This window comes from Bos mutus, chromosome 24, assembly GCF_027580195.1.
Source record: "Bos mutus isolate GX-2022 chromosome 24, NWIPB_WYAK_1.1, whole genome shotgun sequence".
Taxonomy (NCBI): Eukaryota; Metazoa; Chordata; class Mammalia; order Artiodactyla; family Bovidae; genus Bos; species Bos mutus.
In genome coordinates, this window is record NC_091640.1 from 2,646,818 (window position 1) to 2,789,575 (window position 142,758).

The 142,758-nt window shown below is 49.2% G+C and overlaps 1 protein-coding gene across 7 annotated transcripts; it reads left to right on the top strand.

The window, feature by feature from the left end:
* Positions 1–7,537: 7,537 nt before the first annotated feature.
* On the top strand, positions 7,538–108,001 carry ZNF516 (zinc finger protein 516). Of its 7 annotated transcripts, none has more exons than XM_070362038.1 (6): positions 7,538–7,810; positions 52,361–54,261; positions 83,582–84,946; positions 91,527–91,631; positions 92,354–92,421; positions 103,946–108,001. In XM_070362038.1, the coding sequence occupies exons 2-6, from the start codon at positions 52,533–52,535 to the stop codon at positions 104,003–104,005; spliced, it is 3,327 nt and encodes a 1,108-aa protein (XP_070218139.1). In that variant the 5' UTR covers positions 7,538–7,810; positions 52,361–52,532; the 3' UTR covers positions 104,006–108,001. The 7 variants fall into 7 exon arrangements, with proteins under 7 accessions (XP_070218139.1, XP_070218140.1, XP_070218141.1 ...); XM_070362039.1 differs by lacking the exon at positions 7,538–7,810 and adding an exon at positions 8,083–8,215; XM_070362040.1 differs by lacking the exon at positions 7,538–7,810 and adding an exon at positions 10,446–10,992.
* The last annotated feature ends 34,757 nt before the right edge of the window (positions 108,002–142,758 follow it).

Sequence of the window (142,758 nt, forward strand, 5' to 3'; positions counted from 1 at the left end):
GGAGGCAGGGCTGGGTAGTTCGGAGTTAGCCAGGGAGAAGCCAGTGCTGACAAGTTCTGCAGCCAGAGGGTCTGTGGCCCCAGGGAATCTGATCTCTGCCCAGGGACGTGGGCAAAGAGCCTGGCGGGGGTGGAGCTTACATTTCCCAACAAGTAGAAAACCTCTAGATCAGGTATTCAATGGAAACATTTCTTATTGCAGTTTAGGGTTTAAATCCAATATTTGACTAAGCTCGACTATACCAGTGGAATTTTATGAAGATAAACAAGTGTTTGAAAATCAATGAGGGTGGGGTTACTAGATGCAAAACCACACATACAGAATGGATAACTAACAAGATCCTACTGCACAGCACAGGGAGCTATACCCAATATTCCCGGATAAAATATAATGGAAAACCCTATGAAAAAGAATATATAAACACACATATATATGTGTGCATGCTCAGTCGCTTAGTCATGTCCGATTCTTTGCAGTCCCATGGACTGCAGCCTGCCAGGCTCCCCGTCCATGGGATTTTCCAGGCAAGACTACTGGAGTGGGTTGCCCTTTCTTTCTCTAGGGGATTTTCCTATTTCAGGGATCAAACCCAAGTCTTCTGCATCTCCTGCGTTGGCAGGTGGATTCTTTATCACTGAGACATATAAAACTGAATCACTTCGCTGTACAGCAGAAATTAACACAACATTGCAAATCAACTGTACTTCAACAACAATAACAAAAAAAATAAAATGACTTGGACAGTTGAAAGAAAAAAACGAAAATCAATGAGGAAAAATCAAATGGTTCTAGAAATGATCTCCTTTCCAAGAGTACTAATACAGTTTAGGATAACATTTCTGATGTCTTCAGCTATTTTAAAACAATGTATTAAAGGAATGTATACTTTTATAATATTGATTACATCAGCAGCTATATGATGAGGAAGAACATGCATATTTATTCAGAAAAGAACTTACATTTCCCGCATGAACACACTATTAAACAATTTCAAGTGATCGCACATTTTTCTTATTCCTAATAACTTGAAGTGGAATTCCCACTTTGTATATCAGGTAATTCATGTAAATTCTTCCTAAATTATAGGTTGATAGTCTCACCTCCAAAATACAGTGAGGAACACTACGGATTTTTTTTTCCCAACTATTTTTGGGAATGCAGTCCATTACAGACTGAAATCTCTTCTTTTTGAGAGAGTGTAGGAGAAATTTCACTTAGATACGAGTATTAGGATATAATGTTTTTTTTTGGTGGAAAAAATGGACTTCTCATTTTTTAGATCGTGCAAATCTTGTGAAGAACAGTATCCCCTCTTTGTGTTGGGGCTAGGAAGCTGCACCTTAGAATCCTCTGTGAAGTCACTGAGGCTGTGTGCTCTGGTTGGTGAGTGGGTTAGTGATGCTTTCCCTGGGCTCGTCAGCCCTCCCAGCTGGGTGGGGTCGCCAACTCTGAACTCGAGCATCCGTGAAATGGGACGATAGTGGCGCCTACCTCGTGGGGCTCTTGTGAGGATTAAAAGACATAAAATGTAAGTTCCTATATAGTAAATATTCTTTTTAAATAAGCACCTAATCTAGTACTTGGCTTAGAGTAGGGAATGTGGAATGAACGAGGGAAGGCAGGCACTGCTGTGCTAAACCAGAATTTAAAAATTAACTTCTGTCATCATGTGCTTTCAATGATGACAGCCTACCTGAAATATTTTTTAAATGGTTCATTGTATAAGCTGTCTCAGCGATCTGACACGACTCCCCCAAGTCACCATCTGACCCAATCACCAAGATGCTGCTGTGAAGAGCAAAAGCTTTTTGGTGGCTCAGTGAGTACAGGTTAGTGGTTCAATAAGAGATTCAACCACTGATCTCTCTCAAAAATGTCATCCTGGACCCCAGGTTAAAATGAATGCCACGGGTTCTCTATCTACTGGGGGGCATACCAAAACACTTCCATGCGCCCTAGAACTGAATATCGGCTCACAGCCGGGCCCCAAGGCCCCCGAGACACACAGGAGCCCTGGTTCCAACCCCACAAAGACAGACCCTCTTAACCAGTGGTTTTCCTTCAAGCCAGAAGCCTGGCTGCCTTCATGAACTCATTTCGGGTGCCTGGTATATCAACTTCACTGTTTGTTTTTATTGGTTTTAATTTTTAATTTTCTTATTTTTAATATGCTTCCTCCATTTTAAGGGGGACATAGCCTGGTTATGAGTCATCAGTCAACCATGAAAATACTAGCCAGCAAGTAGTTAACTTCAATTTAGCCTCAAGTTTGCTTTGTGTAGTTTCCGCTGCATGGGTTTGCGTTTGGTAAGAAGATGCAGCTTCTTTTCGTATTTCTCTTGAAACTTCTAAGGAGGCAAAGACAAGCCAAGACAGATAAGAGAAGATACATTTTCGAGAATGGTTTTTGTTGAGATTATAGTCACTTGGTTAATCAGTTTACTTGGCAAAGTTCTTACCCACCTGTATATATAAACACTACATTTTTTAAAAAGAAGGAAGAATTGCACCTCGTTGCATGCTACGGCATGGATGGACCTTGAGGATGCTATGCTCAATGAAATAAGCCTGACACAGAAGGACAGATAGTGTGAGATCCCACTGACAGGAGGTTCCCTAGAGGAGTCGAATTCATAGACACCGAAAATTCATAGACACCCTGGCCCCAGGCTCCAGGGAGGGGGGTGGGGAGTGGGACAGAGTTTCAGTTTTAAAAGATACAGAATGTTCTGGAGATGGATGGTGCTGTGATGATGGTTGTTCAACACTGCGAATGTACTTAATGCCTTTGAATCGAATGCCTAAAAATAGACATAGCAAAATGTTATATCTATTTTATGTAATAAAAAGCCACTAAAAAAAATTGTACCCAGCTCTCCTCATCAACAAAATGTCTTGACTTGTTAATTATGACATTGATTCATCCATATCCTGACAACTCCTTCTTTTCTTACTGTGCTGATTCTAATACCATCGACCACGTAAACGCCGAACTCTGTTTTCCTTCAAACTGTACTCTGTGAGGTGCCCGATGAGACCTCAGGCAAAGGTTTCTGAGCATTTGTTCCCACCGTGGTCTCTTTACAAGTGCATTTGACAACCCAGCAAAGAGATGTTGCAGCTTCCCGTATTTTATTTTCAGTTCTCTTAGAAAAGTTTGCATCAATGTGCACATGGAATCAGTGATGCATGGGGAAACATAATGAGATCTGGGGGCAGAGAAAGTCAATGGTTTTGCTGCTGTAAGAACATCTGCTGTTAATAACAACCTATCTGTTAAGTTATTAACATACTGTGGGGATTATAAGAAGAGGTGCCGAGGAAAATACTCCCTCCCTTCTCTAACACAGGAAATTTTTCCCAAGAAGGGGTCCTCCCTGAACTTGTCTTTCCTTCAGTGAAGACTGTTCTGTGGCCTACTTCCTCTCTTTCCAAGAAGACATGCTGTCACAAACCACATCTGGGGAATTCTGTATCAGCTCTGCTGCAGCCAGCTGTTGCCGAGACCCTTTGATTAAAGTTGAAATGAGGAGCCGTTCTGAGGGCCCCCCATCTGCTGGGAATTCCTGATGGAATCATCCCAAACTGCAGACTGTGAGACAGCGTGCCTGTGAATCCTTGCGACTGAGAGTGTATTTGCCATGATGCTTTGGCCTCCACTGTGGATCTACACGAACACTGTGACTGAAAGTTATTAATGACATCTGTGTCGTTAACCAAAATAGGTGCCCAAAGGAAAAGAGAACCCATGTTGCAATAAGAATAGGATTAGGGGGTCATCGTGGAGTTTTCCTCTGAGCAGGAAACCAGGACAGATTGTTTAAATAGCTGATTCCCTGGGAAGGCTAGGGTTTCTGGCGTGGGGGAAGATAAGGAAGGCTTTCTCTGTACACGCATCTGGGTCCATTTTGCACAGATCTGGAAGAGATGACTGGCTGATTATCAAACTATTGAGAAATTCAGGTAGGCACCTTAGAAAGGTGACTTCAGGCTCGGATACCACGGAGAGATGAAGAAATCGTCACGAAAGTCTTTCAAACAACATGCAGGTTTCCACCATGACCAACTAAGCCCAGACAGACTGACCCCAGATTCTTAAAGTTACACAAAAGATGGTCCCAGAGGAAGCAGCTCAGTGACAAGCTGGGAGAACCTGGGCAAGGATCACGTTAGAGATAATGGTGTGTGTGTGTCTGTGTGTGTTTAGGAGAAATGTATAGTGTCTATTTCACTACTACAGTATTCATCACCTTCCAGAGAATTAAAATTTAAGAAACAATTGAAATCATTTTCAACACCAAGATGAAAAATACTCTGTTGGTTAGGCTCAGATTCCAGCAGGCTGAAACCATTTTGTAAGGACTATTTAGAATATAATCACAACTTCGCCTCCCATCAGGGCACGGGATCACCATATGCTGAATTCCATACTGAACCACTCATGCTGACGGGCTGTTTTCTCTTCCTCCATAATCTAAACACAGAGTTGTAATCTCTGAGTCCCCAGGTTCTACGAAAGGGAAAGATTTCAGGAAAAAACAGCAAGTTAGGATTGCACTAATGTGTTCCATTTATACATGAAATTGTTACCTACTCCAAATAGTATAAAAGCAGGCAGCATATGTACTGTTCTTAAAACAGCCTTTATTGAGGACTACTAGTTGACAATTTATATCAAATATATCTCTAATCTACTCTGAAATCTGTAAAGTTAAGTTAGTTCAGAGAGCTAAAGGTTACTCTTGGTCTTAGGTACACAATGTCACTCTCCTTTCTCAGATATAATTTAGAAAATCCCAAGAAATTCATGCAGAGACTTAACATTAAATATTCATTAATAAGTAGTGCACTTAAATTTTTGAGCATGCATATTTAATAAATATTTTTAGTGTGTCTTAGATTTCATACTATAGTTTAGACAGTTTCACTTCCAGCTTTCAGACAGACAAGGCCTTTTAGAAGATTCTCTTTTTTTGTATCTGTTTGTTTTTCACTTTTAACTATTTAGTGGAGTCTCTTAGGAACCTTTCCGATCTAAATGTCCAACAATCACACACCATTGCCTGACTTAGGCAGACAAGCAATTAAACATTGTTTCATTAAAATGCCATTTTCCTTAGTTTGAAGGAACAGAGCCCCAAATCCTGTACAAATAATTCAGTGGACAATAACAAGAGAAGATAAGTATTTTTCTCCATCTATTTCACTAACCAGAATTCTTGTTTGTTATAAAATTATAAATAACCAATATATATCCAAACATTAGTCCATTCGACTTGCTGATTTGTTTCCACCCAAATAGTCTAATTTACTTAGACACTCCAAAATGAATTTGGAGAATTTCAGGGAGTTACAGAAACAGTGTTCTTAACCTTTGGTGGGGACTTTAAATGTTTGAAGATATTAAACAGTTGACATTTTGACAACGCTAAGTATGTTACAGAAGTGGTATGAGAACTCAGATATTTTGTTTTTATGCCATTTTTTAAATCGTGTGTTGACAAACGAACAGTGCTGTAAACACGCTGGGCTCGGGAATGGCGCTCTCAACAGTAACAAAACCATAACAAAACCGTCCTGGCCCTCAAGCTGCCATTTTCCAGGATGTACCTCCTGCCTCTCAAGTTACATTCTCAGATTCTGCATGCATTGTAAAGAAGCGGGTAGAAAGGAAACCTCTTAAAAGTACAGTATCAATATTATTGCAGAATCCGCGTGGCCCTGAGTGAAATCATACGTTGGTGATAAGCGGGTGAGAGAAAGAAGGCAAGTCAGGAAAATCACAATTTTATGAGGAGGAGTGCGGAAGTTTTGCTCACTGACTGTTGGTCTAACTTGTCAATTTTCCACACATGGAAGTTATTATTGCAATACTGTTGTCTTAAACAGACCCAAGGATTTTCACCATGGACTCACATCCATTTCAAAATATGACCAGAAAATATTAAAGCTTCCAGTATGCAAATTTTAATCTCTTTGTGTATGTGTGACAGTATATCTCTATATGACATTAATATCCATGTCATCAGTTGCAATGCGTGACACTTTTATTTGTGCATGTTTACTCTGCATGATAAAGAATGGTGGGCACTTCAATACTTTTCTGTGAATCGGACTTAAATCTGATCAAGAATACATCGCACTTAGGCATTCAGGCTGAAAGCAGAAAGAATTGTCAACGACCTTCTCCAAGCCCGCTCTCGGAGTTAGTGCAAATCATTAATCATATTTTATAAACAGGGATCCTTCTCTCGAAGCTTCTCAGCCCTCTTGCTGCCTCCCTGTCTCTCCCCTCCGCTCCAGCCCCTTCCTGCGTGGAAACACACGCACAGGCACACACATCATACATGCATGCAGGCTGCACTCACATTGCACACATGCAGAATGGCCCCTGGCTGAACGTCCAGCTTTGCAGGCACAAGCCCCTCCCTTGGCGCTCGTCCGGAGTAGTTTCTGTTGCAAATGCCCTAAGTTGGAGAGGGCCCCGAGCTGCAGCAGCCGGTTACGTTAGCGAACGTTAGGCACCGAGAGAAATGCCACGGCGGAAGGTAACGCCTGGACTGAGGCGCGGCCTCCCCTGAGAGCGCAGTCCGGGTCCTGGATGGAACCCATGTCCACCGCGGATCGTCACGAGGTCAGCGGAACACTGCCCAAAGCCCGGTGGGCGAGGGCTGCCTCACCCCGCGCCCAGATCTACGTCACCGCGGGCTCCGGGTGGGGGCTCCGGCTCCCAGAGCCTCCCCCAGCCTCCTCCCCGCCTTCCCCTCCATCTGCCCGCTCCCGCCCCTTCTCCTTCTGTACCACCCCCTTCCCCCACCCCATGGAAGCTTTCTGGGGTCAAACTGGAATTTCTATTCCCAGACTTAACTTAGTGCAACTAACTATGGCCCACGGAGAGTAGTTGAGATGAGAAAATGGAGTTTGAAATACAAAAATCACACTGGAACTTTTCAAGGATTTAAGAAAAAAAAGTGATATTTTAAAACTGATACCCAGTAGAACGCTAGTTCTGAAGTCTTCCCAGTGGGACCCCATCTTGATCTGCTGTTAATCTGCAGATACTCTGCGCCTGGACTCCCCTAAGCGCCTTTAGCAGGAAGTTAGGTGAAACGCACACCCCGAGCGGTTGGTAAAGCACGCGCGGCTGGGACCACCGGAAGGATATCCGAGTATAAATCTGGATTCGAGGCTTAGCGCTCAGGTGCCCGAGTCGGCTGGAAATGCATCCCCAGCACGCCTGCACGTATGGATGCGTGCTCGTGTGTGTATCCGTGTGTGCGCGTCAACAGCTTCCCCTAACTGGATCTGCGGCAGCGCTGGCCCTCGGGAAGCAGGGGCGACAACTAGCCACTGGAATCGTGATTCAGTGCTATTAGGGGAAGAATTATCTGTGTCTGAGTCATCGCGAGCCTCCAGACTTTCCCCGCAGTGTGGCAGAACTTTGTGCTGATGAGACAATAGTGGAGCGTGTGCGTTTCCTACAGGGCAGACCATTCCGGTGCTGGGGGAAGCCTCGGGCCTGCGCCCAGCTGCTGGGGCCCGGCCCCCTCCCCGCGCCGCGTAGCCCCCGGAGCCCGGCCGGCGCCGGGGTCCCCGCGGGCGGGCGCGTCCCGGGCGCGCGCGAGCGGCGCGGGGAGGGGGCCGGGCGCGTGGCGGGCCCCGCGCGCCCTCGCGCGTCCCCCGCGCCCGGGCGCAGCTGGCGCGGTCGGTCTAGTGCAGCGCTCGGCTCCGCGCCTCGGGCGCTCGGCTTCACCTTCAGAGGCGCGGGGCGTGCGCGTCCTTCTCCCCTGGCCTCCGCCTACCCTGCAAGGTAGGGGCTGCGATGGGGGCGCGGCGGGGCCGGCGGGGGCGGGGGGCGCGGGGACCAGGCCTCGACGTGTGGGGGACCCGGCGTGCGCCGCGGGTGTGGGGGCGCCGGGGAGGGGCTCCGGGGCGCGGGGAGGGCTGCTCGCTTCCTCGGTGGGTAGTTGCTCCGCTCCGCAATTCCGGGAGAGGGAAGATGCAACTTCAGGCGGCCGGGCGAGCGCCGGAGAGGTGGCTTTTACCGCAGTGGAGGGGCGGGGTGGGGGCCGGAGGGGAGCGCGGAGGAGGCGCTGGCTTTGTACACTTCGTCAAAGGCGACGCGGGAGGAGGGGAGCTCGGATGCGCTCTCCATCCATTAGAAGACAAAGAGCAAATTGCCTTACTTTAAAGTAAAACGCTCCGGCTAATGAAGGTGGGTGATGGGGTTGCGGAGCCGGAGGAGCCGCTTCAGTTATTAAGGGTTCGGCGGATGGGGTCGTTGCCTGTGGGCACCGAGCTCGGCTGCCTCGGGGACAGGTTTGCAGGAGGGGCGTCGCTTTGCCTCCCCCTCCCCTGGCTCCCTGCCCGTCAGCTGGGAGCGCAGAAGTGACCCTAATGTTAAAAGAAGTGAGAGCTCTGAAGGGAAGTTGGGGCAGGGGTGGGGTGGGGGCGAGGGTTCTTGCAATGACTCTGAGGAGCGGTGTGGAGGGGGTCTGGCAAGCGGGGGCTCCTCGGAGATACACCCAGCCTGCCAAGGGTGGGAGCAGGGGTGGGGATGGTACTGATCGCTATTTACACCCGGGCATACACTAGGAAAGAATACTTGGGGTGTGTGTATTTGGGGAGGGGAAGGTCGAAAAAGCGCCTGGTCTGCCATTTCCAGGGAGAGCTAACCTACTGAAGAGTTACGATCATTATTTAGATTAAACCGCCTCGTCAAGTTTTAAAGAATAAGTTTGAATGAATAAGTTTGTATGAATAAGTTTGGTAAAAGCCAGCCGAGCTGGGTATTTAAAACAGTGGTTCGTGGAGGAGGTTTGGTGTGCGGTGACAATCAGCGGTGGTGGGCTGGGGGGCCGGTGGACCCCTGCTATCAGGGACCAGGGAGACTGAGCCTTTTACCCGAAAAATGTGGGTCTGTTCGTCAGCCCCGGTTATTATCGGCGTTAATAAGCTCCCCGCTGCAGACCCGGATCTGACCAGGAGCTTCTGGGTTCTGTGTCTGTATCCTACTCATTCCGCTGGGCTTATTGATAAAGAAGTAATTGGTCTCCGGGTGTGCAGAGATCAACTTGCTCAGCCCTCTTTTTAAAATATATTCATCCTGTGCCTTATTTAATCCAGATGCACAAAAAGCCATTTGCTGCTGCATTGTTGGTTTACATTTTTTGAAAAGGCGACTGGTGTAACCTGTGGAATTTGAAATGCAAATAAAAGCTCGTGGGAGTTGAGGCAGAACAAATCAGCATTTATAAAGTGAAAAAGATTTAATGTCTCTGAAATCATTGCGGAGAAAAAAAAAAGAAAACTGGAGAGGGGGAGTGCTTTTTCAGGGAGTGAATTGTGACGTCAGGTCTTTTTGGAAAAGATGTTATTTTTAAGGTCTGAAACCCGGGTATGTAAAGTGCTTACAGGAAAAACAGATTACAAGATTAACATCTGTTAACATGATCGTTTATCTCCAGCCAAAAATAGGTCAGTTCTTTCTTAAGGAAACACTATGACTGGCGCATGCTTAAATAATAAAATTAAAATAATGAATTCATAAATTAGAACCGGCGATGGTGATACTCTGACCTGTGAAGAACATTTTTTAATTTCGAGATCAGTGAAAGGTCAAAGTCCCTTTTGGGTGTTGAGGACAACTTCACCCCGCGTCCACTACCCGCCCCCCAACCCATGACCCCTCCTTCTCACAGCTAGCTTCCTCTCCGCCCCCACCCCGATTGCTAATTTTCCCTTTCATCCATTGTGGAAGTATAAAATATATTTAAATGGATATTGTCTGACGCCCCCGTAGTTAAAGAAGGCAAACTCTCGGCGCAGATGGCTAACTTTCAGAGCTCTGCTGTTGTTTTACCAATAAATGAAACGGTAGGGAGGGGGGGGATAAAAAGGAAACAGCCTTGCAAAGTCTCCCTGCCCCCTGGGTGTGAGTGACGGCTTTCCTGGCCAATCCGCAGCGGCTTTCTCCATCCCGGAGGTAATTTGGGGTGTGAGTGTGTACGCGCGCGCGCGTGCATGCGCCCATGTGTCTGCACACTGTTAAGTCCGACCATCCCCGCGCATCCGCAGGCTCCGAATTTGCACAGTTGTGAGCTGTAGACGTGGACACGCTTTTTTCCGAGTCTGTGCAGCTAGGTAGGCACGCAGCAGTCTCCTCTGAGTGTCCTCCTGTAAAGAATGAGCATCAGAGGTGCTTTCGGATTCAAGGCGAAACCTGCAGAAGGGGAAGCCAAGGAGTGATGTGATTGTGCTTCTCAGAGATTATCGAAATGTGTGGTTTCTCCCGTCTCGTTCCCACGCGACAGACGCGCCGCGCTTCTTGGGGTTAGAGTGTTGGAGCCCACTCGCCCGGCGCTAAGCGTAGCGAAATCGGGAATTGTTGAAACTGGTGTTCACTGTGAAAGTGAAGGGCAGCCTGTACCTTCCAACTTCAGATTTTTTTTTTCCTCTCTGGCAGTTGATACTCCGTCCGTGGCAGAGCCTAGAATGTGACCAGTTCACGGTCAGGGAAAGTTCAGCTGCCCACCCGACTTACGAACACGGAGCGCTGGCGGCGCGCGCGCGCACAATGCGCACATTCACGCGCGGAGAGCGTCCCGGACCGCTCCGCGTTTCCTGCGGTTTAGCCCGGCACCCACTTTCCTCGGAATACGAGTGGTGGTGGCGTGTGGAAGTGTGCGGGCCGGACTGGCCGCGCAGCATCTGCTCAGTATTGGAGCCGCGGCGCCGCTTCGCCCCGGGGCGGACGGCGGTGCTGCAGGAAACGGGTTAAGGCCCCACTCGTGCCCCCTCCTTCCTGGAGACCTTCCCTGGGAGGGACCTGCGCCCCGGCCTCGTCCACGCGCGGTGTATCCGGCTGCGGGGCCGCGCAGCGGTCACCCGGACGGTCCATGGGCGATCCCGGGCGACAAGATCCTAACTGGGCGACGAGGTGGTGTCCAGCCCCGCACCCACCGCCCAGGCCGTTCCCGACCCCTAATCCGAGTAAGACTCGGTCCTCCCCTCCGCCCCCCATCTCTGTGAGCTCGCGGATGGAGGAATGGGTAGCAGGGGGAGGTGTCGCTAGATTAAATCATTCCTGTTTCTGCTCCTCCTGGGGTGCGGCGCGGGGCCCGGGGCGCCGGGGGGCGCGGGGGCCGGGTTGGGGCGGGGGCGCTTACCTGCCCGCCCCGGGGGCGGGGGCGGCGGCGGCGCGCGGCCTGGCTCACTGGGGGAGGGCCGGGGGCGGGGCGGGCGGGGCGGGGAGGGGGGAGGGCCCGGCCTGCGCCCCCGCCCCCCGGCGCCCGCCCCCCGCCCCCGTCATGTGGAGCGGACGTCACACGCCTGCACTGTAACCCAAGAAGTGAAAGAGACGGGGACCCACGGCCCAACTTCGCACCGTAACAAAGGCGGGGGTCCGTGCGGGCCGGAGGGGGTCTAGCTGGGGAGGGATCGGGCTCGCCGGAGCGAGTGGGGGATGGAGCTGGGGGTGGGGCCGCCCTGGGGGGAGATGTTGGAGGGGGGGGCTTGGCAGGGGAGTGAGGGCCTGGTCTGGGAGTGGGGTCCTGGCTGGGGCCGGGGGAGCGGGGACCCGGGCAGGGGTCCACGGGGAACGGGGCAGTGAGGGCCGGGGCGGGGGTCCATGCGGAACGGGGCAGTGGGGGCCGGGGCGGGGGTCCGCGCGGAACGGGGAAGTAGGGGCCGGGGCGGGGGTCTGCGGGTGATGGGGCGGTGGGGCCCGGGCTGGGGTCTGCGCGAGTCCCTGGCCGGGCGGGGGTGTGCGCGGCGGCGCGGACCGCGCTCCAGGGGCCCCGGCGCCGCCAAGGCCAGGTAATTGGTTTCTATTTTAAACTTCACTTTGTCCTGGCGGAGGTGGGGCGGTGGGAAAGGCGTGGCCCCCGGACGATTACATAAGGGTACGTACCTGATCTGGTCCGGGCGGGGGGCCGCGCGCGGCTTTGGGCGCGAGGGGCTGGTGGGCACCCGGCCCGGGCGTCCCGGTGCGGGGCTGCAGGGCGTGGAGTTGCTGCGCCCTGCCCGTGGGCCCTGGTAGGTGTCGGCCGTGGGGGCCCCGCTGCACCCCACGCTGGGACTGAAAGCCCCAGGGGCTGGGGGCTGGGCCTGCCGGCGGGGTCCACCGCGTAACAAAGGGCAGGGCTGCGGGACCCTGGGCCGCGCGCGGCGCTTACCTAACGGCAAGTCACAGAAGTCTCAATTAAGCGTGCAACAGAAAGGCATTTCCCCCGTGAACCTGCCCTTATTCTCCAGTCTTGATTAAAGATGATTTAAACATTGAGGTGCTCCAACCCGGTGGCTGTGTGAGACATACCATTAAAGGACTGACTGGAGGAGAATCTAGGGTGGTTATTCTCCCAACAGGATCTTCTCCGGATTATTTTTCCTGCCTCCCTATTAATACGATTGGAGTATTTTGGTTGAGGAATGTAAGTGCTACTTTAGGGAACTCGGCATGCCTGCTATTCGGTAGAATCTTTCTGCTGCTGCGCAAAATAGAGCTGATTTTATCATTTGTTTGTTCCTTCATTTTCTCTGGCATTCTTTGATTGTGGCGTCAAAATAGCTGTGTATTTATATTTACACAGACCGGCCAGAATAAAGTGCCCCGCAAGCCACTGCTGCGCAGCTTTCCCTGTGTGTGGAGTGGGAGGGGCGGAGCTGGCCCCGGTCTGAGGGCTCCGGTCCGGGAGAGGGACAGACAGTTCCTTGAGAGCAACTCCCAGCTCCCTTGAATGGGCCCTGGGAGACCCTGAGTTCCGAGCCAGACTCCAGTATTTTGGTAATGGAATTCGAAGTTTGATGTGTTAAGATACAAATATATCATGTCTGGTATTTTTCTTAGTTCATTAGTAGGGCTTTGTTTTAACTTGCCAATTTGAATATAATGAAACGCTTAAACCACAGTAACATTAAAAAAAAAAAAAAATCCCAAGGAATGTGCCCTCAAACTCACAGAGATGAATGGGGGAAGTCTCTAAAATGAAACAGAACAGTCAAGGAGCCTATTTGGTAGGTAAAGGAGAGGAGTGCTGCTTCGTTTTATTTCTAAAAGCTGTTGTTTGTCAGAGCAGTCTGTCCCAATGGCTTAATATACTGAAACTTACTCGATCAAGAACTTTTAACGTTTGGATGTGTAATTGATATTAGTCACTGATGACCCAAGAGTAGTTTTCATCACCAGTCTTAATCCCATTGTTAATTTGTAAAGGACCTTTAAAGTTGACTAATTTAGAGATTAAAGTTTTCTAGGGCTCTGAAGTCCCATATGTCTAACTTTGTAACATGTCCCACAGACCAACCCAGGGTAAATTAAATGGGTGATGTTTGTGAAAACAGGTCGATGCTGAAATCGCCTTGTCTCCACTTCCATGAATTAAACTTTAAATTCACTTACCTTACCTGCTCCTACTTGAAGATATCTGAGTCTTACAGGTGGCGCATTTGGTGTGGAGATTAAGTTTAGTAACAATTATGGAAAAAAGAAAAGGAGACTTCTTTAAAGAATAGCTCGGAGTGGGGTAAGCTCTAACAGATGGTTTTCAGCCTTACTAAATAGGGAAAAATGATAATGTGACCTAGGAATTTAAGGAGAGTTTAGTCATGGATAGTTCTTGAAAAACCAGTACTTGGTTTATTGGGTCATTGTGGATTTTTATTTATTCATTTTCTAGGATATGTATTGGTCTTATTCATAAGTTACCAGATCGGCTCTTTTATAAAGAATTTTGTGAGAATGCCTGTAAGTCTGGCCAGAGATTGTGTTTAGAGTTTCAGCTGCATTATACCTTAATGGCATAGAAATAGGAAACTGAAATAGAAGCCGATTCCGTTCAGTGGGAAGGAGCTTGTCCAGCCGTGTCTGCTTTCGTTTGTTAATATGTTTGTTGTCAACATTCAGGATACTACACTCTTTTGGTTTTTATTCCATTTTCAACATTGGTGTTAGTTATATCGTTAAAAGTGGTATTTTGCTTATAATGTCATTAGATTTCTAACTGAATAAAGCAACTCTGTTGTGCAGGAAACATAACTTTTTCACTGGTGTTTGATGGCCACATTTAGCTGGAGACAGCTAAATTTTCTCAGTAACAGGCATAGATTTTGGCAGAAGGATAGAACTAATGAAGAAAGCAGAAGAAAGTGAAAAGATTTTGATCAGATATCTGCAGTCATCAATATTTGAACGTAGAAGTAGCGTTCCTTCTTCAAAAGGGAATACTCTAGGTGCTATAAATGTTTCTACATCTTAGCTCTTGGATGGAGTTATTCTGACACAATTCTTTAAAAAATGCATCCCTTTGCTTTCCTAAGCCCTCCCCCTCAGAAGTTCTAGAGGATGTGGGAAACTTTTCTTTAACTCTCTTCTTGCTGAGTGCTGTTGGGAGATACTAGTGGCTCCCTGTGCCGCCCTGGCCGTCTGCGCTGTGCTCCTCTCGGTGTACTCACAGCAGAGCTAGCACCCAGCACGTGGACCTGGCTTGGCTTGCTTAGCACTGGGCACCTTTGATCTTCTTCTCCAGAATTCTGAATGTCTAAATAGGAAAAACTCATTACATCACCGTCGTTAGCTCCCAGATCCTCACTCTCTTGGTAGGAAACCACATCTCACTTGGCTTTGCGTCTTTCAAGTGAATAGCAGCGTCAGGATGTGGCTTCCTTCTGCAGTCTGATCGGAAAATGCAGAGACCGGCTAGCAGGATGGAGCTTTGGGATGGCAGATGTGAATGTGGGGTCTGGGTGTGCGTCCCTGGGCACCTGGAGTTTGGGTACCAGCAATTTTTGACTGGTCGCTGGGTTTGGCGCTCACTGGCGGTGTGAGTCACTCGTGAGACTGTGGCCCTTTTCTCCTTCCGGTTTCCTCCTTGGGGATGTCACCCCTGACCTTTTCCAGCTGATGACCAGCAGTATGTTGGCAGCGGTCTGTTTGGGATTAAATGAGCCTTGGGACCATGAGAGTGACAGCATTTTTCAGATTCAAGCCTTGGTGTCTCTTCTGTCTGCCTCCAGAAACAAGTAAATTTGGGGAGGGGGGAGGGGGGAATTTTCTCTTTGATGGAGGGGTGACCTTTGCCCTGAGTGAGATTCACTCCCCACCAGAGTGAGTGTGGGGGCACTGATTTATAGGAGGGCATCCTCTTTATTTTTGGACTCCAGCTATGAATAACTTGCAGTTTACAGAAATGCTGGCAAATTGTCACAAGCCTGTATTAAGAGAGGAATCCTATCAAATGTTTATTTATGAAGAATTTCTTAATAAAACTAACCTTATGGGAAGAATAAGGAAAAAGTTTCATTATAAATTTGAAATGTCTTACCCAGTTCTTTAGAAAGCATCTTTATTTTAAAATTAATTTTCTTCAGGAGAGAGCTGTTTTAGGGTCTCCACTTAAATAGCTATGGGAGGAGTACGCATGCAGGCCCCATAAATGCATTACTTGTAAGTGAGAGTTACACTGTCTGCCAAGGTGTACCAAGTGTGTTTCAGACAGACTGGTCAGAATGAGCAGTTGCAACTGTCTGTTTGGTGTATTCTTTATCCCTCGCATCTGGCTACATGTGATTTGGGCAGCTGCAGATTCTGTTTCCAGAGCTAATGCTGGTTGTCATGTTTATGTCCAGAATGAACTGTTTTCCAGCAGCATATATCGGAATCGTAACAAAGTGTAATTTTTGTGGCTCTCGACATCCCTTAAAAGTAGTTTTCCAAAAAAGAGCTGGTGTTTAGTCTTCGATTCAAATGGCACTGAGAATCACAAAGCAGCAATAATTAGAAATGCAACTCTTTTTGGAACCCAAACATGTAAATACGTGTAAAATGATGAGTCAAGCACCACTGCAGAGTGTCGAAAAAATCAATTCAAAAAGCAGCTCCATTGGGTGTAGGTAGATTTTCCTGTGTATTTCAAATATGTGTTCATTCTGGTAGGTTTTCTTTTTCTTTCTGTTCTGTTGTGGTTGATGATGTTTTGCAGTCAGGAATTTAATCCAGTTGTTACGTTCTGAAAACCGACTTTAAGAAATAGGTATTACATGTGACCTGAAGTTCAGACACTTCCTCAATGGAGGGTTGAAAGGAGGAGACCTAACGTGTTTCCTTCAGGAGGAAAGTAAGCTAGCGCTCTCTTCCTCCAGAACCAGGTAGGCTGCCTCTCACCATTGCTGGCACCGGAGACTGCTGTTGTCAGCTCAGCCCTCGTGCAGCTGTCTTGCTCTTTTCTTGCTCACTCAGGAGATGGGGAGCGTAGGCTAACGTGGTGTTAGCTTTCACGACATAGTTGAAGGGAGACTGAAAAATTGAGGTTCTCTGGTAAAACTCTAGTTTTTTCTTAGGCACTCGGAATTAAAAAAGAAACCCTCTCCCAGCATTATTTGATCTTCACTCGAAAAACCCTCCCTCTCCAACTCTTCCCATGTGAAAGGAAAGGATATTTGTTTAGGAATTTTTGTCCTTTGTCTCAGAGAAGGGCAACATGTGCCTGTGTTTGCCATATGGCACTGTTTAACCTGTGTTGCTCGGACTGACTGGGGCTGCGTGAGGCGCTGATTCCTTCCAACATTCCAGAATGTTCTTTGAAAGTTGGGACAGTGAAGGATGCATCCAGAGTTGTGCTGAGAGGCTGTCCCCGGCTTCCTCAGCGTCTTGTTCGGTTGGTATTTGAGGCTGTGAGCAAGTGTCGCTTTTCTTTTTCTTCCCTGAAATAATGTTTGTGGGAAAAGAGTTTGACATTAAATGTTGGCTGATTGTGTGGATTCAGGAAGACACACAGCCCCGTGTGAGTAGTTAAAACTTCTGCTGGTTGTAAATGGGCTGAAAGTTGGGCTGGTGAGACAGGATTTCCACTGTGTAGTTCCTAATTATTTTGGTGACTTTAACCTAGAGCTAAAAAATATGTGTTATTTTCCTTCTTAAAAAATTAGCTTTTTATTATTATTTTTCTTAATGGATGGATGAACCCTTGAACAGATGGGTGATCCTAATTTATAGTTTAAACTTTTGTGGCTGCTTTTGTTCTGGGATTATCTAAAGGCAAATCTGTGATGTTTTCACTGAAGAATTTGTTTTATTTACACATGTTATTTGGAATGTTTAGATAGACATGTATGTGATCACAAGCTTCTCTGTTACATGCTGCATCTCTGGAATGGATGGATGTGGGCATGGATGAAGAGTCTGCCTCCAATTTTTTGGGGGGGATGTTTTTATTAAGATATAATTGACATTTAACATTGTATGAGTTTAAGGTATACGATATTTTGGTTTGATATTTCTTTAATTGAAGGATGGTTTACAATACATATAGGTATCAGGCGTATAACATAGTAATTGGATATTTTTATGGCTTGTACTCCACATAAAGTTATTATAAAACACTGACTGCAGCCCCTGTGCTGTGCATTGTTCTTATGTCTTGTTTGTCTTCTGCGTATGCAGAGGCACCTTTCACCTCTTGGTCCTCTTCACCTATCTTGCCCGTCCCCCACTCCGCTTGCCCAGAAACTACTAGGCTGTTGACTGTAACTGTGAGTCGGTTTCTGTTCTTATTTATTTACTTTCGGAGAAGGCAATGGCACCCCACTCCAGTACTCTTGCTTGGAAACTCCCATGGATGGAGGAGCCTGTTAGGCTGCAATCCATGGGGTCGCTAAGAGTCGGACACGACTGAGCAACTTCACTTTCACTTTTCACTTTCATGCATTGAGAAGGAAATGGCAACCCACTCCAGTGTTCTTGCCTGAAGAATCCCCAGGGACGGGGGAGCCTGGTGGGCTGCCGTCTATGGGGTCGCACAGAGTCGGACACGACTGAAGTGACTTAGCATAGCATTATTTACTGTTAGTTGGGGGGTGGTTACTTCACAATGTTGTGTTGGTTTCTGCCATACATCAGCAGGAATCAGCCATTGGTCTACACGTGGCCCCCTTCTTTTGACTCTCCCTCCCACCCTCCACCCCATCCCACCCCTCCGGGCCATCACTGAGCCGCGGGGTTGAGCTCCCTGTGCTATACAGCGCCTTCCCACTAATTGTTTCACATGTGTAATGTGTGTTTCAGTGCTACTCTTCTTGTTTTTAAGGTCCCGTATGGCTGCAGAGCTGCCCATCAAAGCTCCTGGGTCTCTAGACAGTTTCTTGCTGAGTCAGCCTCCTCAGCTTTAATCATGCTGTTCCCCGTTTTAAGGAAAGAAGTGAACACATTACCTTCATCCATGTGTGTGTTGCCTGTAAAGTGCACGTGGGCACGTGAGGATGGGAGGGTAGTGCTGGGCACCACTCAGGGAGTCAGACGGATGAGAATCACGCAGGTGGGCACATGAGGATGGGGGTTGGGGCGGGCCGGGTACCGCTCAGGGAGTCTGAGAGATGTGAACTGTGCAGGTGGGCACCTGAGGATGGAAGGCAGGGCCAGGTACTGCTCAGGGAGTCTGAGTGATGTGAACGAAGGCCACTTTGCCTGACACATAATTCCTATTGACACCATCAGTGACCCAGGGAGATTTCTGTGCCAGTTTGAGAAAATATCATCATTCACATTGGTAATCATAGTCCCAGCAGATTTAGACTCATCACTCCAAGGCTTTCTGTGTCTTTAGCGTGACCATTAGCATAATGGTGATAATTTGTTCCTTTGACTCACACTGAGCATAATTGAAATCAGTGTTATTGTGATGAGCATAGCACAGCCCAGGTGCTCAAGTGGCTTCTTTAGCTCAGAAACGGCTTTTTACGCTTTTTAAAACAAGAGGCGAGGATAATGATCTCATTCCAAAAAACAAAAAACAGAACTCTAAGTAAATAACTGAATTCCTAATGTAAAAATACTTGCCATAGCAACGTAAACTTGGGACAATTCTGTAGAGTCATGGGATTAGTGGTTTAGTGGTAGGATTAAAATTGGCCTCAGTAAATTACCCTGGTGACAGAAAAGCAGAGTCTGTTAATGGTTTTACAGGAAGATTGGCTTATCAGTTATTTTCTAGGTTGAGGAAAGATTATGGGCTGCTTAAAATTTGAACTTGACAAAGGAAGGTTAATTTTCCTAACAGCTATTATACACTTGAAAGTATCTGTAGGGACTGGTTAAAAAAAGAAGATACCGCAGTTAGAATTTGGGATTTATTTTGTGCATGTGGGTGTCAGTTGATGGACGGTCCAGTGTTTGTTTAGCTATGAATGTTCAGGGCTGTTGAGAGTGTGTATTTCAGCCAGCGGTTAAATGAGGTCTTCCCAGTGTCCATGGAAATAGTAGACTATTTTGGAAAGTGCATGAGCTCTTTGGGGCCACAAAGGCACCATTTAGACGAGCACTGAGCTGCACGTCGTGGCCCAGGCAGGCTACGGTGGCCCACTGCTGCCCAGGGTGCTTGTTAGGTCTGCGGGGTTTTCAGTTGATTCTATAGAATGACCGTGAAAGGAGACACTTACTTCCCTGGTTATTTACCTTTCTTTGTGCATTGATGTTATTTCTGTTTGGGCTTGTTTAAAAGGGTTCATATTGAGAGTTATACCTATGTCACTGGCTGGCGGCTTAGGGATGCTTTGGGGGTGAATTGGACTTTTTACAGGTACTGAAACACAGAAGGATTTGGTGACTCAGCCACGGTGACGGAGTTGACCTCACACCCAGGGCTCCTGAGTTGCAATCTCGTGCCCCCTCTGATGTCCCCCGATGCCCTGTGGTGAGCACACGGAAGGAAGTGAGGTTGCAGCTTGTTGAGAAGGCTCAGGGCTGATCGGACCTCTGAACTCTGCGAGTGTAGACCCAGCAGGCAGGTTCTTTACCGCTAGCGCCACCTGGGAAGTAAGGTGTAAATGAAAGTCAAGAACAAGGAAGTGAAATAATAGGTCCTGATGAGAGGAAAGTAGGATTTCGCATCCAGCTCATCGTGTTCCCTCCAGCGGATTTACTTGAACTGAAATGTAGAATCTGAGTCTTCTGGCCACTAAAAGTGAGTGAAATAGGGCTCTTGATATGTCGACTAGATGACGAGGGCAGAACTCACACCAGCTCTCCTGTGAAGGAGGAGGGTTTTGTCCTGTAAGTTTGTATGTTGGGCTTTTTCGCACAGGCCTTGTGTTTTCACATAGCCGACCTTCAGCGGTGCTCTTGGAGAGAGTCTGTGGTGGCTTGCAAAGGGGGTTCCTTGGAGCTCCCCTGGAGCAAGGATGTCAGAATACAGCATCCCGAGTTGAGAGCTGTTTTTTGAGTCCCCATGACAACATGATCCCAGGTATTGAGCACTACAGTTTATCGTTGTGAGTTGAGTTTTTATCTTTAAGGGCCTAACACAGACTTGAATCGAATTGAGTGACCACCTGAATAACCAGCCCCCCACCCCAAGCAAATAGCTCATAAATGTTCTATCAAGGCTCATTCCTTTTTATGAACATTGGTTCCACGCCTGTCACGTTCTGTGTGTTGTTTGGTATTCGTCACAGTCAGGAGAGAGGAGCTCATTCTAGCCCCTTGCCCCCAGGAGACCCTCGTGGTTAAGGAACTTGGGTCGTTTGAGCAGACCAGATTCTGGGTAGTCACCTGGAGTCTGACCCTCCTCATGCTTGTTGAAACCTAACTTTGAGTCTTGGTCTGAGCCCCCTGGAGTTGTGTCTCTCTGTGGAGATCACGTCGTGGAAGACCAGTGTCCCTCCTCTGGGCCTCTGTTCAAAGTGGCCTGGGTGACTGATGCGTCACCAGGGGGACTGGGAGCCAGGGTCAGGGTGCCCTCAGCGGGGACCGGCCCCCGAGCAGGCGGGCCTTGTGCAGTGTGTGGTTGTGTCTTATGTGAAGATGAGCAGAAGGAGGAATTTACAGGGTGGTCTGGGGATTTGAAGTGAGGAGACCCCTGCGTCAGCGTCCAGTCGTCCAGCCAGCCAGGAGTCCCAGCCCCTGTTCTTCAGGTCGGCTTGCAGAGCCTGCACCAAAGCCCAGGAGGGCCCGATCTTGGGAAGCCAGGTCCTTGTTGGGCAGGGGTCAGCAGCCTTTGTCTGTGAAGGGCCGGATAGTAAACATTTGGGGCTTTGTGGGCCAGAATTTCTCTGCAGGGGCTCATTCTGTCTGCCTTGTAGCAGTCAGAGAAGCAGTCACAGACAGCGTATCGGTGAGTAAACAAGCTCTGTGGATACTGAAACTTGATTTCATGTCATTTCACATGTCATAAAATGCTATTCTCTCTTTGATTTTTACCCCAGCCACCGTCCTCAGCTCATACACAAGCTGCACAAAAACAGGTGGCTGGCAAGCTGACTGGCCCCAGTGGGCTGACCATCCTGCTAGGCCGTGCTGCCTGGTAGTAGAACATTTTCAGTTTTGATTTTCTAGTTACCCCATGCAAAAAGGGTAAAGAAATGGGTAAAATTAATGATATGGTTTATTTAACCTGGTAGATCCAAAATGTTCCTTGAACACGTAATGACGTAAAAGTTACTACTGAGATGTTCTTGGCTCTCTGTCTCGCTCTGAGCCGTGGAAATCCCCGAGGATCTTACACTCGGAGCTCAGCCCGACGTGGCCTTGCCCGATTTGGACCCTGTGGGGCTGGAACAGCTGTGGGGCTGGAGATGCTGTCGGGGGTGGGAGCCGGAGCTGAGATTCATCAGGGACTTGCACTCCCCCCGTTCAGCTGTTGGTAGACAAGGATTCTAAGGGGCGGTGCAGGACACTTTGGAAATATCTCAGATATTTCCAGAATCAGAGCAGCATAATTAAGGGATAAAAGTTCCCTTCTACCATTCTCAAGGTCTGTGCAGGAGCAGTGTGTGTGGGGTGCTGGGAAGGGCAGCTGAAGGAGGCACTGGGGTGTCCAGCAGCCCGAGGCTGACCCCGCCGTGTGTCTGTCCTCTGGAGAGTCCCTGGTAAATTGGCCCAGCACCCTCGGAAGCAGGAGCCGGCCTGTCCAGATATTCCTCCGGATTCCTGCAGCTGGGCCCCTGCCTCTGATGCAGCATCCGGTAACTCAGGTGTGTTAATCCCGGATTGCAGGCGTGTGGGAAGGAGTTGTAGTGCAACATGCAGCCTCTGGCTTCCTGTCTCATATCCAGTCGTGTTGACTTCTGGCTGGTTGTGAAGCCCGTGTGCCTTAACTTGTTCATCTGTGAAATGGGGTCAGACGCTGGCCTCCCCCGAGGGCCCGAAGAGCACAGTGTGCAGTGCACCAAAAAGAAAGGGAGCCCGAGAGCAGACTAAACTGCAGATGAAGGCCACTCAGGAATTTCAGAACACAGAAGGAAAGTTGTGATGGTTCTGGTTTATTCTGTCTCATCTAGTGGTAATTTTATATGTAGCATGTAAAAATATAAACTTTACATCCAGCATAAAAGGCATTTAATTCTTCCTACTTTTTGCACATTAAAGAAAAAGTCTGTTTATTTTACAAGCAGGTGAGACCTGTGGTCTAATTCAGTTAGATAGATGTTCTTTATATTCAGCATACGTGTGTGCTCAGGTGCTCAGTTGCATCTGACTCTTGTGACCCCATGGACTGTAGCCCATTAGACTCCTCTGTCCCTGGGATTCTCCAGGCAAGAATACTGGAGTGGGTAACCGTGCCCTCCTCCAGGGGATCTTCCAGACCCAGGGATGGAACCTGGATCTCCTGCAGGTGGATTCTTGATCACTGAGCCACCAGGAAAGCCCTCCCTGGGAAGCCTATTAAGGCTTAAATCTTAATTCTCCTCATTTTTGTTTTATTAACCTCACAATACAGAAAGCGACTGTATAAAACATGGAAACTGTCTAGTTTGCCTGGGGGCTTAAGGTAAGCCTGGAGTGTAAACCCCAGGCAGAGTTCACTGATAATTTTGTGTGTCGTTGTTGTAATGATGATCAGACACCAACAAAACGCTCTCTGTGCGGAGGAGCAGAGTGTTTTTCTGAGATTATGGTTTTGCAGAGCCTCCCCTCACATTCTTCACGGATGACCTAGTGCCCATCTCGTTTCTGCTCCCAGGTCCTGAGATGTGAAATACGGGGGTTGGATGAGAACGCAGTATGCTTTGAGCTCTGTATCAAAGCTCGTGGAAATGCCAGGGTGGGGGCTTTTCACTCAGGAGGGCGGTGTGGATGCAAAGGGAAAACCTCTTTCCCTCACAATGGACCTGGAACCAGTGTCCTTCATCAGTCTTCTTAAAGTAGGTCATTTCAGTGTAACCCTATTAATAATAATAACAATGAAGATTCCTTTTCCCCAGATGGGCAGCAACAGTTCAGAAAAGCTGCTTCTCAGAGGGAAGAGTCAAGTCAGTAATAAGAGCAAATGGACCTCCTTTAAGAGGGTGATGCTTCTTTTAAGGAGAAGAGGGTTAAATGTAGTGTCATGATTCCGTTCCTTCGTATCCGCAGTGTTTTTGAGGATGGTTTGTGTCTTATTCCTGCGCTGTAAGGCATCACAGTGAGAGACACGGAGGTCCTGCCCCCGTGGGCTTTACAGTGGGCCATGTCGTGAGTGTGGCCGAGTGTGATGGGGGTGTTTGGCTACCAGCTGGAAGGGGATTTACGGGTTTAAAATTGCAAGAGAATCACATTGTGTCAGTATATTTATTACCTGCCACAGTCAGGCACAAAACCCTGCCATTCCAGGAGTCGGCGCAGAGCGAGTCTGTGTCCCCACGAATCTTGAGACTGCTGCTCCTGCTGGCTGTTAAGCTGTCACGTTTTTGAGGTGAGACCTGGTTAAACTGCTTCCTGATTGTGGGGCTGGTCCTGCTCTTGGCCTCCAGGCTATGGTCTACCTGCTGCTCCTGCCTGAGAGTCCAGGTTCCGGTCAGCACATTTTGCGTTTAGACTTTAGTATTTAGACTGAAGGTCACGTTGCATTTCTCACCCTATCAATCACCGAAATGCTTCTTTGGAAAGATAAATGGTGTTGAAACAGACTAGAATTCTGTTGATTCTCTCGCCTATGGATTCACAGTATCAGTGTTCAGGAAACTTACCGGACCTAAAAGAAAAAAAAAGATCGGCTGGCATTCCTGTGGGATAACAAAGTCCAGATCAACGCTGTTCAGCTCTGAGAAAAAGCGCTGTTTCTCTTTTTCTGTTTCAGTGGCCTAGCTAAACCTTGCTTTAGATGTGTGCAGGTTGAGGCAAAGGGATATTTCCACTTAAAGGAGAAATGAGAACTGTCGGTGTCAGGATCACCACTTTTTACTGTGTGGACCTGACATTCTTAGCAGAGTTTTGCCAATTTACATGCTCAACGTGTTGGATTTCATCAGTTAGTTCAGTTCAGTTGCTCAGTCGTGTTCAGCTCTTTGCGACCCCATGGACTGCAGCACGCCAGGCTTCCCTGTCCATCACCAACTCCCAGAGTTTACTCAAACTGATGTCCATAGAGTCGGTGGTGCCATCCAACCATATCATCCTCCATTGTCCCCTTCTCCTCCTGCATTCAGTCTTCCCCAGCATCAGGGTCTTTTCCAATGAGTCAGTTCTTCGCAGTTGGATTTCATAAGTGGGTCCTTTGCTAAGAAAAGATTGAAGGCCCCGGAGATGGTCACCCTGAATTGGCTGCACATCTGGGGGCTCAAAGAGCTTAGGCGGTTTCTACCTGTCATGTGAAATTTATGGGTATTCATTTGCCTGAGGATCTGCTAGTCAGATGGGACTTCAGGATGACAATAAATTCAAGTGTTCTGATTAAAACATCCCTTTCTTAGACAAACCATGGCTGGTCTTGGAGGTTAGTGGGAAGCAGACACAGGATTGCAGGCTTACATTTAATCACATGGGGCAGAATTTCTTTCCTCTCCACTTGCACGCTTAATTCACCGTAAGATGTCTGAAGTTGAAGCTATGAATATGAGCTCTGTCCTATTTTTAATTTTGAGGATTCGTGGGAGCTGAGCACAAATGATGTCCTTTCCCATTCTCCCAAAACTTTGTCTTCTTTGGTAGCATCCCATTTTCTGGCAGAGAGTTGATCTGAATGTCATTATTCTGGAAATTAATATGAAGCTTCACATTTTAATAATTGAGCCAGAATTAAACGTGGACATCTGGGGCCCGAACCGTATGCTGTGTTTCTCTTGTGTAAGGGGTAAAGACCGACACAGTACTTCACTTTGAAGACATAGAGGTTTTCAAAAACAAGTTACATATAAGTTCACAAAATGGTACGAAGAACGAAGACACGGCACTTTTCCTTTAGGTCTGCTTCTGCTCCTTCATTCAGTCATGTCCGACTCTTTGCGACCCCTTAGACTGTAGCCTGTCCTTGGTATTTTCCAGGCAGGAATACTGGAGTGGTTCCCACTTCCTTCTCCAGGGGATCTTCCCAACCCAATCAAACCCAAGTCTCCTGCGTCTGCTGCATTGTAGGTGGATTCTTTACCACTGAGCCACTGAGGAAGCCCTTGGTGGGGGTGGAGTTCAGCGTAAATAACTTGTTAAAAGCAAGAGAGTTCCAGAAGACCATCTATTTCTGCTTTATTGACTGTGCCAAAGCCTTTGACTGTGTGGATCACAATAAACTGGAAAATTCTGAAAGAGATGGGAATATAAGACCACCTGACCCGGCTCTTGAGAAATCTGTATGCAGGTCAGGAAGCAACAGTTAGAGCTGGACATGGAACAACAGACTGGTTACAAATAGCAAAAGGAGTACATCAAGGCTGTATATTGTCACCCTGCTTATTTAACTTCTATGCAGAGTACATCATGAGAAACGCTGGGCTGGAAGAAGCACAAGCTGGAATCAAGGTTGCCTGGAGAAATATCAATAACCTCAGATATGCAGATGACACCACCCTTATGGCAGAAAGTGAAGAGGAACTAAAGAGCCTCTTGATGAAATTGAAAGAAGAGAGTGAAAAAGTTGGCTTAAAGCTCAACATTCAGAAAATGAAGATCATGGCATCTGGTCCCATCACTTCATGGCAAATAGATGGGGAAACAGTGGAAACAGTGGCTGACTTTATTTTTTGGGGCTCCAAATTCATTGCAGATGGTGACTGAAGCCATGAAATTAAAAGATGCTTACTCCTTGGAAGAAAAGTTATGACCAACCTAGATAGCATATTAAAAAGCAGAGACATTACTCTGCCAACAAAAGTCTGTCTAGTCCAGGCTATGGTTTTTCCAGTGGTCATGAATGGATGTGAAAGTTGAACTGTGAAGAAAGCTGAGCACCGAAGAATTGATGCTTTTGAACTGTGGTGTTGGAGAAGACTCTTGAGAGTCCCTTGGACTGCAAGGAGATCCAATCAGTCCATCCTAAAGGAGATCAGTCCTGGGTGTTCTTTGGAAGGACTGATGCTGAAGCTGAAAATCCAATATTTTGGCCAGCTGATGTGAAGGGCTGACTCATGTGAAAAGACCCTGATGCTGGGAAAGATTGAAGGCAGAAGGAGAAGGGAGCAACAGAGGATGAGGTGATTGGATGGCATCACCGACTCCACGGACATGAGTTTGGGTAAACTCTGGGAGTTGGTGATGGACAGGGAAGCCTGGCATGCTGTGATTCACGGGGTTGCAAAGAGTCTGACATGACTGAGTGACTGAACTGATAACTGATGACTTGTTAATTGATTTTCAATCACGTATTTGAACAATTGAATTATAGACAAATACTTAGGGTAGCATTCTCCTTGCTGAAATTAAACTATTTCTTTTCGAATAATTGTACAAAATGCATAGCTGGTAGACTGCAAAGACTCTTACTATCTTTGCCATCGAGATATTTGCAATCCAAAGTAAAAGTTGCATTTTGAGAAAAAAGGCCGTGTGTGACATTTCACAATGTTTTTGTAATTTTTACTTTATGCAGGCTGCTGTGTACTGACTGCCTTCTCGATATCAATCACTGTATTAGGCATTGAAGTCCATCAGCTTCATGAATGTACTTGGATTTTTAATATACATACATGTTGTTCAGTTGCTAAATCCGGTCTGACTCTTTGTGACTCCATGGACTGCAGCATACCAGGCTTTCCTGTCCTCCACTATCTCCCAGAGTTTGCACAAACTCATGTCCCTTGAGTTAGTGATGCTATCCAACCACCTCATCCTTTGTCACCACCTTCTCGTCCTGTCCTCAGTCTTTCCCAGTATCAGGTTTTTTTTCCCCAAAATTAAAATGGGAGTTTTCTGTCAACTTATTTTCTCAATTTTTTTGAGTGGTTATGGGATCTTAGTTCCCCAACCAGGGGTCGAACCCTCACCCCCTGTATTGGAAGGGCAGAGTACTAACCACTGGACCACCAGATAAGTCCTACAACGTACTCTTCTTAAGGGATGAGCAGAGTGTAGCGGCTGGCACACCCCATCCTGGTTTTCAAGTGCCCAGTACCCCGTGTGGTCTGTTCTGAGCCACAGGGAGGGGACCTGGTGGGAGCAGCCAGTGGGCAGGGCCTGGAGCCAGCAGCTGGATGTTGCCCTGGGAAGCTGCACTGCGTGTGTCCCCGTAATGGACGCTTGTGTCGCTGAGGGTTTCCTAGTGTGCAGAGAGCCTCTCTGACACACGTGGTTTTGTGCATGTGTTGGAATGTTTCTTTGGGATTAGGTCCCCAAGATGGAGTTTTTGGCCGGAAGGGGCGTTTTCATTGAGTGATATTGTCGAGTTTCCATCAGGATATCAAACTGTCATTTCACACCCTCAGCAGCAGTCAGGGACGTGAGGCTTTGTCTTTGTCAGCTCTTGATGTTATCAGTCTTTCAGTCTTGGGCAATCTGATAGGGAAAATACGCACCAGATTTTAAAACTTTAAAGCCACATTGAGCATTTCTTAGTGTCTGTTGACTATTATTTCTCTTGTGAACCACCTGTTCACTTAACTCGGTCAGTTTTTCACTGAGTTATTTATGATTTGTTGCTTTGTAAGAACATTTTCTTTATTAGGACAGTAGCTCTGTGCTCTGTTGTCTCAGATAACTTTTGGTTTCAGTTTAGTTCAGTTCAGTCCGACCCTTTGTGACCCCATGAATTACAGCATGCCAGGCCTCCGTGTCCATCACCAACTCCCGGAGTTCATCCAAACTCATGTCCATCGAGCTGGTGATGCCTTCCAGCCATCTCATCCTCTGTCGTCCCCTTCTCCTCCTGCCCCCAATCCCTCCCAGCATCAGAGTCTTTTCCAATGAGTCAACTCTTCGCATGAGGTGGCCAAAGTATTGGATTTTCAGCTTTAGCATCAGTCCTTCCATAGAACACCCAGGACTGATCTCCTTTAGGATGGACTGGTTGGATCTCCTTGCAGTCCAAGGGACCCTCAAGAGTCTTCTCCAATACCACAGTTCAAAAGCATCAATTCTTTGGCGCTCAGCTTTCTTCACAGTCCAACTCTCACATCCATACATGACCACTGGGAAAACCATAGCCTTGACTAGACGACCTTTGTTGGCAAAGTAATGTCTCTGCTTTTGAATATGCTATCTAGGTTGGTCATAACTTTCCTTCCAAGGAGTAAGCGTCTTTTAATTTCATAGCTGCAGTCACCATCTGCAGTGATTTTGGAGCCCAAAAAAATAAAGTCAGCCACTGTTTCTACTGTTTCCCCATCTATTTGCCATGAAGTGATGGGACCAGATGCCATGATCTTCGTTTTCTGAATGCTGAGCTTTAAGCCAACTTTTTCGCTCTCCTCTTTCACTTTCATCAAGAGGCTTTTTAGTTCTTCTTCACTTTCTGCCATAAGGGTGGTGTCATCTGCATATCTGAGGTTATTGATATTTCTCCAGGCAATCTTGATTCCAGCTTGTGCTTCTTCCAGCCCAGCATTTCTCATGATGTACCCTGCGATATTAAGAAGAGGTGGCAAGAATACACGGAAGAACTGTACAAAAAAGAGCTTCACGACCAAGATAATCATGATGGTGTGATCACTCACCTAGAGCCAGACATTCTGGAATGTGAAGTCAAGTGGGCCTTAGAAAGCATCAGTACGAACAAAGCTAGTAGAGGTGATGGAATTCCAGTTGAGCTATTTCAAATCCTGGAACATGATGCTGTGAAAGTGCTGCACTCAATATGTCAGCATATTTGGAAAACTCAGCAGTGGCCATAGGACTGGAAAAGGTCAGTTTTCATTCCAATCCCAAAGAAAGGCAATGCCAAAGAATGCTCAAACTACCGCACAATTGCGCTCATCTCACACGCTAGTAAAGTAATGCTCAAAATTCTCCAAGCCAGGCTTCAGCAGTATGTGAACTGTGAACTTCCAGATGTTGAAGCTGGTTTTAGAAAAGGCAGAGGAACCAGAGATCAAATTGACAACATCCACTGGATCATGGAAAAAGCAAGAGAGTTCCAGAAAAACATCTATTTCTGCTTTATTGACTATGCCAAAGCCTTTGACTGTGTGGATCACAATAAACTGTGGAAAATTCTGAAAGAGATGGGAATACCAGACCACCTGACCTGCCTCTTGAGAAACCTATATGCAGGTCAGGAAGCAATAGTTAGAACTGGACATGGAACAACAGACTGGTTCCAAATAGGAAAAGGAGTACGTCAAGGCTGTATATTGTCACCCTGCTTATTTAACTTATATGCAGAGTACATCATGAGAAACTTTTTATCTCTTTTCTCTTCTTCACTTTGTGTAAGGTCTTTTTGCTCCAGAAACATTCAAATAGCCTCCATCTAAGTTGTTTCTCAAAATCTGTATGACCGTAACTGATTTTTTTTTTTTTTTTGCATTTGAGCAAGTGAATGTGTGTGTGACAGGCCTTTTGATTTCTTACCTGATTATTGTTCTGTTGCTTCTTCTATTGATTCCTGAATAGATTTTGGATGTTTATTTAGGGCTTACCTGGTGGCTCAGGTGGTAAAGAATATTTTAATAGAAAATTAGTAATTTCTTTCAATATTATCACATTTGTTAATGTAGAGCTTTGAAGAACATTATATTCTTTTAATTCTCCTTACTTTGGTGGTCCATGGATTTAATTTCCCCCAGCTCCTACTTTATTTTTTGTTTTTGATTAGGCCAGCTTGTCAGTTTTCTCATTCATTGGGCTTATCAAAGAGCCAATTATTGACTTTATCAATTTTGCTGGGTTTTTTTCTCATTTGTAGTTACCTTTTAAAATTCAAGTTTAAGGCTTTTAAGGCTTTTTTGGTTACTTCTTGACTTGAATACTTCACGTACATGTTTTCTCTATTTTTAATCCCACAGCTGGTTACCCTTTCAGCTTTGTGTGTGCCCCATACATTTTGACACAGAGGGGTTCAGGAGAGGTTTGCAGTTGCCCCATGATCTTCTCCTGCCCCAGGAGTTGTTACGGAAAGTTCAAAATTTTCCAAATGGCTGATCTTTTGTTACTGTTGTTTTTGCTTTCACTTGGTAGTTTTTGCTGTCACATTATTATATCTGAAGCTTGGGAGACCTGCGCTGTTTCTGATTTATGGAACCGTTAGAGCCCATCTTTGTGGTCAGCATGTAGCTGCCTTATGTTCTATCCTTAGTTTAGCAAACTGGCGAGTACGGGGTCTGATGTTACATACTCGATAATCCCTACTGTTTCATTCACGTCTACTATTGTTTTTGCCTTTTTAATCTCTAGGTTTAAGAGAGATTTGTTAATTCTCCCAGATCCATTTTGTCTCCTGTGATCTATCCATGTATTCACTGGGGTGTTTGCTTTATGTATTTGGTTCTGTGTTATATGATTTTAACATGTAGGACAGCCTCATCATCCCTGATGGTTTCTTTTTTTACCCTTAATCATTATAATATGACTTTTGTGCAATTGAATACCTTTTTCAAACCATGAATTAAACTTTTAGTGATATTTCTATTTTCATTCTTGTTTATTTGCATTTTTCTGTTTTATTTTATCTATATGTTATCCAGCTTTTCTGAATTTCTTCATTTGGGGTGTCTTTTGTACAGGGCAAAGAGTTGGATTTAGTTGTTAAGCCCTTCATTGAGTCTTTTTAAATAAATAAGTTGATCCATTTATATTTTTTGCTGAAACAGATTAGATGTTCTTTCCTACTTAGAAAAACTTTTATCTGATTTTATGCTTTTTTTTATTTATTGGTAAAAGAATCATGTTTCTCTTCTTTAATCCTTGAAATCAGAAGATAGAAGGTTCTGTGTTTTCAGTTCTGTCAGTGGTTATATTTATAACTTTTGCTTAAACCCCTGTTTCTCAATTTATCGACTTCAGTAACAACATAATTTGACTTCCTCTTCAGGGAGGATGAAGAAATGAGAGCGCCTCTGTTCCCTTCCTCCCTTTCTTCATTTCTTCCCCTCTTCCCACGTGCTATTGTAATTCCTTTTCTGCATGTGGTTTTAGTCTACAATTGTAAATTTATTATTCTTATGTTGTATATAATGTCTTGTAAAAAATGTAACAATTGCATGTTTATATATACCTCACAAATACTTAGACTTGATTCTATCTACACATTTCTTTGCCTATTGGATTCAATGATCATTGTCAGATTTGTTTCATTTTTATTGTTTTGCGTGTGAGTTCTCTGAGTCACGTGTTTGACTGGATTCTTTTTCCCAGTAGATTGTAAAGGAGGTTGTGGTGAGGACTGGGGCCCTTGTGGAAGTTGGTTCTCTGAGGAGAGGGTGCTGGGTCAGGACGGAGCTGTGGGCAGCGGTCAGAGCCTCAGAGAGCCTGGAGGGCATGTGGGTGCATGTGTGTGCGTTTGTGTGTGTGTGTGTACACATACATACGTGTGTGAGGACAGCAGGTGGCGTCTGAGAGGTCTTTAAGGGCTGTGAGTGATCTTGAGGACGCTGGGCTCTCACCAGTTATGAGGTGATGGGTTCTGGGTGACCCCTCAGTGTCTGCAGCAGAGTGCTCACCAGAGCAGGGGACTGAGAGGAGTCCATTTTCAGAAGATGATGCTGGGCAGTGCTCAGGGAGGGTGGTACTCCGGGCAGACCAGTGACCATAAGACTGGAGAAAAGGGGGACCTGAGAGAGGTGTTGGAGGGTGCGATCCTGGAGACGTGGTGATGGTTTGGGCAGGTGGTAGATGGAGGGAGGCCCAGTGTAGACGTGGTGCGTATGGGGCCCGGGCACCACTGGGCCAGGATCACTGTCCAATTACCCCACACAGCTGTGTGAGGCCATAACATGTTCGGGAAGAGGCCTGACCGCTCTTGCGAGAATGCTCGGACAGCAGCGGCTTGGGCCTGCCGGGTCCCAGAAACACTTGGTGTTCCCCCTTCTTCCTCAGAAACGGACAGGTTACAGAGCACCCACTCCGCACACCGGCACAGTTAGGGCCGGAGAAGTGCAGAGGCCACGCTTCTCGTACAGAGAGCACGCCTCCTGGTGCAGAGACCACACCTCCCAGTGCAGACGCCATGCCTCTCTTAGAGAGACCACGAGTTCTGTTGCAGAGGCTATGCCCCCTGCCGCAGAGGCCACGCCTCCTGGTGCAGAGGCCACACCTCCTGGTACAGAGACCACACCCCCAATGCAGAGGTCTTGCCTCTTACAAAGACCACGAGTCCTGCCGCAGAGGCCATGCCTCCTGGTGCAGAGACCACACCCCCAATGCAGAGGCCACGCTTCCTGGTGCAGAGACCACACCTCCCAGCACAGGGGCCACGCCTCCCAGTAATGTCCCCATTTTCCAGTGCAGGGGCCTTGCCTCTCTTACAGAGACCACGCCTCCTGGTGCAGAGGCCACACCTCCCAGGAACCCCTGAGAGCACTGGCTCCCACCTCTTGCCAGGTGTCGGCTGGAGGATACAGTCTGGCCTTCTCTCCTTTAGTGCCAGGACACTGGTGGTAGAGGATGCCTGCCTTCTAAGTGCAGGAGGTTGAGGGTTTGATGAATGTCGTAACTTCTGAACTGCTGATACATTGTGCATACTGGTAAAATTATTCTTTGAAAATTCTTAATAGCAGTAATGTTTTTATCTGTTTCTAATTTCTTCTGGCCCATAGGTTGGTGAGAGAGACTGAAGTTCATGTCTTTGATGTGGGTAGAATAAGGCATTTGAAAGTTGTCTTTTAATTAATCAGCTTAGAAAAATACTTTTTAAGAAAATTACTTAAGAAGGAGAAAGGAATATAAAAGGAATTTAAAAGATCAGATTTATGGAACTTTATGGAAGCATTGTCAAGGGTAGGGTAAGCTATGCAGTATGTAGGATTTATATAAAATCACAGATAAGAAGTTCCTAATGTGAATTAGGTCAGAACTTCAGGGCTTTTGGCTTGAGGATGGTTGTAAAATATTTGTTACAAAAAATGAAGTGGATTAAAATTCTCAGAATAAACCAGAGAGCACAGAATAGGATTCGTATGGAATTTCGAGTCAGGAAGAAGTGGGACATTCCAAAGCTGATTTATAAAAGGGCTCCTTGGATCAGAACACCACACGGTGTCAGTTAAATGCTGCCTCTAAAATAACTTGAACTTGGAATTTCTCAAGCTGTTAGTGCGAAAAGAGTCACTGTGTGGAGGCATGTTTGTGTTGGATAGAAATATATCCTTAATGGAACTCTTCTTTCTGTATTCGAATTCAAATTGTATTCTGAAAACTCTTGACTTGCTCCAGAGTTAAGTTAAAATTATTGGGGGGGGGGGTGGAAAGGGACACTTTTCTGTCAGTTTTCGGCCCACAGAGTTCAGCAGAGCGCATGAAGTGTAACAGGGAATTTAGAGACAGGCTGTTCCAAATTTGGCATGAAAATTGGCTGCCTCATCTAGAGGAAAACTTTTCTAAACAGTTGGTGGGTTCTAGCGATGACCTCTGACATCGCAAGGTCTAATCCTCACTTGGCATAATACTGTTCCCAGCGCAACAGATTTTATGTAATTTTAAGAGTTGATTCTATAAATATTGTTCATTTATGTTTTGTGTTAAGACTCTTAAGGGAGTACAGTATTAAAACATTTTAAATGATTTTAAACATTTAAAATAGACACTTTTGCATTTTTTATTGTGGTAAAATATATATAATGTGTATGTGTGTGTAGTGTTTACTATTTTAACGATTTTTAAATGTACTCAGTGCTTACATTGGTTTTTAAATTAATGAATATTACTTGAAAGGAACATAAGGCAAATATGTGTGTTTTTCTAAGTACAGTGTGACTTAACCTTTCAGAAGCCAGGATTTGGGAAGAAAAGATGATAAAAAGAGAAAATGAACTCTCTGTTTAATCCCAGAATGAAGATTATATTTTTTAAAATATTAAAGTTTTGTGGTCAGGAGACGAAAATTACCCAAATCCCTTTTATCTAAAAAGTGAATCTCCTCCCTTGGCCCAACCCAATAATTTTATTTAGTTTCTTCTTACATTGAAAGAAAGCACTTTTCCCCTAAATGCAGTAGTGGAAACTGTTACTAGATTTTTGGTTCTTTCAATGTCGAAGGGAAAATATGTAAGCTAAAATCATGAGTACTTTCTTGTAACTGTCTAACTCTGTACAATACAGACATTCATAGATCTGTTCTCAAACTTATTTTTAAAAAGCCCTCTAAATATAAAGCTATAATGAGTGTAACTTTCTTAGCAATAGAAAAACAGGACACCAAATCCTTAATAATAATAAGTTTGGGTGTAATTTTGGGCTGGTGACCTCACCGTGCGGCACGGTTTACTAATTTTACATTTTGCCGGGAGAAGGCAAAACCTCTCTTAGCAGGCGAGGGAACTGTGCACACAGCCTGACTTGACTACATCAGCTATTTATGTTCAAGCAGACAGAGCTAAACCGGTGCAAAGACTGTAGCTTCAAGAAAAACTCTTCAAGAACGAACTTTAAATGCTTCTCAAACCGACAGGGGAGGTTGGAGGCTTGAGACCTGGAAGTTCTCTTTCAGCGTTCCTCCTTAGTCGTGTTACACTGAGACGGCCCAGGTCCCTCGTGGCTGGGGAGGCATAGAGAATGGGAAGGGGCCCTGGGACAGGCTGTACACCCTGCCTAGGCCCTCCTTCGAGGAGTAAACCGGATCGTTAACAGGTGAGGATGGATCAGCCTTTCCATTTATTCCCCCCAAGTGAGAGTTTATGTCACACAAATAACTAGTTTGGGTGGATCTCTTATTAAGTGGACGTGGATCTGCTCCTCATCACACACAGGGGACACTGCCAGCCTTAATCCTGGTGTCTCTAATTTCAGGTAAATGAATACACTTCTGCAAAAGTGGGGAGCAGAGGTTGATGGGCCGTTTCTTGCCCTTTCCAGTCCAGGAGTGCGTGTCTCACTTTCATGTTGTCTCAGGTGCCCTGGGAGGCCCCCTCCAGGTGCCCGTCTGTGTATCTGGAAGGGGTGCTGGGCAACCTGCGTGCAGATGGGTGCAGACGGGGCTCTGGCCCCGGAAATCCAGGGTCCCTCAGGGTGTCCCCTCATTCTCCAAGTACAAGTCTGGATCAGGCTGTGGGTGGGCTGTCCGTGCAGGACTGAGGGAGCAAGAAGTGACCAGGTGGTGGTCAGAAGCACTCAAACTGCCCCACATTGACTCCTACGTTGAATGGAGCTGCCTTGAGGGGCTGTGATGCTCGTGGCTGCCCTATCCACGGAAATGCATTTGTCCGGTAACAGAAAAAATCAGGAATTGAATGTACTGACAGTTTGAACGTGTCTACGGATGTAGGAAGTTACTAAACTTCTGCTTTGAAAATGAGGCTGCCTATGCGGATTGCCAAAGGCTTTTGAGGCTCAGACTGTAAGTTGATGTGACATGTCGTGTCTTTCTCAAGATCACGGTCAGCACTGGGACCAGAGCCTGGCTTTGCATCCCCTGACCAGCACTTGCTTCTGAGCCAGTTGTCACCTGCAGCCGGTGGGGAAAATGGTCACCCCTGCTCCCAGTTCTCAGTGGGCGGAGGGGAGGTGGGCTGGCAGGAGATCTGGTGGGAGGCAGTTGTTCTCTGAGGCAGAGAAATGGGACCTCCGGCCCTGGGTTCATGCTCCTCTGGCCCTGGGCTCCAGGTGATGCTCCCTGAGACCCAAGGGTGCCTCTGATGGACTCTGCGTCCTGGACACCAAGGCCCCAGGTCAAGCCTCTGGGGAGCCCTGTCCCGGCCTCTCTTTTAGTCTCTCCTTTGGAAATCTCGTCCTCAGCCCCTGCCCTGTCGGCCCCATCCTTGTTGCTGCTGGCCCTTGGGCAGGCGCTGCAGGTCCCTGGCCACGGGACATAGCTTTCTGTGTTCTTGGGAGCGTGACTGAGGTCACCCTCACGGTGAGGACTTCCGTTGCCTTGGCCTTCTCTGTCCACTTGTCCCTCCGGGTCCTCCTGCCCCCTGGGGCCTGCTTCCCAGCCAGGCTCGCCTCGCCAGCTCTGTTCCCCAGATGTGGGCTGTGAACCTGGAAAGTCCCCTCTGCCTTCCAGGTCTGCCTCAACATCTCCTCCGCATCTGCTGGAGCCCTCCTCCGCCCATGTCCCCTAGAGCCGACCACGTGCCCAGGGCGCCCCCCTGCCCTCCACAGGTACAGACACCCGGGTCTGATTTGACCCACCAGGCAGGGCTCTCTTCCGGATCCTCCCCCCACGTCCCAGGGCCCATGGGGTGAAGTGTGTGCGAAGAGAAGGGCCTGTGTGCGCATGTGGTCATCGTGGTGTGGGAGCCTAGATGGTCTGGGCTGCATGGGGTGACACGGGGGCACGGAGGCACAAATGCAGGAGGAGCCTGGGGGAAGCGTGTCCCAGGGTGACGTCATGGCCCCGAGTCGCATGGGGAGGCAGCCACACGGTCATGTGCTGTGCCTGTCTTCGGCTGGACCCCAACCCTGATTAATGTAATTAATATCCCACATCAAGAAACTGCGGGAGCTCGAATTAATATTTGCTCCCAAGGGACCTCAGCAATTTCCAGCAGTGCTCAAACGAGTCACTGGGGACCAGGAAAGTCAGAAGAGCAGTGGTTGGAAACCTGGGTGTTTTTAATCCAAAGAGCCTCTGTGTTCCTGCAGCTTGGATCGGGGTGCGGTGGGCACGGGAGCGTGGGCGGGACCGGGGTCTCTGCGGGCCTCCCTGCGTGCTCCAGCACATCACGTGCCTCTGGATCTAGAAGCTTCTCTCTGCCTGGTCCTCCCTTGGCCTTCGCCTTTCCGCCCCTGTTTCTCTCCTCCCTTTCATCTGCTGCGTTCTGCCGTCTTTATTTCCAAGGTGGTCTCTTAAATATCCGAGCGTGGAGCTCCAGCCTCTGTTTCTCCCTCACCAGAGCAAGGCACTTGGCCTCCCTGCCCGGCCACCTCCATGCTGTGTGACCTCAGCCAGGTGCTGGCCCTCTCTGTGTCCCACTTGCCTTATTCATAAAGTGGCCAGGATGACCGTAATTCCTTCGCAGGGGAGATGGGTTGATGGGTGGAATATGCTCATACCTGGCACCTGGAAAGCACTCAAAACATGTTAGCTGTTCTCTCCCGACAACTCAGTGACAGCTTCCCGGCGTGGGGGAGCAGGTGCCCTCAGGAAGATCTGGGAAAGAGGCGGCAAGGACCCTGGCTCTGCAGAGGCGGGTCCATCGTGTGCTTGGCAGGACCACACCAGTGGTGCTCACATCCCCTTTGTTGGGAGGAACCTGTGTCTTCCAGCTTAGCCTGGAGATGAGAACATGTCACCTGAGCGAGTGAAGAAAGGGAAATTACCATGAACTCCGATTTCCGGGGATCTCTGCCCGCTCTTGTCATTTATCAAAGAGTGTGTTTAGTTTATGATGGAGAAGCTAGACTTCCATGCACTGCTTGTGGCTCATGCAGCAGAAATACTTCATTTTAGACTTTAAAAGATGTTTGTAAGAGCTGTTCTTGTAGCTCGCTGTAAGATATGTCCGGCAGGACTTTCCGGGGGGGGGGGTGGAGCGGGTGGGATCACTAGCACACCTCGGTTGGAACTCCGCTCCAGTTCTCTGCTTTGTTAGCGCGGATGGCCAGGGCTGGGCAGCCTGGAGGTGCTGCCCTGAGATCCACGGTCCAGGATGAGCCACTCGGGGTGCAGTGTTCCTGGTGGGGCTCAGGAAGCTGCACGGCAGGTCTTTGCTGGCTATGCGCTGACAGCCGGCATTGACGGACAGTCAAGATTTTGAAACCAAAGAAGATGTGTGAGTCGCTCAGTTGCGTCCGACTTTTTATGACCCCATGAACTGTAGTCCGCCAGCCGCCTCTGTCCATGGGATTTCCCAGGCAAGAATTCTGGAGTGGGTTGGCATTTCATTCTGCAGGGAATATTATTGACCCAGAGATCGAACCTGGGTTTCCCACATTTACTGTCTGAGCCACCAGGGAAGCCCATGAAACAAAAGGCCCTGCAGAGTGTGGTGCAAGCGGAGAGGTTGAGGACTCTCAGTTTTACTGTCTGGGAAAACCTTGTGGGAAGGATATTTGCATATGAGTAGGATTTTTTTTGCCCACATCTGTGCAGCTTGTTGCTTCTGGGACAGTATTTTTGGGCAGAGGGCTTTTGAGAGGCACAGCACTTTGTTTCTTTCTTGTTGAAAAGCAATAGCAAACATTTCTTAAAAAGGTAATTACTTTAATACGGACTTCTGGTCATTTCAGCCTCTGAGAGGCTGGGAGTGTCTTCCCCTGAGCACCAGCGTCACCTCCACCCTCTGGGAAAGTCAGATTTGGTTCCGCGAGCATTCCTTCCTGTTTAATCCGTTGGACTTCTCTTTCGCAGTTGCGGATTGAGGACAGGCTAATAAGACCTGGTGTTACTTTGACCTTGGCATGGGACCGCTCTTCCCAGCTTAACTGGAAATGTGTTCAAAGGAGTCTGACGGTAAATAGAAAAGTAACTGAGTACACACACCTCGTGGTGAAGCCCTGTGGTCACCTCTGTTTTTGTTAGGACCGAAGGATCAGAGGGTGAATTCCAGCACAACTCTGCAGGAATCTCTCCCTGAGAGATAGCTGGGTAAGCAGCTCTGCAGAGAGAGCGTGGTGCGAGCGGAGAGGTTGAGGACTCTCAGTTTTACTGTCTAGGAAAGCCTTGTGGGAAGGATGTTAGTTTGCATATGAGTAAGATTTTTTTCTGCCTACATTTGTGCAGCTTGCTGCTCCTGGGACAGTATTTTTGGGCGGAGGGCTTTTAAGAGGCACAGACCTGCCCTCTCCCTGCTGGGAGGAGCCATCTCAGTGCCGAAAGCAATGATGTGATCAACTAGTTACAAACTCTGGGATGTCCCTATTTCCATCTTTGGTTTTATGGGTGGTCTTTACTGAGCAGGGCTGCACATCTTTCTCTGCACCCTGTGTGTAGCGGGGGCATGTGTGTGGACTCAGGCCTTTGTGGCTTTGGGGTTTTCACGAACAGACATTCTAGACGATCAAGTACGTTGCAGTTAAGGAGACTGTGGTGGTGACTCTTCTTCTTTCCCCAGTAATTGTGTAGGTTGTCCTGTGTGTAAAGTCATGAGATGGTTTGCTGTGAAGGAGATTCTGACTTTGAAGAACGGAAACTGCAGGGGATGTTGCTCGTCTGGGAGGATCGCAAGCAGTGCCTGGCGTGGCAATGGGCGTGCGTGTGACTGCATGGCTCCGTGTGGCCATGGCAGGCCCCCAACTGCCAGGGAAGCCTGGACAGCCCTGCCATGATGGAAATGCTCAGAAAAACATTTAGAAGCCCAAAGGAAAATACTAACTTTGATTTTAATCTGAAAGATATTATGATGCAAAATAAGGCAATAAGGGCAAGCTCATATGTGGCTCAAAACAGTAAGGGATTTACTTGCAATATGGGAGACTGGGTTTGATCCCTGGGTCTGGAAGATCCCCTGGAGAAGGGAATAGCTACCCACTCTAGTATGCTTGCCTGGAAAATCCCATGGACAGAGGAGCCTGGTGGACCACAGTCCATGGGGTCTCAAAGAGTCAGACACAACTGAGCGGCTAACACTATACAGTTTCTTTGTGGATTTGGGGAAATTGCCGGGTTTTCAGTGTCAAAGGAGGAAGCAGAAGCATTTCTTTAAGCAGTCGTCCGCCCCAGGGACTGAGGCCAGCATCCTGACTCGCAGGTACTGATGTCCGTGTGAGCCAGCCACTTGCCCAGGTGTGAGCGCCACCTGGTGGCTCGGCTGGCCCAGGTGGGCCCGCAGCAAACATCTCCAGGCTGCCGAATCCCCAGACCTGGGATGTGGGCTCACGCCCGGCCTCTGACCTCTCTCCTGTGCAGTGGCCTTGGTTTCTACGTGCTTCCACCTTGTTGCTGTTGTTTAGTCTCTCAGTTGCGTCTGACTCTTTGCTTCGACCTTGAGTTTTACGCTGTTACCGAATCTTGGATTTGGGTTGGAAAGAAGAAGGGACCTGAGTTCGCTGAGAGCCTACGAGGTCCTGGGCACTGGCCCAAGGACCTTGTGGACACTTCTATTTTACATTTGTGAGACAAGATTCCCTGGTGGCTCAAAGAATCTGCCTGCAGTGCAGGAGACCCAGGTTTGATCCCTGAGTTGGGAAGATCTTCTGGAGAAAGGAATGGCTACCTACTCTAGTGTTCTTGCCTGGAAAAAGAGGATCCTGGTGGGCTACAGTTCATGGGGTCACAAACAGTCAGACAGGACTGAGTGACCAACGCCAAAGATGAATTTCTCACAACTGCAGAAGCTGTGGGTGACAGATGACTCTCTCTTCTAAAGGCCACGTTACACAGGGCTTCTCAAAGGCGTGGGTCCAGGCACGTGAGATGCTGACCCCTCTGGCCCCCCCCGCCCCGCCCCAGGCCTCCTTCACTTGGCCGCATGTGGGATGGATGGTCCTGTTTTCCAGGGGCCGCTGTCCTGAGAGTTGGGGGAGCAGCCATGGTTCCCAGAGGAGTGTCCCGCCGCCCCCCTGCAGCGGGGGCCTTGGTGGCGGTGACCAGTGTCCAGTTCTGTGTCAGAAACATCACTGAGGAGTCTGGTGGTGAAAGTCTGTTCTGCCCTCCTCGTGGCTTCCAGAAAGACAAGGCGCAAGGCAATGATACATGGTGAACGGAGGCAATCATGTACCATGGATTCTGTGGTGTGGGAATCACAGCTCTTGTTTTAATGCAGCTTCTGTCCGGGGACGGGCCCCTTGTTCGGGGGAGCAGTGGTGCCCAAAAGGCCACTGAGGAACAGGTCAGTATCTGTGACCTGGCACCAGGCGTCTCTGGGCTCCGATGCTGGGACTCACCAGCTCGCATTGGGCTACTTGGGGTTCGGAAGGAGCTGGAGCTCTGGGCTCGTCATTGGGTTTGCTCACTTCTCTCGCCAACAAGTCCCCGGCGATGGTTCAGACTCGGATTTGGATCCTCGTCGGTGAAGTGGTACAGCTGCTGGTCACGGGCTCAGGAGGGTGGACGGGTTCCGCTGGACCGAGGCTGGTTCGGAGCGAGAGTGGAGGAAGCACCTGCCACTCAGGCAAGGAGGGGTGGGGAGACACAGCATCTTCCTCTGGGAGTGGGGAGCCCTGTGAAGGCATCTCAAGTTGAGGGGAGCTGCTTGCTCCTTGAGCTGGACAGGAACTGTTAGTCACCCTCGCGCCCAGTCTGCTCGGGAGGTCAGGGCGGCTTCTGATCGTTAGTTGTGTTTATCACGTAATGTGACAGAAGCTCATTTAGACGGTTGAGTTGGGAACGCGTAGATTGCATTTTGTTTCGAATTGCGTGGGCAGGACACGCAGGTCCCGCTGTTTTCTTTCCCAGGCCTGTGTAACTTTTCCTGGATCAGGGTGTCCATCACCTGGACGCAGCCCCCGACAGCCTGGTAGCCGCTGGCCTGGCTTTGGATTGTCTGCCACCAGTGCCCACGTGGCCCTTCACCTGTTCTGGGCAGCTTACAGCACCTGGCTGAACAGAGGAAAACCCCGTCGAGAAAGGGCGTCTGGGGTCTGATGTGTAGTAGAGAGTGGAGGTGGGGAGTGAAGAGAGGTAGGGGCACCCCAGCGCCCTTCAGTGTGGACCCGGTTCTGAGCCGGAACCAGACGGACGTGGTCGCTGATTAGGGATCTTGGCCTATGGGTTTCTGGAAAATGTTTGCAGCACCTGCTTTGCCCCTTGCTGCCTCTCTGTTCACCGCAGGCCTGTCCTGAGCTCAGAAGCACAGCTCTTCCCAAATATTCAGGCTCGACTGCCAGTGGAGAGACTCCATTTCAAGTGCGATACCATTTCTCTCCAGGGACCAATGGGGTGGGGCTGGGAGCTCTGAAATTTAAAAAAAAAAAAGGAAAAACTTGATTGTATTTTATATTTACTGTTTCCAAAAGCTGATGCTGGGTAAGATGCTTCAACTTAGGAAAAACACTTCCGTCCTCATTTCTGCAAGTTCGTCTATGACCTTGTGCAGAATTTTCTTAACTTGAGTAGCTGAATCACACAATAACGTTATTGTGGGGGTTGGAAGTGGATTTTTGTTTGTTTATTCTTTTATCCTTGCAGGGAAAGTATAGACAGTCTTTTATCTGCAGAATTCAGAACTTGCAGAGAGGTGTCATTAACTGTGCTTGAAAGTATATTTTTAGACAGGAAGGAGGATACGTCCTACAGCCATGTGACATCATGTTCTTGTCAAGAATTGTGCTTTGTAAACATTCTCTGCTAGATCACTCTCCTTAAGAGGCTGGAATATCCAGCTGCTTGGGTTAGTGATAAACCAGGTCATGTTACAGTAGTTGTTGGCAGTCGTGGATCTGAAAAACTTAAACTGGTTATGGTATATGTGCTTTATATAGGAAAGCATTTGGGGAAAGATTTGTCCTTTTGTTGGAGAAGGAAATGGCGACCCACTGCAGTATTCTTGCCTGGAGAATTCCATGGACAGAGGAGCCTGGTGGGCTACAGCCTATGAGCTCGCAGAGTCGGGCACAGCTGGGCAACTATCACTTACTCACTTGTCCTTTTATAATTTTGACCCTCTTACAGTATCGATTGGTGTCGGTACAGTGGTAAACAGAATCTTAAATAACTTCTTGTATGAGATGCCTTTCTGCTGTCCTGCCAAAATGGACTCAATTCAGCGTACCCTTACAGAAAATGCTTGTAAGCTGTTGCTTAGAATTTAGTACAATTGCTTCTTGAAGTATTTATCTGCTGTGTGCTCCTCACAAGGCATTTCTGGGGCTGAGTTCTGTGCTCACAGAACTACCCCGGAAGGTAATGTTTAACAGGGTGGTTTATGGCTTACTGCACGCAATTATCTCCCTCTGTATTCTTGGGCTCAATTCTTTCTTTTACTCGATGGTGGGGACTTCCAGGTGCTTTCACAGAAGCACAGAAGAATGAGATAATATTTGAGAAGTATGAATGGCGATCTGTTTTCTTATACTGGGAGAGAAATGCTGCTTTTAAGTAAAAGGCTAGAAAGCAGGTCAGTGTGTGTGTGTTGGGGGCAGATATTGCCCTTGCTGTTGATTTACATGAAATAGGATGCAGCTTATTTCTAGAAGCAAATTTCAGTTAAAATGTATTTATTATACAATGAGTTAATAGGTGTTTCAAAAAGGTGTGTCATTAGACCAGGAAGTGTTCCACAGTAAGAAAGTATAATGTGTCTGCCTATGACTGTTTTGTTTTCACCACTGATTAATTTCTAAAAAAAAAAACTAAAATTGGACACCAAATTGGTGGCAGTTTCTACACGTTTGAGGTTTGCCTGAGTAAAGACCTCTAAACAGGATTTTCCCTGCCGTTTGTCTAAGGCCTTCTGGTGATCCATGTTTGTTTTAAAAAAGAAACTGATGAGTCCTCATTTTCTCGGTATCCATGAGTTTCCAGTGTTTCTGAGTTAGTGGAAATGGTGCCTTTCATCGTCTCAGTGCAGGATGGAAAAAGAGTGAAAGTAAAAAACTTGTGCTTTTGTGGCTGCCGAACTGAATAGCGAGTGATTTTCCTGTATTTTTTTAATAAAGCCCTTGGGCGACGACAGATTTTGGGGAGCCGCCCAGCTTGGGGGAGATACAGTTCTGAGCTCCTGGAAACCCGGCTCTTATTGGAAATGTTGACAAGATCATTAACTACTCAGCCGTGCGGGGCCCTCCAGGAAGCTGGGTTTACCGCCAGATCGCCAGCTCTTTGTGGTGGACTTGGGGCTCCGGCAGGACCCCTATCTGCAGGAGACTGCAGAGCAGCCTCTGGCTCCAGAGACTTTTCTCCCCCACACCTCCCCTCCTTTTCCAGTTTTGTGAAGTTTCCTTTTTAAAGGATAAATAGATTGCTAAGGCCACTATTTAATATGAGACTTGGGAACTAGTAAATAAAAAGCTTTGCTGGATTCATTTTGGAGAGTAGCAGAAAAAGCAAGTAAAAGGACCCCTGTTTCCTTTTGAGATTAAAAAAAAAAAAAAATCCACCATCTTTATTTTCACGTGGATGCCTCGTTCTCAGGCTTCACTGTTTTGGTTTTTCCAGAATATGTTACTAATGGCCAGGAAAGAATATTCACAAGTCCTTCCCTGTTTATTCTGGGCCTTTTCTGAATGTAATCAATAATTATATTGTGTATGCATCTGCTTTTGTTGTTCCCCTGTAAGGTCAGAGCTGACTGCGAGTTTTTGTATTTTAGTAAAAGGACATGTGGGCAGCTTATATGTTCACATTAATTTATATTTCCTTTAGCAAGGGTCTCGGTAGGCTGTCTTTACTGTTAGGGGATGTTCTTGTCTCTGGAGGCAAAGATGGCATCTCTGTCTGCTCAACCAGTAATGTACTGGGTTTTTGACACATTGTGGTAAACAGCCTCATCAAAGATACCCTACTTCTGGAATGACGCTGAGGTCTTCTCTGCATTTCCGCGTGAATGGGTGGAAGATTCAGAGGCTATGGCCTGAGGTACAAGAATAGAAATGAGTCTTGTTTTTAAGTGACCGCAGAGTTTAGTAAATAAACCCTTATCACAGATGGTTACATGTGGAGATTCGCGTTGACATTCACATTGGTTTATTTAGGCCTGCCAAATAATCTAAAGGAAAGCTTTGTTTAGGAAGATGGACTTTTATCACCATCGTGTCTGTGGCCCGGTCAGGTCACCTCGTGTTCCGAACAAAGCATTTTTCAGGTTTACCTTTAAAACGAGTGCTTTTGGCAGAAAAGTCCGAGCACGTTGCTCTCTGGCTGCCGGGTGCAGGGGAGTGTCCCCAGGCGCTGGGACGTCAGTGTCCTCCTCCGCTGGGGGAGGCCAGCGGGCTTCCCAGTGAATGCCCCGATTCTCGGGGTCGCCGCCTCCGCTTCGCCTTGTGTGAGTGGAGCTCGCTCATAATAGATCATTGACCGGCCTGAGCCAGGCGGCCCGAGGCCCTCGCGCCGGGCGGTGAATGCGCCGCTTCACGGGCGGCCCGGACCCGGGCTGGGGGCGATAAGCCGGGATTGTTCATCGGGCTCAGACCGGCGCGTGGGGAGAGGGCCCCTCGTCGTCGTGACGGAGCCCTCCGCGGTGGCTCAGAGAAGGGCCTTCTGTCTCCGCGGTAGACGAGACCGTGCGGGGTGTCAATGGTGTGTGTTCACTCCCGGCTCGAATGCCCCAGGCTCGCTGGGAAGGCCCCCGCCTTGTCCGCTGGAGGGCAGGTGGGCGTCTCTGAGACCCACGGGCCCAGCCCCAGGAGAGGGTGCCCACTGTCGCCCCGGAGGCCGCTCTGGGAGTTGTGTGACCTGCCTTCCGGAGCCAGAATACCGTCAGTATCCTGAGCGGCCTGCCTGTCTGCCCCGAGCTGTCTCCTTCGTGAGGGCATCTGACCCTCAGCACCGACTCCTCAGTTTCCACTTTTTCCATCAGCGCCTCCCCAGTGGCCCCCCCGCCGTGAGCCCAGCCCTGTCCTTCCGCCTCGGAAGCCCCCACCCCAAGGTGACCCCGGAGAGGAAGGGAGGGGAGACCACAGGGCGCCTGCAGCCCAGCTGGTTCTTAGCGTCACAACGTGGTTAACCCGGACTGAAGGGACTTGGTTTGCAGCAGCTGGAGCCGCAGCTTTGCCTCTGTCCAGATAGCAGCCCAGACCCAGGACAGGAAGTGCCCTTCTTCCTGCAGCTCCAGGTCTGGAGTCTGGTTTGAGTCCCTTTAAAGAAACGCTCATCTTTTCCCCACCCCCACCCCCAAACTTGAAACTTTTTATTTCGCTTGGGGTTATAGCCTATTAGAAGCTTCCAAGATGGCGCTAGTGGTAAATAACCTGCTTGGCAGTGTAGGAGACTTAAGATTTGAGTTCCATCCCTGGGTCGGGAGGATCCCCTGGAGGAGGGCATGCAAACCCACTCCAGTATTCTTGCCTGGAGAATCCACATGGTCATAGGAACCTGGTGGGCTACAGTCCATAAGACTGCAGAGAGTCAAACACAACAAGCGATTTAGCATGCATGCGTGGGTAGCCAATTAACAACCTTGTGGTAGTTTCAAGTGAACAGTGAAGGGACTCAGCCGCACATATACATGTACCCATTCTCCCCCCAACCCCCTCCCACCCAGGCTGGCACAGAACATCGAACAGAGTTCCGTGTTGCATGGGTCTCTGATTCCTTTCTCAGGATGGGACCTGGATAGAACAGATTTTGATGGTTTTGGGAGAAATGAATACAAAGCTTTGTGTTGGTGAACTTCACAGAGCAGAAAATGGCGACATTTCCTGTTGAGTCAGGGCTGAGCTTACTGTGTGAGAATATAGGACATTCTACCTTCTCCCCTGATAGTGCTGCACTGAACCGGTCAGAAGGTGACTGTTGAGGGAAGAGAAACCGCAGCAGCCTTGCCAGATTTTTGCCCTGGGACGTGATGGGAGGGTCTTCCTGAGCGCCCATGTCCTCGTGCCTGACTTTGCCCTGTTGGCACAGAGGCTGCACCCCACGGAAGTTTGGGGGCGTCCCTTGAGCGTCAGCAAGCAGCCTCCTAAAGTAAATGCTGCCTTCAATTGGAAAGTTTCATATTATTCACATGATTTTTTTTTCCTTTGAGTTTTGAATACTAGAATTTAACAAAAGGTAATTTTCCCAAAGTGCATTGCTTAGAGACCCCTGCGCTTCCTGGGGCCTGGAGAGGGAGAGGGGAGACAGGTGAGGGGGAGGGCCCACCCGCCCCACCCAGCTGCCCCAGAGCAACTCTGTTTCCCATTGTGTTACTTAACCAGAGTTGCAAGGAGTTACTATTTTTTTTAGCTTCTTTCGTGAAAACTATCCAAAACCCCTAAAAATGGACAGAGTAAGGGAAGAGCCTCTATAGCCCACCGTCCAGCCCAAGCACTTGTTAATGGTTTGACGTATTTGCCTGCTCCTCTCTTTTGTAACCCACCTCCAAAGTATTTGATTATATACCCTGCAAAGCTAGAAATGTTCTCCTGTATTACTGACCTAACAGAACAGTAATTCTCAAATATAGTCTAATATCCCATACTGTATGGGGCCTGGATGGAGCTAGAGCAGGTTGGATCCTGTGCACTGTGGACGATTATAGCTGTTGGGGGAACACTGTGTAATTGTATTTAATAACCTCTGCAACAAACCCTCCAGGGTCCAGTGAATACACAGGGGTTGCTGTTTAGCCATTTCCAACCTAGCTTCCTAAACTTTCATTTCCCCCTTTTGAACCAAACAGTGTCACTGTCAGGGACTCAGTATCTTTGCGTGCTGCACTGCCATTTCATTAATTTATTTAATGATTATTAATAACAACACCTACTATATGTTGACCATGTATAATGTGCTAAACATTGCACCTTGCCTGCATTTATCCTCACAAAAATAATGCAGTTCACATCACTATCATTTACACTTTAAAAAATGAAAAAATGGACCAGGGACTTAAAAGGCTGAGACACTTGCTCCCAGTCACACGGCTGATCCCAGGGAGTGGCAGAACTGGGTTTGGATCTTGGGTAGCCCAACCTCAGAGCTCATGGTCTAGACTACCTGTCATGGTGCTGTGATGCCCGCTGCCTACTTGTCTCCGATCTGGCATCAGGATTCAGTGGTACTTGGCGAACTGGCCTTCTCACTGTAGGATGCCTAACCCACGAGTGACCCGTTAAAGAAGCTGTTACAGAACCATGTCCAGACAGGCACTGGAATTGGTCCAGGGCTGGCGAGGGGGGAGAAGCAACGTGGGTCTGACCTGGTCACAGGGCAAAAAGGGGTCAGGATGGTGCGGAGAGACCACACCTGAGAAGGTGGGCAGTGCGTAGGACCCGCACGCCTGAGGGCCCAGAGGCGGGAGTGAGCAGATGTGCAGCGGGGTGTGGGGCAGGCACAATCACTGGCTGAGAGCCCAGGGACCCCAGTGATGGGGGTTCAGGCCTTTAGGAGCCCACTGCGGGGAGTCTGGGCCTCATCTTCCTGGTGTGAAAAGCCTGCGACGAGCTGAAGTCTGAGAGAGGCCCCCAGCTGGGAGGCCCACGTGGGTGTGAGAGAAAGGCAGGCGTGTAGGTTTAGGTGTGAAACAGAGGTCCAGCCCACAGGATGTTGGGGTCACTCCTGGCTGGGGGTGAGGGGCGAGGAGCTCGTTCTGAAGGCCCGTTGAGCCCACAGCCCCCTGCTCCCAGGCTGCCTGGGCTTCCTGGGCAGGTCATCGCTGCCCACCCTGCCCCGTGGCTGCCGTGTGGCTCCGTGTTCCTTTCCGACATCTGGGACCTGCAAAGGCAAGCCTGTTGCTTGGTTACCCGTGTGTGTAGGTCCCCAACGTGGCCTGGCACCCAGTCGGCCGTCAGGGACTGTGATGAAACCCTCGCTAAGTTGCCCGACGACCGCGCAGTGGGGCTTCCACCGGGGGAGCGGTTCCTGGACGGGGGTGGGATGCAGACCGTGGTCGTGTGTTGGTTCCTACAGGTCTGACAGCTCGGTGGTCACAGGGCATTTCCTCCTGGTGTGTGTCCCAGGTCCCTGCCTGCAGGGCTTGTTCAGAAAGGCCTTGCTGTCGGCAGGGGAGTGGGGGCGCTCGCTGGGTCCCGGAGCCTGTTCTCAGGGTCGCCGGGGGCCCTGCAGGAAGTGACTTCTCCGCGTGGTGTCTGGTCCAAGACTCAGTTCCCAGGGTCCTCACTTACAGGAGTGATTTATTCGCTGAAACATTTACCCACAGATTAAACGTATCCCAGCTCCAGTGTCAGCAGTCTTGAGAAAGTCGACGTATTTCATTTGTGCTGTGCAGGTGTGAGAAGAGAGTCTCTCTAAGGCATGGCAGTGCCTCACATATATTCATTTCGACCTGCTGCTTTGCTGTTTGTGCCTTCACAGGATCATTTCTTAAAGTTTAGCGACGTGTTTTATTTCCAAGATGTTGATATTTTGCCCTCTCTTAAAACCCCCATCCCTATGATATGCATTTTTAAGTTATGAATACAGAGTTATATTTTCTTTAATAAATATTTTACTTTTTATTATTGTAGTTATCAAATAATATCGTTATCGTTGTTTTGTCCCTAAGTCGTGTCCAACTCTTTTACGACCCCATGAACTGTAGCCCGCCAGCCCCTCTATCTATGGGATTTCCCCCCTAGAATACTGGATTGGGTTGCCAGTTCCTGCTCTAGGGGATCTTCCTGACCCAGAGATTGAATCTGAGTCTCCTGCATGGCAGGTGGATTCTTTACCACTGAGTCACTTGGGAAGCCCATAAAATAATATAGGTATATATAAATACAAATACTTATATAAATATAAAATTGCCTAACCTTTTCAAAAAGAAACTTACGTAAGGCATTTTTAAAAAAGCAGCTTCAAACTGTTTGTTACATTCCTTTGAGAAACACACACACACACATACACACATACACGGAATGATGCGCTGGAAATCTATTTTAAAACCCTAATCAGCAAGCCATTTTCATGCCTAAACAATTAAATTACAGGCTTGTCTGGCAAGTTCCCAATTACAGCCTTGGAAAAACTTTGTAATACAACAACAAAAGTGGTTCTTTATGGGCAAAATGTGACTCCGATGGGGCTGTGCTTCATGTGTGTATGTACATGGGTCGTGTGTCAGCTAAACACATGTAACATGCATTTTCTCTGCCCTCTTCCTAACGTTTGTGTTGTTAGAAGTACGGAAGGTCTGAGTAAAAAGCTCACATTTATTGACGCGCTTTATAAGGCTAGTTATCTCAGGTTAATGTGTTGTAGGAAAAGTTGAAGCACCAAGTCGCACATGGCGTGCGTTTGCCTGAGAGAGTGCAATTGCGGCTGTTTAGTACCTGGATGTATTTGCTAAAAACTTCTCTCAAAGGGCAGTGTTTGGAGGAGGACCGCTCACTACCAGAGACCCCAACCAGGGTTGAGAAACCATCTGAGACCCTCAGGCTCATGGAGGCTGGGGATGGTTCAGTCGCTCAGTGGTGTCTGACTCTTTGTGATCCCATAGACTACAGCCTGCCAGGCTCCTCTGTCCGTGGGATTCTCCAGGCAAGAATACTGGAGTGGTGTGCCATTTCCTCCTCCAGGGGGATCTTCCCAGTGCAGGGATCAAACCTGAGTCTCTTCCATCTCCTGCATTGGCAGGCAGATTCTTTACCATAGTGCCACCTGGGAAGCCCAGTGCTATGGAATATGGGGCTTGTAAGGTCCTCCTGAATCTTCTAAATGGGACTGCCGCCCATTTGCATTTTTACATTGGAAGTCCTGATGACACCATTCTTTTCTTTTGGGGAAAAGAAGTGATGACCCGTCTTAAGCAGCGATTTTTGCTTGCAGCTAAAAAGAACGATCGTGAAGATTATTGATTGGGCCACTGACTAAGGAAAGCCAGTTGTGGGAAATTCCATTTTGACTCTTTCTTTAAACGTTTGCAGGAAACTTTGTGAGTCAACCGTGGGCTTCAGGAAAGGGGTCACTTAGTGGTGGAGCCAGTTTTGTTAACGTTATGATTTCCTTAACGATAATGGTGTTCTGAGCTTAAGTGGTCATTACCCTTATGGTGTTTTTCCATTTTCCCCCTCCAAATATTTTTAAGTTCTTTAAAAAGACATCCCAGGTCATTCTCAGAGGGACAGCAGGGCTTAGTGTTGAATGATGGGGGTGGGCAGAGAAGTGGAAAACAAAAGAGAAAGAAGAGCTTATTGTGCTGGTTGACGGGCACCATGGACACCTTGCCTAAGACTTTTCCTGTAAATTGCAGGACCCTGCTGCCTTTCGCATGAAGCTTTTAAGCTAGTTTTTCAGGAAGCCCAGATAAGAAATGAAAAGTATATTCTCTAGCATTGGGTTTCTAGAGTGGAAGCATCTAGTCTTTGGCTGGGAGGTCGAAACTAAACATCAAGGCTGTAATAAGGAAACAAAATGTGAATTTCTCTGGCAGCAAAGGTGCCAGCATTGCTTCCCCCCGCCCCCATGGAAAGGAGGACAGTCCAGCCGCATCCTTGGGATCCAGGTGAGCCTGGATGCTGGCTGGGACCACCTGAGCCGCCTCTCCTGCCTCTGCTAGAGTGGATGGGGCTGCGCTTACAGTCGGTCCTCTTTGCTCTGTGGCCAGCTGGGAGGCTCCTGGTAGTAGAAGCGAGGCCCCAGTGGGCAGGTGTCTCACTGTCTGTGACTGTTGGCTTGGCCTGTGCCCGGGGGTCTGAGTGGCCCTCGGAAGCTGTGCTTTGCAGGGGGCTTCCTCATGTCCTTTCCCGATTCTCAGCACCTGACAGGTGAGGGCATGCCCAGATGGGAAGGACATCTCCTGAAATTCACGCCCTGGAAACAGGAGTCAGCTCTACGGTCAGCTCTGCCCACACCTGAACAGCAAAGTTGGGGTCTCTGTGCAGAATCCCCAGAGCAGCCTCTTGGCTCTGAGAGCATTTCACTTTCTGTGGTCCCAATCTGCAGGGAGGAGCAGAGAGGAAAGGAACACTGGCTACAGAAGGACTGTTTGGAGATTGGAACAATTCTTACCCGTAGAAATTTTCATTTAATTTCCAGGTGCATTCATAGGTTGCCTTTTATGATCCCTAATCAGCTGAGTTTTTCTTGTTCCATGAGTCTTGTCTTTGTGCCTGGGTTTCAGATGTTTAGTTCTCATGAATTGGAGGTTCTGATATTTAACATCCTTTATGGACCAACTTGGGGCTTCCCAGGTGGTGCTAGCGGTAAAAAACTTGCCTGCCAATGCAGAAGATGTAAGAGACATGGGCTCCATCCTTGGGTGGGGAAGATCCCTGGAGGAGGGCATAGCAACCCACTGCAGTATTCTTGTCTGGAGAGTCGCATGGACAGAGGAGCCTGGCAGGGTACAGTCCAGGGAGTCGCAAAGAGTCCGACACTACTGAAGCGGCTTAGCACCCACGCACGCACGCAGGGACTGATATCTGTGACGATAAATGACTAGCACGCAGTCAACTACAATGATTTATTTTAACGATTTAGCACAGTTATTACCAGTCATTAATTGTTTAGTGACTGATCTTTTAAAGGAAACAGCTGCTCGTTGGTCGGTTTAAACTTTGCTGGATGCTTCTTTTCTTTAAATAGGCCGGGAATGGGATTCAGAACAAGCAGTGTGTAGACGTTATATATCCGCGGACGTTATGGGGCCGCTGTTCCCGCGGGGAAGCCTGGTTCCTAAGGCCTTTGTGTCTTTTCTGTTCCAGGTGCTCGCCGCCAGCGCCATGCTCTCCAGGTAGGACACGCCCGCCTGCAGGGCAGGCGCACCTCTGCAGCGGGGCAGCGGGAAGCATCTTCTCGCCTGAACATGGAGAGATAAGGCGTCCTTCGGCAGGCAGGCCCGCGTGACCAGGAGCTGTGCCCGCCGCGGCCGTCAAGATGGAGCGCTCCCGGGAGGCCGAGGCGGAGCTGAGAGGGGGCCGCAGCCCGTCCAGGGCCAGCCGGAGCCCCGAGGCGGACGGGGACAGGGCGCTGAGCCACAGCTGCTGTATCTGCGGCAAGACCTTCCCCTTCCAGAGCTCGCTGTCCCAGCACATGCGCAAGCACACGGGCGAGAAGCCCTACAAGTGCCCCTACTGCGACCACCGCGCCGCGCAGAAGGGCAACCTCAAGATCCACATCCGCGGGCACCGCGCGGGCACGCTGACCCAGGGCCGCGAGCCTGAGGCGGCTGAGACGCGCGTGTCCGAGGGGCTCGGCGGTTGCACCAGCCCCACCAAGAGCACGTCGGCCTGTAACCGCATCCTGAACGGCGCCACGCAGGCGGACACCGGCAAGATCCTGCTGCGCAGCACGCGGAAGGAGGCGGAGGGCGTGGCGGCGGGGCAGTGCGCCTTCTGCAAGAGCAGATTCGAGCGCAAGAAGGACCTGGCGCAGCACGTGCAGCAGGCGCACAAGCCCTTCACGTGCCGCCTGTGCAGCTACGCCACCCTGCGCGAGGAGGCCCTGCTCAGCCACGTGGAGAAGGATCACATCGCGGCGCAGGGGCCGCGCGGAGACGCTTTCGCCGAGAACGGCAAGCCGGAGCTGCCGCCCGGCGAGTTCCCCTGCGAGGTGTGCGGCCAGGCCTTCAGCCAGACCTGGTTCCTGAAGGCGCACATGAAGAAGCACAGGGGCTCCTTTGACCACGGCTGCCACATCTGTGGCCGGAGATTCAAGGAGCCGTGGTTCCTGAAAAACCACATGAAGGCGCATGGCCCGAAGGCGGGGAGCAAAAACAGGCCCCGGAGCGAGCTGGAGCCCGTGGCCACCATCAACGACGTGGTGCAGGAAGAGGTGATTGTGGCCGGCCTGAGCCTCTATGAAGTCTGCACCAAGTGTGGGAACCTGTTTACGAACCTGGACAGCTTGAACGCGCACAACGCCATCCACCGCCGGGTGGAGGCCGGCCAACCACGGGCCGCCGTCGGGGAGGGCTCAGCGCCCGGCCCCGCCGATTCCCAGCAGTTCTTCCTTCAGTGCCTGAACCTGCGCCCGGCGGCCGGCACGCCCACCCGCGGGCAGACTGGGCGGCGCGTGGCTGAGCTGGACCCGGTCAACAGCTACCAGGCCTGGCAGCTGGCCACCCGGGGCAAGGTGGCCGAGCCGGCCGAGTACCTCAAGTACGCGGCGTGGGACGAGGCGCTGGCCGGGGACGTGGCCTTCGACAAGGAGCGACGCGAGTTCATCCTGGTGAGCCAGGAGAAGCGCAAGCGCGAGCCTGAACCGGGTGCGCAGGGCCCCCCGCGCAAGAGGGCAGGCGCACCCGGGGACCCCGCGCCTGGGCCCCCGGATCCCCGGCCCGCCGCACGCCCCAGCCGCCGTGCTGCCGTCCCTGCCGGCCACGGCAAGTCGTCCGAGTGCTTCGAGTGCGGCAAGATCTTCCGCACGTACCACCAGATGGTGCTGCATTCGCGAGTGCACCGCCGCGCGCGCCGCGACCGAGAGCGCGACGGCCCCGGGGACCGTGCGCCGCGTGCCCGCTGCGGCTCCCTCAGCGAGGGCGACTCGGCCTCTCAGCCCAGCAGCCCTGGGTCGGGTTGCGCCGCCGCGGACTCCCCGGGCTCGGGCCTCGCTGATGAGGCTGCCGATGAGAGCGGAGAGGAGGCCCCGGCCCATCCCACAGCAGGTGAGTGCGTGCGCCCCGGTGGCCCAGGTCCCAGTAGCCCTGTGTCCGGGTTTCCCTTGCCCGGGTATCTCACGTCCAGGTGGTTTGGGCTCAGGTAGCCCTGTAGCTGGGTCGCCCCATACCCAAGTGGCCCGCGTCCAGGAAACCTTTGCCCGGGTTCTCACGCTCAGGTGATCCAGGCTCACTCAGGTTATCTTGGACGTGGATGGCCCTGTGCCTAGGTACCGTTGAGCTGGGGAATTCCAGATCCAGTAGACTGCTGCTGCGTGGCGCAGGCATCATTAATGCCCAGGCAGTTAAGGCTCAGGTAGCCTTGCCCCCAGGCGGCCCAGTATCCTTGGTGCTCAGGTAGCCTCATCCTTCGGTGACCCTACCCCCAGGTAACCCTGCGCTTGCTGCCTTTTCCCAGGTATTCCAGGCTCGGCTAGTCCTGACTCAGGTGCCCCTGCACTCAGAGAGTCTGTACCCAGTGTGTACTTGAAGCGTGGGCTGGTGGGTGCAGACCCAGGCCCCTGGCATCTCCACTTGAGGCTCCTGTTTGCTGACTACCTATAGTGTTTGCATAAATCAACCCTGGCTGTTGAGGTCATGGTCTCTTTGGAGCATCAGGTATTGCTGAGTGAAGACGGAGTGATGGAGCCCCTCCGAGGTGTGCCCTTCTCTTCGCACCATCAGCTGGGGCACACACGCTTTCCTCTGCTTCTCTCCTTGCACCAGACAGCTGAGTGAAAGAGGACCTTCATATTGTGTGCAGTTATAATTAATCTCCTCGGATTCCAGTAACCCTGTGGGTTTAGAGATGGCTAATTGGAACCAGATTACTTTCCAAGTTGCAGCTATGTAAATATTTAAAGATGCTTGGCCAAATTTATTCCCACCATGTTCCTATTTTTTAATAAATTTTATACATTTTGGTATTTTCTTCATTAATTTTTGTCTTGGGTCATTCCTTTAAATGGAGGTGATGTTTTAGTTACAAGCTTGTAACTTTCTCCCCATAGCCAGGAATGTTTTCCTTTCTCCCTGAAAATTGGTTTGACTGGATGTTACTTTTAGGGAAAGATTGGCAATGATGGAAATCCCAGTGCTTCAGCGTGGTGTTTTGTATTCTGTAGTGAGGAAAACCGCCCCTGTGCACCTCTTTAAAACAACACACGAGTGTATGTCATTTTCCCCGTACTGAAAATAGTTCTCTTGAACAGAGTTTAATTATTACAGGTCTGGACAATGTATTGTATGAGCGTCTGGTACACTCAAGTATATGCAGAGTTAGTAGAAGTGTAGTCAAAAGTTTCTCTGATCCTGCAGGGCAGTCTATACTGAATCTGCACACGTGTACATGTCCATAAATGAAAAATAGCACATTATGCATCAGCTCGTATTTTGCATTTCATTTCTTAGTCATTCACCCGTGGGAGGAAGCAAGATAATATCCCTTTCTCTGAAACTGTACTTTGCATTCTGGGAGATTGTCTGGATTCTAACAGCAGTTGGTCATATATGACCTGGGGAACCCAATTGTGACCCCGGGTGGCATGTTTGAGGACTAATTTTTGTTTTTCCTTTTTAAAAATGTTGACAACTGTAGATTTTACTGGTCACATACCAGTAACACTATGTCTACTTTTTGAAGCACATTTGGATAAAATGCTAAGCTGGTAATAATTTTTTATAACTTTGAAGACAAATATTTTTAATATTTGGAAAAGCTGTCCTTCACCTCATCTATTATGATAGATGTGAGATGCCCAGTAAAAAGCAAATTCAGCAGTGCCTTTAAAGTCAAGATGTGGGAAAGATCAAATTACATTCACTGTAAATTGAAATTTACTGTTTTTTTCCCTCAGGTTCATTAAATTTTAGAGATTATTATTTACTTCTTAATGAGATTATATGTGTTTTCTCTATATGTAATCTACTTTTTGAGAAATTTGGTGCCTCTGATGCTTCCATAGCAAGATTATATATAGTAGTGAATTTTGCAAGTTGACAACAGAATATTATAGCTTGTTGAGAGACTAGAAAATTTTATGTTACGACAATGGTGTAAAATGTTGAACATTGTAGGTCTGCACAGGTCATTTTTTGTAGCCCCAAAGGACAGTGTCTTTCCTCCTAAAGATACCAATTTTATATCGTAGCAGGCCTTTAATATTCTTCTTGTTCAGTTGCTCAGTCGTGTCTGACTCTTTGCAGCCCCATGGACTGCAGCACACCAGGCTTCCCTGTCCTTCATTATTTCTTACGTCGGTGATGCCATCCCACCATCGCATCCTCTGTCACCCTCTTCTACTCCTGCCCTCAATCTTTCCCAGCATCAGATAGCTTTTGCCAGTGAGTTAGTTCTTCACATCAGGTGGCTGAAGTATTGGAGTTTGAGCTTCAGCATCATTCCTTCCAATGAATATTCAGGGTTGATTTCCTATAGGATTGATTTCCTTGCTGTCCAAGGGACTCTAAAGTGTCTTCTCCAGCACCATGGTTCAAAAGCATCAGTTCTTTGACACTCAGCCTTCTTTATGGTTGAACTCTCACATCTGTACATGACTACTGGAAAAACCATAGCTTTGACTATATGGACCTTTGTTGAGAAAGTTATGTTTCTGCTTTTTAATACTGCCTAAGTTTGTCACAGCTTTTCTTCCAAGGAGCAGGTGTCTTTAGCTGGCGTTAGATCTCAGATGCCCCTTATGGAGAGAGGAGTATTATATGGATTATGACTCACAAAACAGTTTCATTGGCAGGGATTGGCGAGAACTTGGAAACAACCATTAATACTTGGAAAAAGCAAATGGGTGCTTTGAATCCTCTATTTTGATCTGCAGTCAACCTTTCTTTTGTTTAAAAAAATGCATTCAACTTTGGAAAATATTTGCCTTTCTTATCACTGAAAGATGACTTAGATCTTCAAACATTGAAATGACTTTAAATTCTCATAGAACCTGGGTGGGATGACTGGTTAAAATTATGAGAGGAAACACATAGGAATTGAGTCATAGAAAGATCAGACTGGTTCTCATGAACGTGAGTTCACCTGTGGTGGCAGAGTTGACATCAGAATTCAGATTTTTTTGACCTTTCCAGTAAATTCCCATCATGCCATAATTTCCTCCAAAGATTTTTGACATCCAGGAGTGGGTTTGAACGCTGCTTCTGAATCTGGAGACAGTTCGCATGATCAGATTAACTGAAAGAAACTTCTTTTTTTTTGTGAAACATTCTTTGTTGAGTGTTGCCGCCTCCTACTTTGGAAAGCGCTGATTGTCACATTACCTGTATTTCCACATAAGACTGAGTCACTGCAGCCCTCATTAAGGACTTAAAATAGTCTAAGAGCAAAGTTGTGAATAAAACTCAATAATTTAAAATGTGTTAGTGAGCTGGATTTAAGTCTCCATTGAGAAAGTGACTTGGCACCGATGGAAAGTACACTTCTGGAGTTCACAAAAATTAGTCCTTTTAATTCGGGAAGAGGAGCCTTGAAAGGGCATAAAACTGAAATTAGAAAAATTAATATTTTCAACCACAGAGTTAGAGTGCTCACAAGTCATCCCTGTGGACGGGTGAACAGACCAAAGAGGAATTCTGCTCAGAAAGCATTGGAATGGGTGACTTCCATGACAGTCCAGTGGTTAAGACCCGGCATTCCACTCCCACATGCCTCGTGGTGCAGCTTGGAAAAAGAATTGAAATCACGAGAGTGCTGGGATGACTTAGGAGTGATGGAAGCCCTCTGGGTGTGTCTTGAAGGACTCTCTTCATGAGTTCACTGTCCTCTAAGACATGGCGCCCGGGGCAAGCCTGGCCTCATGCTGGGGGCCCTGACTTGATGCAAAACCCATTCCCACTGGGTATATCCATACCGTTTCTGCTAACACTTAGGTGATTGATTACCCCCGGTATTTTTGTTGTTGTTGTTGAAGTATAATGGCTTTACAATATTATATTAGTTTCAAGTGTATGACATAGTGATTCAATATTTTTATAGATATATTGCAGTTAAATTTATTACAAAGTAATGAGTGTTTCCCTGTATTGGATAATATATCCTTGGTTTTGACTATCTTCTGTTATTCTAACTTCTTCTATCACATCAAATCCATAATCCGCTGAGCCCAACCTCTCTCTGTATCTTTGGATGATGGCTGTAACGTAATTGATAGTAAAACCCCAAGTTTTGAAACTGCAGATAATGAAATTGCAAATATTTGACTGTTTCTAACTGACAAATCATGACTCAATTTTCATAGAATGGAAAGTTCTGTGAAGAAGTGCCACAGTATTATATGTAGTTGGAAGAATTAAGGAGAGAGTTTTCAGGATTAAAAAGTACAGTCAAGGGAAGAAAAGACCATCAGAAAGAGGAAGTTATTTGTTTCAGAAAGCCTCCATTTTTCTGATATTTCTTCATTTGCTTCCTCCAGTCTAACACTTTGGGACGTTCCAGCTCATCTTTTTCCTGTTGTAACTGCAAGAAGAGCCACAGTGTTCTGGTTGTAAAATGTTGGTGGAGCACGTGCTCTGGGCCTGACCGCTTGTCCACATTAGTGTATGGGTGGGTGAGGCCGGCCAAGCCGTGGTCACCCAGCTTCCAGAAGGGTTAACTGGCTAGTCTCCTTTTTTTTTTTTTTTTCCATAGAGCATGGGCAGTCATTAGAGCAGTTTAGGGAGGAAACATTGCTACGTGTCCTCCCATTGTGCCGGGATTTGGGGGGACTCTAGAGGACAGCAGTCCCAGTGTGGAGTGTAGGGTGAGCCCAGGGGGAGGTGTTTACTGGCAGCTGGGCCTGCTGGCGGGAGGCTTTTGTTGTTACTTAGCACTTCCTTTGGACAGAGCAGGAGGGGCTCTGGGCATGGATGCTCCCCACTGTCCTTCTGTCCGGATCCATGTCGCGGTGTGTTCTGAGCCAGGGAGCTGGGCCCCGCTTGCAGACCTGCCTGGTTCCCATCTCTGGTGCTCAGTGACCGGGAAGGACTTCTGTCCTAACGCAAGGCTTCATCAGTGCCTCCCCCACTCAAGAAGCTAAAAATGATACCACAAGAAAGGGGCTGGGGGCAAGGAGGAGAGACCATAAATACAGTGGGAGGATGGGAAACAGGATATGTGTAACTGGCTTGGGTGGCTCAGCGGGTGAAGAATCTGCCTGCGATGAAGAGACCCCGGTTCAATCCCTGGGTTGGGAAGATCCCCTGGAGAAGGAAATGGCAACCCATTCCAGTGTTCTTGCCTGGAGAATCCCATGGATAGAGGAGCCTGGCAGGTTATCGTCCCTGGGGTCATGAGAGTCGGACACGACTGAGTGACTAAACCACCAGCACCAACTCTGGGGTGGCAGGCGCATCCAGGCACAGTCGTGTGCCTGAGACGAACCCCCACCCCCCGGGGCCCTGGGCTGGGGCAGGAGTGAACCTGGGACCCCGGGCGGTGTCAGTTCTGCGTGGTCCTGGGACCCCGTTAAACGGGAGCCCGCGGGATGGGTCCGAGTGAGACCAGGAGGTCGGCTCCCCTCGGCCACGGTTCCCGCTGGCACGCCGGGCCGTTTCCCATCCCTGGCGGCCTCGGCACCTTGGGCGATGAGAACCTGATAACTGCATGTGCGGGTCGGTCGCCCGCTGCGGCAGTGCCCGGCCGCGATGCTTGCCCTGGGCCGGGCCCCAGGGCTGGGGTGCTCCCTGCCCCATGCCTGCGAGCGCTGGAGCACAACCCCAGGGTGGGGACCCGACGGGAGGAGACTCGGGACAGCAGAGGGGGGAAGGGAGGGCAGGTTGATCCCAGACCACAGAGGAGGGGCTGCGAATGCAGGCAGATGCCTCTGAGCTAGACGCGAGGACGACCACCCCCCTTCGTCTTTCCTACTGGACGAAACACCAAGGTATTTAATTAGGTGGGAGTAAAGCGAGAGTTGTAAACCCTCCTATCAAATCCTTATTCAGTAGAAAGATGTACTGAAGTTCTTTAAGAAAAATATCCAGATGCACTTGACAGCCAACCGCAGAATGCCCTGTGGTTTAGTCAGCGTCTTAGCAACCAGGAGCAACGCATGGAGACACTGGTAATTATTCACTGGCCCTGCAGTCCCCTGGTAGGCCTCGGAATTATCACAGCAAGAGTGAGTTACGATGGGAATAGAGCCTCAGAAGTGTGTTTTATTCTATTCTGATTCTTCAAACACTGATCATCTGTGCATGGCGTGTGTGCTCATATTTGCTTGATCACCATGCTGTGTCCTCTGACCTTCCAGAATGAATGAATTACGCTGTGAGACATATCAGACTCTGAGATGATGCTCTGAGCTTTTCTCTTGACGCTGGGGCACCCACGTGGGATGCATGGTCCTCGGGCTGTGAAGCGGATGCCGTGCAAACACTGTGGTTTCTTAGCAGGATCCAAATGCTTCTTTGTTGTCTGTCTCTGTCTCCATTTCTCTCTTTCACACAAGATGTGCTGTGCTCTGCTAGATCGCTTTAGTCGTGTCCAGCTCTGTGCAACCCTGTGGACTGTAGCCCACCAGGCTCTTCTGTGTATGGGATTTTCCAGGCAGGAATACTGGCGTGGGTTGCCATTGCCCTCTCCAGGGGATCTTCCTCACCCAAGATCAAATCCCTGTTTCTTATGTCTCCTGCATTGAAAGGTGGATTCTTTGTCACTAGCACCACCTGGGAAGCCCTTCACACAAGACAGAATCATAGAATTTAGAGCTGGAGGGAACTGGGGAATAGTGGTCTGTCCCCTGTTTTAACAGAGAGGAAACCAAGGCACAGGGGGATCCTCGTGGCTTGCCCAGCGTCTTCAGGACTCCAGGCTGCGGTTCTCCTTCTGCATGAAGTAGCCGTGTGTCTTCACCCTTCAGCCGCTGGGGGTCCGGCTTCCTGGGCTGTATGCAGGGGCCGGGACCCGCCCCCCGCGGGGTTGTTCCTGCCGTATTCCTTGCGGTGCCCGGCTCCGCCTGGCGTCCTGTCCACATGACTCTTGTTGGTGCCAGAGTTAGAACCAGAACCGACATCCACAGGGTCCGACTCCCAGCCTGGGAGAGGGTGTCTGTCTTGGCTTGTCCCTTGAGGGGCAGAAGCCTGTGGTCCTAGATACACAGTCCTAGAAAAACGCACTGAAGTTCAGGCCCCGCCCGGGGTTCCAGATCCACAGTCTCCACGGCCACCGGCCCCGAAGGCAGCCAAGATGGAGTGGAGGCAGCCCTGCTGAGCTCTTCAGTCCTCTCTGGCCCTCGTTGGGGTGGGCACCGGCTCCATCCTGTCTCCAGGAGGCTGCTTGTGGGCAACATCGAGTGGGTGTTCTCTGGAAGAGAAATTAATGATGTTCCTGGATGCCAATAAAAAATGCATGCCCTGTGTCCATAGAGGCTTACTTGATGCGACCCCTGTTCAGTCTCTCCTGTCTCTGCGTTTCCTAAATTCCGTCATCCCCCGTTGTCCTGCTGGCTGTCGGCTTCCCCTGTGCGCTGTGGTGCTGCTGGCTTTGATTTTCAGCTCCTCCCCTGTGGTCCTCACGTCACAAAGAGGAGCCTGGTCTCCAGTTCAGACAGGAGCTTGTGACTTGACGTGAAGTGTGAGCCCCCTCTTTGTAGATGTTACCCCTCTGTGTGCATACGTACATGCTCGGTCACTTTGATCACGTCTGACTCTGTGTGACCCCGTGGACTGCAGCCTGCCAGGCTCCTCTGTCCACGGGATTTCCCAGGCAAGAATACTGGAGTGGGTTGCCATACCCACCTCCAGGGGATCTTCCCGACCCAGGGATTGAACCGATGTCTCGTGCATCTCCTGCATTGCAGGCGGATTCTTTACCACTGAGCCACTGGGGAAGCCCGTTGCCCCTCTGTAGTAGAAACAGGTGAGTTTGGGTCTGTCACCCCAGACCCCTGAGACGTGGCCTTCTGTGGGAAGAGTTGGATTGAACTGATTTTGCTTCTGAGCCATCAGTTGCTGGTCGGCAGGGGGTGTCCCGGGCAGCTCTGCAGGAGGACGACCCTGGGCTGCGGAAGCGGGGTCACACCTGGTGGGCTGGGGTGTCCCAGCTGTCCTAGGCACATGTCACTCCACCGACACCTGTCTTTCTGGGGGAATCGTCAGGGTGCAGATGCTGAGAGGCTGCGAGGACCCGGTGCCTTTGCCCCTGGCCCTGGGGTCTTTGCTGCTGAGAAGAGCAGTCCTTTTCTGCTTCCACCGTGGCCGAGTCCACTGGGAGCCCGAGGTTCACGGTCCTCGCCTGTGACCTCAGAAGCAGACCCACCTGGAGCCCGGGCGACCCCTCCTTTCAGGATGCACTGTCCTTCCGAGGTCGTACCGAGGGTGCTATTTGATTCGTATCACCTTTGATCTGTGTGTTCATCGTGGGCAGTGAATCATTTATATCTGAGATTCTCTTCAGTCAAGTATTTAGGTTTTATTTGATAAGTATGTTTGTTGTGTACATGTCTCTGGCACAGGTTCTTAAATTTCCATCCATAACTTCGGTTCAGTTTTTTTTCCCTTAATTTCGTAATTTTCTGTGCACAGATCCTAATCCAAGACTGGTTTTTGTGCAACCTTTGCAGGCTCCTGATATGATCCAGTATTTGCATGCACACTTTGCATACTTTGCATATTGAAACAGATGTAGTTTCAGATCTGTATTTTACTAGAATTGAAAAAGCTTGGGATAGTCTTCTCTGGATTGAAGGTTAGAAGGTCAGACTTTCTTTACTGGAATTTTACCTGGACCTGTGTGTGTGGTCACTGTACTTATGTCCACTCAAAGGATGCCTCCTCTTCTGCTTTGTTTATGAAGGCAGCTGTTGATCTGAGAGCAGTGTCTTCACAGATGAGCAAGACATTCAGGCTAACTGCTAGCTGCCAAGTATGTTCTCCTAACAATGTACCAGATTTGAGTATTACTCACGCTCTTTTTGCGAACTCCAGACTTTCAGCCCTGTGGATAAACTGAGTTCCAGTTTTACTCTGACTACACTTTTCATTTTTCAGTCTAATTGGTTACTGAAATATACCATCAAAAAGGGTAGCCCAGTGGGACCCTCTGATGACAGGTTGACTGTGCTGGAGAAGATGGTGTGTGTGTGGCTGGCCCTAACGTCCGAAGCCTGCTGGGAACCGCAGCTTCCTCCCCAGAATCCTGCAGGCAGGTTGTCCTGCAGACGAACGGGCAGTTCACTAATGGGCTGGACTGCTGGAGAATGCCATTTTGGATGTGGGAATGATGGTCATGTTTCCAGTCTGACTTTTGGATGCTATAATTGCTTCCATTCAAGGCTTGTCTGTGATGTTCTTGGCTTTTAAAAAACAGATTTCTGCAGCATTCGTGAGATATGATTTACACAGGTTATTCTGGCGTTGGACTTGAAATGCACAGCAGTGGGGGTGGATCAAACGTTTTCATCTTTAAGAAATAGAATTTGGGGCTGTTTTTTTAAACAATGGTGAAATTTGGTAGAGTAGGGCCATGAGGTTAAAAAACGGGCATTAAACCTTTAAAAGCTCTTTTTCTTGTAAAGCTCCTTGGCTGATAGAGAAGCGTTGTTACTGGCCGCACTGTGCAGTTCAGGGTGTCACCGGAGGTGGCCGACAGAGCTCCTGAATTCCAGCTTCGAGGAAAGGGGTTGCACAGTCCTTGACTTGGGAATTTTGTAAACTCTGAACACAAAGTTCTGGACAGGTGGTGTGTAACACCAAGGAGAGAAAGAGTCTCTGCAGTTTCCATGGTGACAGCCTACTCACCACTTAGAAACAAATTCTTGCTACTGATCACAAAAGGGCCCTGGGCTTGCACATTAGTGGGGAAGAGAGAAAGCTACCCCCAGAGCTGCCTCCCGAGCTGGAAAGCACCGGGTGGATGCAGGGTTCCTGGATCCGTTTTAAATATCCAGACTTCTTTCCCATTCTGGATCAGAGTTCGTTGGGTTTTTCTTCCTTGAGTTCAAGATCCTTTTCTCTGAGTTTGAAGGTCTGGTGTGTTGAGGGGGCCTGTTTTAGAAGCTTGTAGGTTTTGGAGCAGCAGCACACGAGGACACCCCCCAGAGCAGGTGCGGGGAAGGCAGGGGAGGGCTGGTCTTCCCTCTGTCCAAGGGTCCAGCATCAGCCTCGCCTACTCCGCTGCCCACCGGTCATTGTCTCCCCCAATCCTGCTCAGCCCCTTTGCCCTCCCTCTGGCCCCTTTTCTATCCGAGGACAAAGGGAGGGGATAGGACACCAGGTCACACTCAGCGCCCAGCGTGCACGGCGAGGCCTGGTGTTGGGGCGCGGGGGTCTCGGGTGATGGTCCGTCCAGCCGCAGAGCCTCCTGTGCCTGTTGTCTCTCTTTGACCCGAGGCCAGGGACCAGCTGCGGCCAGTGCGCCCGGAACAGATCACTGCGACCCTGCCCTTGTCATTCCCACAAGCCTGCTCTGGGGAACCCCCGGCCCCTCCGCCCGGGCTGCAGGGGAATGTGCCACTTCTCAGCTCCCTCTGATGCCCTCAGTGCGGGGCAGGGCCGTCCAGGGAAAGGTTTGCTGTTCAGTGGCTCAGTCGTGTCTAACTTTTTGCGGCCCCATGGACTGCAGCACATCAGGCTTCCACGCCCTTCTTCATCTCTTGGAGTCCCTAAAATTCATGTCCATCGAGTCGGTGATGCCATCCAACCATCTCATCCTCTGCTGTCCCCTTCTCCTTTTGCCTTCAATCTTTCCCAGCATCAGGGTCTTTTCCAGTGAGTCGCCTTTTCACATCAGGTGGCCGAAGTACTGGAGCTTCAGTTTCAGCATCAGTCCGTCCAGTGAATATTCAGGGGTGATTTCCTTTAAGGGCAAGGTTAGGGTCCCTTTCACTTTTCACTTTCATGCATTGGAGAAGAAAATGGCAACCCACTCCAGTGTTCTTGCCTGGAGAATCCCAGGGATGGGGGAGCCTGGTGGGCTGCCTTCTATGGGGTCACGCAGAGTTGGACATGACTGAAGCGACTTAGCAGCAGCAGCAGGGTCCCCCAAAGCTGGTCTTTTGCGTTAGAACTACTCACCCCCAGCTCCTCTGCCCCCAGATGAGGCGGGGAGGGGCCGAGGCCCCCTGAAGCCAGCCCCACTGCCTCACCTGCACAGGAGGGACTCTTGGAGCCACCGAGGCTCTGAGAGGCCCATCCTGTAGAGACTGGTCATTGGTGAAATGCCGCCCTGTGGTTTGGGTCCCCTGAAGGTAATACTGGCTTCTGCTCTGTCTCCCATGAGTACGTTCCCTCTTCTCACTGAACAAACGATACCGCATATAGATGAAAAGTAATTTTCTTCATGACGTGTGATGCTGGTGTTTACATCACTATAGACACTTTTTTTTTTTTTTTTTGGACTGAGCGTCTGACTCATACAGTGCTTCCTTTGAAGTCATTCATGTAAATAATATATTTGTTTAGCTGAAAACATGTCAGAGGTTCAGTGCATAAAAAATACAGGATGCCTGGTAAGTTTCACGTAAACATCGAATAGCCTTTTTTAGTGTAAGTGTGTCCCATGTAACATTTGAGACATAGGCTAAAAGTGACTTGCCTTTGGTCTGCAGTTCAGATTACCTGGCTCCCCTGTGTGTTCCCTGGTGTGTGTCTCTGGGTGAATCTTCTGGCAGGTGGTTATTTCAGGACACCTAGGAAATGCCTGGTCTTGTTTCCTGGCCTGCTTGTTGACTGAGTGAGACCTGTTCAGCAGCTCTGTTCGCTATTGGATGGAGATGCTGATGACCTCATGCTATGAATGTTGGGATGATAATTAGCTGAGGAATAAAAGGGGACGGCTCTCTGGTGGAGATTCCTTGCTCTCTAGTTTACAGGTATCGATACTTTGAACACATGCATTACCTGCATTGAGGGTCAGAACAGTGCTGGTGGAGAAAGAGATTCAGGAGAAAATGAAAATTGCATTTATTCTGTTTGGTGGATGAAAAAAATCTTAGCATTTTCTAACACAGAAAATGTTCCATGCGCTTCCTGGAGTCAGGACCGTGTGACATATTTGAGTGTCCTATATAGCGTGCGGCCGCTGTGACTGTGACACTTTCTGAAATCCGTCCTAGAGAATAATGCTGCCCCAGTGGTGGCTGCTCTAGCATGGATGTCAGTCATCAGAGGAAAGTTATGTTTCGTTTTGGAATTTGGTAGGTGGAGTTTGTTGCTGTCTCATAGGTCCGTGCTCTTCCACAGTGGGGTGTCAGTATCCCATGATGTGTTAGTATTGGGGTCACAGCTTTGCCCTAACTCCGTGGGACCCTGGTAGACGCCCCCAAGGATCTGGTAGCTTGGTTAGTAAAAGGCCCCATCTAGCCTGAACTGCTGAAACTTACCCTACATGCAAGGGCCCATCTCCTTAATTCAAAATAAAAAGAGCCCAGGAATCCTGCAGACCATACTCTAAGAAAGCTGTGGGGCATGTACGCAACGGAACAGTACTCAGCCATTAAAAAGAGCGCATCTGAATCAGTTCAATCAGGTGGGTGAAACTGGAGCCTATTATGCAGAGTGAAGTGAGTCAGAAAGAAAAGCACCAGTATAATATCTTAACACACATATATGGAATTTAGAAAGATGGTAACGATGACCCTGTATGCAAGACAGCAAAAGAGACACAGATGTAAAAAAACAGACTTTTGGACTCAGCGGGAGAAGGCGAGGGTGGGATGATTTGAGAGAATGGCACTGAAACATGTATATTATCATATGTGAAATAGATTGCCAGTCCAGGTTTGATGCATGAGGCAGGGCGCTCAGGGCCAGTGCACTGGGATGACCCTGAGGGATGGGATAGGGAGGGAGGTGGGAGGGGGGTTCGGGATGGGGGACATGTGTACACCCGTGGCGGATTCATGTCAGTGTATGGCAAAACCACTACAATATTGTAAAGTAATTAGTTTCCAATTTAAAAAAAAAAAGAGCCCCAGGAGTCCTCCAGACCATACTGTAGACCTAGGCTGCCCAGATGCAGGGACAGGGTCCTGTAATCTCAGTCTGTGATCTGCAGCCTGTCATTTGCACAAAAATAGTCAATAATGACCCAAGACTCACAACCATCCCCCAAAGCAGCGTAAGAAATTTGGTTTATTTACTGGGTGTATTTCTTCTGATTCTGAATTGATTTTGCCTATGTGTGATCTACCCTCGTTCAGTTTTGGTTAAAAAAAAATATTCTCTAAAGATGGGTGGAGAAAATCAGGCAGATCACTGTTTTCTTGGGACTCCCGCATCGCTGGTTTGAACCCTTGGAGAATTTCTGATGCCCCCGCCGTAGCGTCCACAGTGCAGATGGACAAGCTCTAGAAGCAGTGGGTGCCTTCCTTCCCTCTGACCTCTGACCTCTTCCCTCTGACCTCGAACTGTGCAGAGAGCTCCCGAATTCATTTTGCAAGACTGATCTGTAATTGAAATAGAGGGTTCTGGAATCTGGTGTCGCCTTGAAGTGAGGCCTTTGTGAGTCAGTGAAGGTCCTGACTCCACCTGAGTGGGGTTCGGAGGTGAGCGCTGTCTCCTGCCATCGAGGTCTTGTCCCGTCTCGTTGCTCACTTGACGTTGGAGGCGAGGTCCCGCCAGGCACACCAGGCAAGCGCCTGTGGGAATGCACAGCGAGGCCTGGGCTGCGTGGACCTCTCCCCAAGGAGCTGCAGAGCTACAGGCTGGACCTCTACAACTTCTCTTTCCCACCTGTAAAGGGGAGGGGGGCGTTGTCTTCCTCCTGAGGACCCTTCCCTTGGAAAGACGTAGTGAAGGGAGGGGCTGCCTGCTGCCCGACAGACTCCCGCAACCTCTGAGCTCACAAGTGGAAGCCTCCAGACGCACTCAGCACAGGGTTTCCATGCCGACACCAGGCGGCAAGGTGATGCAACTTTTAGTGGTAGGATTACAAGTGGTTCTGAGAGGACCTGCTGGCTTCTTTCATTAGCTAAAACTCAACCAGCCAATCACAAACATAGGTTTTCTTTGTGTATCTTAAAGATTTGTGCAGAGGAGAATTAATGCTAGACAGTTTTATTTTTCCATTTTGTCCTTTTTTATAATCTGAAATTCCTTCTCTCCTTCACTGCCTGTCATTTAAACTGTTTCTCTTGTCCTTTCATTGGCGGAACTGGGAAAACACCCCTTTCCTGTCTCCCCAGGATCACCCTGCTCATCCTCCTTGACCTCCCTGATGGGGTCCGTGTGCAGAAGTGTGTATGGTCCATGATTCCTTTCCATTTAGTGCGTGGCTATCTCCTGTCCTCCCTTCCCCGTAAACACAGAGGCTCTTCTCCTATAGCCTTAGGACTGCCTCATACTTAGTTCTTTTAGTTGGAGACCATACTCGATTACCATTGCAGTGACTGCATTTATGATCCCTTGGTTTCCAGAATGTTCGTCCCCAGCCTCATGGTCTCAGGGACAGCCTGCTTATGTCTGATCCCCACCGTCCACCTGTGTCCACTGTGGGGCCCTGGGAGCTGAGCTGGGGAGAGAAGTGAGTGTCAGCCACTCAGTCGTGTGCAACTCTCTGCCACCCCATGGACTGTAGCCCGCCAGGCTGCTCTGTCCATGGGAATCTCCAGGCAGGAGTACTGGAGTGGGTGGCCATTTCTTCCTCCAGGGGATCTTCCCGACCTGGGGGCTGGACCTGGGTCTCCTGCATTGCAGGCAGGTTCTTCACCGTCTGAGCTGTGTGGCAGGGTGGCGGGGAGACATGTGCTTCACCCTCGGCTCTTGCTGGGGGAGTCCTGAGCCCTGCGCCTGGACCTGCAGCCTTGCAGGGGGCACACATGCGGGGGCTGGGACAGCGCTGCCCACGCTTCTCTCCGCGACCTGTCACCTCAGCCTTGCCTTAGGGCAGATCCTCCACGTCTGCAGCCAGCAGCTCTGACTTATGAGTTCCGGTCAGCCACCAAAGACCAGGTCGGCCTTATTCGCATGTACAGCAACTCGGCTAAATTTGGCTGGTTTTTACGATAAATTGCTTGAGTGGCCATAATTTTATTTAAAATGGAAATAATGATCATTGGTTGTCTGGTGCCTTAATCAATATTAATATTAAATAAAAGAAGCTCTGCCTCAAAATGGCCAGAGTTACACAGTTTGACCCACGTGCGAAGCAGAAAGACCCATGATGGCTTGAGCGCCAGTCCCACCTGAAGACTCAGCTCTACAGAAACGTCTTCAGAAACTCCTTTTCCCTTTGAAATACAGAGTCTGTGGCACAGTGTTTCTACTTTTTTTTTTTAACTGTAAGTAAAATCAGAGAACTGTGAAGTGTCTGACTCTGTGACCCCATGTGCTGCAGCACGCCAGGCTTCCCTGTCCTTCACTGTCTCCTGGAGCTTGCTCAAACTCATGTCCACTGAGTCAGTGATGCCGTCCAACCATCTCATCCTCTGTCGCCCCTTCTCCTGCCTTCAACCTTTCCCAGCATCAGAGTCTTTTGCAATGAGTTGGCTCTTCGCATCAGGTGGCTGAAGTATTGGGACTTCAGCTTCAGGGTTGATTTCCTTTAGAATTGGCTGGGTTGATCTCCTTGCCGTCCAGGGGACTCTCCAAGCAGCTATGCATTTTTTTTTTAAAGAAATAATAAAACTTTCAGTGCAGTATTTTCTCTAATTGAAAGCTACCAAGTTAATATCATTAATTACATCCAAAAAGGGATTAAAAATCCCTCTAAGGTTTATTACTTTTTGACTTTAAATTGCAGGAAAGTGTCAGTTGTAAATTCTGAGACAACAGGTTTTTAACCAAGGATTCCTTAATAGGATAGGGTGTGTGTGTGTGCTCAGTTGTGCCTGATACTTTGCGACCCCATGGACTGTAACCCGCCAGGCTCCTCTGTCCATGGAATCCTCCAGGCGTGAATACTGGAGTGGGTTGTGATTTCCTTCTCTAGGGGATCTTCCTGACCCAGGGATCGAACCCACGACTCTTGCATTTCCTGCATTGGCAGGTGGATTCTTTACCACTGCGCTACCAAAGCTGTCTGTGGATTATGCATTTATTTAAATACTTTAACAAAGTGTGTGTTAGGTAAATTTATGCATTGCTCACACATCTCCTTGGTAAAGACAGAAAGCCCTGAATGTTTCCACGCTAGGTGAAGGCAGAAAAGTGTTCAGATTTTGAAGGTTCAGAATTCCTGGAGTTGTCCCCGATAGCTCTGATATCCACGTTTTCACGGGTTAATACAATTTTGAAAGAGCAGAGAGGATCATGGAGTAAAACATTTAAGGCTGAAGCCGTGCGTGCAGGTCTCTGCCTTTGCCGGGGACAGGGCGAGCCTGTCCTTTGAAGCTGGGAGGCAGGGACCAGATGAACCTCTGGGTAAGTTGCAGAGTGGAAGCACTCGGAGTTCAAAGGCATCGCACGGAGACCCTTTGCCAAGTTTCATTTCAGAACTTTACAGCAGTCCTCAAATGGTCGCAAGCTGAGAAGCACTGTGAAAATCTGTTTATTTCTCAGTACCCCAGGCTGCCCTGACCCTGTGTTCTCCAGGTTATTTATAGAGGTCTTTGGGGCCACGCTGGCCAAAGATGAGAGCGGCTGGACCTCCCTGCCTCATCCTTCTCTCCTCTGTGCTTGCTGATTAACAGCGGCTGAAACTGGAGGTTGATCTGGAGGAGGGAGAATGGAGAAGCGGAGTTCTTGTTCCTGTCTCTAGGATCAGGTTGGGATGGAGGCAGTGTTTAAGATGGAATTGTGTATCTTCAAACATATTTTTTTGCCAATGATGAAGACTCTCCCAAGTTTTCCTCCCTACGAATCTGGCAGCCATGGTCTCCACTGTGGAGGTTCAGTGTCCAGTTGTACGTGCGTGCTGAGTCACGTCCAACCTCTGCTACTCCTCTGTCCATGGGATTCTCCAGACAAGAATATTGGGTTGCAGGCTGCTCCAGGGGATCTTCGTGACCCAGGAACGGAACCCGCGTCTCTTGTGTCTCCTGCACTGGCAGGCAGATTCTTCACCACTGGCGCCACCTGGAGAGCCCTGCTGCTGGGCTCAGGGAGCTCCCCGGCTCCACTGGAAGAGGGAGGGCCGCGCGGCTTGTGTGGTGTGTGGCCCCCAGGGGACCCTTCTCCCTGCGGAGCTGGCCGCCTCCAGCGGGGCTTTCGTCAAAGGGCTCAGCGCTGCGTGGTTTTCATCCCTGGGTTTTGCTTGTCTTTCCCGGGAGCCTGGCCTTGCCTCTCAGACGCAGTGGTTCAGCGAGTGGTGTGGGAAGTCGATCTTTCTGTCTGTACGTCTAGTGTGGGAGGATCGTGGCAGGCGCAGCTCACTCTGCTCGGGTCAGTTAGTGACGGGCCTCCAGGATGGAGAAGGCTGCTAACAGCGTGTTGACTCCTTTGCCAACATGTATCATTTCATTTGAATAAAGGATTCAAAGCCAGGCTCACTCAGTTTAGTGGGAACAGCAATGGCAGGTGCCCGTTTGTATCATCCTTCTCCTGACCCGTCATTAACAAAATTAAGACCGTCAATTTAGGAACAAAGCTAGAATTTTCTGGCTTATTTTACCTCTCCCATGGTTAAATGATTCTAAGCCAGTTTGGCAAGGTGAAGAATGCTTTAACAAGCTTCAGTGCTAATGGAGTGGCCTTTTGTGGGTTGATGATAGTCTTAAGAAAACCTAAAAAAAAAGGAAGCTTGGACTGACAGTTCTGAATAGGTTGGAATCTGTAATGCACTGTGGCTCAGATGTCAAGCTTTGAGAGTCACCAGCCCCAGGAAGGCTGTCGGGCGTCTGCCTCGCCCCCCCAGCTGCAGTGGGTACCCTGCCCAAAGCCGTGCCTCTCATCAGCTGACTCCTGAAGCCTCACATTAAACACAAGGGATGCGGACTTTTAAAAGAAACTCCCTGAATGAGGAAGATCATAGCTGGTGTGCCAGCTTTACATAAGATTATTTTTTTCAATGAAATCTTACTAAGTGCGTGCTCATGTGCTATTCATGAAAAAAAGGAAAGTGCCCTGTTTCAGAAGAAATAAGGTTTTTTCCCAGAGTGGGATTTTGAGCCGTCAGTGAGTAATGCTGAAAGCCAAACAGTAATAAATGACGTGGTTTACTCACGTACTTAGTAGTGTACACATGTACACTGTATATGTAAGCCTACATGTACATATGTACATGCATATATAAGCCTTTCCGGCTCTGGCAGAAGTACTGTTGTAAACTTCATTTGTTCAGAGTGAGGGCAAAGGATCAGGTGGCTTTGGTGGCATCAGTTTCTCCAAAGCATCTTTTTGTTTCAAATGTTTAATTTAAAAAAAAAAAGATTACATAAAATTCCTTAAGCTACTTGGTAGTTATACAAGCTGTTTAAATAGTGTATCAATTTGAGAAAATATTTGCAGAACCTTTTAAATAAACAGATGTTCACTCAGATACCTAAAAACTGTGTTGGAACATTTTCATTCATGGGTTTTGTAAAGATGTTTACTTCTTCACTAGTGTTACATCATTCTTTAAAGACTTGTTTCGGTTTTAGTTTTATCCAGTGACACTTAACCCATGCCAGAAATGGGTTAGATTAAGAAAACATTTTCTGTCTTAGCATAAAGTCGGTGTCTGTGGGGTGATGCCATGGGGGGTGTAGGGGCTGGATTAGTTGAGAGAGTAAAATCGGCTCTTAGTTTTAAGACGGAGCAAGCCATGCAGGAGCACCTCACAGCCCCACAGCCTGGCCTGCTGGGCCAGCCCTGGCCGCCTTGCTCCAGACCCACCCAGGCATCTGATATGGGGAAAGTGAGAGTGCTAGTCGCTTAGTCCTGTCTGACTCTTTGCGACCCCTTGCGACCCCATGGACTGTAGCCCATCAGGCTCCTCTGTCCGTGGGATCCTCCAGGCAAGAATACTGGAGTGGGCTGCGATTCCCTTTTCCAGGGGATTGTCCCGACCCAGGGACCGAACCTGGGTCTCCTGAATTGCAGGTGGATTCCTCCCCGTTTGAGCCGCCACGGGGACCTGGGCATCAGTGGGGCTGTGGGGCTGTGTGGGAGGCACCTTCCTTCAGCCTCCACAGGGAGGCTGGTGGAGCTTGGCTGATGCAGGGTCCTGGGCGCTGATGTCAAAAGGCCTCTCGGAGCCTGGCCCTACGGGGTGTTTTTGGTGTCATATTGGGTGTAATTCACTTTGGTATGTGAATGATGTTATCCCTACCAGAAAAATGATTTCTCCTCAGGAGATATTCAGATGCCTGCCTTTTTTCCCCTCAAAATACTGTTAACTTCAAAATTATCTTCTTAGCTGATGTAGGAAGTGGAAACCCACTGCAGAATTCTTGCCTGGGAAATCCCATGTACTGAGGAGCCTGGCGGGCTACAGTCCATGGCGTCGCAAAGAGGTGGACACGACTGAGCCACTGGGCTTATATCTTCTTAGAGTTTTTTTCTTTTTAATTTCACTGGACAAATTAGTTGTGCCAGTGGTAACATTTTCTGTAGTCTTTTGAGGGCAGGGTTAAGAAATAGAATTTTATTAATTTTGGTTATGCATTTTAATTAATTTTGATAATGAAATTTTTTGTCATTAAATTTGGTCATCAGAGTTCTGCTCCAGTATCCTTGATCTACAAAAATAGAATCTTTATACAGTGCACACCCGTGCGGAGGAGACGAAGTGAGCAGGACTGTTACGGAAACGGAAAGTTTTACCTGAATTGTTCTGGGCTGCCATCTCTCCCGCACACTTAGGGCTCCACGTCTTTGAGTAAGCCACGCTGTCTGTCTTAGGATTGTCGGTGGATTCAGGTGGGACCCGATGCTGGTGATGAAAAAGAGGCTGTTACTAACACCTGGGAATTCGGACATCTCTTGTGTCGACAAAAAAGTTTCAGCGAAAGCTCAGAAATCCTCATCTGTGCCGATAAGTCAGCAGAACCTCGAAGGGGTGGCCTGGAAAGGGGAGGCCTTGGTGAGACGGGAAAGCACCTTTAACCAGCTGTGCTGTTTAAGAAGAATCAGACTCACTAGGGCCTCTGGAGCGGAAGCAGGCAGGAGCTACCGGGGGGTGCTGGTCAGGGGCTGCTTCCTCGCAGTGACCGTGACCTTGATGGGCAGTGGCTGGGATGCCCTCCTGAAGGAGAGGCTGGTCAGAGGCCACGGGCCTTCCTGCACCTGGGGCCCTTGCTCCGTGGCAGGAGCCGGCCTGCTGCTGATGTAGGCATGCCGCTCCCTTGGCCGACTCGCACTGGACGAGCTGTTCGAGCCCGGTGCTGCTGGCCGGTCAGCGGGGACCAGGTCCCCGCGTGGCCATTGCTGGATGCGGGCGGGATTCCGAGCCGCGGGTGAGACGGCCTCTGTCCGCTGGTAGCCCGGTGACGAGGCTGCAGTCACGACACGTGCTTCTCGTGCGCCGCTTGGGTGACTTAGACTGACGCGGGGCCCGTCGTGGAAACACAGAGGCTTTATGCCTGAGGTTGTCTGCAGCGGGTGGATGCTGCTTCACTGTGGTTTCAAATCAGCCGTGAGCAGCACTGCCGCTAGGACACGACGGCCTTGACAGTGTGGAAGGCGAAGGGCATGAGAGGCTGTCCCCGCTGCCCCCACGGCTGCCTCTGGTCTGCCCGGCGTCCTCTGCCCCCCGCCTGCCCTCACCTCCAGACCTGTCCGTGTCGTGCTTCTGAGCCTTTGTTGTTCAGTCACCAGGTCGTGTTAGGCTCTTTGTGACCCCACAGCCAGCCCTCCCTGTCCATTGCTGACTCCCGGAGTTTGCCAAAACTCACGTCCATCGAGTCGGTGATGCCATCCAACCATCTCATCCTCTGTTGTCCCCTTCTCCTCCTGCCTTCAATTTTTCCCAGCATCAGGGTCTTTTCAAGAGTCAGTTCTTCCCATCAGGTGGCCAAAATATTGGAGCTTCAGCCTCAGCATCAGTCCTTCCAGTGAGTATTCAGGACTGATTTCCTTTAGGACTGACTGCTTGGACCTCCTTGCTGAGCCTCCCCTGTCCTGCAGACAGGGCTCCAGGTGGAGCCAGAGTCCAGTCTGAGCCTAAGCTGGGCCCTGACACCTTTCAGCCTGTGCTTGTGACGCCAGCTGCATCCATCGCTCCACAGCCGCGCCGGCCTAGTTGCTGGGGACACATCACGACCTCTGGTCCCCGGATCTTCTGTGTGGGCGTCCGGGGCGGGGGTGCAGTGTGTGGGGTTCCTTTGACTGTGGTGCCTTTGCAGACCCTGCGCCGGGGGCCGTGTCCCCTGTCACTTGCTGGGCGTGCCGTTGCCCTGGCCCTGGGAAACCGTTCACCAGGCGCGTCCCGGGAAACCGTGTGCACGGATCCTGTTCACGCCTGAGCTGTGGGCTGGAAATGTCTTCAGGGAACAGGGGGCGGGTGTACATTGCAGAGTTTGCTGCAGGGCCGCGAGGGTGTGGCATTATCGCCCACGGCTGAACAGACTCTGTGTTCTCCGTGGGACGACAGTGCACACGCATGCACGCATGGGCATGCATATGTATGTGCACACACATGTATGTGCACACACACACTTGGACACAGTGGTGATCCTAGGATCTTTGAGGCTGGAGGGGGTGGTAGGGCAGTGACCGAGGTCCCCTGAGCTGGCAGTGAGGCCATACTGGGAGCGTCCCCGTGTCCAGCTGGCAAGGAAGGAGATGAGGGAAATGTCCACCATGGGCCTTACTTTGCTCCTGCCATTTGCTGAGCTGTGTCTCAGGCAAGTTCCCAGGGATCTGTCTGTGCCCCTGTGCTTTGCAGAAGCTCCAGAGAGGGGCAAAAGGCCTGTGTGCTCAGCCTGGCCAGCTGCCCTTGGCAGAGCAGAGAGGTGATTTTAGCCTCAGGCCTGGTGCCCTGAATGTATTCTGGGACCTCACGGGCGAGCAGGCTGCGTGGGACTCGCAGGGGCCTTAACCTCGTGCAGGGACCCGCGTGGACGCACAGCCGTGGAGCAGTGGTTCCAAAGACACGTGACTGTGCTGGGTGGCCGTGTGGTTTTCCCCAGATTCTGTAAATAGTAGCATGTCACTTTTTGCAGCTACGTGTTTTAGGTTTGGTGTGTATGTTTCCTGGAAACCCTGAAGTCTCTTGACGTCTGTGAGTAGAATAGGAAGCAGGGACCCTGGGTTCCCACCTGTGTAGCTCGCAGTGGGGTTGGTCTCGGCCACGCTGAGGTAGTCAGGGTGTGGATTGATATGCTCAGCTTCTAAAAATAGCCTCAACACACACACACACACACACACATTCTCCTTTCAAAGAATGGTGTATTCACTGGGCTTCGAATTCTGGACTTTGTAATTGGTTGTGGGAAAGGGAGAGAGTTCTCAGGACTTGAGGTCACGTGGCAGCTACCCCAGCAGCTGCCCCAGTGGTCCCCCAGCCCAGACACACAGCCGTTCTCTTGTGGGAGGCTGTGCCTGCGTGAGTCTGTGTGTGCAGGGCTGTGTGTGCACGGTGTCCGCGTGTGTGGCTGGGCGTGCATCTGCGCACGCATGGCTGTGACTGTGTGTGGCTGCATGCTCAGACAGGGAGGGAGCGGGCCGGGTGGTTGCCCGGCATATACGCAGGCTTCGGGAGCGCTGTGTCTTTGAATGAGCCTTGCTCTGGCTTCAGCTCCGCCCCCAGGACCAGTGCGTCTCTGCAGTGCCGTGTAAACCGTAAGCTGCCGCACCTGGAGCGAAGCGGAGGCTATCAGTGACGGATGGTGGAAGCCCGGCAGCCTGGCAAAGGGTTTTCACGTCAGAGCGAAGACGTGGCATCAGGGGCTGCGGTTGTGAAAACTAGGTCTAGGTCCCAGACTCTGGACGTTGGATCAGCGGTGACTTTGCAGGTCACTTCCTGTTTCATGTCTTAGCGTTGTTCGGGCCTAACTCAGCGTTCTGGGGAGGATCCAGGGCCCTGTTCCCCAAGGGGCCTCGGGGGTGGGGTCCTGCCCTCATGTGGGTGCCGGGGGAGAACACAAGTCAGAGGTCACAGGGCAGGTGGAGTGGAGGACGTGGGGGAGCTTCTGGGCCCCGGTGCGTGGCTGGGCTGCTGCCTTCATCACGGAGCTCTGTGAGGGCCACGTGTGTGTGCCGCTCACCACGTGAACCCGGCCAAAGCACTGCGGCCACGCCTGGGTTTTGTTAAAGAAAGAATGTATTGGTTAGTATTGACCTGTCTGGGGCTGAATGAAAGTGTGACCAGTTGTGTTTGTTGCCCCCTGCCCACCTCCCCCTGATGCTTCTCCTTGCCCGTAGGTGAGTTATTTCGGGCTGGGCGGCTTGATCCCAAAGCTGCAGGTCCCGTTGGATAGCCCTGGAGGGGACGCTAGGTCAATGGAGGTGGAGTTGGCCCGAGGGCCCTTTCTTTTGAGTTCAGCTCTAGAATGTTGGAACACCCTTACTTAGCTTTAAACGTTTTTAATTCATAGACTCACGGCTCCTGCTTAGCCAGCGAGCTCCTGGAAAACAATCACCGAAATATGATATTGCAACTCCTTCTTAAAATAGAAATATGACTAAAGGATTGAGAAAATAAACATTAGTAAGTGGGACTTTCCTGAGATTGTTCTGTGCGGCATTGGTCCACTGGGGCTGTCATTCTTTGTCTAGATTTTTAAGTAACTGGATAAGTTGAAGGGGAGCTTATACAAGTCAAGGGGAAAACCAAAGATATGTATGCAAGAAAGGGGAATACAGTTATTTCCTCTATTAAAAAAGGGGAGAAAATGAAAGCTAAGATATGGAGAAGTACATGAAGAATAAATGTATATATACCTTGACTTTGCATTTTAATTACAAATAATTTAACTATAACCCATTATATTGCAGCCTGCTTGAGAGTCCAGAAAGAGTTTAGTGATGTGACTTGGAAAGATTTGCTACAATTACTAAGTAAAATATACAGTAATTCTTTCCACTCAGTGTGTCTGGTGGGCTGAAACATTTGAGATTTATTATTTATAAAGTAGCTTGAACTCCTCATGTGAGCAATACAGAAAGTCTGTGTTTTGTATGCACACATGCGTAACCATCAAAGGCTCCAGGACCCCAGTGCCCAGCTTCTGGTTGGGATGAGACGACTCGGCAGACGAGCCGGCGCTGCTTAGGTAGCGTCCCCGTGGCTCCTTCTCTGGGGCCAAGGCTCTGAATTCGCAGGTAACCCCGTGCGAGGCCAGGACCACTCTTGTACACACTGGCTGGAGCCCTAAGAGAAAAGATGAGGAATAAGCCAGGAAGGGGTGTTTCCTGCACACAGTCAGCCTCATGAAATAATAAAATTTTCACTTTGTGGGTGTGTAGGTGACAAGTCCTGCCAAGTGCTGCTCGGAAACTGTGTCCGCGGACCATTCAGCCCCCGCCCCCCATTCTGAGTGCATGTACAACGGCACTCCAGGAGTGAAAAGAATTTTGATTTTGATGTAGACAACGGTTCTGTGGGTGAAGAAGTCAGGCCCCACAGTGCCTTGTTGGGTCAGATCTCTCCCCTTTGAGGTGCCGCTTTTCTGTGCGTTTCTGTCCCAAAACTGGACATTTGACAGTGCTGCCTTACAGTCTGAGCCCCACAGTCCAATGCGGTAGATCCATCATTTTAGCTAAGTTCATTTTAGCCAGATCATTCAAGGGCATCACTGGTTTAAAGCTGTGCACATTTTCTTCTCTGAAAATACTGGTGAACTTGCTTTAAGACCTTTGCATGAACTCCTTTTATCCATTTCAGGTACGTTCTGTACTAAGAGGTGAAAACTGCGTGATTGTACTGATGCACACTCTAAGCGAGTTCTCCGCGTCCCTGCTTAGCCCGCCGGACCTGAATATTCTGTTTAAAGGTCGATGCCGCCTTGGCCCCTTCTGAAAGCCAGGCCGCGCGCGGACCGCGGGGAGCGCGCGCCCTCTGCCGGCCAGGCCCCCGCACGGCGCCGGAAGCCGCGCCCCTCCCCCGCGGCCGGCGCTGGGCCCCGCGGGCTTTGTTCTGCAGGTCGGCGTGTGTCCGGCGTTGCATCTGAAGGCGGTGCTGAGAAATAGCCCCGGTTTCCTGAAGAGGGTCATTATAGTTCGTTCGTAAATGCATAGAATGCGGGTCTTAACTATTCTGGGATAGTTACGCAGCATAAGAACTTTCCAGCCACGTAACTGCTAGTGTGTATCCACAGCCCTTGTTATATGTTGGAGATTTGCAGGTCCCTTCTCTTCTGCAGTCTTGATCCGACCTGGCTCTCTTAAAACCCAAAGGGTGGCACAACAAACACAGGTGGTTTGAGTGGAGTGGGTTCCTTGTAGAGGTTGAGGGGCAGTTCCGGACGCCCTGTCCTTAAGGAAGCTTTGCGGAACAAGCTTCACATGCGAGGCTCCCCTGGGCTCCTTCCTCTCCCTCAGCGGCAGTTTAAAATCTAAAGTGATAGAAACACCTTCTTTCACCAGTTCCTTCAACTTTAACATGCTTCCTTATGGTAATCGATTTACTTTGTGTTTGCCTTTGTAAAGTGGAAATATTCAGTATTCTTAAGAGCGTGGTTTGTAAAGTTTTGTTTTGTGGTTTTCTTTTTACTTTTACACTTGATTAAACTTTGTCAAATGGACAACTTATAGTTTCCTGTTAGGATTTGGGGTTGAAGGAGGGTGTATAAAAGCTACAGTAGCCATGAAAGTATTAATGGACTTGAATTCTGTTCACTTCAGCATAGATTTGATTTTTTCAAAAATACACCAGTGACCTGAGTGACATATTTTTATGGCTGTGTCAATGAGGAAGCAGTAAGTTCTTCATTTCTAGAATGTGACTGTTTTATGGCAGGACACACTGCTGTCCATTAACTGGAAGCTTGGGTGGATACACGAGATATTTGATCAACCTCTAAAATGTTGACTCTGTAATCTCTGAACAGGAATGTTCTTAAGAAAGTTATTTTCCAGATTGCAAGTGTTAACTTTTCTTTTGGCACCTGGTTACTCAGTTTAGTCAGAAGTCCTGTATTTAATCTGTAACTTTTTTTCTTCAGAAATCAAAATCTGGCTTCCAGAGTGCTAAGATATTTATTGAATACATGTTTTTCCATAAACGCAAATAAGTTACAGTTTTGCGAGTTATTTATGTGAATAGATTAATTACTGAAAATGAAAACTTGAACACTGCATTCAGTCAGCAGAAAAAGGAGCAGGAACAATTTAGGGAATAAAATATTTGTTCGTGTATAAAATATTTAAGCGTGATTATTCAGTTGTTGGTGTTCTAGTTGTCTGGTTTCCTTATCGCCGAGACCTTATTATTATTATTATTATCGTTGTTCACGTTGCATGTGTAATGAGTGAGAAACCTTTGAGAAAGAATGCTTGTCTTAAAGAGACACTTTTCTGGCTGTAGGACCGAGTCGTTCTGGAGAGATACCGGGCCATCAGAAGTGGTTCCTGCACTGTTCGCTGTGGAAACAAAGCTTGTGCTTTTACAAAGGGCAGTGAGGCTGAGCTGAGACTTTGGCTTTATTGCTGGTGTCGTCTCCGGGCCTGGAAGCCTGGCGATTCCTTGTTTGCTGTGGCCCCTCCTCCCAGCGGCCTCGCAAGTAGGCCAGTTGGTCACGTGCTCTCCTGGGTGCCCTCTGTGATGGCAGACACGCCGCGTGTCTTCGCCCCTCGCTGATTTTCCCTTTATTCTCCCAGAAGGAGAACTTCCCCATCGAACCAGCCCGGGGCAGGATTTTCAGCATCTCCTTTGCTTCACTTGCACAGAAAGCTTATTAAATCGTGTTTTGAGAATTGAGAAGCCCCATGGCTGTTGTAGCTGAAACTTTTTAAGTCATTTTTGCGTTGTATCCAAGATGTGCTGTGATGATAATTCGCCCCATTACATTTCATTGAGAATCAGTGTTTCTGAGACACTGAAATATCTTTTCAGGGACTCTTTCCCGCCCCCTCCCCCCCACACCTGTGTGGTTTTCTCTTTGTTAATTTCTTGCATTTCAGATGGGTAACTCTCAAGTTTCAGTTAAACCGTGATGTGATGCAAAATGGCTCTCATTTCTCTTACAACATCTTACCTTTTATTCTGCCCTGTGTTTATATTTGTCCCCTTTTAAGGCAGGGTAATGGCACCCCACTCCAGTACTCTTGCCTGGAAAATCCCATGGATGGAGGGGAGGAAAATCCCATGGGCTGCAGTCCATGGGGTGGTTAGGAGTCGGACACAACTGAGCGACTTCACTTTCACTTTTCACTTTCATGCACTGGAGAAGGAAATGGCGACCCACTCCAGTGTTCTTGCCTGGAGAATCCCAGGGACGGGGGAGCCTGGTGGGCTGCTGTCTATGGGGTTGCACAGAGTCGGACGTGACTGAAGTGACTTAGCAGCAGCAGCAAGGCAGGGTAAACCATTATTAAAGAAGGCTCTTTTGAGAAATATTTAAAAACCGATGTTCTTGCTGTCACAACAAGTTTTTGGTAACTGGTAATAGTTGCAAAAGTTACTGGGAACTCACAAATATTAAAAAATTAAAATAACTGCTGAAATCTCACAATTAGTTTTTACAAAGATGAGTGTATGTGTTTTTTATTTCTCCTGGTGAGGAGCTCAGGTCCCATAGCTGTGGCTCCAGAGCGCAGGCTCGTGGTTGAGGTGTCCCGGCTTAGCTGCTCTGAGGCACCTGGGATCTTGCCAGACCAGGGATCGATCCAGTGTCCCTTGCATTGCAAGGTGGACTCCTAACCTGCAGACCACCAGGGAAGCCCTCAAAATTACTTGAAACACAAGAGTTCTTCATTGTGGGAATTCTCGGGCTCACAGTAGTTGGGATCTTTTATCTTTGTGGGGAGGGTTACTGTATGTCCCAGACACAGCTCAAATCACTAGAATAATTTGTATTCAGGCTCTTTTCTGTCTCAAGAACCTCCTCACTGTCCCCACCCCCCATACACTGGTTTGGTGGGTCTTTTTTTTCCCCCCATGAAGAGGAACAGCTTGGAAGGGGCATCCTCACAGCCTTTGGGTTGGGGAGACCCCGCTACCTGAGCATGCAGTTTGCTGTCCTCCCTGAGCGCCAGCTGCCATTTAGGGGCGTCACTGCAGGTTTGGGGCTTCCCAGGTGGCTCAGTGGTAAAGAATCCGGCGGCAGTGCAGGAAACACAAGAGACTCAGGCGCCATCCTTGGGTCGGGAAGATCCCCTAGGGTAGGAAATGGCAATCCACCGCAGTATTTATTCTTGCCTGGAGGATCCCATGAACAGAGGAGCCTGGTAGGGTCACAAAGAGTCGAACATGACTGAGCAATTGAGTGCACGCGCGCTCACACACACACACAAACACACACACACATACTGCAGATATTACATCTGGGTTTTAAGGAAGGGAGTGGGGCTGCTAGGCGAATCTCCCACTCAGATTGTTCCAGGATCACCTCCCGGGCAGTAGGGGCCGCAGGGGGGTCTCTTCCTGACCCTCTGCTGCTCTGTCCTTTCGAGTTTTACTGCATCACCATGTGCGTGCACCCCCGCTTTTGGAGAGAAAGTCTGTATTCTGGACTTGCAGACCTGAAGTCTTTCGGGGTCCGGTATGGAGAATTCTAGAAACTTGCTGCGCATGCGAGGCTCAGCTCTTCCCCTTACGAGCCCCTGACCCAAGGATGGTTCAGCGTTTGGAACAGTCAAGCTGAGTTACCCCAGAGCACCTGCCTCTTCCCCCAGCAGCCACTGGACAGGGTCACTCCCATCCCCTGGGCCCCTCCCTGACCGAGGGTGCAGCAGGTGGGCGAGGGCTCCACCACCCACCACGAGGCCTTCCAAAGCCGCGTCGCCTGCGTGAGCCTGCAGGCAGGCCCCGGGGGGTGGGAGCGGGGTCCCCACTCAAGGAGGGGCACTATTTCTCTGGGGCATTCCCCCCAACCCCCACCCTGGGAAGCAGATTGGGGGAGGTGAGGGGAGGGATGGTGAGACATAGGCTTACAGGACAGTCACGGGGCCCATTCTGGGCCAGACCAGTGGTCCATAGTTTCTGAAGCAGTTGCAGGCTCCCTGGGGGTGCAGGGGGGGAGAACACTCTTTCCTGGCCCTGCCTCTGCTTGACCACGGGCTGAAAGTTGCAGAAAGCCCTATCTGTCATAAAGAATTAAGTCCTTATTTCTGTGTTTTGATACAGCTGGTCCCTGTCTGTTAACCAGTAGTGGGGTAGTTACATGTCACTAGATAGGCAGCTATGTTATCTTCCTTTGCATTCTACTGAGTCACTTAATTGAGAAATAAATATTAAATAATGCTGGTTTGCCCTCGAGTTTGGTCTGCCCTTAAGAGAGAGCTGCTGATCCATCCGGGCACTGGATTGCACTGTTCCTGAGCTCCACTGGCCTCCCCGCTGCGGGGTGCAGGGCAGTTTGGGTGAGCTCCATGGTTTCCGGTCCTGATGAGAAACACTAACATCACACTTTGCGTTTCAATCCTGCAGGAGCAAAGCCACACCGTTGCTGCTTCCCAGAAGACGTCTCCTTGACCGTGCTCTCCAATGGAGACCAAAGCCACACACTTGGAAACAGCCCATCAGGAAGAGCGGCCGGGGAGCCCGGCGCGGGGATCGCGGCCTGCGTGTCCATACTTGAAAGCAGCAGCAGGGACGCTCCCAGGAGACCCGAGCCGCCTCGGTGTTCTGTGGACTTGAAGACGCCAGCGTGTGGCCCCCAGCAGGAGGGCCCGGGCCCCAGGGACGCGGCTGACCTCCCTCCACGCCCGGCCCAGGCGGCGGGTCTGCAGCCGCCCTCTGAGAGCCAGGCCGCCTACCCCCGGGAGAGGCCGCCGGATTTGCACACCAAGGAGCACCCCACAGCGGGGAAGCGGGCGCCGGCCCCAGACCTGGTCCCATTGGACCTGAGCGAACGGTCCTCGCGGGACGACCCCGGCCGCCGGGAGCCGGCCTCCTCGCTGCAGGCGGCGCTGGCCGTGCACCCGTGTCCATACTGCGGCCATAAGACCTACTATCCCGAGGTGCTCTGGATGCACAAGCGTGTCTGGCACCGGGTCAGCGGCCAGGCCGTGGCCCCGCAGTGGACTCAGCCCAACGGCTACAAGAGCATCAGGAGCAACCTGGTGTTCCTGGCCCGGAGCGGACGCACGGGCCCCCCACCTGCCCTCGGGGGCAAGGAGTGCCAGCCTCTGCCCATCGCCCGGTTCACCCGCACCCAGGTGCCGGGCGGGGCACCAGGCCCCAAAGGCAGCCCCTCGCCCCTGGGGGTGCCCACGAAAGCCGCTGGCCTGCCCAGGAGCAAGGAGGGCCACCCTGGGGCGCCCTGTACACTCTGGACGGCCGGCCCCGACGGGACCCGGCAGACCCGGCCTGGCCCCAGCCCGGAGCAGCCTCCGCCCAAGCCCAAACAGGAGGCCAGCCCCAGGCCCGGGGCCACGGGAGGCAGTGGGGGCTTCAGCAGAAGCGCCACCCCAGCGCCCACTGTCATCACCCGGGCAGGCCCCCAGGCCCCTGCCAGCGGCAGGCAGGGGGCAGGCCTCGGGCCCCCAAATAAGCACAGTGCCCCGGACCCCCCCAAAGCCAAATTCAGCCCTCAGCCTCAGGGTCAGCCGCACGGGAAAGGCGACGGGGCCACCCCTCTACCTCCCCGGGAGCCCCCCTCCAAGGCCGGCTCCAGAGGGCCCGCAGTCCCTCAGGGCCCACCTGCCCCACACCCTGTCAAGCAGGAGCCGGCGTCCGAGGGCCCCGAGAAGCGCCTGGACCTCCTCAGCATCTTCAAGACGTACATCCCGAAGGACCTGGCTTCCCTCTACCAGAGCTGGGGCGCCAGCAGCCCTGTGCTCGAGCGCAGAGGTGAGAGCTGCGGCCCGGCCTGCCTGTCCCCAGGACCTCAGGGGGAGCCTCCCGCCCCCCTGGGACCTCAGGGAGTCCCCCACCCCCCCAGACCTCAGGGAACCCCCATCTGCCTGCCCCTGGGACCTCAGGGAGCCCCTGTATGCCTGCCCTTGGGACCTCAGGGAGCCCCCACCCTCCCAGGACCTCAGGGAGCCACCTGCCTGCCCGCTCCTGGGACCTCAGGGAGTCCCCGATACCCCAGGACCTCAGGGGGAGCCCCATGCCCCCCGGGATCTCAGGGAACCCTCGCCTGCCTGCCCCCGGGATCTCAGGGAGCCCCACCCCCCAGGATCTCAGGGTGAACCCTCCGCCTGCCTTCCCGCCCGGGGACCTCAGGGAGTCCCCCGCCTGCCTGACGACCTCAGGGGAGCCCCCCCACCTGCCCAACTCCCGGGGACCTCAGGAAGCCCCCCAACCCCCGGGGACCTCAGGGAGCCCCCGCCTGCCTGACCTCAGGGAGCCCCCACCTGCCTGCCCCCCGGGAGCCCCCACCCCCCCCAGAGGACCTCAGGGAGCCTCCAATGCCCCTGGGGACCTCAGGGGAGACCCCGCCCCCCCCCCACTGACAACCCCAGGGGGAGCCCCCAACCTGCCTGGGGACCTCAGGGGGAGCCGCCCACCCCCCCAAGGCCCTCAGGGGGAGCCCCCCCGCCTGCCCACCCGCCTGGGGCACTTAGGGAACCTCCTCTGTAGAAGGCCGTGGGCTGCCTGCCTGCTGGGTCTGGGTCCTTAGGCAGCTGGCCTGGCTGCTGTGCCCTCCCGCCCTGCCTACGGGGATGGGTGCTTGCTTTCCTGCCCCTGCCTGCCTGCCGGGGGCTGGGGCATTTGGCGTTGGGCCCCCTGCTCCTGTGACACCCCTGCACTCCAGTCACGTCTCCTCAATGCCGAGCAGGCGGCCTCCAGGGCGCGTCCCCACTCAGCCATTTTTAAAAAGCGTCAGTAGACATCCACTGCCTCCCGTGTCTGCAAAGACAGGATGTTCACTTGAAGTGACTGTTTACGCTTTGCCTTTATATGTTTGTAATTTTAATAGGGCACGTCAGTGTGCAGGGTGTGTTAAGTGGAGCCTCTGGAGAGCAGGAATGTGCCTTACAGGGTTTGGGGAGTTGACGTGCGCTAAAATTCCGGAAAAAATTATGCCTCATACCATTGTCTTCGTATCTCCCCAATGTCTCAGAATTCATGCCTGTTGGGGTTGTTAAGTTGCTCAGTCGTGTACGACTCTTTGAGACTCCACACCAGGCTTCCCTGTCCTTCACCATCTCCCAGAGCTTGCTCAGACTCGTGTGCACTGAGTTGGTGATGCCATCCATCCCCTATTACTGATAATGATTAGCAATTGCAGCAAGTTTGCCAGCTCCACAGAACACATGCGTGGGATCCCATGCTCTTGTTCTTGATTATAAATTGAAAGGACTTTCCTGGCAGTCCAGTGGTTAGTACTCTGCACTTCCATTGCAGGGGGCAAGGGTTCAATCCTTGGCTGGGGAATTAAGATCCTGCATGTCCCAGGGTGTGGCCAGAAAAGAGGGAAAGTTTAAACAATAAAACTTTGGGGCTTCCCAGGTGGCACTAGTGGTAAAGAACATGCTTGCCAATGCAGGAGACAGAAGAGATGTGGGTTCGATCCCTGGGTTGGGAAGATCCCCTGGAGGAGGAAAAGGCAACCCACTCCAGTATCCTTGCCTGGAAAATCCCATGGACAGAAGAGCCTGGTGGGCTACCGTCCATGGGGTCGCAGAGGCAGACATGCACGCACCAGCTTCACGTTCTCAGCAGTGTGTCCGAGAAGTGCAGGTTATTCGCTCTGAGACGGAGTAAAGGTGTGTAGGTTGGCCCTTTGCATCTCACGCCAACCTCAGTTCTTTCTTAGATCGGGTTCTTGTGGCCCCTGAAGCAGAGAGGACTCAGATGCAGATGACAGTGAGTTTTGTGGGCGCTGTGTCCCTGGTCACCTTCTCCCATCCGTCCAGGGCTTCCTGGAGTCTGTCCCCCCGACCCTGCATTTGCACGGGTGTTGAAGTGACTTCCACTTGAACTTCATGTGCTGCGTCTCACGGCCCGCAGGACTGTGCTCTAAACCTACCAGTCGGCCCCTGGTGAGCGGCAAAGACTCCCGCTTCCTGAGGCTCTTTGTGCTGCTTCTGGGTCTGCTTTGTTGCCTCTTCCCCCCAGAAGGAGACGCGAATTCTAAGTTAAGGTTTAGAGAACTTCAGATGACAGAATTTGAAGTCCCAGTAGCCTGAAATGTTTTCCTTAAGATTTTAAAAATAAACCGTTCTAAGGCTTTTCCCCCTTAAACAGAGGTTCCATGTTGATCTTTTAAAGTGAAAAATGCTAAGTCGTCGTGAAGCCTCTTTGCTCTTCTTGGATGTTTCACTCTTCTCATGGATGCACTGAAATATGTCAGGCGTGAGTGTGCAGATTCGTGGTGTTTTCGTTCACCCTGGTTTGGGTTTCTTAGGTGCTTGCGTGCTAAGCCGCTTCAGTCGTGTCTGACTCTCTGTGACCCTTTGGACTGGAGCCGGCCAGGCTGCTCTGTGGGATTCTCCAGGCAAGGATACTGGTGGGAGCTGCGATTGCTTCTCCATGGGATCTCCCCGACCCAGGGATTGAAACCAGGTCTCCCGCATTGCGGGCAGATTGTTTACAGTCTGAGGGTTTATGATGCTTTTAAAGTGTTGCGGCTGCAGGGAAACAGCAGGTGTGCCAAAGTCGCATGTAGAGCAGTGAACAGGACAGTGGCGTTCCCTGTGACGGAGACACTATCTACTGTTGCAGCTTGGGAACCAAGTGCATCCGCCTCCCAACAGTTACATCATCGACACGCTGCTGAATTGGCAGTAACTAAACTGTTGCAGTTTTGGTGTCCACCCATTTTTCTTTTTCCTTGAGTACATATGTGTTTGACTTTGGCATCAGGAATCTAGAACCTTGGCTAATTCATCTCCATTCCAGATAATCTTGTAGTTCAGTTCAGCATGGACTGCAGCACGCCAGGAAGGTCCATCACCAACTCTCAGAGCTTGCTCAAACTCACGTCCATCGAGTCAATGATGCCATCCAGCCATCTCATCCTCTGTCGTCCCGTTCTCTTTCCACCTTCAATCTTTCCCAGCATCAGGGTCTTTTCCAATGAGTCAGCTCTTCGCATCAGGTGGCCAGAGTATTGGAGTTTCAGCTTCAGCATCAGTCCTTCAGTGAATATTCAGGACTGATTTCCTTTAGGGTTCCTTGGAAGATAATCTTTGTAACTGTCCTATTCCAGGAGTCCCAGGACTTTGGGGTATCACGCTGTCCTCTGACTCGGTTTTTGTGTATTTCCCTGTGGGATTTGTGTATTCACCCTGTGGGGTGAAGATCGCAGCCCCCCACCCTGGGATTGCTATGAGCATCACCTTGCAGGGGGGGCGATGGAAACGTGCAGAAGGGAATTTTATAAAAGGAGAGCAATTCATCTGTGGTGGACATGAGATCGGTCCTTGTGGAGCTGGAGGTGTGATTCTGTCATTCTCTAGGGACGAATTGCCTTGAGGTAGAATGTTGCACTCAGGCGATGCCTCTAAGGCATCGAGGTTTTCTGAGGTTGAGAGAGAGGATTCTCAGAGAGCTTTTCCCCACCTGTGTTTTGACCAAATGATGTTTGTGTAGAAATGAATGGTCTGGAAGTTCTGCCGAAAGAGAAAGGATATCACGTGGGAACGATCACCGTCACTTCCCTTAGGGCTTGAAGCCTAATCGTTTAAGGATGAAAAGAGCCACATTTTCTGTTATCATTCTGCAATGTAGATCCCCGGTCTGGAAGCAGGTATGAGGGTAGCGTGAATGGTTTGTGGATAGAATAAGTCGTAAAATAATACATTATCTGCATGTCCAGACTTTGTATCCAGCTTGCAGTAGATGATGACATGGATTTTAGAATAAAAACACTGAAAATAAAAGAATAGGGTAATTCCAGATAGGATAATATATACGGTTTTTCTTGTTGGGACTTTAAAAAAAAACCTCTTTTATGCCCCAGACACGTTGCTCGGGTGATGATGGAAGAGGTGGGCTTCCTTTGTACGCATCTTGGTAGAGTCTCTGCGGGGTCCTTCTCCTTGCAGGGGCCAGGGCACCTCACAGCGTAATGAGCTTGAATGAGTGTTGGCAGGGCTTTGGGGGTGAGTCTGCAGGTGCCCCAGGCCTCTCCCTTTCCTTTCTGAGCCCACTTTATACACAGCTTTACTTTTGAGGTCAGGGTTTCAGAGCCGCTTGCTCACCAGGTAGCCTTCAATTCAAATGAAGTGTGTAACCTTTCTTACTAGCTCAGAATTTTGGAGTAGCTTGGGCATAATATTATTGACCATAAAGGGCAAGGATCTTTTCTTTAAAAAGTAGGGAGAAAATGATGTGATAAAATGCATGGAAGAATCTGTGTGTGTGTGTGTGTGTGTGTGTGTGTCTGCCTGTGTGCGCGGGTATGTGTGTGTATACTTAACACGAGGAAATCAGAATGGGGGTCAGTGGGTACACGAGCTCAGGGGTGGGTACAAAACCTTACTATCCTGCTTTTTCTGCTGCTGGTTTGGATGGGAATTACTTAGAAGAAAAGCATCGCATTGGTTTAGTTTCTCGTGTTGTCAGGATTAGCTGCAGAGGCCACTTGAAGGGAGTTCATCATCACTGGGTGACCCGGAGGTGTACTGAAGACCTACATTCAGATGCAGCCCGATCACTCTTTGGGAAAATCTGGGCACCTACAGCCGTTGTCCCTGAGGGTCTTCACAGCGCCCAGGGGATGGTGCTCATAGTGAATGGCAGGGAGGAACAGAGCACTGGTGAAGCTGAGACTTTCTTGGGCCAGAATCGGAGGAGGGAGCGACTGTTCTAAACAGCCAAGCTGTTGGCAGAAGGGGTCTTAATGCTGCCATGCTTGGAAGGACTGGGGAGTCCAGCACCCTTAGGAGCCCTCTCTTGAGCCCATCAGTCGGTCATCCAGGGATGTCCTCCTCAGCTTTCCATCCCACCCCAGCTTGATCAGAAAGCCAGGGACGAGGCGGGTGTGCCCAGCACAGGAGCCCGTGGCTCCTGGGGTCGCCTGCCCTGCTGACACTTGGCCATGTCTGACTGGGAACTGGAGACCCCGTCTTGTCAGTAAGGGATCTTTCATTGATGACGGGACGGGTGGGTTTAAACATGAGCTATCATTCTCCTAACGTCCCTGAAGGAGTCTGTGGGAAGCTGAGAACTTTGTGGGCAGATTCTTCTGTTTCTCGGAGACTCACATTCACGACTTGTCCCACGAGAAATCTGCCAGGATCTGCTCTGCAATTCACACATTTCCTTGACTGTTATCTCATAAACAGTATCTGTAATGTGGGCTTCCCAGGTGGTGCTAGTGGTAAAGAACCCGCTTGCCAATGCAGGGGACAGAAGAGACGGGGGTTCGATCCCTGGGTTGGGAAGATCCCTTGGAGAAGGAAATGGCAACCCCCTCCAGTATTCTTGCCTGGAGAATCCTGTGGACAGAGGACAAGTAGCATTAATTTTATATTATTTTTATATGCTGTGTCTTCTGATAAAGGATGAGAAGCGTGATTTGGTTTCAGATAATTTGGCAAAGATCCTCGGTCATCCTTGCACTCGCCTTTTGCATTCAAGTGTCAGGCTCAGGGTGCAGAAATGCTCAGCTCAGGGAACATCATTTTAAAAAATTTTGTTGTCATAGGCATAACTTTTTCTAGGTAGTAGTATTGATTTTAGTCTTCCTATTGAATTGAGATGCCATTGACCCATTGGTTGGGAAGGTCAGGCTCCAGGAAGTGGTCTGGGAGCTAATATTACATGAAAAATTAGCCCTTGTTTCAGAGTGTGTGTGTGCTAAGTTGCTCAGTCATGTCCAATTCTGCGACCCCATGGACTGTAGCCTGCCAGGCTCCTCCTCTGTGCAAGGGATTCTCCAGGCAAGAATACTGGAGTGGGTGGCCATTTCCTCCTCCAGGGGATCTTCCCAACCCAGGGATTCAACCCACATCTCCTGCATTGCAAGTGGATCCTTTATCCACTGAGCCACTGGGGAAGCCCCTTCCCTCAAACAGAAAAGGCAGGAAAACGAGAAAGTGTTTTCTGCCTCCTTTCCTAACAAAAGCCCTGCGTCTTTGAGGGACAGGAGGGACGGAGGTTGGTGCTCAAGCCCAGCCTCCTTGCAGGTGTCCCGTCTGCGCTCTGCCTGCTGCACAGGGCATGGAGGAAAGGGGCGGGGGGGTGCACAGCTCTCAGGTGTGTGGCATCGCTGCGGGGTCCGGGACGGCCCTGCTTTCTGGCTCGTCAGCTGTCTGGCCGCGTCACCCCGTTGGCAGATGCGGGGCGCCCACTGCCCAGGCCCCGCCCACCCGAGGACGCATCACGGGAGCGGCATTTACCTCGCTGTATCCTGTGCGCCCTCTCGGTCCTGGCGGAGGGCCTGGGGGTGCCTCCCGTCAGGGCTCAGAGGGACTAATGATGCTTGCCTCTCGCCCCCTCTCTCCCCCCTCCCCGCACCTGCACTGCCCCCCAGGGACGCTCCGGACGCAGGCCCACCAGGGAGACTTCATCTGCGTGGAGTGTGGGAAGAGCTTCCACCAGCCCAGCCACCTGCGGGCGCACATGCGGGCTCACACAGGTACACCCACGGACCCTGGGGCCTGGGACGCAGCCTCTAGTTCCCGGGGTCCGGCCCTGGTCGGGGAGGGGACGGGGTCACGCTCTAGACTTTCCATTCAGCCCCTGCGCCTGAAACGGCTTTGCCCCTGCATCCAAATGCCCTGTGGTTTGATCGGAGATCAGCCTGTTTTGCAAACACTGCATTTTAATTGCATGCTGCCACCAGGATGCGCTGAAACCCGAGCTGTCCATGGGCATGATGCACGCTGGCTCTTTGCTCGCTGGCACAGGGTGGTGCTGAGTGGCACATTCTCTTGGCCTGTGAGCAGAGAGCTGGCTTGCGACGGTGGCGTGTGTGTGTGTGGTGAGGACACAGTATGGCGGGGGCGGGGCGGGGGTCAGGCCCGGGTGCCCCCTCCAATGCAGAGGGTGTATCCATATCCGGAGGGTCTGATGCGCAGTGACAGGCCCCCGCGCGGGGGTGGGGGGGCCTCTGCACGCCCCCGCTAATTAATGCTGTCCCTGGTGGGTACTGCCTGGTGAAGCCTGAATTAAAAAGGGCACTGGCCGCAGGCAGCGTTTTCAGTCTCTTAGCATAAGTGTTATGGTAAATTGCTATTTCCCCGCCACAGGCTGGGCTGGCGTCTTTTTAGCCTGTGAGTGTTCGGTCTGTGCGGGGCGCGCGTCCCGGGCGATGGGAAGCTCGAGTCGGCCTGCTGACGCGGGTCCTTGTCCCCACAGTGCTGTTCGAGTTTAATGGCCTCCGAGGTGCTGACGCCCACACCACCTCCGCAGACACCCCCAAACAAGTAGGTCTCCCCGCTGCCAGGGGCTGTGGGTTTTCACGTGGTAGCTGGGAAAGGGTGTCACCGTGGTCCTCAGGGTACCATGCGGTGTCATACCAGGTGTGCAAATAGCTCTTCGCTGCTCTGAATCGGAACCCAGCCCTGCTGTGTGGTCCAGGGGTGGCTGATAGTCCCAGAAGCTCCCGGGGCCGTGAATGACACAGCTGGGGTCCATGCAGCCGCGTCTGGTCCTGTTGGGGGTGATGAAAAGCTCTAAGAGTCAGACTTTTCCACTTGGGATGTTTTGCCTGGAAGTTATGACTGGAGACCAAGTTATGCTTACCCTCCCGTTTTGAGAATCGTTTTTTTTTGATTTGTATCAGTGTGATTGGTTCACACTGTGGTGTTGGTTTCCGCTGCGCTGCGAAGTGAATCACTATGTATACCCCCTCGTTTTGGACTTCCTTCACGTGGGGCGCCACGGAGCACTGAGTTACGTGGCGGTTTCCGGGCTGTGTGGCGGTTTCTCACCAGTTCCCGTTTTACACAGAGTGTCAGTGGTGTGTGCGTGCCCGTCCCAGGCTCCCGACGCATCCCACCTGCCTTGGTATTGTGTGTCCGTTTTCTACATCTGTGACTCTGTTTCTGCTTTGCACAGAAGTTCATCTGTGCGGTTTCTCGAGAGTCCAGACACAGGCGCTTCTCTCCGCTGTCTGTCTCTCTTTGGCTTCCTTCCCTGTGTGTGACTGGCTCTGGGTCCATCCTCTTGGTCTCTGCAGATGTTTTTACTTCAGAGTCGCGTTTTTGAATCACTCCGTAAGAAGCCTGCTGCTGAGTCTGGTCTCCCGTGGCCTCGTCCTTGTCCTGATTTGATTCTTTGTTAAGCACGCCACTGACTTGGCCAGAATGCATAATACACGCGTGTGCGTGTGCATAGGCCTTGAGTTACCGTAGATGTGTGGCCTTCGTGTGTAAACCGTTCAGTCCACAGAGTGTGGCGGCCTCCTGGGCGCGGGTGACGGCGGGGTCCAGCGTGCAGCTCTGAGGTCGGGAGGCCCACGCGTTCCTCAGTGGCCTCCTGTGGCTCTGGACCAAGACCCCGTGGTTCCAGGCTCTTCTTCCTTGAGTCCCTTTACGGGATGTCAGCCCACCCTCTGTTCTCCCACAAGCATTCTCTGCAACACCATCTTGCCTTCTCATTGGTTGCCCGAGAAGATTCTGTAGCCACAACCTCCCCTTTATTAGTGAAGAAGGGTTTCCTTGCCGCCAAGGTGCACATGCAGGATCCCGTCTGGGCAGTCAGGTCCACTTAGCACGCCCTCCTGTTCCCGTGTGGGATTCCTGGTCGTGGACAATGGTGAGGGAAGCAGAGGTAGCAGAGGAACCCAGTCTGTTTCTCAGGGAGAGAACACTGTGTGGTAACCCTCCCCAGAGCCTGCAACTCATTCATGACTGAACTGCCTTAGGATGGGCCGGACCTCATCAGAGCCTTTGGTTTCATTTTTTATCCAGTTTTCAGAATCCCTGTTTGCTGTTGAAAGGTTTCTCTTCATATATCACAGACAGAATACCTTGCCCTTTGTTACAGTTTTTAGTAAGTGCCTTCTCTCTTAATAAAATGCATAGTTTTAGAATGAAAAGCTGTTATTTCAGGATGCTGTCACAATTTATGAAAAAAAAAATCTTGCTGAATGCTGAATTGAAAGATCTGTGGACATATGTGACCTCAGCTCAAACTGGACCATGCTGTCCTTTTTAACAGAAGTGAAACCCCCTTTCGACAGGAGTCACTGTGATGTTTGCGGGTTGTGTTAGCAGCGAGGCCGTGCCACATTGGAGAATTGCACACTGACAGAGTGAGTGGCGTCAGTGCAGAGTGGCCCCTGCAGACACAGGCGACCCGTTCCGTCCCCCAAGGTGTGGCTTTTCCAGGTGCGCGCTGGGCGGGGCTGGCGGGGGATCACTGGCCGGCGCTCTGAACAGCACCGTGAGGCTCTTCAGGGACACACATCAGCTTATGAGCTGCATGTGAATTCCAGCTAAGTCTCTGCAAGAGGTTTCTCTTGTAGGAGAAAGAGATCAACAAAGCAAATCACTGAGACTGTATTTTAAATTCATTCTGTGTTAATTATGGATTTCCCGGGTGGCTCAGTCATCAAGAACCGGCCTGCCAATGCAGGAGACTTGGGTTTGATCCCTGGGTCAGGAAGATCCCCTAGAGTTGAGGAAATGGCACCCCACTTTAGTATTCTTGCCTGGGAAATCCCATGGACAGAGGAGCCTGGCGGGCTACAGTCCACGGGGTCACAGAGTTGGACCTGACTAAGTACACACACACAAGACGGCATATTCAAGATCATGGCCTCTGAAAGTACTTTTTGTCCTTCATTACATTCAGAGTATCTTTTGTTGGTTAATTGCTGGACGTTCTGGTTCTTGAAGGAAATGCTGTTTTCTTTAGTGTACTTTGGGATTTTAGAATTCTCATAGAGATGTGTCTGCCAGGGTAACTGCAAAACGTAGCAGTAGTAGATATCGGTTTAAATCTTAATGTTCTTTCTTATGGTGAAGTTCTCATTGTTTACAAAAATCACAATTGCTATCTGAGATTTAAGATACAATACAGATTCATAGAGTGATTCTGTAGTTATTTATGTCTAGAAGGGGACTCATTATATTGATCAGTCATGTTCTTTTTCATGTTGAGCTTGCTTTGCCAACATTAACTAATTAATATTTAAATCATATTCTTTTCCTGTGGGCTTTAGAAACTGTGGATCAAGGGATTTTTTTAAAAAATCATACAACACTGTGTATTCGTGTGGAAGTTATTTGATGTAGCACTTAAAATGGATGGACTTTTATAGATGTACATAATGGATGCTAAGTTATATAACTGAAACAGTATTTGGGAATGCAGTTTTATAATCATCATTTGTCCACTCATTAACAGTATTAATTGAGCACCTCCTGTGTGCCAGGCTCTGTCTTATTGGTGGAGAATAATCAGGATTTAGAGGTGAAGGTAAACATCTTTCTTGCTTTTATGGTTTGTGAGGTCCAGTGGGTGGTGGTATCAGGGCTGCGATACAGGAAATCTGTCCTGAGTGCACTGGGGACCCTGAGCGGGATGACGTCAGTGCTGAGTCCACGGTGAGTCGGGTTGGTCTGGGTCAGGGATGGACTGCAGAGATTCTGGACAGTGGAGTGAGCCCTGCTCTGGAGGGGCTTCGAGCGATCCCAGTAAGACCCAGGGCTGGGAGGAACAGATGGGTGTGGGGATGGATATTCGGGGGGTGGAGGAACTCTGGGATTGGATGTGGGGGGGAGCAGGGAAGGGATGGACCAGACCCGGGTTCTGGCGTCAGGCTCCAGCTCCTGAGAGGAGCCTGTCCTGGTGCTTGGAATGTGGCTGGAGGAGCTGGACAAAATCTGTTCCCATTGACCTTCAAGTTGGTGATGCCTCTTGGCAGGTGAATATGTGGGTTTGAAGCGGAGGAGAACAGTCTGGGTGGAGGACATATGAATATTTCATAGCTTGCAATGTTGAAGAGCTGCCAAGATCAGCCAGTTCGACTCCAAGCGACTCAATAATATGAGTTATTAAGATGCTGGCTTACCGAGTAGGAGGCTGTAACCCAGGTCTCCCCTCAGGCAGGCGACCTTCACCTGCGTGTCCTCATCTGTAACGTGAGGACGGCAGCAACACATCTGTGCTCATGGAGAAAATTCTCGAGGACGGTGCGCCGAGCCTGGCCGAGGCAGCACGCCCAGCATGTTAGCGGCTGTCAGTTTCCTAGGAGTGAACTGTTGTCCTGAACAGCTGGGGAGACGAGGGGTCCGTGTGTGAGTGGCACACATGTGTATGAACATGTGGACACTTGTATTGATGCCGTGGATGAGGGGTCCATGTATGAGTGGTGTACGCGTGTGTGAACATGTGCACACTTGTACCGACGCTGTGGACGAGGGGTCCGTGTGTGAGTGGCGCATGCGTGTGTGAACATGTAGACACTTGTATCGATGCCATGGACGAGGGGTCCATGTGTGAGTGGCGCACGTGTGTGTGAACATGTGGACACTTGTACCGAGGCCGTGTGGACGCGCCCCTCGGGGACAGCTGTGCTCAGGGACCCAGCGTCTCAGCTGCTTCCTCTCCTGTGGTCTTCCTGCCTCGTCTGGACCTGGTGGTGTCCTTGGAAGTGCTCTGGTTTTGTCTTGTTTTAGTTGCCCCTTAAAGCGAGAATAGGAAAACTCTGAGTTTGAGGAAAGTGTCATCGGCATAATGTGGTTCCTGGTGGACCCCACGCTGCTGGGCGGCCGCCGTATCTGTACCACAGGCATACAGCAGCTGCACTTACTTTGCAGAGATAATATTTGAGTTTTCTATATGAGTTGATCCTAATGTCATAATATCTAGATGCAGGAATGGATTTATTCAGTTAATTTAGTTACTTGAGGAGGAATGAAAGAGTTTCCTCTTTTTATTTTTTTGAACCAGGTCATACATGCAGTTTAGTTTTTCTTCTGTTCCATTATGGTTTATTACAGGATGTTGAATATAGTTAGCTCCATGTGCTATAGGACCCTGTTTATGCACCCCATATGTAATACATAATAGTTGCACCTCAGTTCAGTTCAGTTCAGTTGCTCAGTCGTGTTCGATTCTTTGTGATCCCATGAATTGCAGCACTCCAGGCCTCCCTGCCCATCACCAGCTCCCGGAGTTTACTTAAACTCATGTCCATCGAGTCGGTGATGCCATCCAGCCATCTCATCTTCTGTCATCCCCTTCTCCTCCTGCCCCCAATCCCTCCCAGCATCAGAGTCTTTTCCAGTGAGTCAACTCTTTGCATGAGGTGGCCAAAGTACTGGAGTTTCAGCTTCAGCATCAGTCCCTCCAATGAACACCCAGGGCTGATCTCCTTCAGAATGGACTGGTTGGATCTCCTTACAGTCCAAGGGACTCTCAAGAGTCTTCTCCAACACCACAGTTCAAAAGCATCAATTCTTTGGTCCTCAGCCTTCTTCACAGTCCAGCTCTCACATCCATACATGACCACTGGAAAAACCATAGCCTCGACTAGACGGACCTTTGTTGGCAAAGTAGTTTCTCTGCTTTCGAATACGCTATCTAGGTTGGTCGTTACTTTCCTTCCAAGGAGTAAGCGTCTTTTATTTTCATGGCCGCAATCACCATCTGCAGTGATTTTGGAGCCCCCAAAAATAAAATCTGATACTGTTTCCACTGTTTACCCATCTATTTCCCATGAAGTGACCGGACCAGATGCCATGATCTTAGTTTTCTGAATGTTGAGCTTTAGGCCAACTTTTTCACTCTCCTCTTTCACCTTCATCAAGAGGCTCTTTACTTCTTCACTTTCTGCCTTAAGGGTGGTGTCATCTGCATATCTGAGGTTATTGATATTTCTCCCGGCAATCTTGATTCCAGCTTGTGCTTCTTCCAGCCCAGCGTTTCTCATGATGTACTCTGCATAGAAGTTAAATAAGCAGGGTGACAATATACAGCCTTGACGTACTCCTTTTCCTATTTGGAACCAGTCTGTTGTTGCATGTCCAGTTCTAACTGTTGTTTTTTGATCTGCATATAGGTTTCTCAAGGGGCAGGTCAGGTGATCTGGTATTCCCATCTCTTTCAGAATTTTCCACAGTTTATTGTGATCCACACAGTCAAAGGCTTTGGCATAGTCAATAAAGCAGAAATAGATGTTTTTCTGGAACTCTCTTGCTTTTTCCATGATCCAGCAGATGTTGGCAATTTGATCTCTGGTTCTTCTGCCTTTTCTAAAACCAGCTTGAACATCTGGAAGTTCACGGTTCACATATTGCTGAAGCCTGGCTTGGAGAATTTTGAGCATTCCTTTACTAGCGTGTGAGATGAGTGCAGTTGTGCGGTAGTTTGAGCATTCTTTGGCATTGCCTTTCTTTGGGATTGGAATGAAAACTGACCTTTTCCAGTCCTGTGGCCACTGCTGAGTTTTCCAAATTTGCTGGCATATTGAGTGCAGCACTTTGACAGGATCATCTTTCAGGATTTGAAATAGCTCAACTGGAATTCCATCACCTCCACTAGCTTTGTTCGTAGTGATGCTTTCTAAGGCCCACTTGACTTCACATTCCAGAATGTCTGGCTCTAGGTGAGTGATCACACCATCGTGATTATCTTGGTCGTGAAGCTCTTTTTTGTACAGTTCTTCTGTGTATTCTTGCCACCTCTTCTTAATATCTTCTGTTTCTGTTAGGTCCATACCATTTCTGCTAACCCCAAATTCCCAATCCATCTCTCCCCTTTCCCCCTCCCTGAAAGAGCTTCCTTCTGATGTGTCTTTGGTTCCTTTCATGGGTGGGGTGGGGAGGATTACTGACTCATTAGGGGTTAAAGGTCTGGGTTAGGAGAGAGTAGGGTGTCGTTGAATAGTTGGTTCCTGGGCATAGTATCGATTCTGTAGGCATCCAGTTCCTTTGCATTTCTTGTAAAAGGGCTTGAGCCCCGGCACTGAGGAGCCCGCTTCATGAGTGAGCTTCTCTAGCCATGGGGATGGGTTCTCCGGCCCTGGGGGAGTAAAAGCACCCGCTGCTTGTGCTCGTATTAGGAAGATGATTCTGATCATAAGAGAAGCTAGTATTCCAAGCAAAACTCTATATAAGAGGAGGGATTCATGCATGTCATCATTTTCAAAATGCTCTGCCATAGCTTTAACAAAATTGAGTGTTTAATTTCTAGTCATCATCAAAATTAATCATTAGAAAGAATACTTTTGAACATAATATGCTAAAATATTGGTATCATTGTGCTATACATGTTAGAGAAAAAAGTAGGCTTTTTTTTTTAAATGTTGTGGAGAAATTGTGTTTTCCCACTATATCGTTTGTGAAATGTTAGAAATTAAGTAATGTCTAAAACCAAGAAAAATTAACCCACTCCCCTTCCATTCCCCTGGTTTCGGGATTTCAGAGACCAGACTGCCTTTTGCTGAAATATGAAATCTGGTGTTTTGATTTGTTTGGATTACTTGCCAGAATTTATAGTCTATGATTAATAGTTTATTTCTTACTATTCTAAATGCTATTTTGAAATAGTTAAGCTGGAGAAATAATTCCATTAATCAAAATGAAGAGAAATGAAAAAATAAATGGCAGCATAATTTGTCACATTTTTAGCTGAGGAGGTTCTAATGCAAATGGTGGAGAAATGGTGTGGCTGGTAGATTTGAATCTCTGTATCTGTTTCCAGTGGCACAGAGGTAAAAAGCCCGCCTGCCAGTGCAGGGGACACAAAGAGACGTGGGGAAGCTCCCCTGGAGCAGAGAATGGTAACCCACTCCAGCATTCTACCTGGGGAATCCCATGGACAGAGGGGCCTGATGGGTTACAGTCCATGGGGTTGCACAGAGTCGGACACGACTGAGCATGCACCCCACGTGTGTCCAGTGGGCTTCCCAGGTGGCCCAGTGGGCAGAGAACCTGCTTGCAATGCAGGAGATGCAGGAGTCTTGGATTTGATCCCCGGTCAGGGATCTCTTGGGAGAAGGGTGTGGCAACCCACTCCAGTATCCTTGCCTGGAGAATCCCATGGACAGAGGAGCCTGACAGGCGACGGTCCGTAAGGTCACACAGAGTCAGACACGACTGAAGCGACCGAGCAGGCTCACATGTCTGTTTTCAGCATCCCTTTTAGATTCGCTGTATCATGGATCACATTTCCAAATTCAGAGGATTTCTCTCAGCAATTTCTTACTCATGTAAATCCAACTCACGTAAGCTCTTGAAACACAGCATGCATTTTTCCATTAAATATAACATAATGCCCAAAGTCATGAATGCAACTAGTGATTTATCTGAAATGACCTGTGACAGCGTGAGCTGCAGTGTACCGATGGCTTCTCGGGGAAGGTCCTTCTTAGCAAGACGTTCCGTGTACATCGTGGAGCATTTAGCATCACCATGCATGTCTAAGGCAGGCCTCGTGTGCAGACTGACCTCCTTCTGGGGCCCAGAAGACTCATGCATGTCCTGGGGATTCCAGCACTTGGGTGTGTCTGTCACTGACCTCATACATGAGCATGTATGCATTCCTCTACCTTGTAAGACAAAAGGGGTGAAAAAGTAGGTCTCATCAAATTCCAGAAGTCAGTATTCATCCCTAGAACGTTGAAATGCCTTAAAGAAAGATATGTTTCTTTCAGTCTTACTGAAGAACCTACAAGTCACACAGCTGCCGTAGAGAAAAGTCAAATTTTCTAAGAGCAGGCTTCTTATTTTCTGAGGACTCTTTGTGGGAGAATAAGAACAATCTGTTTGTACTCAGATATCACGAGTCCACTTAATTTACTTGTTTCTGTGACTGCTTTCTCCCACGGCTGCCTTTTCCCCTGCGTCTGATTGCTCAGATGCAGTGCATTCATTTCTTAACAAACCCTGTGGGAGTGCCACAGTGAGCAGTAAGGTGATGGGCCCAGTGAGTGAGGAAACGAAAACGCCTCTCTCAAGAGTGATGTGCTGTTGGAACACATCCCTTCATTTGTGAACAGCAGGCATGTCTGCCTCGAGATTGGTGGACTGAATTGAACACCCTGGTTATTTGGGTTGGACTCTGCAGTCCCCCCAAAATAAGTAGTGTAAAAACTTTGCGCGCCTGCAGTGTGCAGCGTTTGACACACGGCCACCCTCCTGTTTCCTCTCTAACAGCCGGTACAAGTTTGTGAATTCTGGCCCGGAGGATGGGAAATCCAGGGGCTGCCTGGGGTGAAGTGTGTGTTGTGTTTACAAAGTGTAGATGCACACACACACACTACGCACTCATGTTCATACACATTCTTCACACATTTATGGAATCCTCGGCAAGTCTGTTTGCTAAGTACAGTTACTTCCTAGAAATACTCAAGGCCAGTCACCTAACAGCCAACAAGAAATCCCGTTTTCCTGTTGTGAACACAAAGGCCATTCCCTTCCTCTAATGAATGCCATCGGAGATGGATCTCTACCCATGTGATGTCACTGTGCAAAAATACAAAATATCCTTCTCAGCTTACTGCAGGCTTCCCTTATAGCTCAGCTGGTAAAGAATCCGCCTGCAATGCAGGAGACCCCGGTTTGATCCCTGGGTTGGGAAGATCCCTGGAGAAGGGAAAGGCTACCCACTCCAGTATTCTGGCCTGGAGAATTCCATGGACCATACCCCTGGGGTCACAAAGAATTGAACATGACTGAGCGACTTCTACTTTGAACTTGCTGCAGGAAATTCACCGTCTACTTAAGGAAGTTTAATCACCTCTCTCATTCTGTTACTGTTTGCTACATTTCAAATAACCCCCTGTTCCTACCACTGTGCCCAGCCCCCAGCCCCGCACAAAATGTTGTTGGTATCTTTCTGACTTCCACTAGATGTCGACGGGAAATCTGAATGCAGAGCTTTCCACAGGGGTTTTCTGAAACTGTTAACTAAAGAGAAGCATTTAATTCATTATGTCACCCGGACCTTCCTCCTGAACTTATTTCTGGGCTTGCTGCAGGCATAGCCGGAAAATTTCACATGAGTGCTGCGTTTTATGTGTGCATGCTAACTTCAAGCTGTTGGTTTCATTTCACGGAGAATTCAGTTGAAGGTTAACGCAGTTAAGTGAGATTAATCTCGCCCTGTTGTGTTGTCCTCAGATTGCAAGCTCCATCGTTCAGGCAGTAATGCTTCAGACGTCGCCTGAGAGCCTGTCTGAAAGCTGGGGCCCGCCTTCCCTCTCCCTTGCATCTCCCTTCCATCTTATAGGTCCCATGACTTTAGAACACCCCTTCCGTTTTTCCGACACGGTCGTTACTTTTGGTGATGAGTGGAATTCTCTCAGGCCCCGACAGATCTGTGGGAGTGCTGTTGTGTTTGTTGATATGGCCTCCAAATTCAACCCTGTTCTGGAATTGTCATTCACATGTGAACCTACTTTGTACTACAGAACACTGCTTTAAAAAAATCATTGTTGTTCACTTGCTAAGTCGTATCTGGCTCTTTGCGACCCCGTGGACTCCAGCAGTCCCGCTTCCCTGTCCTTCACCATCTCCCAGAGTTTGCTCAATAAAAAATCATTATTTACTAAAATCCTTACTTGATTCAGATTTCCTCTGTTTTCCCTTAATGTCCTTGATCCTTTTCCAGGGTCCCCTCTAGGATACGACATTTCCTTGTATTTTCTTTTTTTTTTTTTTTAATTTTTGGCTGCATCATATGGCTTGTGGGATCTTAGTTCCCTAACCAGGGATCACACCCAGGCCCCGGCACTGGAAGCCCCGAGTCTTAACCACTGGACTGCCAGGGAAGGCCCCAGAGCATTGCTTTTTTGAATCTTCCTCCGGTCCCACCTTGCCATCTTTTCAACCTTTTCTCCAGAGCTGGTTCAGACCCTAGGGTTTGCTGTTCTGGTGTGCGGACCGGACATGCCCAGTGCCTCTCTGTGGATCCCTGAGAGTTGCCCAGGCTGCCTTGGAAGGCATTACAAGCTCCTCCTGCTCACGTGTCATGTTTGGTTCAGTCGCTCAGGCAAGTCCGACTCTGCGACCCCATGAACCACAGCACGCCAAGGCCTCTCTGTCCCATCACCAACTCCCGGGGTCCACCCAAACCCATGCCCATTGAGTCAGTGATGCCATCTAGCTATCTCATCCTCTGTTGTCCCCTTCTCCTCCTGCCCTCAATCTTTCCCAGCATCAGGGTTGTTTCAGATGAGTCAGCTCTCTGCATCAGGTGGCCAAAGTACTGGAGTTTCAGCTTCAACATCAGTCCCTCCGGTGAACACCCAGGACTGATCTCCTTTAGGATGGACTGGTTGGATCTCCTTGCAGTCCAAGGGACCCTCAAGAGTCTTCTCCAACACCACTGTTCAAAAGCATCAATTCTTCAGTGCTCAGCTTTCTTTATAGTCCAACTCTCATGCCCATACATGACTACTCCTTGACTAGATGAACCTTTGTTGGCAAAGTAATGTCTCTGCTTTTTAATATGCTGTCTAGGTTGGTCATAACTTTCTTTCCAAGGAGTAAGCGTCTTTTAATGTCATGGCTGCAGTCACCATCTGCAGTGATTTTGTAGCCCAGAAAAATAAAGTCAGCCACTGTTTCCCCATCTATTTGCCATGAAGTGATGGGACCAGATGCCATGAATTTAGTTTTCTGAATGTTGAGCTTTAAGCCAACTTTTTCACTCTTCTCTTTCACTTTCATCAAGAGGCTCTTTAGTTCTTCACTTACTGCCATAAGGGTGGTGTCCTCTGCATATCTGAGGTTACTGATATTTCTCCTGGCAGTCTTGATTCCAGCTTGTGCTTCTTCTAGCCCAGCGTTTCTCATGATGTACTCTGCATAGAAGTTAAGTAAGCGTGCGTCATGAGTTACAGCTAAAGCCAGCCGTGTCTGCCGGCCGACGAGGCGGCTCTGTGAAGGTCACTGTTTGCGCTTTGGGTGACACTAAGAAAGTAGAAAGACAGGTGCTCCTAGAAACCGCAAGGCAGTAATGAGTTTTTCTCTTGTCTCTTTTTTCCTCCAGGGGAGAGACCATTCTAACGCAGATGCTGTCCAAACAGTGCCTCTCAGAAAGGGAACCTAGAGATACACTTGGTCAGTTCTGGTGCCGTGACCTCGTCCGCAGCCCCCTCCTGGACGTCCCAACAGCCACCCTGGCTGCCCCATGGAAGACCCCCCAGCCGGACACCGCCTCGCATCCTGCAGCCGCCCGCCGGAGCGGAAGCTGAAGGGGGGCTTCTTGTCACGTGTCTAAACATCGGTGAAGATGCTCTTCTTAGAATTACATGTAGATATTCTATACGCATCCACGTGCTCACCAACCATAGTCCGTGTTTTTTTACAGTAAGCGAGGTGTTGGCAGGCACGGTAGGAACACAGAGCATCTGTATCATTCAAGACATGTTCGAGACACTGGAAAGATGCTCGTGTGTCGGACAGACTGGAGCAGCCACGCAGGATTTTGGAGGACCGCGGGGGTGACGTCGGGACTGACGGCGGGGGGCCAGGAGGGCGGGGTGCTGATGGATGCCCCGGCCTGTCCGCGTCTTAGTGCGTATTTAAAATAGTAAATAAGAGGCAGGACGGGCGTTCAGGTGCTGTGGAAGCAGGCTGGAAGGGGCGGCGGGGGGCCCGGGTGACAAGGTCCTCCGTTTTCAGGGGTCCCACCACCTGTCCCAGCTGAGTTCCCCTCCCATCTGTGCCCAGTGAACCCGAAAGAGGTGACGCGGCCATGGGAAGGCTTTGACTGTGTTTCGGGAAAGAGCACTAGTTGAACACTAAGAAAAGCAGGCTTCTTTGTTTATTCTCAGGACCTTCTGGTAACAGGGCTACATTCTGCAAACTGCTTACAACGGAAGACTGCCCGTCTTAACAAATGATCTAGCCACTGAACCCCCCCACCCCCGACCTGGACCCTTTGAGTCAAGCGGGAGAACCCCTGGAGCAGGTGGGGGGCCAGGTCATCCCTGGGCCCTGGCACTCTGGGGTCCTCCTGCACCCCTGCCTTCCCGTCCATCTGTCCCAGCAAGTAGGCATCTTTTCTTCTCGGGCCTGGGGGACTCGTTCCCAGACCGGGGAAGCCCCCAGGCCCGTAGGTGGGGGCGGCTTTACATACCTCTTCCTCAGTCACACAGAGGCAAGTTTTAGCGGGGGGTTAAGGCCCGTAAGAAAGGATCTTACGCCTTGCAGTGTATGCAGTTAAAATTGTACTCCGCAGAGATAAATGTTTTCTTTTCCCATCGCCATGACACTGTGTGTGATGGCGGGGTTTCTGAGACGTTCAGGTTTTTGCACATAGTGATCTTATGCATTATCACAAGTTACTGCTGCCTTGAATGAAAATGTTCTGTGAAAGTTTTTGCAAAAGCTTTACTAGGTTTTTTTTTTTTTAATTGTGAAATTTTGTAAAGGCAGGAAACGGATTAAAACGAGCATGCTAAATATATTTTTCAAAAAAGCAATAATTTTACGTGTACAGAAATTATCCTAACCTTTAATACTGGTGAGAGCGACAGTTTACTTAATTCAGTAATGGATTAGTGCAGTTTTTGTAGAAATGGGCTTCGGATACAAAGAATTGTTTAAACACACACACATACAAACCCTGAAGTGTGGTTTTCCTGTTCTAATGATTTGTTGAATTATATTATTATTATTATTATTGTTATTGTTGTTGTTCTTAGTTAATGTTTGGTTCTGGATTCTACTTGTTACTGAATTTAAATTACTTGACGGTTCAGGTTACTTTGCAGCATTTGCAAACGATGCAATGTAACTGGCTAGCTTATATCTATAAATATATATACATGTATGTACACACACATATATATGCATATATGTGTATGTATATATATATAACTTTTTTTACTTATTTTTTCCTGATATTCTTACACGAGATATGTTGCAGAATGACCTGTCGTGTTGGTGTCATTAGGGATGTCCGTGCAGATATGATCAGCGGCTGTAATTGACTGTCCTGTCAAGTTACTTTGAACAAAGCCACAAAGACACATTCCTTTGTTCACGCTGGGAATCAGAATGCCTTTCTGTCGACTTACGTTTGATCACGTCTGTAGTCTCCCCGCAGTGATCATTTCTGCATTTTCTGGCTTTTATTTTCTTGGCTGACAGTGAAGGGTGACAGTTCAGGGCCTGCTGTTTCTCTGTGTTTCAGTTATTAAAGGAGCTCTGTACACAACGTGGCACGGAGGAGTTGCCTATGCGTGCACCTTCGGAGCCACAGACGGCATCCTGGGAGTCCCTCTGTGGGCAGCCTGCTGGAAGGGGTGCGTCCTGGGGCCCTGTTGGCCCGGACACATGGCCCGAGCCAGTTGGAATACGTGTTTCTGCCCGGAGCACAGAAATAAAGTTTTCACTTCATTCAGCAGACGGCGGGTGGGGGTCCCTCCGAGGACGCCGCCTCCGAGACAAGCCGTCTGGGGCCTGACGGTGGCTCCTTTCTTCCACTGATCATCAGTATTGTATGGGTTTGCTCATGCGTTGATGTCAGTTCGACCCTAGTATTTAATATGATTTGTGTTTTACTTATTTATTTAGCCAATGTGGTTTGATTCGCTTTTTCTCGAATGAGGATTTCCGCGTGGTCTCTCCTGTACGTCAGCTTCCGACTGTTACAGACTCTCTACTACCTCTCCTGATCCGCTGTCTCCTTGCTTCTCGACAGGCTCTTGCAGTGTTGGCGTCAGATGTAATTTAGACAATAAAGGGTTTGGTTCTGCACCGCAGCTTCTCCGTGTGTCTCCCCCCCACCCCACCTGCGCTCCCGGCCTGCTGGGCTCACTCCTGCTCCTTCTTGCTCACGCCTCTTCCTCCTCGTCCAACTCAAGTAACACAAATGATGAGCTTATAGAGGTCTTTCAGGTGATTCACTCTTATTCCTTAACTTGAAGAATGAGCATTTCGATTCTGTGGACACTCAGCCGTTCAGCACCTTCTCCGGGCGTCCGTCCGTCCTGTCTCTCCTCTCCCTCGGCTCCTGGGAGGCCTGGGGCCGTGTCAGACGGATGCGTTTCCCCTGGGCTGTGACACAGTCCAGATCCTCAGGCCAAGGGGATGGTGCCTCCTGGGCTTTTGAGAAGTTAAGTACCCAGGGCTTTAAGAGCTGCCTCCCCATGGCTACTTACTTATCTTTTAAACCAAGAAAGACACTCCCTTTCACAAAGATGCTCCGGGAAGCGGCCCCAGGAGTGACAGAGGCCACTTTGGTGACGTGAGGGAGTTTTGTGCTCAGGATGTCAAGAGCGCTCCGTCCCAGGTTGTACACAGACGCCCCCAGGACGTGTGCGCTCCCTGAGCTATCACCCAGCTGCATCCTCTGGGATGTAGTCATGCACGCGCAGGTGGCAGGTGAGGAGGCCTCTGCTGCCGCCTTGGGCCGCTGGTGCAGGCTGAGGCACCTTCTCTCCACCAGGAGTCAGAGTGTAGCCCGCAGGGTGGTGAGTCTAGTTAGAGCGAGGTCGCAGCTGCACAGAACCCTCCTGGCTTTTCACGGGGAGACTCTCCACCCACATTCCATCTTTAAAGCAGGCAGCGCCCCGCTCCCCCCGCCCCGCTCCGGGAGGTCTGAACAATGCACAGAAAACAGCTGGGTCTCCCCAAGTTTGCTTTTCCACTTTCCAAACGTCTCCAGGCCTGAAGTAGCGTGTGCTGTTCCACTGCTTCTCACCTGGGTGAGCTCAAATCGCAGGACATTTTATACATGGAGCAGAAAGGAAGAGAGGAAAACAACAGGCGGGGACTTCAGGCGATGGTTCAGGTGCCCCGTAAGCGTGTCTTTGTGGAATGACCGAGGGAAAATGTTCATTCTTCAACTTTGCTAATTATGCTTTGAGGCAGTAAAATGCAAAAGACCACAGAATTTGTATTTCTTTTTTTAAAATACAATTTATAACATTATATTTTGTACTCTTTATATTAGAATTTGTAACTAGATTGATGTATTTAACTCTATTTCTGAAAAAAATAATTCAATGTTCCAGTTGTGTGACAAAAATATTTAGATAAGACATATTCATTTTATTGGAAATTGAAATCAATAAAAACATCTTGGAGTTCTTGAGTTCTTGAAAAGACCTTTTTCCCCTATTTCAGGAGGTGCCTTGAATCGTTTGACAGCCCATCAGGGTCTAGCATTTGAAGATTTTTGTTGGCAAACCCAGGTATTAGTGCTCTTAATTTATATGTGCAGAAGAGTTTGGGGGATGATCCCACAAGATGGTTCATCTAAAAACATGCTAAGATGTCCAGAGGACTCTTTTTTCAAGTTTTTTGGGGACTCTGGGGCGCGCACACTGTTTCTCTTTTCTAAAGGTGACTGTGTTTCTCATTCGCCCGCAGCACCTCTCATTCCGCAACACCAAATACAGCTTTCTTTGACTTGCAGTACATTTTCTGCTCAGATGGCAGAAACAGGACTTGGGGCCCTCGGATGCAGTAACAGAATTTCAATGTGGAAAGATAAACCTGAGTTTTGAAGTGAAAAAGATTTCTGTCTGAGCTGGCAGGGAAAGGCAGGGAGGGTGGGAACCTGAACATGGCCTTCACGTTGTGTCTGTCAGGGAAGAAAGTCGAGGCTGGACAGTGAAGGGGGCATCCGGTGGGGGTCACGGACGGCCCCCTTGTGCCCCTGTGTTCTCGGGTGGAAATGAGTTTGAGGGGCTTTCAGAGAGTCTTTAGGTTTTTGCAGACATCAGACCTGGACCTTGTGTGGGATCTCAGTTTATCGTGACTCATTTAATTGAGAATCCTGTGCTCCCCCAGGTGGCTGGGTCTGGTGAGAAGGGTGCTGATTGTCCATGCAGAAGCAGCCCGGTTCCCTCTCGGTATATGAAACAGGCAGAAATAAGCCCAGGTATCTGTGTGTCATCAGGTATGCTGAGTTCCCTCCAGGGAACACGGGTGTGTGATTTCCATGGGTCCAAACCACATATGCACATCTGGAGTGTCCTACAGGTGACTGTGCTCTTTCCTCCAGGAAGACAGCTGTCCTTTCTCTCTGTCCATCCACTGGTCACCAAAGAGCCACATGGGTGTCCTGCTACAAGCCCGTGGACATCCTCCTTGGTGGGAATGAGGTGGCTGATGGTGTCTGCACGTTGACTGCGTCTGTGATGTGCCTTGCGCGCTGCTCAAGGCAAACGTGGCTGAGCTGCACACACACAAGACAAATCCCTGCGCCAACCCCCCAGTGATGGGACCTTTCCTCCCCCTCACTGACTTGCCATTTGAAAACAAGAGTGGTGCATTCCTGGTCTGCTACACATGTTCTCAATCTTGTGTTTTCAAAACGCGAGGTATTCTTCCTAGTGGCGCAAACAATATAGAATCTGCCTGCAATGCAGGAGACGTGGGTTCGATCCCTGGGTCGGGAACATCCCCTGGAGGAGGGCATGGCAACCCACAGCAGTATTCTTGCCTGGAGAATCCCATGGACAGAGGAGCCTAGTGGATTATACAGTCCATGGGGTCACACACAGTTGGGACACGACTGAGCAATAAACACTTCCACTTTTCATTCTTCAAGAGATCAGCAGAAATACTGAAAAGGGAGTGTGAAACGCCCTGGTGTCTGCCTGCCTGTGTGCCAAGTCCTTGTGCTGTCTGACTTCCTTTCTGCCAACCGGTGCTCCAGACCTGGCAGGCTGCAAGGGCGGGGAGTCCTGCTGGAATCTGGAGTCTGGGAGCATGTGGCTGTCACACAGCCCTCCGGCCAGTTTCTTTTACAGGAAGACGAAAGATACAGTGAAAGGAAGATTGCACTCAGAATGTTCTTTCTCTCCCTCCCTCTTCTCTCTCTGTCTCTCATTTCAACTAAAGAGGACATCATGGGAGAGCCAAGCCCCCTCTCCCAAAGGGATGTCAGATCTGCCACGAGTAGGGCGTCCCAGGGAGCCCCTAGCTTGGCTGCTGACAGTTCCAACCTCGTCAGGGCAAGAGGGTGCTCTCCTTTTCTCGTCCTGGGGTTCATCAACAGGAGCACCGTGGTCAGGTCGCAAGCAGCCCCATTCCCACTTGACTCTGTGCCTCTCCAGTCTCCTTATTTTCTGTTCAGTTCTGGGAATGCCATTTAGAGAGTTGTGAAGGCAAACTAGGTGCATTTCCAGGACGGGGTCATGGAGACCCAAAGAGGGGGTTTCTTTCAGGGAAGAAAGGTGTATGTCACATGAGACAGGAGAGCGGTTGTGAGGTCATTGGAGGTCTGCCCTGAGAAACAGCGAGTTCTGGATGTCTCGCATTGCAGACCTGGGACAGGCAGGTGGAAGGTTCAGGCTGACTTGGGCTCAGTAGACAGGATGACCTGAGGGTCTGGCCATTTAACAGTAGGGCAACCTGCCCCTTGAACCGACAGATCTGACCCTGGAGCGGTCAAGCAGAAGCTTGGAGTGAGGGGAGCAGGACCAGGGTCCCTGCATGGAGAGGGCAGGTGGAACCAGATCTCCTCTGACTTCAGGCTCCTCTGAAACTGTAGAAGTTGTGCAGAAAGTTTTTAACATTATAAATTCATTCAACAAATTCTGAGAGCCAGCCAGTCTAAGTGAAGCCCTCACCACCAGCATAGAAAGAAGAGCAAAATGGCAGCTGCTCTTGGCGATCTCACAGTCGAGGAGAAGGCAGATGTCAGCACGAATTCTGAGCCAGAAGGGTACAGGCTCTGGGGGTGTGGATGTAAGCGGGATGGGGTGCGTGGGGAGAGAGGTTGAGGAGCTGGTGAAATCAACCAAATGCCACGTGTCCCCGGGACCGGGAGGCACGCGCCTGAAATTTTGGAAACAAACTTGTAAAATGACTGGGGTAATGACTTGGAATTAAAAACGAAATTTGCATCTGATATCAAACCTTGGTTGACTGGGATCATCTGTGAGAAGATCTTGACATGAGGGAGAGAAGTGACGTGAGGTTCAGTGAGGCAGAGCCTAAGGAGATGCATTCTGAGAAATGCCCCTCGGAACGTTCAGAACATATTTTGACTTGTCAGATCTGACAGAGGAAAGGGACGGGGATCATTGTCAATTATCCCTTGATGACATTAACTCAAAGTGAGGCTTCAGGCAGAGATCCATGACACGTACCAGGGGGAAGACACTGACAAAACCCGGCATCAGCAGAACAGCCTGCGTCTGTGTAGACTCCGGGCATCTCTCCTTAGCTCCCGTGTGTGTCTGTCGTCCTTCAAGTTCAAGGACCGGAGACAAGCCAGAGGTAGACAATCCAGGTGTCAAGGGGAAGCTTGAATATGAGACGGAAAAGGTGAGACCTTTTAGGCTGAGAAAGACAAAGGCCAGGAAGGACATGGGCCAGGCAGTTCTGCACAGGTGAATCGTCCCAGTCTAGGGCTAAGTGAGGCCCCTTTCCGTCTCGAGGTAAAGCCAGAACAATGGCAACAACACCCTGTGTAAGAGGACTGTCGTGTGCCTGGAACCGAGGTAGAAGTTTTCATCTATTTTTTAGCTCATTCAAGCCTCAGTGCTCTTCAGAGCAGGCATTATTAGCCCCACTTAACAAGTTAAAAAAAAAAGTAGAAGATCAGAGGTGATGCAGTCAAAGTGACACGGCCAGTGACTTGCAGCTGCACCGCTCTGTTTTGCCTTGACGCCCTGCGTGCAGCCTGTAGGGATATGAGCTTCCTATGACATGTTTCATCTTTCCAAAGCACAGAAACCGCCCCCGTCCGTGGGTCACGGCAGCTGTCCGCCAGGTTAGGAGTACAGATACATGGCCCGTGTTCAAGAGACAGATGGGGGAATGTCACCAATCAGAACAGGTTTCGGATTTCTGGGGTCGTATTTCAGAGGGATCAAAGGTTCCCTTGGTTGCCTTTCTGTACGTGAAGAACAGACACATAGAGGGGTAAGGACGCGATTTCTGAATGTGAGTTCAAGTGTGTCCTGTCAGAACCATCAGCCGAGCTCGCCCAGACCCAGCCTTCCCTTCTCTCCTTGCTCCTCCTTTCACACTTTAGACGTCTGCTTCCTCAAAACCATCCCCAAGTGTGGATGAAACCCATCCTTAGTCCTCTGCTTCCTCTCCATCTATCATGTCTTGTCTTTTAATGTCAATCTTCCTAAAAAAATAGTCCACAGTCACTTCTCCCCATTGCAGCTTTGAATACCACCATCACCTTTGCTGAACTGTCTCATGTTATCAAGGGGGGCTTCTCAGATGGCGCTAGTGGTAAATAATACACCTGCAGTGCAGGAGACCCAGGTTCGATCCCTGGGTCAGGAAGATCCCCTGGAGGAGGGCATGGCAACCCTCTCCAGTATTCTTGCCTGGAGAATCTCAAGGATGGAAGAACCTGGCAGGCTACAGTCCATAGGGTCGAAAAGAGTCAGATACGATTGAATCGATTTAGTATGCACGCACGCAAAGTATCCAGGACCTTACAGTTGTAATTGTTTTTTCCTTCTGTTCTACACGTATTCTAACTTTTTAAAATAGAAAAATCAGACACACACACACACACTCATTCATATTCATCATCCAGATCCAACAATGACAACATTTTGCCAGCTTGTGTTGGTATCTTTTACTTTGTTGTCATGGTTGTTTTGACTTGGAATCATTTAAGTAATTCCCAGACGTCATGACATTTCAACTGTAAATACTTCAGTGTGCATCTCCAAGGGATGTATTTTTAAAAACCACGCTAGCAGGAATGTTGCATTCCTTATATTCCTTGATCCTTCGGTGGAATTTCTTCCAAAACCTTGCTCCTCGTTGCTTTTCCATCACCCAGAGTCTGAGTCTTGGACCCTAGTCTTAATCTCAGGAGTGAGGTGGTGGATGTCTGGTTGCTGTCTATGGGGGGTGGGCGGGGTGGATGTTGGGCGAGCACGTAGGAAGGAGGAGTGGAGACTTCCAGGGTCTGTGCTTGTGCCCTGGGATGGTCTGAGTGCCTGCCCCATATGGCAGGTGGGTCAGGATGCCCCGGAGGTACCCCCACAGCTGGAAGCGATTAGGCCATGAATTCAGAGTGGGGTGTGGGGGTGTGGAGGGAACCTTCATAAAGTGAAGTGAAGTCGCTCAGTCATGTCCGACTCTTTGCGACCCCATGGACTGTGGCCCTCCAGGCTTCTCCGTCCATGGGATTCTCCAGGCAAGGGTACTGGAGTGGGTTGCCATTTCCTTCTGAAGCTTCATAGCTTCCTGCTAATTTCCCCAATAGGACTGGCTCCAGTCTCACGGCTGTCTGTGTAGCCTGAGGTCAAGTCATGCCCGGGATTTACTAAAACGCTGGTGGCTCATCGCAGACAGTGATTCTTGATGCCTGCTCACAATGCTGTGTTTGGCCACCTTCAAGCCTGACTCACCTAGTACCAGGGAGATCACAGGTCTCAGCATGGCAGGCCCCCTCCCATCCCCTGGATCCTTTCTGGAAGTCCTGTTAGGGTTCCACATAACCCAGGCGCAGGCTAACATATTAATAAATCATGTAGCATTTGAACCAGGATCACTGCCCTTGGATTTGGAATAACTCCTATGGAAACAAAAGAACCATTCAAGGAAATATCTGAAAAGTTCACACCTGTCATGAATACACATTAAGGTTTTAGTTAGGCATCTGCCTGGAAAACGTGAGGGTTTCCCCCAGAGACTATGTCGGCTAAAATTCTATTTAACCAGAAGGAGGTTGGTGGGGGGGGAGTCCAGAGGGGTCATGTGACCCCCACCCCTTCACACCCACAGGTACTTGGACTTTATAATCTTTCATAGAGAGTGTGCATTGTGCGGGCATCTCTCTGACGCCTATACCCTGCTGTCTTCACTTTCGCTCTTTCTCTTTCTTCTGAATTCACTTGAATGTTCCCCCATTGTCTGTGGGTTCCTTTAGGAAATACAGAACACTGTGTTCCTGTATTTTTCAGTCAAAGCTCCCCATGAATCTGATCCCTGCAAAGCTGGGAGCAAAACAGATTTTCCCACTAGAGTATCAAGCATGACCTCGAATATTGGCACGGTCTTCCCTGCTGGGCCCCTGGAAACTTCACGTGCATTTAACTGGGGCTCCTTCCCCTTTGCATAGTTTAGTTTGCTGTCTTTTAAAAGGTTTCCCCCTCCCCGCTCCACAGGTGCCAGGTTTGGCCCCAGGGCAGAATCCCCAGGGCTCCTTCCGCAGACAGGGGGCGGGGGTGGGGGACCTGCCCTGGAACCCACGGCCCCTCCTTCCTGATCAGCATCCCAGCCCGGAGGCCCAAGCTTGTCCTCCCGAAGTTGCCCGCTCCTACCACTAGATGGCAGATGGGGGTCACACTTGAATGTAAAGTAACCATTACAAACTCACACATTTTATTCGTCATTTCTGTCATCATACAGGTATTGAGCATCTACAGCATGCCAGACAGTGGGCTTGCTGCCTGGCGAGGGGGATGCTGAGGTGAAGATGTGTGAAGGCACGGAGGGAATCCCGTCCTTGAGTGAGGGCCATGAGTGAGATGGGGTTCCTCCCTCTGTCCCCAGCGTAACTCACGCCTGCCGGGCTCCCGCCGGATCCAGGTGCCCTGGAGGCAGGGCTGCCTTGGGGGCCGAGTGCCCAGCTGTCAAGTGCTGTTATCTTCTCCTGGGGGCACACCTGGTGGTCAAAATGACACATGCACAAATCTAAGAATTGACGCTTTCTAACTGTGAGGTTGGAGAAGACTCCTGAGAGTCCCTGGACTGCAAGGAGATCCAACCAGTCCATCCTAAAGGAGATCAGTCCTGAGTGTTCATTAGGACTGATGCTGAAGCTTCAATACTTTGGCCACCTGATGTGAAGAGCCAGTTCATTGGAAAAGACCCTGATGCTGGGAAATACTGACGGCAGGAGGAGGAGGGAGCTACAGAGACAAGATGGTTGGATGGCATCACTAACTCAATGGACATGAGTCTGAGCAAACTCCAGGAGATGGTGAAGGACAGGGAAGCCTGGTGTTCTGTGGTCCATGGGGTCGCAAAGAGTCAGATGTGACTGAGTGACTGAACAACACCACCAACAAATCTCAGAAGCAGACGAGTCCTGAAGAAGAGGGCATCGGGAGGCCAGCCGGGCTCCTGAGGACACATTCCCTCTGCCAGAAAGATGAGCATCACATCCATGCTGAGGGCAGAAGGACAAAGAGCTGGAGGGAAACCCTCCGAGTGCACAGCCCGGGAGACCACCCCCCTCCCCCCAGCTGCGGGGAAGCAGGGCCAGAGGGGCTCAGCCCTTGAAGGCGGATGCAGCCGTGGGCAGACACGAGCTCACTCACGTTCGTGGGAGGCCACTCTGCCGGCTGTTGGCCGGATGGGTTATCAGGCCTGTGGGAAGCATTTTGGTGGTGGAAAGAAAGACAGACCTCAGGCCCTGGGAGCAGATGGTGGGGCAGGGACTGGGGTCCCAGGGCCCAGGGTGGAGGAAGGACACCCAGGCTCCGGGGCGGACGCGCCCTAGCTCCGGAGCCTTCCTGCCTCCCGGGGCCTGGCCGGGGCAGGGCCAGGCCTGAGGCCTCCACGGGGCCCGGGTCTCAGGGCACGTGGATGGTGCTCTTTGCGAAAACGCTGGGACTGAGACCTCGAGTCCTTGGAGGTTCAGGGAACCGGGCAGCACTGCTCGCTGCGTGGTCTGCGCCCAGCGGAGAGATGGGAGGGGGAAGGGTGAGCCGCCCCCGTCACGCAGCGTCTCCGGGCCTGTTGGCTCTGGAGGACGCCAGCACGGCCCACGCGCGAGCCTTCTCTGGGGTGGGGAGAGATCGCCGGCCCCGCCGGGAGGAGGTCGCGGCAGGGGGGCCCCGCGGGGGAGCCTTAGCGGGGCCAGGCCGGCAGGTGGCCAGGATGGCCCGGCTTCAGGGCCGCCTGCCTCTGGGGCAGAGGGCTCAGGGGGAGACGACGGGGAACCCAGGCCCTCTGATGGGGGACTAGAACTTTTTGCACACAGAGAACTGAATGTATTCGTCCGCTCAGGCTGCCTCTCAGAACCCGCACCGTGGGCAGCTTGGACAGCGAGGTTCACTGTCTACAGTCTGGAGGATGGGCGTCCAGGACCAGGAATTTCTCAGGAGGTCTCTCTCCTTGGCTTGGAGACGGCCATCTCCTCGCCGTGTCCCCACGCCGCGGGGCGGGGTGGGGGGTTCTTTCTTGCTGTCTCCTTCCCTGTTTAGAAGAGCACCAATCCTGTTGAGTCAAGGCCCCCCAGGAGCTCATGGTGTGTTTCCTCAGTCACATCCCTGAAGCCCCATCTCCAGTCACACTGGGGGTTTGGTGTCTACCAGTGGACGCAGGGGGAGCAATCCAGCCTTAGCAATGAAATCTCCCCGGGGCGGAGGGGAGGGAGGGAAGGAGGGAAGGAGGGATGCTGGAGGAGAAGGGCATGGCCATTCAGAGAGCAGCCTGGGGACAAGGCAAGGAGAGGCAGAGACGGCCCCCTTCGCCACACCCAGGTTCTGCCCTTCGAGGACCCGCTGTGCCAAAAGCCAGACCACGTTTCTCTTCATGGCGCTTGTCACTGTGTGTCTTGTGTATGTATATACCTGTGTTTGTTGTTTATTTGTCTCCCACCCTGGAGTGTATTTACCTTTCAGGGGTATGCAGATTTATTAGAGTAGGTTTGTTCTTTCTCTTCCTGAATGATCTTCTGAATGATCATCTTTTCTGGAGTCAGGGATTCTGTCCAGGGCAGAGTGAGCTTCTGATGATGTCATCGTCACCACCATTATCACCATGACGACCATCATCATTACCACGATCATCACACCATCAGCATCACCATCTCTTCTCTATTCCATCATCATCATCACCACATCCCCTTTACCATCATTATCACCACCACAGTCATATCATCATCCCCACGATCCCCATCATCCTCACCATTACTGTATCCTCATGTGTAAAAGACAATGTCCTGAAGTAAAGTAAAACAGCTAGAAAGATGGACGTAGGATTTAGGGAGGAAGCAAGATTAAAAATAAAAATTTGTGTGTGATTAGGCATTCATGGCAAAAGGCAGGAAAATATGCGCACTCTTTAAAGAAAAAGTAAAAATGAAAAAGAGGTCAAAGTAGTATTAGCTGACGACACCTCTGGAGAAATGAAGGAGGAGGAAGTGCAGCCAGGTAGGGTTCAGACACAGAGCTGCCAGGGGCAGGAGCGTCCATGCCTGAGCGAGAAGAAGCCCCACACCGACCATGATGAGGCCCCTGTGCTTTGGAAGAGGCCGGCCTTTGTGGGTGGGGAGGCGGGGGTTCTGGGGAGGACGCAGTTGGAGGGTGGGTGTGCGCCTGTCACAGAGCTAGACCAGGCAGAACGCTTGCCACTCAGATGCCTTTGCCCCTCAGCAGAGGGACAAGTCTGGCCCTTGGCTAGACACCTGCTGGGTTTGTAATGAACCAAATTAAGGAGCCTCTTCTGACATGTTTGCTGGGAAAACTAGAATTTAAACTTGCACTATTAATAGAAAACATTTAGAAGCCACTTAAATCGGCTGCATAATTATTAAATAGTCTCTTGGAAGAAAGTTGTCTTTGGAGATTCTCAGATGATTTCTTTTATCCTATCACTTCAGGAAACCAGGAGGAAGCATCCGTTACAATGTAAAACTTCAGGGAGAAGAAGAGTGAACTTAATTGTGGGAACTATTGTGATGCGCTTATAATGTCACTGGAGTACTTTCTCATTAAAATAATTTGCAAGGCAATAGGTAAATGACTATGATGTAAAACGTCTGACATCAATCAGGCTGATTATTTTCAGATAAATTCCAGATTCTGTAACCATGAACTTATATATTACAAAACACTTCTCAAGGGCAGGCCATGTTTATGTGTCTAAGACCTTACACTGTGACTGGTACTTTGATGAAGGATGGGAGGGACAAGAGGAGTTAAAAAGAATTCATGGCAGTGTTTCCAAGATGTTTGAATTTCCTCTGGAATGTCCTGTCCTGGATCAATTCTGTCTAAAGACGTGGAAAGAAGTTCCCGATGAGGACACTGTTGGTGACCTTATAGGGATTGTGAAAATTGAGGATGTGCCAAGAAATGGACAAACGTCACTCTAGTTTTTAAAAATAATAAGATGGTAGATTCATACCATCCATACTGGTTTGCTTGAGCAGTCTTCTGGAGACAGTGTTAAGGAGATGGTCTGAGAGTACCTGGACTAGGAAGCAATTCTCAGAAAACCATCACTGGCCTGTCCACACTGTCCCCTCCTGGCCTGGGGCTGACATGTCACTGTATTCTGCGAATGTCTATGGAATAAACACAAATTATTAAAGAATTATGCTGAGTCTCACCGCATCTCCTCTTTTGAAAGCTTTTAAAATAGTAAATGAAAAAATTAAAAGAGAAAGATATATCTGGACGGCCTCAGGGGTCTGACTAGCTGGTCTTGGAGAAAAGTGAAAATGATGGGGGGCAGGCATACAAATGAAAAGACCCCTCATTAGTGATTTACTTGTTTGCTCACAGGATATTTAAAGAACACCTATGCAGATCTGTTTATGATGACGATCGGATATTTTTAAAGCAAGGGGCCTGATTTGCGTTTGGGGGAAGGGAGTCTGGGAACTGTTATGCCAGCCGTGAAGGATGCGCCAGGGTACCTAGGAGGTGGAGGAGGGGTTGCAAAAGAGAAACCTGGCTCAGCGGGGAAACCAAAGGCTGTGGGAGCGCGTGGGGTCAGGATGTGCTGCGGCCAGAGCGGCGGCATCTGTGGTTACGTCAGTGTCAGGACTTCCTGTGCTAATTTTAAGTGAAGACATGCCGCACGGATGGTTTTCCAAAGCAGACGATAACGCGATCTGAACTGTATTTCTGAAACCTCAACGTGGTTGTTGGGCGAGGAGTGGACGGAACGCGAAGGCTCGTCTGTAAGAGGGGAGAGAAGGATGGCGCAGCCCGGCGGTGCTGGTGAGCAAGGCCGAGGCGGACGGTGCTGGGAGGCAGGATGCCGGCCAGTTTTGCGGGATGAGACCGGTGGAGGGAGAGGGATGCTGCGCCGGGATTTCCTGGTGCGCTGTGTTCAGTCATGTCTGACTCTTCACAACCGCATGGACTGTGGTCTGCCGGGCTCCTGTGTCCACGGGGTTTCCGGGGCAAAGGAGAAGCCCGAGGGGCCCTTTTCTGAGGTGGGGGGTCAGTGAAGGGGAGCCGAGGGTCGGGCGTGAGCTGGCCCGCAGTGGAGCTGAGCGCACACCTTCACTTGTGGGGGCTGCCCCGGGCTCTGACGTCTTCTGCATCCAACCGAGAGACTCCTGAAGGTGGAGAAGACTAGGAAGTCATTGGCAGCTGACAGACGCTGATGGGGATGAGAAGGAGCCCCTGGCAAACAGTGCAGGGACAAAGCAGCTTGCTTCCTGCCCTTCGCTGGCTGCTGTCGAGGCAGACTCCCAGAGTCTTCTCAGCAGCTCTGCATCCCACAAACACGGCCTGCTGCTCTCAGGTGGAGAAAGAGAGAAAGAAAAGCAGGAGAAGGACAGGAAGCTCAGACTGCTCTTCCTCCTCACAGCGGCGCTCCGCCCGCTGCAGGAAGGACCCGCTGCATCGGCTTGATGAGGCAGGTTCCTGTCCACGTCTTCCTTCAGCAGGCTGGGGTGGTGGGGCTTCCAGAAGAGGCACGTTAATGCAGGCAGACGGTTCGGACAGTGAAGCCTCGGGAACTCCCCGTCTTCTGACGTCCCGGTCTGTGAGTTCCTCTGGACACGCTGAGGCGCAGTGGGCAGCATCCGGCACTTGCCGGCTCCGCTCTCACACTGAGGCGTGGATGTCAGCGCAATGTTGTCAGCTCTGTCTAGTGGTTGGCACCCTGGAGCAGGTGGCGGGTGCCCTGTGCCCCTTGTGATGAGCTGCAGCTGGATCCGGCTGGTCCCTGCTTGGGTCCTGGGTCCTCTCCTGGTCCATCTCCCCGGGTCCTCTCCTTCAAGCTCCGGCTCTTTCTTCTTTACCACCCGCATCTGCATTAAACCTGGAAGGTGCTATTTTCCCCGGGGCTTATGTTAGACCTCTGGGCTCTGCTGGTTTCCTAGGGGATGTGTGAGCAAGCGAGATTCGGTACCCAGGCTGATGCACTGTCTGCCTCCTCACCCAGGAAGGGCCACGGTGTTAAGGGGTTGTATCGTTCACCTTCCGTGTCCCTCTTCTTGTGTAAATGTTTCCCAAGCCTCCTTCACCTACAGCCAGAAACAGCAGAGCCTGGAAAGCAAGGTGGACTGAAAGCTTAGATGATGTCTGGGCTTCTTGAGAGAGCGTGCATCCTTGTAAGTTGCTCACTTGAACTGAGTCTCAAATAACTGAAAAGTGAGAGTGGAGCTAAAGTGATAGTTACGGTTCCTCTGTGCTTTGCTCTAAAATGACGTGTACCCCTCCACGTGGTTGGAAGTTGCTTGGTCCCTTTTCCCACGTGAAAAAAATCTGGTGCCACATTTGCAGCTGGAAACCTCGCGGGCCTCAGGCTCAGCATGAAGCTGGGCTGGTTCTTCCAGGGACGTGTGTGTGTCCTTGGCTGGCTCTCAGGAGAACATGCTCAGATGGTTCAGAGTGGCACCAGGAAGCCGCGGGCCATGGGGTTCAGAGCAAGAGCTCAGCTCTGGCAAGTCTGTAAGAGGTGACGCTGGCTCCCGGCGAGGCTGACCCAGGAAGCAAAGCGGTGTCATCGTCATGTTCATTTTCACTGTGCCTCTTCCGGAAAATGGCACTTTTGCAGGTTTGTCTCAGCAGCAACATCAAAACCATGCATGTGATTTGGGGGAAAAAAAGAGAAGTGGGCGTTTCCAATAATCTGGTCTGGAGAAAGCCAAACAAGATCCAGCCTGCTTGCGTTGGATTTGACTTCTCTGAAGAAATGAGGTTAGTGGAAGGAATGATTTTTACATGGGAGTTGTCATGCGAACGGCGTGGGTACCGACAAGGAGCAGAAGATACGTGAGGCCACGGCGGTCTCTGTGCAGGGATGCAGTCCTGGGCCCGTGTGGCTTCTGAGCCTCGCCTCTGCCTTGTCTCCCGCCCTCAGGCTTCCCAGGACAGGGCCAGCTTTCCCATCTGGAGGGGCTACTGCCTCCACACAACTGCCCACCTCGTTGTGTGATGTGTTCCTTGCTGTCCCTTGGTGGATAATGCTGTTGGCATCACATATCCAAACGTCTCCCTTGTCTTGCCAGGCAAGGTCTCAGCATAGATCTGTGTGTGTGTGTCCGTTTCCACACCTCACATCTGTGTTTGTTTTAAAAGACATGTCGCCTGTCTGATGAATGACTGCTGTCTGGGCAGCCTTGCCTGATTTTGGATTTCGTAACACTAGTCTTTTAAATGAAATGGTAGGAAAAATGTATCAGTGGCTCGAGTATTATGTGTGCTGCATCTCTAGCTAACGATGAACTAGTAAAGCTTGGAATATGTCTCTGAAAGCCAAGCATCTTCTGCTGTCTCCAGGGCTGGCTGTGCAGGGTTTGCTTCTATTATGTTCAGTAACAGAGAAGGAGACTGTGACCAGCGCCTGGTCTCACAGTTAGGTAACAAATGGATGGGGCTGACCATAGGCTGAAGGACGGAAGCCTGTCTGTCTGTGGCAACAGCAGCTGTTTCTTCTGCTGTGTGTTTTGGGATTTTTTAAATTTTTCTTTATTTTTAAAGCATTTGCTGTTGTTGGATTTCTTCCTGATCTTCACTTTACTTCTTTTTAAAATTCCCAATAGTTCCCCTTTAATATTAGACTAAGCATGTTAATTTTTTTTTTTTTAAATTAGAGACGACTGGTTCTAAAAAAGAAAAGTAGGTGTCTGAAATCCCAAGTGAAGAGAGAACCACCACAGTGAGCATTTTAGTCAATATTACTGCAAAGAGGTTTTATATGTGATATGATGGCTGATATAATAGTATTTGTATGCTTATGCTTAGTCGCTCAGCTGTGTCCAGCTCTTTGTGACCCCACAGACTGTAGCCCACCAGGCTTCTCTGTCCATGGGGATTCTCCAGGCAAGAATACTGGAGTAGGTGGTCATTCCCTCCTCCAGGGGATCTTCTCAACCCAGGGACTGAACCAGGATCTCCTGCATTGCAGGTGGATTCTTTACCAGCTAAGCTACCAGGGAAGCCCAATATAATAGGATAGATAGCCTATATTCTCCAAAAGGAGATATCTTGCATATGTTCTATAACCCGTCTACTTATTTCTATGTGAGCCTCTTCCATGCTAATGCATTTTCATCTCCAGTGTCCTTCTGAGGGGTAGCGGTCTCTTTTCCAGATGTATTGCTTCCTTAACCAGTTCTGTCTTGTTGGGCCTATGGGTTATTTTCTATTAAAAAAAAATAATATAAGCAGAATTCTGATGAGCCTTCTTGGCTCAGCCATCTCTGGGCGCTGTTGCAGTCTCTCTCGGTTACACACCTTAATCTGATAACGCTATTGACATCTTGTCCATGACCCTCCAGACGTGGGAACTCTATCAGTTCCCCTCTGCTCTGCCTTCTCTGACCCCCAGCCACCACTTTAAAGATTTTCATTCATTTCATTTTAAAGTAGGCCCTTTCTTTTAAATTTTATTTCTATTAACTACCTGTGCCTGCGGGCTAAATCTTTTCAGTCCTGTCCAACTCTGTGCAACCCTATGGACTAGAGCCTGTCTGGCTCCTCTGTCCAAAGGATTCTACAGACTAGAATACTGGAGTGGGTTGCCATGCACTCCTCCAGGAGATCTTCCGGACCCAGGGGTGGAACCTGCATCTCTTATGTCTCCCGCATTGGCAGGTGGGTCCTTTACCATTAGCACCACCTGGGAAGCCCATTGCCTACCTGGTTCCTGTCTATTTGCCATTCCAGTTTCAGGCCAACCCTCTCATCTCTGGTTAAACTCAACAAGATGGCAGTTCAAATGCTAAACCAGGCTCTGCCTTTCGGTGTGAACCTGACAAGTATCTCCTTTCCCTTCCCTGTGCTGCCCCAGGGCCTTGCCATGTCTCCTGAGCCACGGCAGAGTGCCCCCAGGTCTGAGCTGAGCCGTGAGTTGTGGTTAGGCTTGTGGGACAACCCCGGGGTCCCCGATTAGAAAGGAGAGCATTGTCCTGGCTGCCTGTGTTCACCTTTCATCTCTGCTCAACGTTTCAGTCAATCCCTGAATGTTCCCACTGCTCTTCTCCAGGTAGTAGCTGCTGGTGGGGAGGGAGTTAAAGGGTTTGCCTCTACCCCATAATTTGTTTAGCTCTTTGTGCAATAGATTTAATTTAAAAAAAAGGTTTATTTGTTTTGACAAGTCCACGTGCCACCCTCGTGCTGTGCCATGAACATGTCATAATACAAAATAGTCCCTGTAATTAGCTCAGTGGTACTATGACTTAGAAAATGGCTGTTGGATCATTTTTGACAATTTGAAATGCAACCAAAGTGCTCCAAACAAACACCCTCGTGTTTGAGGCGGATGCTTCTCTGGCTTCCGTAGGAGTGGGGGCAAAAGAGACCTCCAGTCTCCAGTTCTCACGAGCAGCAGTGGGCAGAGCATGCCCGGCAGAACTTAGGTGGGAAAGCCCACAGAAAGAGCAGTCAGGTTGAACACTGGCGCGCCCCTCCCGGCCCAGCCTTCTGATGCCTTCCTGTGTCTGTCATGAGTCAGAGGATGGATCCTGCCACATGGAACCTCCATGGAAGACAACTCTGACATTCCACATCCTCCCTCTTGGCCCAGGCCTGGATTCAGATCTAAAATACACAGAGACCTGGGTTCAATCCCTGGGTGGGGAAGTTCCCCTGGAGGAAGACATGGCAACCCACTCCAGTATTCTTGCTTGGGAAATCCCATGGACAGAGGAGCCTGGTGGGCTACAGTTTATGGGGTCTCAAAAGAATTGGGCATGACTGAGCATACATGTTTTTGCTTTACATGCTCACTGGTATTTCTGGTAATTTCTTCCTGAATAGTAATTGTTTTTCATATTTCTTGGCATTTCTGGTGCCATATTCTAGCTTTGGCTGGAATTTTTTTTTTTTTTTATTAAAAAATTTTAAATCATGGGATAAAATACAGCCAGCAGCCACTCTCCTTCTCTTCTTTCCCGGACATTTCTCCAGGTGTTTTGGAGGGTGTGTGTGTGATCATCTGCTTTGTAAACATAAATCACACACAGCATGACAACAGCACCCTGAACCCTACATTTGCTTTAAAACATCACCGACTCATCTGATTGAGACCATTAGGAGGCTGGCTGTATGCCTTTGTGATGGTTAAGTAAAAATAGAGACTGTGTTATTGTCTGTGTTTGGTAAACTGTCTTACTCACTTAACATGCTTTATAAATAATAACATTAATAATAGTGCAGCTGAATCACTAAATGTCTTCACAGTTTTTTTCCTCTCGCCAAGTTCGAAACCAGCCTTTCATTCTCGCCTCGTCCCACTCACCCTGGCTTTTCATGGCATTTTAATGAGTTATTTTCGTCTAAAGCATATTGTTGTGTTCTTCATATACACGTCTTATTTATATCTGCTTCTTAAGAATGATTTTATTATTTGCACTTTGGCAATTCGGAGGTATTAATATTCCCACTGTGAGTCTCAGAGAGGTTAATTAACTTATCAGATGTCACCCTGTGAAGAAGTAGCAGAACCAGGGCTGGAACTTGTGTCTGTCTGGCTCTGAAGATGACTCTTCTCTTCTCTCTGGGGCTTTGCTGCTCTAATGCTCTGGGACCTCAGACTCAAGAGCTTGAGGTCTGCTGTGTCTTGTCTGGTGCGACAGAGCTCCTGGGTGGGGGACACAGGGCATGTCTGGGACAACGTGCACTCTGCTTTCTTGGAAAGCGTAGTCATTGTTAAATGCAGCCGCGGGACCCCTGTCCACTTTGCTGGTATGAGCCCCTATCACAAGCTGCATGCCTGGCATTGCATGGTGTCGGGCACCCGCATGTGAGAAAGGAGGCCTCGGTCCCTTGTTAGCGCGCTGATCACACTCAGACGGGGCAGATGTGTGTGTGTGTCTGTCTGGCTTTCTGACTCCGGAAGCCCAGCGTCCAGATGGACCGGCGGGGGCTGCACTGACAGACGCTGTGACAGGTGGACGGATGGGAGGTCAGGCGTCCTGAGAGTCCACTGACCTATCTGGGAGGGCCTCCCAAGAAGGGACACTGGTCCCCGGGCCGAGATGTGAGGGGCCAGTGAGACAGGAAAGGGGTTGTGTTAGGGGTCCACCTCTTCCCACTAGATCTACAGCCTTAAACCCAGGTCCGCCTTGTAGAACCTACACGCCAGTGAGTTAGGGCTGAGCCTGTGCTAAAGCCAGTGCACAAAAGTCAATTTGTTTACTCATATCACTGCTAAATTGGGGTATTTGAAAGCTTTACCTAGTTCAGTTTTGAGTAGATCTATGTAACAAAGAAGCTAATCTAATAGTTTTAGTCTTTCTCTTTTGACCACACCATATGGCGTGCGGGATCTTAGTCCCCCGATCTGGGGACTGAACCCCAGCCCTCTGTAGTGAAAGTGAGGAGTCCTAACCACTGAACCCCCTTCTTAGAACATATCGTAAAATTTTCAGGCAAAGTTCTGACTTCTATTACCTTTTGTTCATTGTGTGGTAGTTTGATTTGGTTTCTTTAACAAAGAACAACTGCAAACACACTTTTCTTCAATTTCAAATATGTCTTGATGTTTTGGTCTAAACTCTGGGGTTAATCCAGGAATCCTTGAGTTGGACCCTTGTTGACGGTCTTTCTTCCATATTGGCAACAGAGAAGAGTTCTATACCAACAAGATTTTAGAAGGAAGAACACATAGATGCGTGCATGCTAAGTCGCTCAGTCTTGTCTGACTCTTTGTGACCCCATGGACTGTAGCGCACCAGACTCCTGTGTCCATGGAAGTCTCCAGGCAAGAATACTGGAGTGGGTTGCCATTCTCTTCTCCAGGGGATCTTCTGACCTAGGGATGGAACCAGGCCGATTCTTTACCATCTGAGCCACCTTGAAGGCCACACCTTCAGGCTTGGGTTAAATCTTAAGCGCATGTGAAATGACGGGTCAGAAAACCCAGCTTCATTCCCTGCTTTTTCTCCTGGCATCGTCACCTTCGTAATTTCCTCTTCCTCTCTCTTTGCTCAAAAAAGAATAGGAGGCAAAAAGGTTGTCGGTCTCTTGCCTAGTTCAGGCTCATCGAGCAGAATAAAGCCTTTAGGATGAGACCTTAATGCTCCCGCCCCAGGGGAGCAGTGAGTCAGGGGCAGATAGGTGAAAGGGAGGTGAGGAGGAGAGCCTGCTGTGCCTTAGTCCACGGAGGAGCAGCCCAGAGCCCCCCTGTAAACCTGAGGACCTGAGTGCAGACACATCCAAAATGCTTGGTTCAATCCTGAAACTATAGAAAGAGCTGAAAGTAGGCCACATGTGGATATCAACAGCATAAAAACAGTGCTGCTTCTGGTCTCAGGGTCTACCATCAGACCCCGCTGTGCGTGCCATCTTTGGTCTGAACGGCCAGGGTTTCCTGAAATCTCGGTTGGGGAGCGCAAGCCCTGATTACCCCCTTCTCTTCTCTCTGGCCTCCATGGCTCTCCCCGGATCAGGTCTGCCACATGCCTGCCTTGCTCCCTGAGCAAGTGTCCATCTGTAGGGATGTTCTTCTGCTGGCTGATCTGCCCTGGACTGTAATTTCAGACATCTAAGCAGCATTGCTTGAATAGACTTACAGAAGTTCAGCCTCCCAGAGTCTGCAGGGTCATCCATCAGCTTTTCTCATACTAGCCGTATACACCCTGCCTCCACGACTCCTGAGAGTGAATTCCAAGACAGGAATGAGATTTGGGGGAGACTGCTGCCAGAGAATCAAACTGAAGACACAGCCGTGACACCAGCAACACATGACTTTAAGTTATTTATGGGGATAAAATACCATTTGTGGCTTTTATCCAATGCCACGGAAATGACATGATTCAGGTCACAGAAATGAGGCCAGGATAACACTTGAACGCAAGAAGACAATCAAGGAGGAATCGTTTATTTTTCACTCAGTGGAAGGCAGGCCTTTCTCTTATTTTCATTGTAGTTTTTTTCTTTTGTATTTAATATACAAGAATTTGACAAAGTACTACAGTATAATCATCTAATAATATCCATTTTACCCCATAAAATTATTATATCCAGTCTTAAAATGTTAAATATGTCACTATTATAAGAGAGTAACATAAAGCTCAGTTTATAATATTAGAACTCGTAACACGACACAAGGCTATCAATCACATTCCCTGGTAATATTACACTTTCCCCATTTTTCTTTAACTTTGCATTTTGAGTGTAACAAATTGGGATTAAAGCAGCAGGCTCTTGTTCGTCATCTCTTGGCAGTGAGTGGCAGAGAAGTTGTAAGTAGAGTGATGACAAAACAAATCACGCAAACCCCTTATATTTAATAATGTTTCAAACGGATTCCTGAGATTTAAGATCTGGGGTAGTCGTCAGCGCTGGATCGGTGTGCAGGGTCCGGTAATTGCAGGACCCCTTTTGAATAAATGCAGACCATTAGAGAAAGGCTTGAATTAGATTGTGTAGCTTGGAAGAAATTGAGATATTCCTTTTGGAAGGTTTCAGTTTCCTCTCTGTGTTTTTTTATGAACTCTCTGAATATTTTACTTTAAAGACAGAGTAGACTGCCAAACATGGAGTTATTTTTTAAATAAGCAGGTGAATACAGCTTAACACAAGTGACTGCTTCTCTGTACCTCTCCCTGGAACATTTAAATGGCAAAAATATTTTCCTGTGAGTCTTTGAAAATGTCCAGTGTGTTCACTCTTATTTTTTTTTTTTAAGCATCAGAGCTGTAAATCTTAAATTTTACTAATAAATAAAGGAATGTCTTTTTTTTTAATGTAGTTTTTAATTGGAAGAAAATTGCTTTTCAGTGTTATGTTGGTTTCTGCCATACAATAGCACAAATCAGCCATAATTGTGCATATATTACCTCCTTCTTGAGCCTCTCTTCCCTCCTCTGCCACCCCACCCTTCTAGGTCATCACAGTGCCAGGCTGGGCTCCCTGTGTTATATAGCAACTTCTCATCAGCCACAGGGTGATGTCTTTTAAAAGTTGTTAAGAATGGTTCTGAACTGAAGACTTTTAAATAATTACATTTGCAAACTGTTCGGTTGGTTGGGCTTCCTCGTTGTTATCATACACACATCAATTACTTTGTGATGAGTGATGTGGCTGAATCTAGGTCACTTCGTCAAAAATTTCCACCCAAGTTGTAAACCCAGCTATATCAACCCCTGCAAGCTGTACTCTGAGCAGCACTTAGCCTGTCAAGAAAGAGGTCTCTCCATGGAGGGTTGGGTAAAGTTATTGTACATGCAATAGAATTTGATCCGATTAGTCACATGGTGAAACAAGCTTGAGGTCTCCAAACAAAGAGGACTCTGTGCGTGCTGTAATTTTCACGTTGAATGTTCTCCTCTGCACACGTCTTGAACATATCCATTTAACCTTCAGTGTGCCTTTGAAGTTTTCATTAGAAGTTTGCAGTTCTCTGAGAAATTTTACGGCCAAGAAATAGAGGCTCTGGCTACCGTGCCAGAGGAGCCCATGGTTTCTCTTTCATTATAGCAAGAGTCTCTGCTTTGGCCGAGGAGAAACCTCGTGCACCCACAGCAAATTTAGAATTGGTTGCTTACTTGGTGAGCCTTACAGGGGCGCTTTGCATCACGCTCACATCAGTGCCCATGGCAAGACAGAGTCCTTGGCTGTGTTTCCAGAGAGGGCGGCACCTCAGGCTGCCAGCCACGAGCCACGAGAGAGCAAGTTTTGCTCTCTCACTGAACACTAGGTATGAGCCCCACTGTTGCAAATGCAGAAACTACCATCAATCACGTGTTGTTAATGCCTTTTGTGTCTGTAAAGGAAATGCTTTAGAAGGGGTTAATTTTCCTTTGGGGATTGGAGAAGCAGGGGCTTCATGGGGTAGGGGGAGCGTGGCACTGGGGGTCTGCAAAATGATGAGGGAGGGGAGGGAAGTAAGGAAGCAGAGGTGACCTGCTAGGTATCCGGGATTCAGGTAAAGAGCAGTGTCTGCCAACTTATCCCCTGACTTAGGTCCTGTGCCGGAGACACTGGGGACATTGGAAAAGCAACTCTTCCTGTGCACAGTCTCGTTAGCCCTCTGCAGGTTCATAGAGCAGGTCCTGTGATGCCACCCCGCTGATGAGTAAACTGTGGCTTCAGGGCTGGAGTGGGTGGCCCAAGTCCCCAGGGAGTGGAGTGGCTAGAACCACCCCCCCACCCCACCCCCTGCCACCCAGGGCTGCCTGACCCCAGAGAGCAGTCTGTGCTCAGTTGCTCAGTTGTGCCTGACTCTTTGTGACCTCATGGACAGTAGCCCAAGAATACTGGAGTGGGTTGCCATTTCCTTCTCCAGGGAGAGGGGTCTAGGATGGAATCTATTTACTGAGACAGTCTATAAAGTGCAACATCCAGATATAATATTTAGGCCCTGGGGTGTTAAGGGCTTCTGGGGTGACTCAGTGGTAAAGAATCCACCTACCACTGCAGGAGACTCGGGTTTGATCCCTGGGTTAGGAAGATACCCTGGAGAAGGAAACGGCAATCCACTCCAGTATTCTTGCCTGCAAAATCCCATAGAAGCATCTGGCGGGCTACAGTCCATGGGGTCGCGAAGGATTGAACACAACTGAACCCTGAGAAGGAACACAGGAGCTCTGATGGCGTGACTTCCTCCCTACAGTCCTGCCCAAGTGTTTGGTCACTGATGACCTCCATTTATAAGAAGATTGCCTGGCACTAGGCGATCTGTGTGCGGCCCCAGAGGAAAACCAACCTAAACTGGCCACAACTGGAGCCCACCGTCTGCTCCAGATAACTAGTCCAGTCATCTAGCCCTGGCAGAACCACTGCCTGGGCTAGAATTCAATTTGGGTCTAAAAGTGATATTCGTGACTCTCATTGTGCATTTTATGGGCTCTGAGCATAAAGCAGAGATATTTCATGAATTCTCACAGGTCTGCTCCACATTTTCGCTGCACAAGAGCCCACAGAAGAGGAGTAGAGAGCAATCAGGGCACAGACTCTATTTATATGATGGTTTGAACTTCAGCGCCTTGGTGATCTTCCCTCCGGGTAGGAGTGTTTTCTAGAGATTGAGGAAGAAGATAAATGTTGAGGAACAGGGAGCATTTGGGTAGAAGAGGGTAACTGTTTGTTGTCACTGTGGTTACACCGGCTGAGCAGATATCTGGGCACATGTGGAACCAGAAGGAGGCTGCTCTTTGCTGAATGTCCAGCTCAGTCACCACGTACAGACAGTCATGTGTATTTGTGCTTAATTTTAAAAATCGGCTCGAGACGCGTCTGTGTGGCAGGGTGGTTCCTGTGCAGGCATTTTTGCCCAGGACTCGGGGCTTGATCTTTGATGCGGAATATTTTGGAGGGGAGACAAAGTGTCAGTCTAGAACCAAAGTCTGTGCCCACGAAGCTTCCTCCAACACCTGTGACCAAGAGCCACACAGGGCCAGTACTCCTTCAGCCTAACGTGTTAAGTGTTATTGTGGCTTTGTTTTCTTAAGCAAAGCATTTGTATGTGTTTCAGAAACTGTCAGGGATCAGTCAAGCAGATATTCCCGTGGAAAAGAGAAACACGCATTTCTAAAGCTCAAGCAAACGTAGCCATCTCTGCTGTAAGGAGAAAGCGTGTGTGTGCCTGCCTTATAATAGGACCAGGAGGACTACACAACCCATAATACAGCTGCATGTGGCCGGTCTGTCTCTGAAAGTGGCAATCATCGTCTTTTTATTGCATGTTGTCATTCGGACACCATTTATGACCCCCTTCATGCCTGGGGTAGCGTTCACCTCTTTTGGATCAGATCTTTTTCAGAACAAGGGCTTCTTCAATGAGGCGGTCGTCTCCTTGTGTCCTGTCCATCACAACTGAGAGGCAAGGCATGAAGTGGATACGGAGACAGGAAATACACACTTATAATGACCTCGTGGTCAACAACACTAGCTTGGGGTCACACCCAAGTGCAAATCTCTTTCTCGCCATTGCCAACCTAGCCACAATTTTAGATGAGTTAACTTCCCTCTCTGAACCTAAGGGTCCCCGGTTGAGAAGAAAATTCCCAGCCCTGAGGAGGTAATAACAGTGAATCTTAAGTAATATAGTGGGAATAACTCAGGTGACACCAATATTAACATGTAGTGAGGGTGATGGATAAGACTCTTGAGAGTCCCTTGGACAGCAAGGAGATCCAACCAGTCCATCCTAAAGGAAATCAGTTCTGAATATTCATTGAGAGGACTGATGCTGAAGCTGAAACTCCAATGCTTTGGCCACCTGATGCAAAAACTGACTTATTTGAAAAGATTGAAGGCAGGAGAAGGGGGCAACAGAGGAAGAGATGGTTGGATGGTATCATCGACTCAATGGACATGAGTTTGGGTAAACTCTCGGAGTTGGTGATGGACAGGGAAGCCTGGTGTGCTGCAGTCCATGGGGTCACAAAGAGTTGGACATGACTGAGCGACTGAACTGAACTAAACTGAAGGGCTTCCCAGGTCGCTCAGTGGTAAAGAATCCGCCTATCAATGCAGGAAACATAAAGCTACATGCATTTGATCCCTGGGTCGGGAAGATCCCCTGGAGAAGGAAATGGCAAACCACCCCAGAATTCTTGCCTGGAAAATCCCATGGACAGAGAAGCCTGGTGGGCTACAGCCCATGGGTTGCAAAGAGTCTGACGTGACTGAGCACACACGCAAGCACGTTAATAAATGATCGTTTAGCTTTGCAAACCAGCTTCCTGACAGATACGCTGAAGTCAAAATAAAAAAGTCTGAATGCTTCTTATGCTAAAGTGAAGATTCCTTGCCAAGACAGTTTGTATTATTTCAACCATATTCGTTTCTCTAACCAAGCTAAAAAACTAGCATAGTTTCTAGAAGCTAGGGAGAAAGGATTACTTTTTAAAAATATGTTTTCTAGCTAATAAAGTGCAAAGATGATATTCTTTGTTTTTATAGGTTGAAGTATAATATAATACGTTGTCTACTATCTCAAATGTTTTGAAAAGGTAGCTGTATTAGATATAAATAATTTGTTTACAAGGTTCTGGGTGGATGATCAATCAGGAAGTTGAGAAAAGGGTTTGAGAAAAGAGAAATAGGGTTGGAGAATGGGGAGTAAGAAGGAAAATCAGATGAATGACTAGAAGCAGGCTGTGAGTAAAGGTCTGAAGTCGGCGGGAGGGGGAGGATGTCAGGCCTCTTGTGTCTGGAAGGAGGTGTGAACTGGGCTGAGTGATGTGAACGCCCACAAGACGCACACACGCTTGTTCTTTTCAAGCTGTCCTGGTTCTTGCCCTGCACACACATTAGCACTGCCATCTTGACATGCGGGAGACGAATTCCCACTTTCCTCATCCAGGGCAGAGTGGACAGCTTAAAAACATAAAATTTAAAAATACGCCTATTTCTGTATTGAACCAAACATATTTTAAACAGTGCTCAAAAACTTCAGGTGGGAATTCAGATGTGTGAGAGGAAGCCCTTCTTGGAATGTGAAGTCCCACTAGGCGTCCACATGTGCAAACATCCCAGGAGAGACAACAATAACGTACCTGTCTTTGTAAAACCTCAGCACAGCTTGAGGAGCAAATTAAGGGGGATTTGTAAACTGTGTTTCTGAAGAAGTCCAGGAGATTCCTCGGTTTCACTGGTAGAGGAATTCCAACAAAACGGCTGCAGTCTTTATCTTGGGTAACTTCTGCCACAGTTTAGGGACATCTTTTCTGGGTTAGATTTTATTTGTTTTAAAAAATCGCTCAGCAAAGTAACCTGGAGTTGATAGACCTGTTGGGCCGCCGTTTCAGTACTGAAGTTCGGCAGCCTTCAGCGGTCCACCCACCAGCCACAGCAGCGTGCCCGAGGGAGGCTCCGCTCAGACCTCTCACCTGGGGGAGCTATGCGATTTGGCAATTTTTTTTTTTTTTTAAACAAACACTGATCATGCCATGTAAGCAGGAGTTGCTTCCTGATTATCAAACAGCCCAGAGTCCTTACTGGCGATCTCTCTTTCTAGATGACGATGCAATAATTCAATGATGTTCTTAAAACTTCCAGTAAATTTCCACCAGTTCAAATCCTATTGAGGCCATTAAATCATGGCTGATTCGGACATAAATATTTCTCTCATACGGTAACATATAAATGGGATCAGATGGTCAAGGTAGTTCGGGTAAGTGGCAACTATTAATTTTATTGAAAGGACCTCCCTCGATTGATGTTACTGGTTTGAAAGGCTCGCCCATCTCTAAGGGGTTAACTGGCATCCCATTAACGGAAACACTATAGCAAGACAAAGTAATAGGGTTTAATGCGCCCTGCTTTGAATTCAGAGTTCACGCAGAGTCTAGACTAAAGGCCAAACAAATTTACAACACTTCATGCATTTCTATGGAGGGAAATTTTTACTGAAGGATATGTAAATATTGCACTAATCAGAGGTTCTGGAATTCCAAATGCCATAAAAGGTTATGACCCGAAGCCCTGTTAATATATGAGTGAAGGCGTCGGCTACATCCTTTTGAATGACAGCTAACACAGGGTGTTTTGCATGAAAAATAACCTCTAATAAATGACCTCTGCTTTTTTCTTTTCAAATCTGTGACAGTAATGAACAGGAAAGGGAGAGCCTCCTGTGAAGGCAGTGTTATTTACACCTAAACACAGGGAAGTCTTGCTTGAGTCTTGGCCTCCATTCAGGGAGACGGAGGAGCAGAGAACTGATCACAGAGGGCGATTTATTCTCTTTCCTTTGGGGGGCTTCCCAAGGAGCTCCGCGGAAGGGGGAAAGAAGTGCAAATGCGTGCCAAGTTGTTAAAATGAGTGTTTCATTTCCTAAAGCGTCTGTTCTCTTGGAGGGTGTGGATGCTGCGTCAGGGTGCTGATAAAACCATTCTGGCTCTGAGAGCCCTGACCTTTACCCCGGCAGATCTGTGTCTCTTGCAGGGGGTGGGGGTGTTTCAGCAGCTCAGAAAGTTCGGTCATTTTCCCAGATTTCAGCTGGATCCCCAAAAGCAATCTATCTCCTTAAATGATCCTCTTTCCCCATGGGACAGGATTTTCCCATATTTTATCTTTTAAATCTGGCAAAGGATCCATTCTATTTTTTTTTTTTTGGCTGAAAGCATTTGACCGGAGTTTTGACTAGCCTCCGCAGACATGAAGCTGTGTCAGGCCAGTGGCCATGATTACGTTCAGAGGTTTTTGAGGAAACATCTCATGGAGTTTGGCCAAAATTTTTCGTTTTGTTGCTGTTGTTCAGTTGGTCAGTCGTGTCCAACGCTTTGTGACCCTGTGGACTGCAGCACGCCAGGCCTCCCTGTCCATCACCAGCTCCAGAAGCTTGCTCAAACTCATGTCATTGAGTCGGTGATGCCATTCCACCATCTCATGCTCTGTCGTCCCCTTCTCCTCTTGCCCTCAATTCTTTACGGAATTTAAACCAGGCCACTTACCAGTTGCTCTAACTTTGGATTTGATCTCACGATTTCTTTCCAGGTGTCAGGTGTGTGCTATTTTGGTGTTTTCAGATGCTCGCATGGCCCTGGGGTTTCATTTTAGCGGAAACTCTTCCCCTCTCTGCTGCTTGTCTGTGAGTTTCCTCCACTCGCCCTCCTTCTGAGGCTGCCATTGTCTGCGCACTCTTCACCCACACAGAGCTCGTGCTGTGAGCTCCCCCAGGGAAAAGTTACCTCTTGAAGTTCAATGGCCTTCTTTCATGTATTTACAGAACCACTGCGTCTGATTTTCCTCTCCTGAAACCTGCCCTCCGGGCACAGGGGCCATGACTCTGCCTATTGGAGCTGGCGGTGCCCAGCCTGACAGTCTTTGGGGAGAGACGCCGGGGCTTTGCATTCGGGTTTGAACCCTGACCTGAGATTGGGGGTGTGGGAAGATTCTCTGGGAGGAACCTCCAAACCACAGCACTCACTTTGGTGGAGAGGCCCCTCCTGGCCTTTTAGGCCAGAATCATTCCTTCCAGGCCTGGGCCTCTGTACCCCAACACCAAATTAACTCTCAAAAACAGAGTTCCGGGTGAAGTAGAAAGAATAGCCTTATTGCTTTGCCAGGCCGAGGGCCTCAGCAGGCTGAGTGTGTCCTCACTCAGGTAGTGAGGAGCTTTATAGTCAAAGAGGCTCAAAGAGGAGGATGATGCTATCCGCTCACATACCTTCCTCTGACCGGTGGGTGGTGAGGCAGGCGGGAGTCTGCATCTTCAACCTTCTGGTTCCAGCAGGTCTGGGCTCCACGTGCTTGTGGGCGGCCCACAGTTAACTTCTCCCGCTTGGTGGGGCTTTCAGTGTCTGCAAAGCAGCTCAAAGATCCTGTGCTGTGTATCCCCTGAGGGGGATCAGGACCTGCCCCGAGGCTGCGCTGCTGTTTCTCTCGCTGCTCCTCCCTTGTCTCTGGGCCCTCCCTTCCCTGGTTAGCATCTGTCTGAACCTCCCGGTGGGACTCGGGAAGGTCCTGGAGGCTGAATGAAGCCCACTTCCTTAATGAAAAAATGGGGGCACTCAGAGAGGCTTCTGTTCCCCCACAGGGTCCTGCTGGGTTTCAACCTGTAGCCCAAGTGGAATCACCTTCTAAAGAGACTGCACCCATAACTACAGGACAATTACGTACAGGTGAGGAGGCAGAGGGAATACACTTCTTTGGTCAGACTAGGGGTGAGTCCCAGAGGTAAAGAAACTGCCTGCCAATGCAGGAGACTTCTGTTCAATCCCTGGGTCAGGAAGATCCCTTGGAGGAGGGCATGGCGACCCACTGCAGTATTCTTCCCTGGAGAATCCCATGGACAAAGGAGTCTGGGGGGGCTACGGTCTACAGGGTTGCAGAGAGTCGGACATGACTGAAGTGACTTAGCACAGACGGAGTCTCTTTATGTTGTTGCTTCATTTTTCAAGGACAGCCCTCCTCTGTTACACACTTGGATGAAAACTTGACTGCCACGTTGGCCTCAATCGTTCACAACCATGCTAAAGGGGAAGCAAACGCACCTTGAGATCTCAGTGCTCCTCATCTGGAACCCTGCTTAGATTCAGTGAGCATTTTAGAGGGACTGGAGCCTGGCTGCCTCAGACCAGGCACCGTGAAGGGGCGAGAAATGAACCTCTTGTTCCTGTAAAGCTAGATTCCTGATGCTCCAGGTGGAGAAAAATAGCCATCGCCAACCTCATGCTAAGAAAAGGCTTAGGCCTTGATTTACCCTCAGTCTTGTGTAGTGAATTAATCTTTGTGTTTTATTTGTTCTTTTTTTTGTACTTATTAATACTTGAATTTATTGGTGGAACAGCATGATAATACATAATATTCCAAACATGTATAAGTGAGACTGCACAAAATTTCCATCTGAGACTCTGTGTCTTGAGAAAATAAATTATAATCATGTTCTAGCTCTGCACATGCAGACCGCTTCTGTGGACTCTGCACAGCACAATGTTCACCCCAGCCTGAAGTTTAATCATCTGAGGTTTTTGTTTTGGAATATTGCAAGAAAACTTTCCTATTAGCTTGAACGGAGCTTCATTTTGATAGTAAATGTGCTACAAAACCAGTATAATACAATCTCAGGACAAATAATTTGGAATTATGCACATGGATCTTCCTCAGTATTTGCAGAATCCATGAATTTATCAAATGTATGGGCTTGGTAAATTCTTTTTGCATGAGAAATTTAGATAATTCTGTCCAAACAATCCATTTCTCTTCCCGTGTTCACATGTATTTTATGGAATTCCTTCTGTTTCTCCTTAACTCGAACATTCATATAGTTTATTTTCTTACAAGTAGCTGGAGACAATAGGTTTGTATTGAAGGGAAGATATTTGTATCTTCCCTTCAGTTCTTTCTTCCTTATAATTGTATCTACTTCCTTTTGTGCTAAAGGTCTCGATCGTGTGAAAACAGGCTGAGTGGGTCAATTGGAAAGAAACTTTATCTTGGTTGTTATGATTTTTTTCTCTAAGTTATCCTTCAGAAGCAGAGGCAAATTATAATTTTATTAGAGAGTCAGTAATAATACTTTAAGTCAAGTAGTGTGAGAATCAAGTTTGTTCCTTTTTTTCCCCAAGATTTTTTATAACTGCTTGGCTTTTTTGCATTTCCTTATACATTTTGGAAGCAGTCTGTGAATTTCTATTAAAATACATCTTGTTTGGGGTTATGTAACTCTTCAGTTGGCTTTTTGACTATAGCACTTTGCATCATTTATTAGTGGCTATTCTAGAGATTACGGGGCTTCCCAGGTGGTGCTAATGGTAAAGAACCTGCCTGTCAGTGCAGGAGACATAAGAGACACGGGTTCAGTCTCTGGGTCGGGAAGATCCCCTGGAGAATGGCGAGGCAACCCACTCCCGTATTCTTGCCTGGAGAATCCCATGGACAGAGGAGCCTGGTGGGCTACAGTCCATAGTGTCACATAGAGTCAGACATGACTGAAGCGACTTAACATGCATGCTCGCTAAAGGTTACAATGCATCTTTATTAACATTTTGCTTAGAGTTAGTATTATACTATTTTACATAATAAATAAGAAATGTACAACAGTATAGTTTTCTTCCCCCATCCTTTATGCTGTTGTTATTATATATTACAACTACATATGACATTATCCCGATATACTTGCTGTAATATTAGCTTTAAACAGTCATGTCTCAAATGAGCTAAAATAAAATTATAACTCTTTATAGTGGCATATAATATAATTTCTAGTGCAGTTTTTCCTTCTTCTAGATCCATCTGGTGTTGCTTATCTTCAGCCTGCATTTCTTGTTATGCAGGGATACAGAATGAGAGTAAATGCTTCTAAGTTCGGTTTTGAAAACTCCTTTTGCTTCATAAGGCAGTCTCCTATACTGTTTTATACTGAATAAAAGTTTCCGGGGAAAGTGCCCAGGAAACATGTTTTCTACCTAATTTACATGATTCTGTTTGGGAATCAAATAAAAAAAAATATGAAGTTAAACATGAGAGAAGCTTAGCGCCAGGTCATTAGGCTTTTCTGGTCTTGAACAAACATTCACTTGAGTGATTATAGAAAATAAGACCACACACACAAACACAGTTTCTCTAGGAAAGGTCGAGGTAACCAAGTGGAAAACGTCTCATTTTAGAAATAATGTTGAAATTTTCAGATTCAGATAGAGTAGGCTACACTACTATCAACAAGTGGTCTTCCTTGGGACACAGCTCATTGGTGCATTTGCCTGTCAATCAAAGGGTATTGTGCCACCCGCCTCCAGGGTTAGACAGAGAGCCAACAACAAGTTATGCGACCTTCTCATCCCCAATTTCTCTGTGAAATGGGATAAAACTGATGAATGTATAAGATTATTGTGAGAATTACAGATGACAAGTAAAGCACGAAGGCTGTAAGAAGCCTTGGGAATGATATATACATATATATCTTTTCTCTATATAAAGACTAGGAAGTGAGTTAACTTTTCTTCTGTATCTTGACCCCAGATAGAAGAGATGTTTTTGTGTAAATAACCTCTCACAGGTGTAATTATTTACATATCTGGCTCTGCTATGGCGGGTGTACACAGAAATAGTGATTTGTAGTTAAAGCAAATCTACCCTTCATTAATAAGGGCTTCCCAGGTGGCTCAGTGGGAAAGAATCTGCCTGCCAATGCAGGAAATGTGGGTTTGATCCCTGGGTCAGGAAGATCCCCCAGAGAAGGGAAGGAAATGGCAACCCACTCCAGGATTCTTGCCTGGAGAATCCCATGGACAGAGGAGCCTGGCGGGCTACAGTCCATGGGGTCACAGAGTCGGACATGACAGAGCACAGCACAGCCTTTTCATTCATACAAGCCCAGTTTTCTAAAGTTCCTCTCTCAGGGGCTAAGAAAATAGTTTTCACTCTCCCTGCTTCCAAGACACTTGATCATGGACTAATGGTAAGAAAACTTTATGAATGACAATTGTTTTGAGAGTCATGAAAGATAATTTATTTTGTGAGCTAGCTGGGATCATCACAATGTTTTCCTGTAATAAAAGATCTTGAGAAATGAAACAAATATATGACAACCATTAAAGAAGGAGACTCAGGAAAATAATTGTGGAAATACTGAGTGTTAAGAAGATTGGGAAGTTATCCATACCCCTCTCGGAGTTTTGACGACTCTGCCCGTCTTGTCCGTCTGGGACTGTTGGTCCCGTGGTTGTAGTTTAGCCCTCCTTGGACAGAGCGACAGGAGGGACTGGATGGACAGCCTGACACGTTCCGGGAGCGTGCGTCTCATTCCACGTCACGTGGCTTCCCATGGAGCGCCGCAAAGAGGCAGCAGACCCGAGAGGCGGCACTGAGCTCCCAGTCTGGCATCCTTGCTGCCTGCTGCCCCTTCACCTCCTCTGCTTGTCTCCTGCATCTCTGGTGGTCTTTCTGGAACAAGCCCCCAAAGCGGTGCTAATGTTTGCTTTTGATAATCAGCCTGAGAAGTCTTTCCACCCCTCCCAGTGGCCCCCAGGCTTCAGGGAGGGGCCTAGAGTGGGCACGCAGGCCAGTTCCCGCACTGGAGCTGGTTGATGTGGGCTCTGTTTCCCCGACGACACCAGCCTGGGAGTCAGATGAGTCTGGACAGGCAGCAAACAGTGGGCTCTGTCCCCGTCCCCTCCTGAGGCTCCGGACTTCTTCCGGAGGTCTGGAGGGTGGGTGAAGTGGGCTGGCTCTGCTCCAGGGTCTCCGCTCCTGACCACACAGTGGTTTTGGTATCAGGCAGATGCAGGTTCACCCACGTCTTAGCAGGTATTTGCACTCCGTCGTTTTTATAGTGGGATAGTACTGAGTGGATGCACCGTTCATTCATAGACGGACACTTGCACTGTTTCACTTTGGCCGTTTTGCATCATTGCTGTGAACATATGGCAAAATGAATTTGTTGTCCCTGTTTTCAATTCTTTTAGAAAACGCAGAAGTTTCAACAGGTATTTTTAAAGAGTTTTGATTAGTTGTCAACATTAAAAAGATTATTTGTAATTCTATTTCTATATTTTCTTAAAATATCTCCTGATTCCAGCCAGAATCTGGAGGGAATGTGTTCATTTCTTCTTTCCTGCTGCCGTTCACAGGTGGGCCCGGTGAGGAAGTCTCTCCTGTGACTTAAACAAAGGTATTTTAGCTCAACACTTAGGCCTGGGAGGCAGAGCTCCTGGAGACAGGCCACCGTGTTTGCCCTAAGCTGTAGGCAACACCCCTTTAGTGATGAACTGCCCCAGAAGCAATAGGACACAAAAGTTAAGACGAAACAGATCCAGTATGGAGGCAGAGTTGGTCTTCCCTTTTACACATGAATGTTTCTAGTGGCTTTATTTGTGATAACCCCAAAGTGGGAACATCCCAGGTGTTTGTCAGTGGCTGAATAGTTACACGAACTGTGGTCTACCCACACCGTGGGACACTATTCAGGAATAAAATGGAATTTTGTTGCTCCAACGATCTGGATGAATCTCCAGGGAATTATGTTGAATCAAAAGAGCCAATCCCCAAAGTTACATACTGTTTGATTTCATTTACAGGAATTCTTTTTTTTTTTTTAAACTGAAAAATAGTTGATTTACAATGTTGTGTTAATTTCTACCCTATAACAAAGTGATTCAGTTATATATATTCTTATATATATATTTTTAAAAATATTGTCAACTGAAAAAAGTGCACAATGTAAGCATTGAGAGTTAATTTTTATTTGGGGCAAAGTGAGGACTGCAGCCGGGAGACAGCACCTCAGATAGCTCTGAGAAACTGCTCCAAAGAGGCAGGGGGAAGGCCAGTATATGTGATTTTGCTGAAGGTGGAGTGCATGCAAGCAAGCACATATTTTTGCAGAAGAGTTCTGCAAAAAAGTCACCTTGGCAGATTTTAGTGCTTTTCTAGATATGAGAAGATGCAAGAATTGGGCTCATACAATCATCTTCTAAACATATCTAGCTATCTGAAGACCTGTTTTGCAGTTTTTCCCAGAGCACCGAATGCTTCATTCCGGATCTCCATCCTGAACTCCTTTCAGGGGCTGTTGAAGGTCAGCAGCTGCAGTGGCTCCTAATTCAATCCTTGTGGAGGTAGATGGCAAGTGCCAATTTGGAAGTGACAGTATCTTTTTCCATGATGGTTTTTCATAGGATGCTGAATCCAGTTCCTGTGTTATACAGAAGGACCTTGTTGTTAGTCCATTCTATGTGTAATAGTTTGTATAAAGTCTTGACGTGATAAAATTATAGGAACAGAAAACAAATCAGGGTTTGCCAGGAGTAAAGGAGGGTGGGGAGCTGGAGCCAAGCGGCTGTGGCTGAAGGGGCAGCAGCGTCGGGGGCGGTGGGGGCACGTCCTGGGTCTCGACTGAAGCCAGGTCAGGGTCCTGGTTGTGCTTATTGTGCCAGCGGTTGGTAAGGTGTCACCACTGGGAAACTGAGTAAAGGGCACAGGGCATCTCTCTATCATTTATTACAACTGCATGAAAACCAACATTGTCTCACAATAACAATCTTAACTAAACGCAGTCACCATATTGGTATACGAATGTGTGTGATTAGCCACAGAAGGCCCGAGGCTCCTTCTGCTTCTGACACACGGCGCTTTAGCACAGGGCGCGTGGTCTCTGTTCTGCCCTGAGTTCATTGCCCTCCTGGGACTGTCCTTTCTTACTGCTGATGGGCATTCTTCGTCCCCAGTCATCATGGCAGGCCCTCAAATGAACACTTCTATCACCAGGAAGCGGGTGTGAAGAGCCCCCTGTGCTGCTCTGAACTGTTGAGACTGTTGTTCGCACTGTTTCCTCTACAGAGTATGATCTGGCCCTCGGGATGGAAGGACCAGGTAAGGCTGCCCGGCCGCCAGGGAGCAGTCCTACAGCTCATCTCTTACCAAGGGTCACCTGCGGGTCGGGTGAGGTCACGGATGAATGCAGCAGGGGAAATTCTCAGCTGTTTCCGCAGATGGACCCCAGTGGGGTCGGCACGTCTCCACCACAAAGTGTGGGACCAGGGAGACGGAATTCTTCAAGGTGCTGACCAGGATTTTTGCACAAGATCGAGAACCTTCCAGAGACTTTGCTTAGTCACTGTTCCAGTGAGCTGATTACAGGAAATTAAAGGCAATTGGCCTTCTGTATACAACATATGGATTCAGCACAATTTAGCTGGTGGTGGTTTTGGAAATATAGTATTAACCATAAAATTTAAAAACACAGTTTTTAAATCAATTTTTTTTTGTTTATGGAACAATGTGGATTTGTTATGCCCCTTGACCATCTATTGATTTATTTCACAAGCATTTATTCAATACTTATGCTCTTTTCACCTGCTGTTATCAGGCAAGAGTTTGTATTTATGCATCCACAGTTTTATGGAAGACTTAACTTTTGGCCAATAGTCATTCCAATATTTTGAAACAAGAAAAAAAATCTCAAAAAATGTCCTTTTTCTTCTATTCTATACTTTCATGATATTTAGCACTAATGGAAATGACCTTTAGGTTCTGCAGGAGTGCATGTTATAAGAAAAAAGGGAAAAGATTCCTTTGCTCAGAGCTGCGTTCCCTACACAGAGGGTTTAGGTATCTTCAAGTTTTTATTTCAGTCATAAAGGAAATCAACCCTGAATATTCATTGAAAGGACTGACGTTGAAGCCGAAGCTCCAATACTGTGGCCACCTGTTGCGAAGAACTGACTCATTGGAAAAGACCCGACCCTGATGCTGGGAAAGATTGAGGGTGGGAGAAGGGCCTGACAGAGGATGAGATGGTTGGATGGCATCATTGACTCAATGGACCTGAGTCTGAGCATGCTCCAGGAGAGGGTGAAGGACACGGACGCCTGGTGTG

Coding starts and splice junctions, on each gene's coding strand:
- ZNF516 (XM_070362038.1), top strand. CDS start 52,533: ATGGAGCGCTCCCGGGAGGCCGAGGCGGAGCTGAGAGGGGGCCGCAGC. Junction 54,262..83,581: donor CCCGGCCCATCCCACAGCAG/GTGAGTGCGTGC, acceptor TCAATCCTGCAG/GAGCAAAGCCACACCGTTGC. Junction 91,632..92,353: donor GCACATGCGGGCTCACACAG/GTACACCCACGG, acceptor TTGTCCCCACAG/TGCTGTTCGAGTTTAATGGC.